The sequence below is a fragment of the Oncorhynchus kisutch genome, linkage group LG22 (assembly GCF_002021735.2).
Source record: "Oncorhynchus kisutch isolate 150728-3 linkage group LG22, Okis_V2, whole genome shotgun sequence".
Classification (NCBI taxonomy): domain Eukaryota; kingdom Metazoa; phylum Chordata; class Actinopteri; order Salmoniformes; family Salmonidae; genus Oncorhynchus; species Oncorhynchus kisutch.
The window spans coordinates 30,648,329-30,779,399 of NC_034195.2; the positions used below are offsets into that span (position 1 = coordinate 30,648,329).

General features: G+C 44.5%; 7 protein-coding genes across 13 annotated transcripts in view; 4 read left to right on the top strand and 3 right to left on the bottom strand.

Annotated features, from left to right (window-relative positions):
- Positions 1-36,140: 36,140 nt before the first annotated feature.
- LOC116356372 (proline-rich transmembrane protein 4-like) lies at positions 36,141-51,719 on the top strand. The gene is made up of 3 exons (XM_031802114.1): positions 36,141-36,362; positions 38,026-39,045; positions 47,067-51,719. The coding sequence occupies exons 2-3, from the start codon at positions 38,154-38,156 to the stop codon at positions 49,223-49,225; spliced, it is 3,051 nt and encodes a 1,016-aa protein (XP_031657974.1). The 5' UTR covers positions 36,141-36,362; positions 38,026-38,153; the 3' UTR covers positions 49,226-51,719.
- A 4,524-nt stretch (positions 51,720-56,243) lies between these two features.
- Positions 56,244-71,129, bottom strand: LOC109867667 (inosine-5'-monophosphate dehydrogenase 1a-like). 2 transcript variants are annotated; one of them, XM_031802115.1, is made up of 16 exons: positions 69,814-71,127; positions 65,416-65,514; positions 64,571-64,619; positions 63,784-63,885; positions 63,471-63,545; positions 63,074-63,280; positions 62,844-62,931; positions 62,548-62,747; positions 62,358-62,448; positions 62,102-62,197; positions 61,818-61,961; positions 61,538-61,682; positions 61,256-61,399; positions 61,064-61,147; positions 60,525-60,541; positions 56,244-60,297 (listed from the first exon to the last, which is right to left on the bottom strand). In XM_031802115.1, the coding sequence occupies exons 1-16, from the start codon at positions 70,059-70,061 to the stop codon at positions 60,197-60,199; spliced, it is 1,890 nt and encodes a 629-aa protein (XP_031657975.1). In that variant the 5' UTR covers positions 70,062-71,127; the 3' UTR covers positions 56,244-60,196. The 2 variants fall into 2 exon arrangements, with proteins under 2 accessions (XP_031657975.1, XP_031657976.1); XM_031802116.1 differs by lacking the exons at positions 56,244-60,297; positions 60,525-60,541 and adding an exon at positions 60,589-60,834 and having other exon boundaries at positions 69,814-71,129.
- Positions 71,130-71,717: 588 nt separating this feature from the next.
- Positions 71,718-76,548, top strand: LOC109867396 (glycine cleavage system H protein, mitochondrial-like). The gene is made up of 5 exons (XM_020456540.2): positions 71,718-71,951; positions 72,165-72,244; positions 72,799-72,862; positions 74,598-74,729; positions 75,574-76,548. Exons 1-5 carry the CDS (start codon positions 71,747-71,749, stop codon positions 75,669-75,671), a joined length of 579 nt encoding a protein of 192 aa, XP_020312129.2. The 5' UTR covers positions 71,718-71,746; the 3' UTR covers positions 75,672-76,548.
- A 127-nt stretch (positions 76,549-76,675) lies between these two features.
- On the bottom strand, positions 76,676-78,607 carry LOC116356360 (cryptochrome-1-like). 3 transcript variants are annotated; one of them, XR_004204878.1, is made up of 4 exons: positions 78,137-78,607; positions 77,853-78,065; positions 77,619-77,701; positions 76,676-77,366 (listed from the first exon to the last, which is right to left on the bottom strand). XR_004204878.1 is itself a non-coding variant. In XM_031801999.1 (4 exons), exons 2-4 carry the CDS (start codon positions 77,968-77,970, stop codon positions 77,163-77,165), a joined length of 363 nt encoding a protein of 120 aa, XP_031657859.1. In that variant the 5' UTR covers positions 77,971-78,065; positions 78,137-78,602; the 3' UTR covers positions 76,676-77,162. The 3 variants fall into 3 exon arrangements, 2 of the variants coding, with proteins under 2 accessions (XP_031657859.1, XP_031657860.1); XM_031801999.1 differs by having other exon boundaries at positions 77,619-77,659; positions 78,137-78,602; XM_031802000.1 differs by lacking the exon at positions 78,137-78,607 and having other exon boundaries at positions 77,619-77,659; positions 77,853-78,130.
- A 10,146-nt stretch (positions 78,608-88,753) lies between these two features.
- LOC109866963 (zinc finger homeobox protein 3) lies at positions 88,754-103,153 on the bottom strand. The gene is given in 8 exon segments (XM_031802035.1): positions 88,754-92,580; positions 92,684-96,383; positions 96,385-96,680; positions 97,611-97,858; positions 98,756-98,987; positions 99,146-99,750; positions 100,144-101,971; positions 102,898-103,153. Coding segments are annotated over 7 exon segments (7,728 nt in total). The 5' UTR covers positions 101,936-101,971; positions 102,898-103,153; the 3' UTR covers positions 88,754-91,725.
- An 11,597-nt stretch (positions 103,154-114,750) lies between these two features.
- gtf3c6 (general transcription factor IIIC, polypeptide 6, alpha) lies at positions 114,751-126,230 on the top strand. Its single transcript, XM_020456259.2, has 6 exons — positions 114,751-114,881; positions 124,716-124,796; positions 124,908-124,971; positions 125,320-125,364; positions 125,452-125,562; positions 125,979-126,230. Exons 1-6 carry the CDS (start codon positions 114,858-114,860, stop codon positions 126,119-126,121), a joined length of 468 nt encoding a protein of 155 aa, XP_020311848.1. The 5' UTR covers positions 114,751-114,857; the 3' UTR covers positions 126,122-126,230.
- Positions 126,231-126,651: 421 nt separating this feature from the next.
- Positions 126,652-131,071, top strand: part of LOC109867230 (calumenin-B) — a 5,694-nt gene continuing 1,274 nt past the window's right edge. The window contains exons 1-8 of one of the 4 annotated variants that reach the window (XM_020456258.2): positions 126,654-126,787; positions 126,906-126,971; positions 127,277-127,503; positions 127,614-127,807; positions 127,921-128,087; positions 128,199-128,259; positions 128,379-128,578; positions 128,690-131,071. The exon at positions 128,690-131,071 is cut by the window's right edge and continues 1,274 nt beyond it. In XM_020456258.2, the coding sequence (XP_020311847.1) occupies positions 127,280-127,503; positions 127,614-127,807; positions 127,921-128,087; positions 128,199-128,259; positions 128,379-128,578; positions 128,690-128,794 (951 nt within the window). In that variant the 5' untranslated portion in view covers positions 126,654-126,787; positions 126,906-126,971; positions 127,277-127,279 and the 3' untranslated portion in view covers positions 128,795-131,071. Of the gene's footprint in view, positions 126,788-126,905; positions 127,504-127,613; positions 127,808-127,920; positions 128,088-128,198; positions 128,260-128,378; positions 128,579-128,689 lie in introns of all 4 variants that reach the window. The other 3 variants (XM_020456257.2, XM_031801159.1, XM_031801160.1) reach the window with 3 other exon arrangements.

Consider the following 131,071-nt stretch of genomic DNA (forward strand, 5'->3'; position numbering starts at 1 on the left):
TCTGCTAAAGGGATTCCTTCATGCTGCATCCCCAGTTGCTCTCTCGTCAAACTGCATCCATTCGTTATTTGAATGAGTTAATTATATTCATTTAAATCTTTTGATTATTCATATCTTTTTTATTTTTTTATTTTTTATAAATAGATTCGGCTCTTCTGATATGCGAGCCGGCTCTTAGAGCCGAGTCGTTCGCGAACGACCCATCACTACAACGAGCTACATAACCCATTATGCATGCCGTGGTTATATGAGCGCTCTAATTTTTTTCCAAACAAAGCCCATTGTATTTGCCTTGAATAGTTCAATTAAGCCTGGCTGGCGCGCGACCCACGTGACTACACCTTCGAGAGCTGGTGTAATATGGAACGCCAAAATTGATACGCGTCAAATAACACAGCTCTATTATAGAATGTTGTGTGTTCTGTATTTGTACGTGTTAACCAAGCGCCAACACTACTATCAGTAGCACAGCCGGTGAAATCGTGCCTACATCAGAATGGGGGCGCTGATGGTTAGCGAATTTAAACAACGAGCTTACATAACCCATTATGCATGCCGTGGTTAAATATGCACTCTAATTTTTATCCAAACAAAGCTCCTTTTATTTGCCTTGAATAGTTCAATTAAACCTGGCTGACACGTGACCACGTAACCTTCGAGAGCTGGTGTAATATGGAACGCCAAAAAAGATACACGTCAAATAACACAGCTCTACTATAGAATGTTGTGTGTTCTGAATTTGTACGTGTAAACCAAGCGCCACACTACTATCAGAAACACTGTCAAAGCTGTACAAAACATGTCTGCAAACAAGCAAACACCCGCCACGAACGATGTGTTTGCAATACCGCGTTGGTATTGATTTGATTTGGTAATAAAGCATTATTTGTTCGACCGCAACTCCTGGGTTAGCTAGCTAGCTTTAGACTGAAAACAATGACCAGTAGAAACTGCAGTCCTTCTCATTATTCTTGCAATGATGTAGGAATCCTTGTGAGTAAGTATTAGCTAGGTAGCAACTTGATGTTTGCCTATTGAAATTGAACTCCTGTTCATGAAAATAAATAGCTAGCCAGCTACTTATTAACCTCGTTGCCTAAATATAACGGTATAAGCAGCCAGCTAGCTTAATCTGGTTTGTGACGCTCGACCAGACCGGGTTGTGTTGTGAGACTAGCCACAATAAGGGTTAGGCACAATAGTGTAATTTGCGGATTCCCTTCAAAATACAAGTAAAAGTGATGCAGAAGGTTACAATTGGTGGAATCATGATATATTTAGACTAGATCATGTTAAACTAGATTGGAATGTGAAGCAATGAAATGGGTCATCAATCTACTCTGTGACACCCACAGAACACAACTGTGAAGAGTTTACACAAATATTAGCATTGTAGCTCTTATCGCGGAACTGTGACTGTGAAAGCACCTCTCCAGTCAGCATATTGTGTGTATTGACATTTATATTGCGCTCTACAGCTTTACCTAAAGATTGGGGATCAATGAAATGGGGTATCAGTCTACTCAACACCCAAGATATGTTTTCCCAACATCCTCCTCAGAGTTATCAGACTCCAAAACATCCACGCAGTATTTTTTTATTATTTTTTACTAGGGAAAAGTGTTCAATACACATAGGTTGACAATAAATGTGGCTCTATTCACAGTTGTTTCAGAGTCCCGCAATAACTACGACACTAATGATCTCTGGATGTCACTGAGTAGACCGATACCCCATGTCATTGATCCACAATCCATAGGTAAGGCTGTACAGTGAAATATGTATGCCCCCAATGCAATTCTAAAGTATAATACATGTAGTGTGATTTTAACAGATTTTTGCCAAATTAACTAATTATTGTCTTTTGTTGATTTTATATAAAAACATTCCAACCTCGTTTAGCATGATCTATTCAATTATGGCCCATTATTTGTATTCATTTGCGTCACTGTCAAAGACATACTTTTATTTTGAAGGCTAACCGCAAAGTCCACTATTGTGGCCAATCCTTATTGTCGCTAGCTTCACATAGATGGGTCTGATCACCATTATCAAATAAGAACTGTTTTTAGAAATTACGGTTATTTTAGATGATGACACCTAGCTAGCTAGCTATTGAAACAGATTATGTCGTTTTGCAATGTTTTTGGGGAAGAACAGTATCTGTAACAGTATTGCTTCCATACCTCTCCTCGCCCCTACCTGGGCTCAAACCAGGGGCCCTCTGCACACATCAACAACTGTCACCCCTGAAGCATTGTTACCTATCGCTCCACAAAGGTAATCTGTCGTTCAGCCCTTGAACAAGGCAGTTATCCCACTGTTCCTAGGCCGTCATTGAAAATAAGAATTTGTTCTTAACTGACTTGCCGAGTTAAATAAAGGTTTGAAAAAAGACTAAATAAATAAAAAGCAGCGGGGAAACAACTACTTCAAGGTCTCAGAGCGAGTGACGTCACCGATTGAAAAGCTATAAGTAGCCAGGCATTTCACACCAGTTACACATCCGTGAACTAGCTAGCTTTTTTTATGAATGGCACTGTAGGTGCGCGAGATAACTTTACCAGCATCATAGCATACTTATCGATGAATCGTTGTGACATACGAAATATGAGTGATAGTTATTACACATTGATTGGACCAAGGTGGCATAGCAGTTCAGACGTCTTTTGTCCTCGTCTTGTCGTGTCCTGTATATATATATATTTACAACTTTTTCACATACATTTTATTTTTATTTTCCATCAACTCATCTTCAAAACACTCTCCTGCAACCCGCCTCACCAATGTATATTTATAAAAAAGTATTATTTACCTCAGATCTGTAATCCTCCAAGAAGCTAGCCAGAAACTCCAGGAGGCTGGCCTGAAACTAGCCAGTAGCTAATCCAGAAGCTAGTTGGCTCCTTTACTGGCAAGTCGTTGGTGTTCAGCTAACCACGGTTTGTGGTCATCGGCTATCCTTTGGCTCGAAAGTCTATCGCCAGTTCTGTACGGCGCAGCGCGGCTCGGAGCGGAGCATACCGGACCAATTTTTCTCTCCATGTCCCTGGATTTCGACTGCTCTCTGGACATTCATGCCCGGATCTCACAGCTAGCTAGCTGCTATCCGTGTGACTATCGGCCTTCGTCGATTCCGGAGCAAACATCAATTGTTCCGGAGCTAGCAAGCTCCGTCAATCACTCCTGAGTTCCATCAATCGCACCTGGGCTGCAGTCGCCTATCCGGACCCGTTTTGCTGCCTTCGCGGAGCCCCACCGGGCCTTCACAACTGGACTGCCGACGTTATCTACCCGAAGGAGTTATTCGGCTGGCTCCTCCGTCGCGACGTTACCTGAACGCCCATCTGCGGCCTGCTAACCGTTAGCTGTCTTACCGGCTGCTATCTGAATAGACAATCGGACAATTTTTTTTATTTTTTTATTATTATTATTATGTTTTCTTCTTGGGCCTCTATAACTATATCTATTGTTTTTATTTTTGTTGTTGTTGTGTGATTTGGATTGATCCCCTCTACCACACGGAACCCCACTAATCTACTGACGGAGCGCAGGAGGTGGCTAACAACAGACCTCCATCCTATGCTAGCTTGCTACCGATGCCCTGGCTAGCTGTCTAAATCACCAACCAACCTCTCCACTCACCGGACCCTTTTGATCACTCGACTAAGCATGCCTCTCCTTAATGTCAATATGTCTTGTCCATTTCTGTTCTGGTTAGTGTTTATTGGCTTATTTCACTGTAGAGCCTCTAGTCCTGCTCACTATACCTTATCCAACCTATTAGTTCCACCACCCACACATGCAATGACATCTCCTGGTTTCAACGATGTTTCTAGAGACAATATCTCTCTCTTCATCACTCAATACCTAGGTTTACCTCCACTGTATTCACATCCTACCATACATTTGTCTGTACATTATACCTTGATGCTATTTTATCGCCCCCAGAAACCTCCTTTTACTCTATGTTCCAGACGTTCTAGACGACCAATTCTCATAGCTTTTAGCCGTACCCTTATTCTACTCCTCCTATGTTCCTCTGGCGATGTAGAGGTGAATCCAGGCCCTGCAGTGCCTAGCTCCACTCCTATTCCCCAGGCGCTCTCTTTTGACGACTTCTGTAACCGTAATAGCCTTGGTTTCATGCATGTTAACATTAGAAGCCTCCTCCCTAAGTTTGTTCTATTCACTGCTTTAGCACACTCTGCCAACCCGGATGTTCTAGCTGTGTCTGAATCCTGGCTTAGGAAGACCACCAAAAACTCAGACATTTTAATTCCAAACTACAACATTTTCAGACAAGATAGAACTGCCAAAGGGGGCGGTGTTGCAATCTACTGCAAAGATAGCCTGCAGAGTTCTGTCCTACTATCCAGGTCTGTACCCAAACAATTTGAACTTCTACTTTTAAAAATCCACCTCTCTAAAAACAAGTCTCTCACCGTTGCCGCCTGCTATAGACCACCCTCTGCCCCCAGCTGTGCTCTGGACACCATATGTGAACTGATTGCCCCCCATCTATCTTCAGAGTTCGTGCTGCTAGGCGACCTAAACTGGAACATGCTTAACACCCCAGCCATCCTACAATCTAAACTTGATGCCCTCAATCTCACACAAATAATCAATGAACCTACCAGGTACCTCCCCAAAACCTTAAACACGGGCACCCTCATAGATATCATCCTAACCAACTTCCCCTCTAAATACACCTCTGCTGTCTTCAACCAAGATCTCAGCGATCACTGCCTCATTGCCTGCATCCGTAATGGGTCAGCGGTCAAACGACCTCCACTCATCACTGTAAAACGCTCCCTGAAACACTTCTGCGAGCAGGCCTTTCTAATCGACCTGGCCGGGGTATCCTGGAAGGATATTGATCTCATCCCGTCAGTAGAGGATGCCTGGATATTTTTTTTAAATGCCTTCCTAACCATCTTAAATAAACATGCCCCATTTAAGAAATTTAGAACCAGGAACAGATATAGCCCTTGGTTCTCCCCAGACCTGACTGCCCTTAACCAACACAAAAACATCCTATGGCGTTCTGCATTAGCATCGAACAGCCCCCGTGATATGCAGCTGTTCAGGGAAGCTAGAAATCATTATACACAGGCAGTTAGAAAAGCCAAGGCTAGCTTTTTCAAGCAGAAATTTGCTTCCTGCAACACTAACTCAAAAAAGTTCTGGGACACTGTAAAGTCCATGGAGAATAAGAACACCTCCTCCCAGCTGCCCACTGCACTGAAGATAGGAAACACTGTCACCACTGATAAATCCACCATAATTGAGAATTTCAATAAGCATTTTTCTACGGCTGGCCATGCTTTCCACCTGGCTACTCCTACCCCGGACAACAGCACTGCACCCCCAACAGCAACTCACCCAAGCCTTCCCCATTTCTCCTTCTCCCAAATCCATTCAGCTGATGTTCTGAAAGAGCTGCAAAATCTGGACCCCTACAAATCAGCCGGGCTAGACAATCTGGACCCTTTCTTTCTAAAATTATCTGCCGAAATTGTTGCCACCCCTATTACTAGCCTGTTCAACCTCTCTTTCGTGTCGTCTGAGATTCCCAAAGATTGGAAAGCAGATGCGGTCATCCCCCTCTTCAAAGGGGGGGACACTCTTGACCCAAACTGCTACAGACCTATATCTATCCTCCCGTGCCTTTCTAAGGTCTTCGAAAGCCAAGTCAACAAACAGATTACCGACCATTTCGAATCTCACCATACCTTCTCTGCTATGCAATCCGGTTTCAGAGCTGGTCATGGGTGCACCTCAGCCACGCTCAAGGTCCTAAACGATATCTTAACCGCCATCGATAAGAAACATTACTGTGCAGCCGTATTCATTGATCTGGCCAAGGCTTTCGACTCTGTCAATCACCATATCCTCATCGGCAGACTCGACAGCCTTGGTTTCTCAAATGATTGCCTCGCCTGGTTCACCAACTACTTCTCTGATAGAGTTCAGTGTGTCAAATCGGAGGGTCTGCTGTCCGGACCTCTGGCAGTCTCTATGGGGGTGCCACAGGGTTCAATTCTTGGACCGACTCTCTTCTCTGTATACATCAATGAGGTCGCTCTTGCTGCTGGTGAGTCCCTGATCCACCTCTACGCAGACGACACCATTCTGTATACTTCCGGCCCTTCTTTGGACACTGTGTTAACAACCCTCCAGGCAAGCTTCAATGCCATACAACTCTCCTTCCGTGGCCTCCAATTGCTCTTAAATACAAGTAAAACTAAATGCATGCTCTTCAACCGATCGCTACCTGCACCTACCCGCCTGTCCAACATCACTACTCTGGACGGCTCTGACTTAGAATACGTGGACAACTACAAATACTTAGGTGTCTGGTTAGACTGTAAACTCTCCTTACAGACCCATATCAAACATCTCCAATCCAAAGTTAAATCTAGAATTGGCTTCCTATTTCGCAACAAAGCATCCTTCACTCATGCTGCCAAACATACCCTTGTAAAACTGACCATCCTACCAATCCTCGACTTTGGCGATGTCATTTACAAAATAGCCTCCAATACCCTACTCAACAAATTGGATGCAGTCTATCACAGTGCAATCCGTTTTATCACCAAAGCCCCATATACTACCCACCATTGCGACCTGTACGCTCTCGTTGGCTGGCCCTCGCTTCATACTCGTCACCAAACCCACTGGCTCCATGTCATCTACAAGACCCTGCTAGGTAAAGTCCCCCCTTATCTCAGCTCGCTGGTCACCATAGCATCTCCCACCTGTAGCACACGCTCCAGCAGGTATATCTCTCTAGTCACCCCCAAAACCAATTCTTTCTTTGGCCGCCTCTCCTTCCAGTTCTCTGCTGCCAATGACTGGAACGAACTACAAAAATCTCTGAAACTGGAAACACTTATCTCCCTCACTAGCTTTAAGCACCAACTGTCAGAGCAGCTCACAGATTACTGCACCTGTACATAGCCCACCTATAATTTAGCCCAAACAACTACCTCTTTCCCAACTGTATTTAATTTTTATTTATTTATTTATTTTGCTCCTTTGCACCCCATTATTTTTTATTTCTACTTTGCACATTCTTCCATTGCAAAACTACCATTCCAGTATTTTACTTGCTATATTGTATTTACTTTGCCTTCATGGCCTTTTTTGCCTTTACCTCCCTTCTCACCTCATTTGCTCACATTGTATATAGACTTGTTTATACTGCATTATTGACTGTATGTTTGTTTTTACTCCATGTGTAACTCTGTGTCGTTTTATCTGTCGAACTGCTTTGCTTTATCTTGGCCAGGTCGCAATTGTAAATGAGAACTTGTTCTCAACTTGCCTACCTGGGTAAATAAAGGTAAAATAAAAAAAATAAAAAAATTAATTGATTACACGATTTAAAACGTTTATGAACGTATTCAATTATTATGTGCCGTGAAGTCATATTCAGATCCTGATTGGTCAAGAAGCTTATTTGACACGTCAGATAGTGTTTTTTGACACGCAAAGACCCAAACGGCGTTCCTTAGGTAGAAGGGATCCAGCATTTGTCAAATTAAAGTCAATAATTGACTTTTTTGTAACAGGTTAGGATCATTTATATAGCAGGTTAGGAAAATGAACATAGCAATTTTATGTATAAATTAGCCTCTAAAATATATATAAACAAACCATAAATGTCAAAAATGTTGTTTTCTTGGAAAGCTGTGAGCGCTATTATATGACACAATATTAGTACTTGTTGCATTTACAACTTGTCTAAATCCTTTTTTATTTTTATTTCACCTTTATTTAACCAGGTAGGCTAGTTGAGAACAAGTTCTCATTTCCAACTGCGACCTGGCCAAGATAAAGCATAGCAGTGTGAACAGACAACACAGAGTTACACATGGAGTAAACAATTAACAAGTCAATAACACAGTAGAAAAAAGAGGGAGTGTATATACATTGTGTGCAAAAGGCATGAGGAGATGGCGAATAATTACAATTTTGCAGATTAACACTGGAGTGCTAAATGATCAGATGGTCATGTACAGGTAGAGATATTGGTGTGCAAAAGAGCAGAAAAGTAAATAAATAAAAACAGTATGGGGATGAGGTAGGTAAAAATGGGTGGGCTATTTACCGATAGACTATGTACAGCTGCAGCGATCAGTTAGCTGCTCAGATAGCAGATGTTTGAAGTTGGTGAGGGAGATAAAAGTCTCCAACTTCAGCGATTTTTGCAATTCGTTCCAGTCACAGGCAGCAGAGAACTGGAACGAAAGGCGGCCAAATGAGGTGTTGGCTTTAGGGATGATCAGTGAGATACACCTGCTGGAGCGCGTGCTACAGGTAGGTGTTGCCATCGTGACCAGTGAACTGAGATAAGGCGGAGCTTTACCTAGCATGGACTTGTAGATGACCTGGAGCCAGTGGGTCTGGCGACAAATATGTAGCGAGAGCCAGCCGACTAGAGCATACAGGTCGCAGTGGTGGGTGGTATAAGGTGCTTTAGTGACTAAATGGATGGCACTGTGATAAACTGCATCCAGTTTGCTGAGTAGAGTGTTGGAAGCAATTTTGTAGATGACATCGCCGTAGTCGAGGATCGGTAGGATAGTCAGTTTTACTAGGATAAGTTTGGCGGCGTGAGTGAAGGAGGCTTTGTTGCGGAATAGAAAACCGACTCTAGATTTGATTTTCGATTGGAAATATGTTGCCATATTGTCAGTGAATTACAAATATTCATGGAATCTCTCAAACTGGCTGGCTAGCAAACATACATTGCAGATAAATTATTCAAATTCATTTTTTATACAACATCATGTTCCCAAGAAAGCTAAGGTAACTGAGCTAAACGACTACCGCCCCGTAGCACTCACATCCGTCATCATGAAGTGCTTTGAGAGTCAAGGACCATATCACCTCCACCCTACCTGACACCCTAGACCCACTCCAATTTGCTTACCGCCCAAATAGGTCCACAGACGATGCAATCTCAACCACACTGCACACTGCCCTAACCCATCTGGACAAGAGGAATACCTATGTGAGAATGCTGTTCATCGACTACAGCTCGGCATTCAACACCATAGTACCCTCCAAGCTCGTCATCAAGCTCGAGACCCTGGGTCTCGACCCCGCCCTGTGCAACTGGGTACTGGACTTCCTGACGGGCCGCCCCCAGGTGGTGAGGGTAGGCAACAACATCTCCTCCCCGCTGATCCTCAACACTGGGGCCCCACAAGGGTGCGTTCTGAGCCCTCTCCTGTACTCCCTGTTCACCCACGACTGCGTGGCCACGCACGCCTCCAACTCAATCATCAAGTTTACGGACGACACAACAGTGGTAAGCTTGATTACCAACAACGACGAGACGGCCTACAGGGAGGAGGTGAGGGCCCTCAGAGTGTGGTGTCAGGAAAATAACCTCACACTCAACGTCAACAAAACTAAGGAGATGATTGTGGACTTCAGGAAACAGCAGAGGGAACACCCCCCTATCCACATCGATGGAACAGTAGTGGAGAGGGTAGCAAGTTTTAAGTTCCTCGGCATACACATCACAGACAAACTGAATTGGTCCACTCACACAGACAGCATCGTTAAGAAGGCGCAGCAGCGCCTCTTCAACCTCAGGAGGCTGAAGAAATTCGGCTTGTCACCAAAAGCACTCACAAACTTCTAACGATGCACAATCGAGAGCATCCTGGCGGGCTGTATCACCGCCTGGTATGGCAACTGCACCGCCCTCAACCGTAAGGCTCTCCAGAGGGTAGTGAGGTCTGCACAACGCATCACCGGGGGCAAACTACCTGCCCTCCAGGACACCTACACCACCCGATGTCACAGGAAGGCCATAAAGATCATCAAGGACATCAACCACCCGAGCCACTGCCTGTTCACCCCGCTATCATCCAGAAGGCGAGGTCAGTACAGGTGCATCAAAGCTGGGACCGAGAGACTGAAAAACAGCTTCTATCTCAAGGCCATCAGACTGTTAAACAGCCACCACTAACATTGAGTGGCTGCTGCCAACACACTGTCAATGACACTGACTCAACTCCAGCCACTTTAATAATGGGAATTGATGGGAAATGATGTAAATGTATCACTAGCCACTTTAAACAATGCTACCTTATATAATGTTACTTACCCTACATTATTCATCTCATATGCATACGTATATACTGTACTCTATATCATCGACTGCATCCTTATGTAATACATGTATCACTAGCCACTTTAACTATGCCACTTTGTTTACATACTCATCTCATATGTATATACTGTACTCGATATCATCTACTGTATCTTGCCTATGCTGCTCTGTACCATCACTCATTCATATATCCTTATGTACATATTCTTTATCCCCTTACACTGTGTATAAGTAGTTTTTTGGAATTGTTAGTTAGATTACTTGTTGGTTATTACTGCATTGTCGGAACTAGAAGCACAAGAATTTTGCTACACTCGCATTAACATCTGCTAACCATGTGTATGTGACAAATACATTTGATTTGATTTGATTTTTGATTTGATCTTATCACATCACTGGCAAACCATGGTTGGCCAACTCCCCGACCAAAATAGCTGACCTTTATGCCATCATAAGAATTCTATGGTCCCTATCTAAACACTAATCCTAACCTTAACTCCTACACTAACCCCAAACTTAACCCTTACCAAACCTTTACCTTAACCCTTTTAAATTTCAACTTCAATGGGGTGATGTCAGAGTTGGAGGTCTCGGGATCCCAAATAGCAAGGACCAATTTGTATTTATTTTTGTATTATTTATTTAACTAGTCAAGTCCGTTAAGAACAATTTCTTATTTACAATGACAGCCTACCAAAAAGCAAAAGGCCTCCTGCAGGGATGGGGGCTGGGATGAAAAAATATATATAGGACAAAACATACATCACGACAAGAGAGACCTCATACAACAACATAACATGGCAGCAACACATGACAACACAGCATGGCAGCAACACAACATGGCAGCAGCACATCATGGTAGCAGCACAACATGGTAGTGTGACACACACAAAATGTATGGTCACATTTGTGTTTATGTATTGTTTCTTTGTATTGGGAAAGGATGCTTTTACTGAAATGTCAGTCCTCCAAGGTTTCGCCAAAGCGAGGCATTTATACCACTGTTGGCCAGTAGATGGCAGTGAAACATGTTTGCTTTGCACTGGGACTATATGTGATTCTGCACCTGTGTGTTCTCATAATTAAGAGAACTGTTGAAAGAGAATCCATGCACTCCTGTTTCATCATTTCTCCTGTAATACAGGACAGTAAAGTGCAAAAATACACTGCAAAAATACACAAAATATACTGAATAACACAATATAGTTTTGTAACTTGCCTGTTGAAGTGAATGTAATGGTTTTGAACTACATGGTAATTGTATAACTTCGTACTGGACAGAAAACGAATGTCAAGCGTAAAATGAAATGATAGCGGTGCATTCCTTTTATCAACAAAAAACGAATTGTTAACTCCTGAACATTTTTATTTCTGAAAAAGACACTCCTGACAATATCCTAAGGGTTTAGAGAATTTCATGTTGTAGATATGCTAGCTTGTTCAGTCATTTTCCAATAATTAGCATTAATGTCAGTTGCAATAGTTTGGCCTTTCTATTGGCCCTTCTTACACTGGGTGACTGTATTTTGAGCATGGGTATAAAGTAACTTCTAATGAGTTATACCAGTCTTTAAAGACTCATGTTTTAGAGTCCTATGGGGCTTTAGCGGGCAACAGTCAACTACATAATTATAACCTAAACAGGTGAATTAAAGTTAAGAGTAAATGTGTTTGGGGTATGAATGTAAAGAATTTTAGGATGTGAATTGGATTGGAATTTAATATTTTTTATATGTGAAGAAGCTCGTCAAAGGTAAGGCATGTTTTAGATTTTATTTCTGCGTTTTGTGTAGCGCCTGCAGGGTTGAAATATGCTACTCTCTTTGTTTATTGTTGTGCTATCATCAGATAATAGCTTCTTATGCTTTTGCCAAAAAGCCTTTTAAAAATCTGACATGTTGGCTGGATTCACAACGAGTGTAGGTTTAATTTAGTATCTTACGTGTGTGATTTAATGAAAGTTAGATTTTTATATCATGTTATTTGAATTTGCCGCGCTCCATTTTCCCTGGCTTTTGGCCAAGTGGGACGCAATCGTCCCCTATGCATTAAGGAGTTAAGGCAGCTCCAAAATGCAGGTGTTTTAGCCTAGCTCAATGCTTTCTGTGGTGGTGAGGCAGCCTGCGGAAAATACGGAGCGTAGGGGTTGGTAATGTTCTCCAGTTGAGCCGTGATCAACAGTGTTCTCTCACTCATGGGGACACTACATCACCACAAAGTCTACAGGTAGAGCTCGAAAAATTCAAGACTGTCATGGATTAGAAGTGCCCATCCAAGAAGGCTTAAGGTCATTGGCCACAGATAAAATTACGCCAAATCACATTATATCTACCGTAGCTTTGATTGGACTATTCATGTCAAAATCATACTTTCATAATCTTAGCTATCAAGTTAGACAAGCAGTAATCATCATGCATTAAGTCAGCAATCTACTAACAAATCCTTTTCAATCCTTGTCATATGAAGAGAAATTATAGATAAAACATATCGGTGCTCATCGGCCATTGGACATAAACATTACACAACAAGTTGGAAACCGCAAATTCAACAAAGAGTGCTAAGGCGCCACTGCAACCCCAGGTTCGAACCCAGGCTGTGTCTGTGACCGGGAGACCCATAAGGCAACGCACAATTGGCCCAGCATTGTCCGGGTTAGGGGAAGGTTTGGCCGGCCGCGATGTCCTTGTCTCATCGTGCTCTTGCGACTCCTTGTGGCGGGCTGGGTGCCTGCAAGCTGACTCGGTTGTCAGGTCGACAGTGTTTCCTCCGACACAGTGGTGCGGCTGGCTTCCAGGTTAAGCGACCAGTGTGTCAAGAAGCATTGTGGCTTGGCTCTCGACCTTCGCCGAGTCCGTAGGGGAGTTGCAGCGATGAGAGAAGATCGTAACTACCAATCGGATTTCATGAAAAAGGTGGTAACATCATGGGCCAAAAAACATTTGAATCCATTGGCCAATTTGTCAATCCAGCATGACTTCTGCCGCGTTCAAAACAACTGGAAACTCATAACTGGGCAATCTCAGACTTCAGTGAGTGCAAGACAACGGTAAAACTCAAACAATTGGGTAAAACTAGCTCCGATGGTGAAAATACTGAGAATTATTTTGAATGGTTATCCAAATCAGAATTCCTAGTTGGGATTTTGGGCTTTATCCTAAATCCCACAAGAAGTACCGCCGCTCAACCTTCCTTCCTGTTCAAGTGAACACAGCACAACAATGTGAGTCCAAATATGCCAGGGAGATACAGTGGGGCTAAAAAGTATTTAGTCAGCCACCAATTGTGCAAGTTCTCCCACTTAAAAAGATGAGAGAGGCCTGTAATTTTCATCATAGGTACACTTCAACTATGACAGACAAAATGAGAAAAAAAATCCAGAAAATCACATTATGGCAAATTATGGTGGAAAATAAGTATTTGGTCAATAACAAAAGTTTATCTCAATACTTTGTTATATACCCTTTGTTGGCAATGACAGAGGTCAAACGTTTTCTGTAAGTCTTCACAAGGTTTTCACACACTGTTGCTGGTATTTTGGCCCATTCCTCCATGCAGATCTCCTCTAGAGCAGTGATGTTTTGTGGCTGTTGCTGGGCAACATGGACTTTCAACTCCCTCCAAAGATTTTCTATGGGGTTGAGATCTGGAGACCGGCTAGGCCACTCCAGGACCTTGAAATGCTTCTTACGAAGCCACTCCTTCGTTGCCCGGGCGGTGTGTATGGGATAATTGTCATGCTGAAAGACCCAGCCACGTTTCATCTTCAATGCCCTTGCTGATGGAAGGAGGTTTACACTCAAAATCTCATGATATATGGCCCCATTCATTCTTTCCTTTATACGGATCAGTCGTCCTGGTCCCTTTGCAGAAAAACAGCCCCAAAGCATGATGTTTCCACCCCCATGCTTCACAGTAGGTATGGTGTTCTTTGGATGCAACTTAGCATTCTTTGTCCTCCAAACACGACGAGTTGAGTTTTTACCAAAAAGTTATATTTTGGTTTCATCTGACCATATGACATTCTCCCAATCTTCTTCTGGATCATCCAAATGCTCTCTAGCAAACTTCAGACGGGCCTGGACATGTACTGGCTTAAGCAGGGGGACACGTCTGGCACTGCAGGATTTGAGTCCCTGGCGGCACAGTGTGTTACTGATGGTAGGCTTTGTTACTTTGGTCCCAGCTCTCTGCAGGTCATTCACTAGGTCCCCCCGTGTGATTCTGGGATTTTTGCTCACCGTTCTTGTGATCATTTTGACCCCACGGGGTGAGATCTTGCGTGGAGCCCTAGATCGAGGGAGATTATCAGTGGTCTTGTATGTCTTCCATTTCCTAATAATTGCTCCCACAGTTGATTTCTTCAAACCAAGCTGCTTACCTATTGCAGATTCAGTCTTCCCAGCCTGGTGCATGTCTACAATTTTGTTTCTGGTGTCCTTTGACAGCTCTTTGATCTTGGCCATAGTGGAGTTTGGATTGTGACTGTTTGAGCTTGTGGACAGGTGTCTTTTAATCAAATCAAATCAAATGTTATTTGTCACATACACATGGTTAGCAGATGTTAATGCGAGTGTAGCGAAATGCTTGTGCTTCTAGTTCCGACAATGCAGTAATAACCAACAAGTAATCTAACTAACAATTCCAAAACTACTGTCTTATACACACAAGTGTAAGGGGATAAAGAATATGTACATAAAGATATATGAATGAGTGATGGTACAGAGCGGCATAGGCAAGATACAGTAGATGGTATCGAGTACAGTATATACATATGAGATGAGTATGTAAACAAAGTGGCATAGTTAAAGTGGCTAGTGATACATGTATTACATAAAGATGCAGTAGATGATATAGAGTACAGTATATACGTATACATATGAGATGAATAATGTAGGGTATGTAAACATTATATTAGGTAGCATTGTTTAAAGTGGCTAGTGATATATTTTATATTTTACATCATTTCCCATCAATTCCCATTATTAAAGTGGCTGGAGTTGAGTCAGTGTGTTGGCAGCAGCCACTCAATACTGATAACAAGTTCAAACAGGTGCCATTAATACAGGTAACGAGTGGAGGACAGAGGAGCCTCTTAAAGAAGAAGTTACAGGTCTGTGAGAGCCAGAAATCTTGCTTGTTTGTAGGTGACCAAATACTTATTTTCCACCATAATTTGCAAATAAATTCATAAAAAATCCTACGATGTGATTTTCTGGATTCTTTTTCTCATTTTGTCTGTCATAGTTGAAGTGTACCTATGATAAAAATGACAGGCCTCTCTGATCTTTTTAAGTGGGAGAACTTGCACAATTGGTGGCTGACAAAAAAAAAAATCCCCACTGTATATATACTGTAGCCAAGAAAGTAATACTAACTGTATGTTGTATAGTAAGCGGTTAGTAGCCCATGTGTCTCACCCTAATAATTTGGTTATTTCCTCCCTCATAACTTAGCCTACTGTTCTGATTTGATGGTGCACATGTAGCCTATAGCCTGTTTTAGAGAAATGAAATCATTGATTATTGTAAGAACTTTCATTGAGAATATGCCCTCTTTCTTTATCCTACGTTTCTAGCTTGGTATACAGGGAGATTACTGTAAGAACGGCCCATGTTCGGAATTCTGTCGCTGTACAATTCAACAGTGCTGAACAAATAGTTTTATTAACTATGTCCATCTTAGCTCACTCATTAATAATGTCTTAATCAAAATTACGAAATGCCTCTTATCTGCTCGTCGTTCTCTTATGACATAATATGTACATCTCAATTGTCAGTAGAAACCACATTTGTTTAAGCAAGTCAACCATATCAGCTATGTTTTTTTTTAAGGAAGTAAATGAGGCTGAATGAACTGTTTTGCTGCCAGACAAGGCTCCGCTGATAGACAGGTGTAAGGATTCACTCTATGGTGCTGAAAAAAAAGCTCTGCTGTTGGGACAGCTTTATGTAGGCCCTAACCGTTTTTGGACACCGTTTGGCACCGTTATAGTGCAATGAATGTATTGCTTAGTGTTGTGTTGTGTTGTGTAGTGTAGTGGCTTTGCTGGCATGCATCCCCCATTTTTTAAATATTTTTTGTCCCACCAAGATTTACATGTTAAAATCGCCACTGAAGGTTCGACTTTTTGTCCTTTTTACCCATCTTCATTCACTTTGACCACTTTGCCAACAACTGAGACAAAAAGTGAATGACATCTTCCTCCACTTCTCTGCTTTTCAACTCTGAACTCAGAACCAAAATATATTATACCAATCAAACAATACAGCTGTTTAACTACCCATGTCAAAGACATTTCCTCTAATGGGACAAGGTAGCACGTCCGTGGAACAGGTCAGGGTTCCATAGCCACAGGCAGAACAATTAAAACTGGAGCTGCATCATGACCACGTGGACAGCAAGGAGTCATCAGGCCAGGTAGTTCTGAGGTATGGTCCCAGGGCTCAGGTACTCTGGGGGAGAGAGCGAGAGCATACTTAAATTCACACAGGACACCGGATAAGACAGGAGAAATATTCCAGATATAACAGACTGATCCTAGCCCCCTGACAAACTATTGCAGCATGAATACTGGAGGCTGAGACAGGAGGGGTCGGGAGACACTGTGCACCGTCCGACGATAACCCCAGACAGGACCAACCAGGAAGGATATAACCCCACCCACTTTGCCAAAGCACAGCCCTCACACCACTAGAGGGATATCTTCGAACCACCAACTTACTACCCTGAGACAAGGCTGAGTATAGCCCACAAAGATCTCTCCCACGGAATGAACCCTTGGGGGACGCCAACATGTTTGTCTACTTCTTTACTATTCAAATCTGGCGGCTGAACAAAAATATATCTTGCCAATAAAAAGTTTACTTGTAGTAACTGCATGAACAACTGCCATTTTGAGCATTCTCACAACAAATCAGACAAAAACGTAGAGCATATGCAATCTTCCTCTTCTTCTCTGTTTATCAAATATGAAAGCGGATTAGGAATAGCTTCTACCAATCAATAGGTAGAGCTGTTTTAATAACCCATCGAATCCTTTCTTTAAATATTTGTTTCAGACTGAACAGCTAGAGCTAAGATTTCAAATGCTTCCCCAGTCTGGACGAACTGGAATGATACAGAAAATATTTCTAAAGCTCACTAGTGTCATCCTCCTTCTCAGGATCGTGCTCTGTGCTCTAAATAATTCAACTGGCTAGTTTGCCTGTCTGGAATAGAAGGTTGATCCTGCTGCTCTGATTGGATAGAGCAACGCTGTCTCCATTCACTTGCTTCATAATTCACCCGAAACTGAAAGTGAGATGAGAAGTTTTTCACACGCAACAATTGTATTTTAGACTCTGACCACAATCACACTCTTAGAAAAAAAGGTTCTGGATAGAACCAAAAAGGGTTATTTTGCCTGCTTTATCAGGGACCAAGGTAAGACCCAGATGCAGACCGTGTCGAAGTAACAATGTTTATTACAGCAACATGGGCAAAGGTACATTACGGCAGGCAGGCTCAGGTCAGGCAGAGGTCAGTAATCCAGAGGTGGGGCAAAGGTACAGTACGGCAGGCAGGCTCACTCAGGGGCAGGCAGAGTGGTCAGGCAGGTGGGTACAGGGTCAGGACAACAAGGGTCAAAAACCAGAGGATGAGAAAAGAGACTGGGGAAAAGCAGGCGCTGACACAACAATGCTGGTTGGCTTGACAAACACGATGAACTGGCAACAGACAAACAGAACACAGGTATAAATGCACAAGGGATAATGGGGAAGATGGGTGACACTTGGAGAGGGGTGGAGACAATCTCTGTTCTGGTTAGTGTTTATTGGCTTATTTCACTGTAGAGCCTCTAGTCCTGCTCACTATACCTTATCCAACCTATTAGTTCCACCACCCACACATGCAATGACATCTCCTGGTTTCAATGATGTTTCTAGAGACAATATCTCTCTCTTCATCACTCAATACCTAGGTTTACCTCCACTGTATTCACATCCTACCATACATTTGTCTGTACATTATACCTTGATGCTATTTTATCGCCCCCAGAAACCTCCTTTTACTCTATGTTCCAGACGTTCTAGACGACCAATTCTCATAGCTTTTAGCCGTACCCTTATTCTACTCCTCCTATGTTCCTCTGGCGATGTAGAGGTGAATCCAGGCCCTGCAGTGCCTAGCTCCACTCCTATTCCCCAGGCGCTCTCTTTTGACGACTTCTGTAACCGTAATAGCCTTGGTTTCATGCATGTTAACATTAGAAGCCTCCTCCCTAAGTTTGTTCTATTCACTGCTTTAGCACACTCTGCCAACCCGGATGTTCTAGCTGTGTCTGAATCCTGGCTTAGGAAGACCACCAAAAATTCAGACATTTTAATTCCAAACTACAACATTTTCAGACAAGATAGAACTGCCAAAGGGGGCGGTGTTGCAATCTACTGCAAAGATAGCCTGCAGAGTTCTGTCCTACTATCCAGGTCTGTACCCAAACAATTTGAACTTCTACTTTTAAAAATCCACCTCTCTAAAAACAAGTCTCTCACCGTTGCCGCCTGCTATAGACCACCCTCTGCCCCCAGCTGTGCTTTGGACACCATATGTGAACTGATTGCCCCCCATCTATCTTCAGAGTTCGTGCTGCTAGGCGACCTAAACTGGAACATGCTTAACACCCCAGCCATCCTACAATCTAAACTTGATGCCCTCAATCTCACACAAATTATCAATGAACCTACCAGGTACCTCCCCAAGCCTTAAACACGGGCACCCTCATAGATATCATCCTAACCAACTTCCCCTCTAAATACACCTCTGCTGTCTTCAACCAAGATCTCAGCGATCACTGCCTCATTGCCTGCATCCGTAATGGGTCAGCGGTCAAACGACCTCCACTCATCACTGTAAAACGCTCCCTGAAACACTTCTGCGAGCAGGCCTTTCTAATCGACCTGGCCGGGGTATCCTGGAAGGATATTGATCTCATCCCGTCAGTAGAGGATGCCTGGTTATTTTTTTTAAATGCCTTCCTAACCATCTTAAATAAACATGCCCCATTCAAGAAATTTAGAACCAGGAACAGATATAGCCCTTGGTTCTCCCCAGACCTGACTGCCCTTAACCAACACAAAAACATCCTATGGCGTTCTGCATTAGCATCGAACAGCCCCCGTGATATGCAGCTGTTCAGGGAAGCTAGAAACCATTATACACAGGCAGTTAGAAAAGCCAAGGCTAGCTTTTTCAAGCAGAAATTTGCTTCCTGCAACACTAACTCAAAAAAGTTCTGGGACACTGTAAAGTCCATGGAGAATAAGAACACCTCCTCCCAGCTGCCCACTGCACTGAAGATAGGAAACACTGTCACCACTGATAAATCCACCATAATTGAGAATTTCAATAAGCATTTTTCTACGGCTGGCCATGCTTTCCACCTGGCTACTCCTACCCCGTACAACTGCACTGCACCCCCAACAGCAACTCGCCCAAGCCTTCCCCATTTCTCCTTCTCCCAAATCCATTCAGCTGATGTTCTGAAAGAGCTGCAAAATCTGGACCCCTACAAATCAGCCGGGCTAGACAATCTGGACCCTTTCTTTCTAAAATTATCTGCCGAAATTGTTGCCACCCCTATTACTAGCCTGTTCAACCTCTCTTTCGTGTCGTCTGAGATTCCCCAAAGATTGGAAAGCAGCTGCGGTCATCCCCCTCTTCAAAGGGGGGGACACTCTTGACCCAAACTGCTACAGACCTATATCTATCCTACCGTGCCTTTCTAAGGTCTTCGAAAGCCAAGTCAACAAACAGATTACCGACCATTTCGAATCTCACCATACCTTCTCTGCTATGCAATCTGGTTTCAGAGCTGGTCATGGGTGCACCTCAGCCACGCTCAAGGTCCTAAACGATATCTTAACCGCCATCGATAAGAAACATTACTGTGCAGCCGTATTCATTGATCTGGCCAAGGCTTTCGACTCTGTCAATCACCACATCCTCATCGGCAGACTCGACAGCCTTGGTTTCTCAAATGATTGCCTCGCCTGGTTCACCAACTACTTCTCTGATAGAGTTCAGTGTGTCAAATCAGAGGGTCTGCTGTCCGGACCTCTGGCAGTCTCTATGGGGGTGCCACAGGGTTCAATTCTTGGACCGACTCTCTTCTCTGTATACATCAATGAGGTCGCTCTTGCTGCTGGTGAGTCCCTGATCCACCTCTACGCAGACGACACCATTCTGTATACTTCCGGCCCTTCTTTGGACACTGTGTTAACAACCCTCCAGGCAAGCTTCAATGCCATACAACTCTCCTTCCGTGGCCTCCAATTGCTCTTAAATACAAGTAAAACTAAATGCATGCTCTTCAACCGATCGCTACCTGCACCTACCCGCCTGTCCAACATCACTACTCTGGACGGCTCTGACTTAGAATACGTGGACAACTACAAATACTTAGGTGTCTGGTTAGACTGTAAACTCTCCTTCCAGACCCATATCAAACATCTCCAATCCAAAGTTAAATCTAGAATTGGCTTCCTATTTCGCAACAAAGCATCCTTCACTCATGCTGCCAAACATACCCTTGTAAAACTGACCATCCTACCAATCCTCGACTTTGGCGATGTCATTTACAAAATAGCCTCCAATACCCTACTCAACAAATTGGATGCAGTCTATCACAGTGCAATCCGTTTTATCACCAAAGCCCCATATACTACCCACCATTGCGACCTGTACGCTCTCGTTGGCTGGCCCTCGCTTCATACTCGTCGCCAAACCCACTGGCTCCATGTCATCTACAAGACCCTGCTAGGTAAAGTCCCCCCTTATCTCAGCTCGCTGATCACCATAGCATCTCCCACCTGTAGCACACGCTCCAGCAGGTATATCTCTCTAGTCACCCCCAAAACCAATTCTTTCTTTGGCCGCCTCTCCTTCCAGTTCTCTGCTGCCAATGACTGGAACGAACTACAAAAATCTCTGAAACTGGAAACACTTATCTCCCTCACTAGCTTTAAGCACCAACTGTCAGAGCAGCTCACAGATTACTGCACCTGTACATAGCCCACCTATAATTTAGCCCAAACAACTACCTCTTTCCCAACTGTATTTAATTTTAATTTATTTATAAATTTTGCTCCTTTGCACCCCATTATTTTTATTTCTACTTTGCACATTCTTCCATTGCAAAACTACCATTCCAGTGTTTTACTTGCTATATTGTATTTACTTTGCCATCATGGCCTTTTTTGCCTTTACCTCCCTTCTCACCTCATTTGCTCACATTGTATATAGACTTGTTTATACTGTATTATTGATTATTGATTATATGTTTGTTTTACTCCATGTATAACTCTGTGTCGTTGTATCTGTCGAACTGCTTTGCTTTATCTTGGCCAGGTCGCAATTGTAAATGAGAACTTGTTCTCAACTTGCCTACCTGGTTAAATAAAGGTAAAATAAATAAATAAATAAATAAAGACAGGTGAAACAGATCAGGGTGTGACATGCTTCATATATAGCACCCTTAAAGATTCTATATATAACCTTTTTGTATGGTTCTTTGATCAGAACCCCAGGGGTTCTTCTTCACTGAACCAAAATAGGTTCCATATTGGACCCTTGGGTTCCATATAGGGTTCTATATGGAACCAATTTCTGAACCCTAAGAGGTGCCTTAAATGAAGCAAGCATATAACCCTTGTTGGTTCTTTCCAGAAACTTGTTTTCTAAGAGTGCACACAACTACTGAACACAATCAGACAATTATTTACAACATAACTACTGAACCACACAACTGCTGACCACAACAACTAATCACAACTATTGAACTCCTGACCACAACCACACAACTACCGAGACACACAACTCATGACCAAAACTCCACAACTACACAACTACAGACCATAACTCCTGACCGCAACCACACAACTCCTGAACACTACTGCCTGCAACTATTGACCACAACTACTGACAAAAACAATACAACCACTGACCATCCATAACTACTGAACCATACACATACTTAAAACTACTGAACACAACTACTGACCACAGCCAGACAATTATTTACAACATAACTACTGAACCACACAACTACTGACCACAAAACTACTGGCCACAACAACACCACAGACCACAACTACTAATCACAGCCACTGACCACAAAACTACTGTCTACTACTGAACACAACCGCACAACAACTAGAGACCAAACATACTGACCACAAATACTGAACACAACTCCTGGCCGCAACCACAGTTACTGAACCACAACTACTGACTGCAACCACACAACTACTGACCACAAAACTACTGAACCGTACACATTCTTACCAAAAAGACTGACTACTGACCACTACTACACAACTACTGACCAAGACTACTGCTCATAATACCACAACTACTGACCTCACAACTCCTGAGCCACACAACTAATGACCACAACTACACAACTACTGACCACACAACTGAACCAAACACGTACATACTTATTAAAACTACTGACCACACCACAACTACAACTAGAGACCATAACTACTTACCACAAATCCTGATCACAACCACAAAACTACTGACCACCACTACTGAACCACAACCACACAACTACTGACCACAACTCCTGACCACAACCCTACTGAAAGACAACTACTAAACCACACAACTACAATTACTGACCACATCCACACAACTACTGAACCACACAACTACTGAACCACAACCAACTAACCACACAGCTACTGAACCACACAACTACAATTACTGACCACATCCACATAACTATTGACCACACCTAACCAACTACTGACCACACAACAACACAATGAGAGAGCATAAGAACTGAGAACAACTCCTGACCAGTTGTCATGGAAAAGATTAATGTTGTTTCCAACTACCAATCAGCTACTGCGCTGGCTGCATACTTAGCTTTGAGACTGCCGAAAGGCCAGTCTCTTTGGCAAATGACAGGAGTGACAAGGAGTGGAATGTTAGCTAAAACAACTGGTACACATATACAGAAATGTCATTCAAACTTTAAAACATGCAGGTTGCTTGGAATAGGTTGCTTGTACAGTATATAGCCTTTTGATACCACATGCTCTTTGAACTATAACCATTTTATATCTTCATAAAAGCTCCATAGGTTTGAATGGAAAATATTTGGATCCGCCACTGCTCTTGAACCGTTAAAGCTACAAACACCAAACCAACATTGACATGTACCGACGAACTCAACTTAGATTGCTTGTAAAAAAGATTGTAGTTACTTTTGTACTTTTTGAACTATAACTGTTTTATATTTGTATTAAAGCTCCATGGACTAAAGGTAAAACATTTATTTGCCACTGCTCTTGATCTGTTTCAACTACAAACACCAACCCAAATGTGCAGAATGTCTCAACGTAGATGGCATCAACACAGCTTTTTTCTACCATTCAAAATTCATTAACTTTAAAGCTTGTTGTATCCCCATTCATTTCAATGGCGGAATGCAGGCTTCAACATTCTAAACTGAAATCACAGCCCAAAACTTTAAGATTTATAAGGGCACAAGGCGAGACCCAAATGCAGACACAGGAGGCAGATGGTCAGGCAGGTGGCCTCAGAATCAGGACAGGCAAGGGTCAAAATCAGGAGGGCGTGAAAAAAGAGACTGGGAAAGCAGGAACTGAGAAATAAAAAAGCTGGTTGACTTGACAAACAAGACGAACTGGCACAGAGAGACAGGAAACAGGGATAAACACACCAGGGAAAATAAGCAACACCTGGAGGGGGTGGAGATAACCCCTGCCCCGTGGTCGAACACCCAGGAGGCGTTTTACCGTGTATGCAGGATGTGGGGTGGGTGCTGGAGACAGATGACAAAGGGTTGTGAGACGCGTGCTTAATCCAAGACACATGGAAAGTAGGGTGAAAACAGAGGGTATGGAGTAACAAGAGACGAACAGCAGTGGAACTAAGGACTCTAGAGATGGGAAAAGGGACCAATGAAATGGGGGGGACAGTTTGCAGGACTCCACCTGAAGGGGCAGGTCTCGTGTGGAAAGCTATACCCTCTGCCCAATACGGTAGCGGGGAGCTGGAGTCCGGCGGCAATCCTTTAGTTAATGATACCTGGAGTTGGTCTTGAGAAGTGTCGCCCAAGTTCTTCTCCAGGTATGTCGACAGTGGAGGACGAACATCTGGGTCGAGGGTACGTTGACTTCCTGCTCTTGTTCTGGGAATATCGGAGGTGGATACCCCATGGAGCACTCCAAAGGGGAGAGTCCTGTGGCTGAACAGTGAAGGGTGTTCCGGGCATACTCCACCCAGACCAGTTACCGGCTCCAGGTAGTGGGGTTGGTTGAGACCAGGCATTGTAGGGTGGTTTCCAGGTCCTGGTTAGCTCGTTCCGACTGGCCGTTGGATTGGGGATGGAATCCGGAGGATAGGCTGGCCGACGACCAAATAAGAGTGCAGAACGCCTTCCAGAACTGAGACAAGAACTGAGGACCCCGGTCAGAGTCCATGTCCACCTAGAGTCCATGGATCCGGAAGACGTGTTGCACAATGAGCTGGGCCGTCTCCTTGGCAGAGGGTCGTTTGGGGAGATGGATGAAAATGGGCAGCTTTGGAGAACCGATCCACTACCGTCAGAATGACGGTGTTGCCATCAGATGGAGGGAGCCCAGTGACAAAGTCCAGAGAGATATGGGACCAGGGAGGATGAGGGAGAGATAGTGGCTGAAGGAGGCCAGAAGGAGCTTGCCGTGGAGTCTTGATCTGAGCACACACAGTGCAAGCAGCGACGAAGGCAGAGACGTCAGGAACCATTGTGGGCCACCAGAAACGTTGTCGTAGGAAAGCTCGGGTTCGACAGGAACCTGGATGACAGGTCAGCCTGGAGGAATGAGCCCATTCCAGGACCTGGGACCGGGCTGAGTTTGGGACAAACAACCAGTCAGCCGGGTCCCCTTCAGGTTCAGGCTGGGAACGTTTTGCCTTGCAAACAAGGGTTTTAATACCCCAACCCAGGTAGGGAGAATGGTCTTGGAGACTCTGGGCGGGAGGAAATGGTGAAGTTGAATCTTGAAAATAACAAAGCCCACCGGGCATGCCTGGAGTTAAGGCGCTTGACTGTACGGAGATATTCCACATTTTTATGGTCGGTCCAAACCAAAAATTGCTGTTCTGCTCCTTCCAGCCAGTGCCTCCACTCTTCTAGCACCATCTTGACCGCCAGAGGTTTTCGGTTGCCTACGTCGTAGTTCCTTTCTGCCGGATTGAGACAATGGGATAGGTAGACACAGGGATGGGGCTTTTGGTCCTGGGCAGATCTCTGGGACAGGATGGCTCCCACTCCAACATCAGAGGCATCAACCTCTACCACAAATTGATGAGACTGATGCTTCCGGTCCATAAAGGCTCTGTCAACAGCTGGAGACCATGTGAACAGTACTTTGGGAGAGGTGAGTGCAGAGTGGGGGGCCACCAGCGTGCTGTAGCCCCAAATGAAATGGCGGCAGAAGTTAGCGAACCCCAGAAAACGTTGTAACTGCACCCTGGACTTAGGTTGAGGCCAAACTACCACTACTTTCACCTTTTCAGGATCCATTTGGACATTTACATCAGTGATGACATATCCCAGAAAGGAGATTGTAGAGTGGAACTCACACTTCTCAGCTTTCACAAACAATTGGTTTTCCAAGATGCGCTGAAGGACCAGGATGTCGTCAAGGTAGACAAACACAAAACGATTTCACGTGCACATTGTTTACCAGGGCCTGGAAGACAGTGGTGGCATTGACCTGGTACTCATAATGTCCGCTGGCTGTGTTAAATGGTGTATTCCACTCATCTCCTTTGCGTATCTGAACCAGGTGGTAGGCATTCCGAATGTCCAGCTTGGAAAAAAATGGTGGCCCCCTGGAGAAGTTCGAAAGCCGAGGAGAGGAGTGGTAGGCAGTAACGATTCTTGATCGTTATATAATTTATACTCCGGTAGTCAAAGCATGGATGCATGGTATTGTCCTTCTCCAAAGAAAAACTCTGTGCTGGTAGGAGATGCAGATGGATGGATGCCTCCAGTAGCCAGAGACTCCTCTATGAACTCCTCCATGGCCTTGGTCTCCTGTCCGGATAGAGAATATAGCCGACCATGAGGTGGTGTGGTGCCAGGGAAGAGATCAATGGCACAATCATAAGGACTGTGCGGTGAAGAGAAGTAGCACGTGCCTTACTGAATACCTCCAGGAGGTCATGGTACTCAGTGGGAACGGCAGAGACATCCGAGGCTTTGCCTACGCACTGAGGAGGACGTCTCGGGGACGGCTGTGCCGCTTTAAGGCAGTGGGAATGAAGGCAGTGGGAATGAGCTCGTGGTCCAGTCAATAACAGGGTTGTGTTTTTGGAGCCAAGAAAGTCCCAGAACAACAGGAGCATGGGGTGAATCGATGAGAAGGAACTGTATGTTCTCACTGTGGTTTCCTGAAACCCATGTCTGAATGGGCACTGTGCTATCGGTGACTGATCCAATTGAGCGGCCGTCCGGTGCCCTTGAATCCATGGGGACTGAGAGAGGTTGAGTGGGAATACCTAATTCAGAAACCATGGTAGCATCCATAAAACTTTCATCAGCCCCAGAGTCAATCAGCACCCAGAGAGACTTAGACTGGTCTCGCCACAGCAGAATCACAAAAAAGGGTGTACGGGTAATGGGAATTAGGGAACTCCCAGTCTGGCTCACTTGAGTACTTGTACCCACTAGAGAAAATGGTTTCTTGACAGGGCAGGTGGCTATATAATGTCCCGCACCCCCATATTACAGACAACAGTTAGAACTCAGCCTGTGTGAGCGTTCCCCAACCGATAATCTAGCTCTTCACAGTTGCATGGGCTCTGGAGTATCCAACTCACCCGTCGCCGATGATTCTCGAGGCTCTCCTCGGAAATACACACTTCGGGGATTTCTGGATTCCTTAGGGCATGCGCCAGCATCAACCGATGAATGAGTGTTCCCGAGGCCCGACCTCCTCTCACACCGGCGTTCTCATAGGCGCCCATCAATCCTAATCGAAAGGGCGATGAGGGAATCGAGGTTCAGTAGTATTTCCCGAGCTGCAAGCTCGTCCTTTATCCCCTCCGACAGTCCGTGGAGGAAGGTGTCGAACAGAGCCTCCCGATTCCAGGAACTCTCGGAGGTCAAAGTGCGAAAATCTACTGCCTAGTCTGCCACACTACTGGAGTTCTGATGTACCTGCAGTAGTTTGAGCCGCCTCCCTCCTGGGCACCGGAGAATCAAAAACCTTCCTCACCTCTGCCATAAATTCCTCCAGGCTATGGCACACTGCGGATTGCTGCTCCCACACAGCTGTTGCCCAGGAGAGCACAGACATTAGTGTGATTAAATACGCTATCTTCGACCGGTTCGACAGGAACAAAGAGGGCTGGAGTATGAAAATGAGGAAGCACTGGGAAAAGATTGCCCAGCAGGTACCAGGATCACCTGCAAACAGAGCAAACAGAGCAAACAGAAATGTGACGTCATTTCCGGTCACAACTTGCAGGCTTGTTTTCGAGTTGCTGTGCGTTTTGTTGCTAACCTGTTTTGCTACCTGACAACTTTACGGTTTTCACCTTTTAATTACCGTTCATATATTTATTTATTTTTTCCTCAACTTTTTCACTCCGGACGCTTTATCTGGACACGATTCGTCAGGACCTCCAACAGCCGAAGCTAAGTAGTAACATTAACATGATGCCTTCTAATTGCAGCCGCTGTACTCGCCTTACGGCGAGGATAGCTGTGCTGCAAGCCCAGCTTCAGACGCAATCGTTAGGCAAGGGTAATTTCAGTGTAGGAAAGGATGAAATAGCGTCTGTGGCACCAGTAAGTACAGATAGTAGTGTAAATCCCCTGGCACAGTCCCCGCAGCCGGACAACTTTCTCACGGTTTCTGGAAGGAAATGCTGTAGGAACGCTCAACCGGTGTCGCTCATTCAGCCGACAGAAACTTTCAACCGGTTTTCCCCATTCCCCATTTCCCCATCGGAGTCAGAGGCCGATTCTTCTCTGGTCTCTACTCCTCCCGTTACGGGGTCTGAGACGCCGAAGCTTCCCACCATTAGCTCTGACAAATTGAAAACTCTAGTCATTGGCGACTCCATTACCCGCAGTATTAGACTTAAAGCGAATCATCCAGCGATCATACACTGTTTACCCGGGGGCAGGGCTACCGACGTTAAGGCTAATCTGAAGATGGTGCTGGCTAAAGCTAAAACTGGCGAGTGTAGAGAGTATAGAGATATTGTTATCCACGTCGGCACCAACGATGTTAGGATGAAACAGTCAGAAATCACTAAGCGCAACATAGCTTCTGCGTGCATATCAGCTAGAAAGATGTGTCGGCATCGAGTAATTGTCTCTGGCCCCCTCCCAGTTAGGGGGAGTGATGAGCTCTACAGCAGAGTCTCACAACTCAATCGCTGGTTGAAAACTGTTTTCTGCCCCTCCCAAAAGTTAGAATTTGTAGATAATTGGCCCTCTTTCTGGGACTCACCCACAAACAGGACCAAGCCTGACCTGCTGAGGAGTGACGGACTCCATCCTAGCTGGAGGGGTGCTCTCATCTTATCTACCAACATAGACAGGGCTCTAACTCCTCTAGCTCCACAATGAAATAGGGTGCAGGCCAGGCAGCAGGCTGTTAGCCAGCCTGCCAGCATAGTGGAGTCTGCCATTAGCACAGTCAGTGTAGTCAGCTCAGCTATCACCATTGAGACCGTGTCTGTGCCTCGACCTAGGTTGGGCAAAACTAAACATGGCGGTGTTCGCCTTAGCAATCTCACTAGGATAAAGACCACCTCCATTCCTGTCATTACTGAAAGAGATCATGATACTTCACATCTCAAAATAGGGCTACTTAATGTTAGATCCCTTACTTCAAAGGCAATTATAGTCAATGAACTAATCACTGATCATAATCTTGATGTGATTGGCCTGACTGAAACATGGCTTAAGCCTGATGAATTTACTGTTTTAAATGAGGCCTCACCTCCTGGCTACACTAGTGACCATATCCCCCGTGCATCCCGCAAAGGCGGAGGTGTTGCTAACATTTACGATAGCAAATTTCAATTTACAAAAAAAAAATGACATTTTCGTCTTTTGAGCTTCTAGTCATGAAATCTATGCAGCCTACTCAATCACTTTTTATAGCTACTGTTTACAGGCCTCCTGGGCCATGTACAGCGTTTCTCACTGAGTTCCCTGAATTCCTATCGGACCTTGTAGTCATAGCAGATAATATTCTAATCTTTGGTGACTTTAATATTCACATGGAAAAGTCCACAGACCCACTCCAAAAGGCTTTCGGAGCCATCATCGACTCAGTGGGTTTTGTCCAACATGTCTCTGGACCCACTCACTGTCACAGTCATACGCTGGACCTAGTTTTGTCCCATGGAATAAATGTGGTGGATCTTAATGTTTTTCCTCATAATCCTGGACTATCGGACCACCATTTTATTACGTTTGCAATTGCAACAAATAATCTGCTTAGACCCCAACCAAGGAACATCAAAAGTCGTGCTATAAATTCACAGACAACACAAAGATTCCTTGATGCCCTTCCAGACTCCCTCTGCCTACCCAAGGACGCCAGAGGACAAAAATCAGTTAACCACCTAACTGAGGATCTCAATCTAATCTTGCGCAATACCCTAGATGCAGTTGCACCCCTAAAAACTAAAAAAATGTCTCATAAGAAACTAGCTCCCTGGTACACAGAAAATACCCGAGCTCTGAAGCAAGCTTCCAGAAAATTGGAACGGAAATGGCGCCACACCAAACTGGAAGTCCGACTAGCTTGGAAGGACGGTACCGTGCAGTACCGTAGAGCCCTTACTGCTGCTCGATCATCCTATTTTTCTAACTTAATTGAGGAAAATAAGAACAATCCGAAATTCCTTTTTAATACTGTCGCAAAGCTAACTAAAAAGCAGCATTCCCCAAGAGAGGATGACTTTCACTTTAGCAGTGATAAATTCATGAACTTCTTTGAGGAAAAGATTATGATTATTAGAAAGCAAATTACGGACTCCTCTTTAAACCTGCGTATTCCTCCAAACCTCAGTTGTCCTGAGTCTGCACAACTCTGCCAGGACCTAGGATCAAGAGAGACGCTCAAGTGTTTTAGTACTATATCTCTTGACACAATGATGAAAATAATCATGGCCTCTAAACCTTCAAGCTGCATACTGGACCCTATTCCAACTAAACTACTGAAAGAGCTGCTTCCTGTGCTTGGCCCTCCTATGTTGAACATAATAAACGGCTCTCTATCCACTGGATGTGTACCAAACTCACTAAAAGTGGCAGTAATAAAGCCTCTCTTGAAAAAGCCAAACCTTGACCCAGAAAATAGAAAAAACTATCGGCCTATATCTAATCTTCCATTCCTCTCAAAAATTTTAGAGAAGGCTGTTGCGCAGCAACTCACTGCCTTCCTGAAGACAAACAATGTATACGAAATGCTTCAGTCTGGTTTTAGACCCCATCATAGCACTGAGACGGCACTTGTGAAGGTGGTAAATGACATTTTAATGGCATCGGACCGAGGCTCTGCATCTGTCCTCGTGCTCCTAGACCTTAGTGCTGCTTTTGATACCATCGATCACCACATTCTTTTGGAGAGATTGCAAACCCAAATTGGTCTACACGGACATGTTCTGGCCTGGTTTAGATCTTATCTGTCGGAAAGATATCAGTTTGTCTCTGTGAATGGTTTGTCCTCTGACAAATCAACTGTAAATTTCGGTGTTCCTCAAGGTTCCGTTTTAGGACCACTATTGTTTTCACTATATATTTTACCTCTTGGGGATGTTATTCGAAAACATAATGTAAACTTTCACTGCTATGCGGATGACACACAGCTGTACATTTCAATGAAACATGGTGAAGCCCCAAAATTGCCCTCGCTAGAAGCATGTGTTTCAGACATAAGGAAGTGGATGGCTGCAAACTTTCTACTATTAAACTCGGACAAAACAGAGATGCTTATTCTAGGTCCCAAGAAACAAAGAGATCTTCTGTTGAATCTGACAATTAATCTTAATGGTTGTACAGTCGTCTCAAATAAAACTGTGAAGGACCTCGGCGTTACTCTGGACCCTGATCTCTCTTTTGAAGAACATATCAAGACCATTTCGAGGACAGCTTTTTTCCATCTACGTAACATTGCAAAAATCAGAAACTTTCTGTCCAAAAATGATGCAGAAAAATTAATCCATGCTTTTGTCACTTCTAGGTTAGACTACTGCAATGCTCTATTTTCCAGCTACCCGGATAAAGCACTAAATAAACTTCAGTTAGTGCTAAATACGGCTGCTAGAATCCTGACTAGAACCAAAAAATTTGATCATATTACTCCAGTGCTAGCCTCTCTACACTGGCTTCCTGTCAAAGCAAGGGCTGATTTCAAGGTTTTACTGCTAACCTACAAAGCATTACATGGGCTTGCTCCTACCTATCTCTCTGATTTGGTCCTGCCGTACATACCTATACGTACGCTACGGTCACAAGACGCAGGCCTCCTAATTGTCCCTAGAATTTCTAAGCAAACAGCTGGAGGCAGGGCTTTCTCCTATAGAGCTCCATTTTTATGGAACGGTCTGCCTACCCATGTCAGAGACGCAAACTCGGTCTCAACCTTTAAGTCTTTACTGAAGACTCATCTCTTCAGTGGGTCATATGATTGAGTGTAGTCTGGCCCAGGAGTGGGAAGGTGAACGGAAAGGCTCTGGAGCAACGAACCGCCCTTGCTGTCTCTGCCTGGCCGGTTCCCCTCTTTCCACTGGGATTCTCTGCCTCTAACCCTATTACAGGGGCTGAGTCACTGGCTTGCTGGGGCTCTCTCATGCCGTCCCTGGAGGGGGTGCGTCACCTGAGTGGGTTGATTCACTGTTGTGGTCATCCTGTCTGGGTTGGCGCCCCCCCCCTTGGGTTGTGCCGTGGCGGAGATCTTTGTGGGCTATACTCAGCCTTGTCTCAGGATGGTAAGTTGGTGGTTGAAGATATCCCTCTAGTGGTGTGGGGGCTGTGCTTTGGCAAAGTGGGTGGGGTTATATCCTTCCTGTTTGGCCCTGTCCGGGGGTGTCCTCGGATGGGGCCACAGTGTCTCCTGACCCCTCCTGTCTCAGCCTCCAGTATTTATGCTGCAGTAGTTTATGTGTCGGGGGGCTGGGGTCAGTTTGTTATATCTGGAGTACTTCTCCTGTCCTATTCGGTGTCCTGTGTGAATCTAAGTGTGCGTTCTCTAATTCTCTCCTTCTCTCTTTCTTTCTCTCTCTCGGAGGACCTGAGCCCTAGGACCATGCCCCAGGACTACCTGACATGATGACTCCTTGCTGTCCCCAGTCCACCTGGCCATGCTGCTGCTCCAGTTTCAACTTCCACCTGACTGTGCTGCTGCTCTAGTTTCAACTGTTCTGCCTTATTATTATTCGACCATGCTGGTCATTTATGAACATTGAACATCTTGGCCATGTTCTGTTATAATCTCCACCCGGCACAGCCAGAAGAGGACTGGCCACCCCACATAGCCTGGTTCCTCTCTAGGTTTCTTCCTAGGTATTGGCCTTTCTAGGGAGTTTTTCCTAGCCACCGTGCTTCTACACCTGCATTGCTTGCTGTTTGGGGTTTTAGGCTGGGTTTCTGTACAGCACTTTGAGATATCAGCTGATGTACGAAGGGCTATATAAATAAATTTGATTTGATTTGATTTGATGATAACACTCCGGAGGAGGTAAGCGGGGTTCTTGTGGAGCCGGGGTAGGTTGAACCAATCCATAACTAGTAAAAAGTTTACTGGGTGGTTGGGAGGTTTCAAATGTGGCGTGCTGCCTGTGAGCTACTTCACGGATTTGCTCCATTATCACCTTAAACCCTTGGTCGTGGTGTTCTGTCAAGGAACGAAACCCTTCCAAAAGGTCCCGAAGTAGCTCCTCATGCCTCCCAATGGTGGCTCCCTGCAGGGAGACAGCGTGACGGAGCTGGTCCAAGCTGGGTCTGTGATGGCCAGTTCGTACTATAAGGGCACAAGACGAGACCCAAATACAGACACAGGAGGCAGATGGTCAGGCAGGCGGGCTCAGAGTCAGGACAGACAAGGGTCAAAACCAGGAGCACGAGAAAAGACAGACTGGGAAAGCAGGAGCTGAGGAACAAAAATGCTGGTTGACTTGACAAACAAGACGAACTGGCACAGAGAGACAGGAAACACAGGGATAAATACACCGGGGGACAAGGACAGGTGTAACAGATCAGGGCGTGACAAGATTGTTCAAACTAAAGCAATTTGAGAGCGTAAACACATTCTATGGCTTATGATGCTATAGTACACACTATAATATTTCCACACCTACAAACCATCCCAGAATAGGTAACTATACTTTAACTAGCCCGTAGCCTATGAAAACCCTATTACTACTACTACTACTACTACTGCCATCATTACCACAACTACTACTATTTCACAACCATAAATACTTCAAAACTAGCAAGCACCCAAATTTACTTCAGAAAATGACTTTTTTCTAGTTCTTTATTACGTTTTTATCCTCGATCCTTCTCAACATGTTGTTTTCGCATAGTTGAAACAGCAATGTGTTTTAAGAGTATTTTATTCATTCATATGGCTGCTACAGTGCGCTTTGCAGCAAAGGACACAATCCACGTTATCAGGTATGATCTGAATCGTAGTATCTCTTGTGCATGCAAATGGGTTTCTGCCTTTATGACACACACACACACACAGTCACACACACACACACACACACACACACACACACACACACACACACACACACACACACACACACACACACACACACACACACACACACACACACACACACACACATTTGGTCACTGCCCCACTGTTTGGACAAGTCATCCCCTGTCAAACCTGACTCAGCAACCATACAGGCAGACAATGTGTGTGTGTCTGCGTGCGTGCGTGTGCGTGTGCGTACATGGTGTGTGTGCGTGTAGCTGTGTATGTGAGTATGTTGTTTTTGTGTTCCCGAGTGTCGGTGATCCTGTGCAAGTCTGTGTGTGTATATCCTCCTGTGTTTAAGTGTGTGTAGGGGGTTTGTATAGCCAATGTGAGGCGTGCCCAATACTGGTTTGCCATGCCCAACTCTGAGATCATGTGTTTGGTCAGTCATTGTTCCACTCCGGACCCCCTTTAGTTCTGGCTGGTTGGTGCCTTCCTGTGCGGTCATCACACCGGGTGTCAGTCGGCTCTGGTGTGGCTTTCCTAACCCACTACAGCACATTTGGCCACCTGTTGTCGGAAACCGGAAGGATTGTGTTGAGTCTCGGAGCTTTAGCTCAGTGGACTAACAGTTTTAAATGTGGTACAGAACACCCCTGGTTGAATACCCGGTTAGTATTTTACCCCAGCTAACTATCCAATACTCTGTGACCCTTCACCTCCAGTCTGACCTATTGTGAGCAGGTCCTAGTGACTGTTATTGATCCATCATTGATCAATTGTTGGTCCTCTCTCTGGTTATGGATCAATGATTTTGCTGATCCACATGGACAGATAATGCTACAACCCTGAGACCAAACTCTATCTCATTTTACACTGGCCTTTCAGAAAAAAACACTTGATTTCACATGTGGAAAATCACATGATTTCCTGAGAAATTTCCCATGTGAAATCAAGTGAAAACATGTGTTTTTGGAACACTTCACATGTGATCGCATCTTCACGTGCAGTTTCATGTTATCACATGTTGCTTTACATGTTGTGACATTAACTTCACATAAGATCACGTGATCACATGAAACCATCTGTGTGTCTGCCCGTCTGTCTGCCTGTCTTCTATTTCCCTGGGGTAAGTAAAGGTGGGACAGAGTGCTCTACTGTGTCTGCTACAGCCAGGGATAAATAAGAGCTTTATTTATCATAAACCTGCCTGATTGTCTGACCAACAGACAGGAGGGACGGAGGAGATGTTGATGCTGAAGATGATCCATTCTTCATTGCTCTAAATCCAATTGATATTTGGTCACTAATGTAAGTTCAAGATACTGGAATACTGTATACCAAAGCATATTTGTTATTGCTCTATCTATGTATGATATTGAATAGACAGAGGCTAGATGTATTGGTTCATGTTCTGTGAATGCACTATTGTAATCAATTATGCTCACCCATAATCCAAACCCCAGTCAGTCGTATACTAGCAGAGCTGATCTATAATATAGATACAGCAAAATGGCCCATATGTGGAGTCCTATTCCACTCTGGACAGTCATCGAGTGCAGATTGAAGATTTACACAGATTAACAAGGTACAGTATGTGGATCAGTGTCTATTTTAAAGTATCCAGAGAGGAATTAAATGAGGACAGGAGCCTGGACTTTACCCCGCAGGGAGATAAAGTACTATATCTATCAGAGTCTGATGACATCAACATGTTGAGTAGGAGAGAGATAATGATAATTAAAGACAGAGCGAGAAGTGGGTATGTATATAAGACATGAGAGAGAGAGAGATGGTGTGATAACAGAAGGAAGATGCCAAACTAACAGCATTACAATGCAAAATCACAAGTTGTGCATTCTTAGCTTACAAAGAAGTTCCAAATTCCTTGTGATGTTTGTTCTATAATTTGTGATGTACTGGCTTCACTCTCACACTGACTATTGCTTTTATGTTAATCATGACAGAAGGGTTGGTTTCAACTCCAGCTGCAAATTACATCCAATACACTATATTGATCTGATAGTTAGTTCTATGCACAATACCACCCTCCTGTTAACGATTCGTTCTTACAGGCATATTTATCTGCAGTGTGTGTGTGTGCGCCAACCCTTTTTGTCCCCCACTGGCTCCCATCCCATAATACGACCAGACCGCACTGATGAATTATTTGCCCAGTGAGGTGTATCCACGGGAACCATGCATTCCTGACACACATCATAGAGAGAGAGACACACACACACCCTTGAACGAGGGAGGGAGGGATAGAAAGAAGGAGCATACTGAGTGTGTGAGTGATACTGAGAAGAGGAGTGAGCAGAGTGAACCTGTAACTCAGTCTAACACACACAGACAGACGGAGGGATCTTTACAGCAGCAACGGAAGCAGCAGGAGCGTGGTGTGGGACAGAGAGGGATGTTGTCTGGCTGAGCTGGGACCTCTCCCTCTCCTGTCTGTCTGATGGAGAGCAGAGGGACGCAGCACAGTGAGTACTACAGGCTGTGTGTGTGTGTGTGTGTGTGTGTGTGTGTGTGTGTGTGTGTGTGTGTGTGTGTGTGTGTGTGTGTGTGTGTGTGTGTGTGTGTGTGTGTGTGTGTGTGTGTGTGTGTGTGTGTGTGTGTGTGTGTGTGTGCGTGCGTGTGCATCCAGAAGATATAGATTGAGGTAGGGTTTGGGGAGTTGTGAAGGGCTAAGGAAGAGAAACAATGATCAAGAGGAAGAGATTGAAATTGTTGCTGTTGCTGTTGCTGTGTGCCCAGCTAACACAGCATATATTTCTTAGCACTTGGTGAAGGCGGGGTTGACCTATGGTTATTTTGCATACAACCTTCCCACAATGTTCTGGGAATGGTGCAGGATAGTTGCTTGGCTTTGGAACAATTCTCAGGACATTTAAGGAACTTGACAAAATCACGTTATTTTCTTGGTATTTCATTACTTTAACAGAACATTTCCTAAAAGTTCAAACATGGTAACATTAAATATATATATATCTTTTGTCATGTTCTAGGATTGTTCTCCTACTGGTTTGACATTGAGCATTTTCTCAATTAGTTCAGAGAATATGAAGAAACAACGTTCTTCTGTTGGAATTTCAATACTTCAACCAAACGTTTCCAACAGATTTCCTCATGGTTCTATTTTAAGTAATGTTCAAAAAAATGTTTTAACAACGTTGAGAAACAACGTTCTTCAGGTTTCCTTGTGGTTCTATTTAAAGGCATGTTCTCAGAACATTATGAAAACGTTCCATAAAAACGACACGAAAACATTAGTAATGTTCAAATAACTTTTTAATTATTATATTGAAAATCCTATACATTCCGTCTTCTGCATCAACAAAACTCTCTCTATCCTATGTCTTGTTAAGTGTGTTCAGGTGTGTTGGTCGAGCCCACTCATTGGCCACACCTGATTTGAATGAGTGCTTGTTTCCTCTGAAATGGGGTCCGTTTGAATAGACCAAAATGAACAGTTTTGTATGAGTTTAAAAAAATTCCAGCTCCATCCTGGTGGAGCAGTGGACTAGTTCCATGCCTAGAGAAAAGAAGATCATAGGTTCAAATCTCACTGGTGCTGGGCAGCTAATGATTAATTCCTAAGCAAATGAATTTCCATATGTCCTATCTGTACCTGGAGTTCAAAACTGTTAACCTAAGCTAGCAGTCTTTTTGAAAAATTCAGTGAATGTTTTATGGAAGTTATACAAAAAAAACTCGAAATAACCTCTCATTTCTGTTCTCAGAACATTAACAAAACCTCCCAGTAAAACTTTCAGGAACCCATAGTAAAATGTTCTCAGAACCTCCCGGCAACCTAAAAATGTACGTTCCCAGAACATGTTTAAAAAACGTTAAGTTTTACCGGTCAGGAAACGTATGACTTCGTTCCCAGAACCAATGGGAAACCAAAGACGTAGGTTCCCACAACTTCCAAAGAACCAAATGTGCTAGCTGGGTGTGTAGGAATATATATGGTGACTGCTGTGCTACTTCCTGAGAGCATTGGCAGAGAGAGGCATGGAAAAATCTAACGGGGTATGCGTGTATACATTGAAGGGTATGTTGTTTTCTAGTGGAGGAGAAGAGGGATATGGCTCCAGTTTTTTGTATTCTGACTTTGAGGTGTGTGTTGTCTGTGTTCTGCAGGTGAGCTGATACTAAGGTGTGTGGGGTCGAGGTGAAAGAGGAGTTCGCTGGGAATCATGTGATTGGACAGCGATGTTTACCTGCATCATGTGACTTCACAGAGAAGATTATACTATAGGGTCTCCATTATGGCTGTTGTGATGTGTATCTCTCTCTTCCTCTTCCTGCTCCTCCTCTTCCTCTCCCTCACTCCTCCCCTCCATCTGCATGCCTTCCCCCTGGCGACAGAGGCACCACCTCACCCACACACAGACACACAGACAGATGTACAGGTTTCACACAGCCCTTTAGGGGCATCCTGGGCTCTGGTAGGCCTCAACACTGGAGCCAGAATGGCCGACTCTCTGGGTTGGTTTCCAGGGCTGAGGGGCCCCATACTGGAACCTGAGGAAACTGAGAAACAGGACTACACAGACGAGTTTCAAGGAACTATTGGTGAATACCATGATTTGCTGGAAAGCCCTGAGCAGTCACCTAAAACTGTCCCCAGACAAACAGGGCTGGAGACATTCAGATTCACAGAGGCAGACAGTGTCACTGCATGGATGGAAATCAAACCCCCAACTGGGACCTTATTTAGGAATGGACTACCAGACAGGATCCAGGATGGAGATCCTGAAAACGAGCTGAAAGAGAGCAACACCAGGGAGAAGGCTGGATCCCCACTAACAACTTCACAGGATGGACAGACTCCTCTGATACATCTGTCACTCCCACAGAATGGAGATAGTATTGGTAGACCAACACCCATCCTTCTCTTTCGCTCTGACTATACAGAGACCCCAGGCTTTAATCCACTCACTAGGCCTACTTTACCAACCTCAGTGACAGCACAGCTAGGCTCCACTACGGACCCGGACCAAGACCAACCCATAGCCTTGGCCACAGACAAAGGGTTGCTATCTCTGGACCAAACAGCCACCCCACACAGAGACATGATGGAAGGTGATATCGCGATGGATACTGGAGACTTTTCAGAAATGGTGGACGACACAGAAAACCTCACAGATTCAGACACAGGTAAGACAAACTTCTCAAATCCAACCCCCATTCCCGTCTTATAGTTATATGTCCGCTTTTACAATACCCTCAGGATGTTAGTAAGAAAGAATAAGATATTGATCAGAAATAATTGTCCTATTTTTCTATTTTGTGTAACACTGGTGGTGAATTAACTGATTTACTGTGGAAGTGTGATGAGTATCCTCTTATATATTTCCCTTCATGACATCCTACCTCTGATGTCAGGAAATATGTATTTTATGTTTCCATACCTCTGTAGCAGTACATAGTAGTTAGTGGTAGTATGTTTTCTGTTGAAGTCAAATCAAATCTTATTGTCACATACACATGGTTAGCAGATGTTAATGCGAGTGTAGCGAAATGGTTGTGCTTCTAGTTCCGACAATGCAGTAATAACCAACGCGTAATCTAACCTAACAATTTCACAACAACTACCTTATACACACAAGTGTAAAGGGATGAAGAATATGTACATAAAGTTATATGAATGAGTGATGGTACAGAACGGCATAGGCAAGATGCAGTAGATGTTATCGCGTACAGTATATACATGAGATGAGTAATGTAGGGTATGTAAACATATAAAAGTGGCATTGTTTAAAGTGGCTAGTGATACATGTATTACATAAAGATGGCCAGATGCAGTAGATGGTATAGAGTCCAGTATATACATATGAGATGGGTAATGTAGGGTATGTAAACATTATATGAAGTGGCATTGTTTAAAGTGGCTAGTGATACATTTATTACATACATTTTTCCATTATTAAAGTGGCTGGAGTTGAGTCAGTATGTTGGCAGCAGCCACTCAATGTTAGTGGTGGCTGTTTAACAGTCTGATGGCCTTGAGATAGAAGCTGTTTTTCAGTCTCTCGGTCCCTGCTTTGATGCACCTGTACTGACCTCGACTTCTGGATGATAGCGGGGTGAACAGGCAGTGGCTCGGGTGGTTGTTGTCCTTGATGATCTTTATGGCCTTCCTGTGACATCGGGTGGTGTAGGTGTCCTGGAGGGCAGGTAGTTTGCCCCCGGTGATGCGTTGTGCAGACCTCACTACCCTCTGGAGAGCCTTATGGTTGTGGGCGGAGCAGTTGCCGTACCAGGCGGTGATACAGCCTGACAGGATGCTCTAGATTGTGCATCTGTAAAAGTGTGTGAGTGCTTTTGGTGACAAGCCAAATTTCTTCAGCCTCCTGAGGTTGAAGAGGCGCTGCTGTGCCTTCTTCACCACGCTGTCTGTGTGGGTTGACCAATTCAGTTTGTCCATGATGTGTACGCCGAGGAACTTAAAACTTGTTACCCTCTCCACTACTGTCCCATCGATGTGGATAGGGGGGTGCTGCTCCCTCTGCTGTTTCCTGAAGTCCACAATCATCTCCTTTGTTTTGTTGACGTTGAGTGTGAAGTTATTTTCCTGACACCACACTCCGACTGCCCTCACCTCCTCCCTGTAGGCCGTCTCGTCGTTGTTGGTAATCAAGCCTACCACTGTAGTGTCATCTGCAAACTTGATGATTGAGTTGGAGACATGCATGGCCACACAGTCGTGGGTGAACAGGGAGTACAGGAGAGGGCTCAGAACGCACCCTTGTGGGGCCCCAGTGTTGAGGATCAGCGGGATGGAGATGTTGTTACCTACCCTCACCACCTGGGGGCGGCCCGTCAGAAAGTCCAGTACCCAGTTGCACAGGGCGGGGTCGAGATCCAGGGTCTTGAGCTTGATGACAAGATTGGAGGGTACTATGGTGTTAATTGCTGAGCTGTAGTCGATGAACAGCATTCTCACATACGTAGGTATTCCTCTTGTCCAGATGGGTTAGGGCCGTGTGCAGTGTAGTTACGATTGCGTCGTCTGTGGACCTATTGGGGCGGTAAGCATATTGGAGTGGGTCTAGGGTGTCAGGTAGGGTGGAGGTGATATGGTCCTTGACTAGTCTCTCAAAGTACTTCATGATGACGGAAGTGAGTGCTACGGGGGCAGTAGTCATTTAGCTCAGTTACCTTAGCTTTCTTGGGAACAGGAACAATGGTGGCCCTCTTGAAGCATGTGGGAACAGCAGACTGGGATAAGGATTGATTGAATATGTCCGTAAACTGTTACTGTAATTTAGTTATTCCAATATGTTTTCATTAATTGTATTCCCTTAATCTATTTTATGAGAATTTGTAAGATTCTTGTTTGCATAAAATAGACGGAGACCCGACTTTTCAATAATAGGTAACATAATTTATTCTCGGAGCACGCTGCCATGTTACCACGAGCAACAGTTTATATACAATAACATGACGCCACTTCATTGCTCCAAAAATGAATCTCCTCCTCCAGACCGGGTCAAAGGGAACTTTAAAAGTTAATTCTGGGTACATTCTGACCCCCTAGCACATACACAGGACACACAACACAGCTGAATTAACTTTGTATTGTATTAACACTGTATTGTCCTCAAAGCGAGCAAAGAAGTTGTTTAGTCTGTCTGGGAGCAAGACATCCTGGTCCGCCATTGGGCTGGTTTTCTTTTTGTAATCCGTGATTGACTGTAGACCCAGCCACATACCTCTTGTGTCTGAGCCGTTGAATTGCGACTCTACTTTGTCTTTATACTAACGCTTAGCTTGTTTGATTGCCCTGCGGAGGGAATAGCTACACTGTTTGTATTCGGTCATGTTTCCGGTCTCCTTGCCCTGGTTAAAAGCAGTGGTTCAGTTTCGCGCGAATGCTGCCATCAATCCATGGTTTCTGGTTTGGGAATGTTTTAATAGTTGCTGTGGGTACGGCATCGCCGATGCACTTGCTAATAAACTCGCTCACCGAATCAGCGTATTCGTCAATGTTGTTGTTTGATGCAGTGCGCAACATATCCCAATCCACGTGATCAAAGCAATCTTGAAGCGTGGAATCAGATTGGTCGGACCAGCTTTGAACAGACCTGAGCGAGGGAGCTTCGTGTTTTAGTATCTGTCTATAGGCTGGAAGCAACAAAATGTCGTGGTCAGCTTTTCCGAAAGGAGGGCGGGGGATGGCCTTATATGCGTCGTGGAAGTTAGAATAACAATGATCCAGGGTTTTACCAGCCCAAGTAGCACAATCGATATGCTGATAGAATTAGGTGAGTCTTGTTTTCAGATTAGCCTTGTTAAAATCCCCAGCTACAATGAATGCAGCCTCAGTATATGTGGTTTCCAGTTTACATAGAGTCAAATAAAGTTCGTTCAGGGCCAGCGATGTGTCTGCTTGGGGGAGAATATATGCGGCTGTGATTATGATCGAAGAGAATTCTCTTGGTAGATAATGCTGGTCGACATTTGATTGTAAGGAATTCTAAATCAGGTGAACAGAAAGACTTGAGTTCCTGTATGTTGTTATGATCACACCACGTCTCATTAATCATAAGGCATACCCCCCCCCCCCGCCCTTCTTCTTACCAGAAAGATGCTTGTTTCTGTTTCTTGTTTCAATGTGTGAAGAAACCAGCTGGCTGTACCAACTCCGATAGCGTTTCTCGAGTGAGCCATGTTTCTGTGAAGCAAAGAACGTTACAGTCTCTGATGTCTCTCTGGAATGCTACCCTTGCTTGGATTTCATCACCCTTGTTGTCAAGAGACTGGACATTGGCGAGTAGTATGCTCGGGAGCGGTGTGCGATGTGCCCGTCTCCGGAGCCTGACCAGAAGACCGCTTCGTCTGCCCCTTTTACAGCATCGTTGTTTTGGTTCGCCTGCTGGGATCCGATCCATTGTCCTGGGTGGTGGGCAAAACATAGGATCCGCTTCGGGAAAGTCGTATTCCTGGTCGTAATGATGGTGAGTTGACATTGCTCTTATATCCAGTAGTTCCTCCCGACTGTATGTAATAAAACCTAAGATTACCTGAGGTAGCAATGTAAGAAATAACACGTAAAAAAAAAAATACTGCATAGTTTCCTAGGAACGCGAAGCGAGGCGGCCTTCTCTGTCGGCGTCGGAAGTAAGTGTGTGTTGGAAAGGAATGGGACTTGTCTGCTCTGTCTTCTCTGTGCCACAGTGTGTGTGTGTGTGATATGTATTCTGCCAGCAAACACGGTTGTTTTATATTCACAGGGCAGTTTACTCCACGCCTTCTCATCTCCCACTCCTTCAATCCCTGTTCTCTTCTCCCCTCTCTCAATCCCCCCTTCATCTCCCATTCATCTCTACCACTCCCTCTCTCTCCTCTGTCACATACACACTATCTCCCTCCCCTGCTGTCCTGTCTTCTTTAACAGCTAAACTGAGGGAGACTGTGAATTAATTCCATGTGAATAACAGTAAATGAGATGAATGGCAAAACATAGCTGGACTGGTGGTTGTCGGACATACCAGAGTCGCCTCTTCACTGTTGATGTTGAGACTGGTGTTTTGCGAGTACTATTTATTGAATCTGCCAGTTGAGGACTTGTGAATTGTCTGTTTCTCAAACTAGACACTCTAATGTACTTGTCCTCTTGCTCAGTTGTGCACCGGGCCTCCCACTCCTCTTTCTATTCTGGTTAGCGCCAGTTTGCGCTGTTTTGTGAAGGGAGTAGTACACAGCATTGTATGAGATCAGATACTTAACTAGTCTAAAGAAGGACAGTTGTATTGCTTCTTTAATCAGAACAACAGTTTTTAGCTGTGCTATCATAATTGCAAAAGGGTTTTCTAATGATCAATTAGCCTTTTAAAATTATAAACTTGGATTAGCTAACACAACGTGCCTTTGGAGTGATGGTTGCTGATAATGGTCTGTACGCCTATGTAGATATTCCATAATAAATCAGCCGTTTCCAGCTACAATAGTAATTTACAACATTAACAATGTCCACCCTGTATTTCTGATCAATTTGATGTTATTTTAATTTCATGAACAAATAATGTGCTTTTCTTTCAAAAACAAGGACATTTCTAAGTGACCACAAACTTTTGAACTGTAGTATGTGTATATATATATAGTATGTGTATATAGTAGTATGTGTATAGTAGTATGTCTATATATATATATATAAGTATATACATATGCACACACACACACACACACACACACACACGTGTGTGTGTGTGTGTGTGTGTGTGTGTGTGTGTGTGTGTGTGTGTGTGTGTGTGTGTGTGTGTGTGTGTGTGTGTGTGTGTGTGTGTGTGTGTGTGTATATACATTTGAAGTCGGAAGTTTACATACACTTAGCCAAATACATTTAAACTCAGTTTTTCACAATTCCTGACATTTAATCATATTACAAATTCCCTGTCTTAGGTCAGTTAGGATCACCACTTTATTTTAAGAATGTGAAATGTCAGAATAATAGTAGAGAGAATGATTTATTTGTACTTTTATTTCTTAAATCACATTCCCAGTGGGTCAGAAGTTTACATACACTCAATTAGTATTTCATAGCATTGCCTTTAAATTGTTTAACTTGGGTCAAACATTTTGGGTAGCCTTCCACAAGCTTCCCACAATAAGTTGGGTGAATTTTGGCCCATTCCTCCTGACAGAGCTGGTGAAACTGAGTCAGGTTTGTTGGTCTCCTTGCTCGCACATGCTTTTTCAGTTCTGCCCACAAATGTTCTATAGGATTGAGGTCAGGGCTTTGTGATGGCCACTCCAATACCTTGACTTTGTTGTCCATTTTGCCACGTCTTTGGAAGTATGCTTGGGGTCATTGTACATTTGGAAGACCCATTTGCGACCAAGCTTTAACTTCCTGACTGATGTCTTGAGATGTTGCTTCAATATATCCACAGAATTTTCCATCCTCATGATAACATCTATTTTGTGAAGTGCACCAGTCCCTCCTGCAGCAAAGCACCCCCACAACGTGATGCACCCCCGTGCTTCACAGTTGGGATGGTGTTCTTTGGCTTGCAAGCATCAGCTTTTTTCCTCCAGAATGTAACGATGGTCATTATGGCCAAACAGTTCTATTTTTGTTTCATCAGACCAGAGGACATTTCTCCAGAAAGTACGATCTTTGTCCTCATGTGCAGTTGCAACCCGTATTCTGTCTTTTTTATGGTGGTTTTGGAGCAGTGGTTTCTTCCTTGCTGAGCGGCCTTTCAGGTTATGTTGATATAGGACTCGTTTTACTGTGGATATAGATACTTTGTACCGGTTTCCTCCAGCATCTTCACAAGGTCCTTTGCTGTTGTTTTGGGATTGAGTCTCACTTTTCGCACCAACATACGTTAATCTCTAGGAGACAGAACGCGTCTCCTTCCTGAGCGGTATAATGGCTGAGTGGTCCCCTGGTGTTTATACTTGCGTACTATTGTTTGTACAGATGAACATGATACCTTCAGGCGTTTGGAAATTGCTCCCAGGGATGAACCAGACTTGTGGAGGTCAATGTGGAGTTTTTTTAGGTCTTGGATTATTTCTTTTGATTTTCCCATGATGTCAAGCAAAGAGGCACTGAGTTTGAAGGTAGGCTTTGAAATACATCCACAGGTACACCTCCAATGGACTCAAATTTAGTTAATTAGCCTATCAGAAGTTTCTAAAGTCATGACAGCTGTTTAAAGGCCCAGTCAACTTCGTGTATGTAAACTTCTATCCAACTGGAATTGTGATACAGTGAATTTTAAGTGAAATAATCTGTAAGCAATTGTTGGAAAAATTACTTGTGTCATGCACAAAGTAGATGTCCTAACCGACCTAACCAAAACTATAGTTTGTTAACAAGAAATTTGTGGAGTGGTTAAAAAACAAGTTTTAATGAGTGTATTTAAGTGTATGTAAACTTACAACTTCAACTGTATGTTGGGTATAGTGTGTATATTTGTGTTGTATTGTACAGTGCGCATTTGGAAATGAGACCTAAATCTCAACTTGTCTTCCCTGTTAAAATAAAGATAAAACACACACGTGCACATGTAACAGTTTACCTTCCGTCCCTCTCCTCGCCCCGAACCAGACAAACTCTGCACACATAGACAACAGCCACCCTCGAAGCATCATTACCCATCATGCCACAAAAGCCACGGCCCTTGCAGAGCAAAGGGATCAACTCCTTCAAGGTCTCAGAGCGAGTGACGTCACCGATTGAAACGCTATTAGCTCCCACCATCGCTAACTAGCTAGCCATTTCACATCAGTTACACTCAACCCCCTTTTGACCTCATCCTTTCCCGCAGCAACCAGTGATCCGGGTGAGAAGCATCAATGTAACAGTTTCACCTTCCGTCCCTCTCTGGGCTCGAACCAGAGACCCTCTGCACACATACAACAGTCACCCTTGAAGCATTGCTACCCATCCCGACACAAAAGCTGCAGCCCTTGCAGAGCAAGGGGAACAACTACTTCAAGGTTTCAGAGCAAGTGACGTCACCGATTGAAACGCTATTAGCTAACTAGCTAGCCATTTCACATCGGTTGCACACACATGCATGTGAAGAGAAGCGGAGCGGCAGGGTAGCCAAGTGGCTAGAGCGTTGGACTAGTAACCGGAAGGTTACAAGTTCAAACCCCCAAGCTGACAAGGTACAAATCTGTCTTTCTGTTAACCCACTGTTCTTAGGCTGTCATTGAAAATAAGAATTTGTTCTTAAGTGACTTGCCTAGTTAATTAAAGGTTTAAAAAAAAAAAAAATTAAAAGAGCTCCTATCCCTGTACTGTATTTCTCTATGAAGAGGCAGTAGGCAGGCACATAGGGAATATGTGCATCTACATTATTCAGATGGTATGTATTCATAGGGGACAGACATATGGAAAGGGTATGTGCATCTACAATAGTATGTTATAAATTATGTAATGTTAGCGAGTGTGCCAGTTTCTGCAATCTATAAATAGTTCACAAATGAGAACAGCAATGGGGTCAATACTACCTAATCTGCCCAGTCTCTCTTTCCCTCCCTTGCTCCCCCTCTCTCCCCTGGCTCTCACTCTGACCCAGTTAGAGATTCCCAGTTACGAGCATGTACTTTTGCACTCGCTGATGTTTCACCCTATGAAAGCCCTCAGATCTGGGGATAGGGGCAAGGAGTTGATTTGGGCATCAGTTTCAACCATCTTTGTTTCTGTTTTACAGGTGTGTCTCCAGAGAAGGTGTGGCCTAAGGCAGCCACCAATGAGACACCTATCCTCGACTGCAGCCTGGAGACCAAGGCCACACCCTGCAACACAAATCAATCCTGGAGCCCTGTTTACCCTGATGACATCATCTCAAATAAATCCCAGCACCCCATTCTGTCTCTAACCCCTCCTCTCTTCGTGCCTCTGTATTCTGATTGGAACTCAGCTCTGGCCACCTGGGGCTTTGCCTGGGAAGTCCACATCTACGGTCTAGGATCTGTGTTCGCTGCATTAGGTCTGATATCTGTACTCTGCCTGTTAGGCCTGCCCCTGCGCTGCCCCCCTGGAAGCCCCTACTTCACCCTGCTGCATCTGTTCCTCCTGGCCACTGGAGGCACTAGAGCATTCACTCTGCTGTATGATGCTTATAGTCACCAGGACCGCCTGTCTGCTCTGGGCTCTCTCCTACTTTCTGAGCTACCCTTACCCTGCCTTACCTCTGCCTTCTCCCTCTCCTTCCTCCTCATCTCCCTCCGCTCTCGCATGCACCTCTCCCTCCCTTTCTCCCTCTCTCTCTCCCTCCCTCTCTCAGCTCTACCCCGGCCCTGTCTCTTGTTCTCCCTTTCCCTGTTGCACTTTGGGGCCTCCCTGGGCTCCATAACTCTCTTCCATGTCTTCCCCAGCCTCCCTGTCCTCCTCCTACTCCCCCAGGGAGTGTTCATTCTCCTCTGCCTGCTCCTCCCCTGCTCCTTCCTCCTCTTCTACTGCTTTGTACGACAAGACACCAAGCATGTCCAACGGCTGAGTGATGGTGAAGGAGAGGTAACAGGTTCCCCGGTGTTGGTGGGGCGGCCGTCCCGCTGCCCATTCGCTGAGGCTGGGGAGTGGAGCAGGGCGGCAGGGGCTGGGGTAGGAGGGTCTCTGTGCCTGTTAAGCTGTGGGGGGCTCCAGCTGTATGGGATGTTACATGCAATGGGGTTTGGAGGAGTGAGTGCTGGGGCGGGGTTTCAGCCCTGGCCTTGGTGGGGCTACCAGCTGGGCTGCAGGCTCTGTGAGGTGGGGGTGTGTCTGTCCTTGTCAATCATCGGCACTCATCCCCTCCTCTTCTGTTGCTCCAACTCCTGCCCCGGGACTAAACCCAACTGCAACCCCCGTCCGGGGTCCTGGGTGCAGCTGCCCTGTGCCTCACCCTCAGGAGGGCCTAGCCACCCCCTTCCCCTCTCCCCAGCCCTCCCCCCTCCCTACCCCTGGTCCCTTGGGAAGGAAGAGAAGGTGGTGGTGTGTGATGTCATCAGTAAGCGCCAGTCCGAAGCGTTCCCCCTTTATACACTAATGGACCCCCCCTCAAACGGACTGAACCTGCATCCCAACCTTAACACCCACCCTGGCCAGACCAGAACCTCAAGACACTCCCACCTCCCTGACCCTCCCAGCCCACCATGGATGCCTCAAGCTGGGGTTGCATCCCAGGGCTCTTCCCAGGCTAGTCTAGTTCTGGACACTGACTCCACAATGTACCTGCGCCCCCCCTCTCCAATCGACCTGTCCCGGAGCATAGACCAGGCCCTGTACAGCGAAACCCTGTTCCCCCACAGTCTCTTCAGTCATCCCAGGCTACTCCACGCATCCTCCAGCCTCTCCTTGAACTCCCCTGGCTCCCACCTCAGCCAGAGTGCCTCACAACCTGGACACAGCTCAGCCGACAGCTCCCTCTACCGGAGCACTTCCTGTAGAGATGTTGATATGTCTCCTACACGTCCTCCCCAGCCAGGGTGCTTCCTCCCAGGCCACGGTGATCCCATCTCTCCCCCTGAGCGCTGGTGGAGAGGTAGTAACTCCAGCTACATGTGCCAGGAATCCCTGAGTGGGTCTTCCCAGGGTCTGTTCTCCAGCCCGGGGACAGGAGGGGCGCATTCGCATCCCCACTCCACGAGAGGGCAGCTCCCCTCCCAGAGCAGTCTGCCCAGGATGCTCCCCAACCTCTCCCACCACAGACGCTACCGCACCCTCAGCTCCGCCTCGCAGGACAGTCAGGGGGAGGGGCGGCTGGCGGGCAGAGAGGACCTGAGTGAAAGCAGGTTGCTGGAACGGGATCTGGCCGTACAAGCCGAGTTCATCAACGTGTGCCGACAGATCGATGCTCTTAGCGTGTGCAGTGACACTATTGACCTGTAGGTCGATACTACTGGGTTTGAACCATGAGTCATCTATGCGCCACAAGACACTGTTAGTCTGCAGAGCTAAACCAATATATTTATCTGTTATGTAAGGACATAAGGATATGATGTAAAATGCACAGAGATTATATATTGACCTCTGGAGAGATCTAAGGACTTAACTGATAAGCTAACGTTTGTGTTTGAGTGGTTAACATTGAGCTCAATTAGCTTTTTCACTGCTACATCAGACGTGTTTGGAGGCATTACTATTAATTACAGTTTTCTGGGATTCTACATGTAGAAAATAGACATACGTTAGACTTAATTAGAACTAAATAAAGAGATACAGCTCTGTTTGATTAGTTATAAGTGTACAGTTATAGAGTTACAATATGTGCTAAATGAAACAACTTTCTGAACCAACCAATGTGGAGTAGATTAGAACACTAATGTCAGTGTAGTGTTGACGATAGCCATAGACATTTGCAAGATCACTTCATGCTTTAGTGGTACTTACTGGGGGAGAGTGAACATAGTGTAACAGATGCTGTCATACCTTACATTATATCAGTTTTTTTATTAAAACATTTGTTCTTATAAAGCATTTATAACTGGTGCCCTACCACAAGGGTATCTGTTTAAGTCGCAACAGCAATATCAACCAGGAGTTGTGTTAGAGTGTCCAAGTGCCAAATGTTGCTATGGAACCAACACCAAATCAATCTGAGAGATCTAACAACGTTTTTCAGACAGGAACTAATCTAACTGAAAACCAGCTCATCCTCTGATATTCACACTGACTTCAAACCTTTTTTCTACAAAGAGTATATGTGTCATACTGTACATACATCATTAAAGGCTGTGTAAAATTTTTTATTTGTAAATACAATGTACATGGAAAACATTTATACTGTATGACATGTATCATAGACAAGGTATGATAAACAAAACATTAAGTTTATGATGTTTGAAAACATAAGTCATTAATTGTAGTGTATGAACATACAACAGATACACTATAGATAATACTGTAGACCTTTAGGGATTCTCCAACTCTATACATTGTCATGAGCTTCAGGCCATATCACATGGAGTTGTTTCAGTTGAACTTACAGTACCTGTCAAAAGATTGGACACACCTACTCATTCAAGGTTTTTTCTTCATTTTTACTGATTTCTACATTTTAGAATAATAGTGACGACATCAAAACTATGAATTAACACATATGGAAACATGTAGTAACCAAAAAAGTATTAAAGAAATTAAAATATATTTTAGATTCCACCCTTTACCTTGATGACAGCTTTGCACACTCTTGGCACTATCCCAAACAGTTTCACCTGGAATATTTTTACAACAGTCTTGAAGGAGTTCCCACATATGCTGAGCACTTGTTAGCTGCTTTTCCTTCACTGTGCCGTCCAACTCATCCCAAACCATCTCAATTGGATTGAGGTTGGGTGATTTTGGAGGCCAGGTCATCTGATGCAGTACTCCATCACTCTCCATTGACCTCTGTGAAGCATTTATTTGGGCTGAATTTCAGAGGATGGTACCTAATAAACCTATCCTCCACAGCAGAGGTAACGCTGGGTCTTCCTTTCCTGTGGCGCTCCTCATGAGAGCCAGTTTCATCATAGCGCTTGATGTTTTTTTGCGACAGCACTTGAAGAAACTTTCAAAGTTCTTGAAATTTACCAGATTGACTGACCTTCATGTCTTAATAATTTGAGCTGTTCTTGCCATAATATGGACTTGGTATTTTACCAAATAGGGCCATCTTCTGTATAACACAACTGATTGGCTCAAACGCATTAAGAAGGAAAGACATTCCACAAATGTACTTTTAACAAGGCACACCTGTTAATTGAAATGCATTCCAGGTTACTACCTCATGAAGCTGGTTGAATGAATGCCAAGAGTGTGCAAAGCTGTCATCGGAGAAAAGGGTGGCTAACACTTTTTTGGTTATTTCATAGTTATTTCATAGTTTTGATGTCTTCACTGTTATTCTACAATGAAAGAAAAACCCTTGAATGAGTAGGTGTGTACAAACTTTTCGCTGGTACTGTAGGTGTTGAAAATTCAACATAGTTTGAAGTTTTTTTCAGTAGTCAGCAACAATAGTTAAAAATAGAAATAGTAATGAATTCAATGTCTGTTCATCTAGCTACCACAGATGTAAATCTGTAGTGTAAGCCTTGAGTGTGGTTTATGTTGCTATTAAACAGCTTACGCTTGGGATAAGAATTAAAAATGGAGTGAGGAGAAAGGGGTGAAATAAGGAGAAAGAGAAAAGGGAGAAAGGGAGAAAAGGAACGAGTGAGGGAGCAAGCATAACAAAGACCAAATTGTCCTCTGTTGGTGTGGAAAAAATATGCTGTCGCAATGTTAGTGATGACGTTATGGGCAGCAACTGATGTAATGATGTCATGTAATGTCAATCAGCTCATTGATCATGATAGGCCTACACAACATACATACACCAAATAAAGAGATCAGTAGATTAGTCAAATTCTTTATTCTGGTTTATGCAACAGCATGGTACAGCTTGAGTGAATTAAAAGCCAGAGATTGAGATCATCAGGATAGAACTAAATAAATAACACTAATAAAACATCTGGTCAGCTTTTGTGCAACTTTCAGCACCCATGGTTCACTTCACAAAGGTTAACACAACAGACAGAGTGGTTCTGTCGTTGCTGGTAGTTGACTAACTGATAGTGGTCTACTGTTATAAACTAGCTGCAGGTCTTCTACAGGAAGAAGATTTATGAAATGGAAGATGGATAAACAACATTTCTTCACTCACTGCCACCAGGTACAGATGTAGAATCTTCATTTGAGCCAGTTTGCTATAGCAGGAAAATAATCCTGCATCAACAGAAATGTTGAATTATTAAGTGGATCACTGGAGGTTGGTGTGGTAATGGCTGGAGCAGAATAGGTGTGGAATGGTATCAAATACATCAAACATGGTTTCCATGTGTTTGATGTCATTCCTCCCCTCAGCAGCCTCCACTGATGTGGATTATAATTTTAATTTTAATTTTTGAAGGGGTTGATACATTTTTTGTTGGGGCAAATCAAGTCTGACATTTTAAACTGGAAAATACAAACTTTAGACGCCTTTTTCAAACTCAAATGCACTACAAGCTTGCATTTCCTGCTGTTTAAGAACATTCTGAGCAACACAATTGTGATCAAATTAAGATCCTACATCTGCAGTAGCAGTACATGCAGCCTGGTTAACAAGATACTTATAGAAAGACATCCAGGGGTGGTTTCCAGGACACACACTCTCCATTGAGCATGATTAAGTCCATGCCTAGGGGCTTAGTCTGTGTTCAGGAAACCAGCCCTAGGTATATTACACGGTATACAGTATTATATTGTGGCCTACATATATATTCCTTTTCTCAAATCCACTCAAGTACTACAGTATATATTTACAAATACATCATATTATTAACAGTCTACTGATAAACTGAAGACGAGGCCAAAGTCACTGTACAATTATGCTCTCATCAGATAACACATCACAAAACTTTACACAAAGACAAAACAGAATTTGGGTATCTACTTTCTATTTGTTTTGTTTGATTCCAAACTGATGAGAATCCAGTGAGAGCCTGATTATAGCAATATCCACAGTGTAGACCGGTGATGTAGTCAACACACTAAACCTCGAGTCAGAGTCGAGTCCAAAGTCCCTAGTGTTAAAGTCCTTTATACTTGAGTCAAAGGTTCCTTGGTAGTGCTAAAAGCTGTGGTCCAACCATTTAAAAATCTCAATTGTTGTACATTGTAAAGATATCTACATAATACAGCACTCTAACATTTGCTGTTGTAGCTACTTTGTTAAATCATGCAACAAAGAGATTTTCTAACAACAAAATCACTACTGATCGAGTCCGAGTCTTCACTGGTCGAGTCCGAGTCAAGTCATAAGTCATGAAAATCGTGACTCGAGTCCAAGTCAAGTCCAAGTCCTGGGACCTTATTTATCAATATTGCGGTAGAAATGATGATAAAATACTACTTACGAAGGGAATTTAGAATGTTTAATAAGCTAAGCGTATGTCGCACGTCACTAATTCACAGGGGAGGCATTTTAACAAAAACATTTTTTATCAAAATGTGTTTTTTTGGCAGAAATGCCTTCTGGAATATGTGAACTAGCCTAGCTACAAAGCAAACGGAAAAGACATGCTACCGTGAAGTGTTTATCCATGTACACGGGTAAGAGTCTAGCTACATTTTCAGATATTATACATTTCTAATTTTGTCAGAAAGTCATTTTCATTGCAAGTTAAAGTGTACTGTTAGTTAGCTGGATCACTAGCTAACATTACGTGTATGATCTGTGTGGTAATATTATTAGGATCTTAGAAATCCATTTGCATTGCTAGTTGTAGCTCAATGTTAGCTAGCTAGCTTTGAACCTAGTTTGTTCGCTTTAGCTACCTGCATATTCATACTCTAGCATTTTATGCATAGTGACAAGCTATGACAATCCATTTGTACTGTAGCTATGGGTTGGGAATATAGTTCATTGTTTAGCCAGGTAGCTACACGTCTAAACAAGACTCCACTTTGCAAGAGAATGATTACTTGACCCATCAAGCTAGCCAGGTGTGTCTGAGGTTGATTATGGCCATTTATTGTATTTCAGGAACATGTGTACATGTTTAGACAATAGTGACCCATACACATAACTAGATGTGGCTGGGGGTGGTTGTAGCATTTCTTTCACATGACCCATCAATGTAGACAAGTGTCTGGGTAAGCATCATCTAATTATAAATGATTTTTATCTGGACACTTTAAAAGTCAGATTAGGATATGGGCCAAAGAGTAGATAAAGTGGAAATTGTAAAGAGATGGGTGGGGCTAAGGCTTAAGAGGGTGTGAATGATGCGGAATAGGTGTAGACAAAGAGCTCTCCAGTAGGTCTACCATGTACCAAAACATCCAAGGGGCCTTTCCTCAAAAGTGGGGTTACAAGTTTATAAACTTTCAAAGCAGAATGACTTTCCCATTGTTCCTCAACTGCAGTGTATGGCTGATATACCCATTAGTAGCTCTGAGTCTCTACTTTATTCCAATTTAAAAGTAAAAATATATTTTTTATGTTGCTACTAGAACCGAATCAAGCCGGTGGGTCACATACGGTCAAAATAATCTCTTTAAAGCCTGTGGGGAATACACAAAGCCATGAAATATAACCTACAACGGGCAAACAAAAAAAGCTATGAAAAAATATAATTTTCTGAGACTGAAATAGAGGTGCCTAGTGTCAGAGATTGAGTACAATCAAAATGTTTTACTTTGCTCACTCAGTTGTGGTTACCTGTACAAAGTAAAACATAGCTAAAAAGAGAGGACCATTAGGACAATTCAAGTCACTTTAGCAATGGCAAATATACTTAAAATGAGTAGCTAGACAACTCACTAATATGCCATCCGTCCTCAACAGCACCCTCCTGTAGGCATATACAGTGCCTTGCAAAAGTATTCATCCCCCTTGGCGTTTTTCCTATTTTGTTGCATTACAACCTGCAATTTAAATTGATATTTATTTGGATTTAATGTAATGGACATACACAAAATAGTTCAAATAGGTGAATAGAAATGGAAACAATTACTTGTTTTAAAAAATTTCAACAACGAAAAAAATACGGAAAAGTGGTGCGTGCCAAAGTTGTGGAGCCAAAGTTGTGGAGAACAAAGTTGTGGAGAAGTACAGATCAGTGTTGGGTTATAAAAAAATATCAGAAACTTTGACCATCCCACGCAGCACCATTAAATCCATTATTTAAAAAATTGAAAGAATATGGCACCACAACAAACCTGCCAAGAGAGTGCCGCCCACCCAAAAATACGGACCAGGCGAGGAGGGCATTAATCAGAGGCAACAAAGAGACAAAGATAACTCTGAAGGAGCTGCAAAGCTCCACGGTGGAGATTGGAGTATCTGTCCATAGGACCACTTTAAGCCGTACACTCCACAGAGCTGGGCTTTACAGAAGAGTAGCCAGAAAAAAAGCCATTGCTTAAAGAAAACTAGCAAACACGTTTGGTGTTCGCCAAAAGGTATGTGGGAAACTCCCCAGACATATGGAAGAAGGTACTCTGGACAGATGAGACTAAAATTGAGCTTTTTGGCCATGAAGGAAAACGCTATTTCTGGCACAAACCCAACACCTCTCATTACCCTAAGAACACCATCCCCACAGTGAAGCATGGTGGTGGCAGCATCATGCTGTGGGGATGTTTTTCATCGGCAGGGACTGGGAAACTGGTCAGAATTGAAGGAATGATGGATGGCACTAAATACTGGGAAATGCTTGAGGCAAACCTGTTTCAGTCTTCCAGAGATTTGAGACTGGGACAGAGGTTCACCTTCCAGCAGGACAATGACCCTAAGCATACTACTAAAGTAACACTCGAATGGTTTAAGGGGAAACATTTACATGTCTTGGAATGGCCTAGTCAAAGCCCAGACCTCAATCCAATTGAGAATCTGTAGTATGACTTAAAAGATTGCTGTACACCAGCAGAACCCATCCAACTTGAAGGAGCTGGAGCAGTTATGCCTTGAAGAATGGGCAAAAATACCAGTGGCCAGATGTGCCAAGCTTATAGAGACATACCCCAAGAGACTTGCAGCTGTAATTGCGGCAAAAGGTGGTTCTACAAAGTATTGACTTTGGGGGGGAGGAATAGTTATGCATGCTCAAGTTCTGTTTGTTTCACAAGAAAAAATATTTTGCATCTTCAAAGTGGTAGGCATGTTGTGTAAATCAAATGATACCAACCCCTAAAAAAATATTTTAATTCTAGGTTGTAAGGCAACACAATAGGAAAAATGCCAAGGGGGATGAATACTTTCACAAGCAACTGTGCCATTGCTGTTCTGCAGAATGAACGAGTTGTGCTTTCCACATGGCCACCTTGCCACCACATTCAACAACTTATTTTGCACATCACTTAACCTATCACCTGCAGATGAGTGGAAGCCTTTTCTGTTCACCTGCTGGCTGAGGCTGCATAGTTTAACTCATTTTGGGATGGTTCTTTTATGGCGATGTGGGGGCCATCCATTACTCCGTTCATATTTGGGAACGCTGATGGCAAAGAAACCCCTATTGACTTCAACCTGTTGTGCGATGGTGTATGGACATTTTATCGTTTTGCTGATGACTGCATCCAAAACATAGGCTCATCAAGGGCTGTGAGATGCCAATCGGCAAGCTCACCTTGAAAAGTTCCCGTTGGCAAAAACCAGAGGGTGGATAGCACTTGCATGTGCACCGGAATAGCATGTGTGAGTGCCTTTCTAAAGCAGGTCTTAAATAAAAATCGAATAAGATTGGTTTTGGGAAACGATATCTGATGAGCCAATCTGTACTTTCTGCAAAAAAGTCCCACCGATCTCTAAAAATGCACTCTCTGCAAAATGCAGCGTGTGCCGAAAGAGCAAGCTCAGCTAACTCTCGTTTGATTTCCCATCTGTCTTTTATAGTATTTCACCTGCACCTCTAATTTAACAAATGACTGTAGCCTACTTTATATGAATTATTATCATAAACAGATGTTCTGACATGGTCCAATTATACAGTACCAGTCAAAAGTTTGGACACACCTACTCATTCAAGGGTTTTTCTTTATTTTGACTATTTTCTACATTGTTCAATAAGAGTGAAGACATCAAAACTATGAAATAACACATATGGAATCACATAAGCAACCCAAAATGTAAAACTAATCAAAAACAATTTATATTCTCCAAAGTCGCCACCCTTTGCACTGATGACAGCTTTGCACACTCTTGGCATTCTCTCAACCAGCATCATGAGGAATGCTTTTCCAATAGTCTTGAAGGAGTTCCCACATATGCTGAGCACTTGTTGGCTGCTTTTCCTTCACTCTGCTGTCCAACTCATCCCAAACCATCTCAATTTGTTTGAGGTTGGTGATTGTGGAGGCCAGGTCATCTGATGCATCACTCCATCACTCTCCTTGATCTAATAGCCTTTACACAGCCTGGAGGTGTGTTTGGGTCATTGTCCTGTTGAAAAACAAATGATAGTCCCACTAAGTCCAAACCAGATGGGATGGCGTATCATTGCAGAATGTGGTATCCATATTGGTCAAAAAAAAAAAAATCGGTGTAACCAGCAAAGCAACCCACACCACCTCCTCCATGCTTCACGGTGGGAACCACACACTTGGAGATCATCCGTTCACCTACTCTGTGTCTCACAAAGACACAGCGGTTGGAAGCAAACATCTCACATTTGGACTCATCAGACCAAAGGACAGATTTCCACCGGGCTAATGTGCATTGCTCGTGTTTCTTGGCCCAAGCAAGTCTCTTCTTCATATTGGGGTCCTTTAGTAGTGATTTCTTTGCAGCAATTTGACCATGATGACCTGATTCACGCAGTTTCCTCTGAACAGTTGATGTTGAGATGTGTCTGTTACTTGAGCTCTGTGAAGCATTGATTTGGGCTGCAATCTGAGTTGCAGTTAACTCTAATGAACTTGTCCTTATCTCTTCTGCAGAGGTAACTGCAGCAGAGGTCTTCCTTTCCTGTGGCGGTCCTCATGAAATCCAGTTTCATCATAGTGCTTGATGGTTTTTGCGATTGCCCAATTTTCCGTATTGACAGACCATCATGTCTTAAAGTAATGAAAGGCTGTTTCCCTTTGTTATTTTAGCTGTTCTTGCCCTACTATGTACTTGGTCTTTTACCAAATAGGGATATCTTCTGTATACCACCCCTACCTTGTCACAACACAACAGACTGTCTCAAACGCATTAAGGAAAGAAATTACACAAATTAACAAGGCCCACCCGTTAATTGAAATTCATTCCAGGTGACTACCTCATGAAGCTGGTTGAGAGAATGCCAAGAGTGTGCAAAGCTGTCATCAGTGCAAAGGGTGGCTACTTTGAAGAATATAAAATATATTTTGATTTGTTTAACGCTTTTTTGCTTACTACATGATTCCATATGTGTTATTTCATAGTTTTGATGTCTTTACTGTTATTCTACAATGTAGAAAATTGTACAAATAAAGATTCACAATGGAATACAATTAAATCGAAGAATGATTACATTTTTACTCAACACACAATTTCACACATTTTCAACATACAGAATATTTTCCCCATTCTATACTTGACAAGCAGTTCCCTTATTCCGCCACTTTGCACTGTGCCTATGCATTGTTATGGCTGTGCATAAATGTATGCACACTCTCAAGCAAAGTTCATAGTGATAAATCTCACACTGTGCATGGAAATGATCCCACACATGGTTTACCCACATATTTGATAAAATGAGGCCCCCGGACTCTAGTACTACAACACTGGTATAGCCTCCATGTGCAGTCTTAAGGCGCTGTGGTTATCCCTGATTTAAGGCTAGCGCTTACCTTATAGCTTATCCTAGTTTTGGTCCTCTCTACAGTAGAGCCACACAGACAGACCTCTAGGCTATTCCATACAGTAAAAAACACTACTGTACCTCCAAACCAGTGGAGGCTGCTGAGGGTAGGACTGCTCATAATAATGACTGGAACATAGCGAATGGAATCAAACACATGGAAACCATGCTTGGTGTATTTGATACCATTCCGCTCCAGCCATTACCAAGAGGCCGTCCTCCCCAATCAAGGTGCCAACTGTGCTCCATACACATCTGAGACCTAGGACCATGATCAACCAGAACTAGTTTAAAGAGTTAAAGGGTACATCAAACAAGGATTATTATGTTCAAACAGTCTCTCCCAGGACACAGTAGTCACAGTTCTACATTAGCTACGTACATATAAAAAAATCATCAAAGACTCCAGCCACCCCAGTCATAGACTGTCCTCTCTGCTACCACACGGCAAGCAGTACCGGAGCGCCAAGTCTAGGTCCAAGAGGCTTCTAAACAGCTTCTACCCCCAAGCCAGAAGACTCCTGAACATCTAGTCAAATGGCAACCCAGACTATTTGCATTCCACCCCCCCCCCCCCCCCTTCCACACTCTGTTGTCATCTATGCATAGTCACTTTAATTAACTCTACCTACATGTACATACTACCTCAACTAACCGGTGCTCCCGCACATTGACTCTGTACCGACACCCCCCTGTATATAATGTTATTTTTAATGCTGCTCTTTAATCACTTGTTACTTTTATCTCTTATCCGTACTTTTTGAAACTGTACTGTTGGTTAGGGGCTCGCATGTAAGCATTTCACTGTAAGGTCTACTGTTGTATTTGGCGCATGTGACTAATACAATTTGATTTGATTTATACAGCCCGATGGCTCTGTGCCTTAAGCCAATACATCTGACCATTGAAGCTTAGTCCCTAGTCCCTGTGGTTTATGTCATAACATCAATTAAGTCATAGGTCAGAGGTGACTCTTTGATCTCTCAAAAGCATCTTACACAACACAGAGAAAGAGTAGGTAGAGGTAGACAAGAGGGGTTGAGTCCAGGGGTCTTCCCTTGTATAGCCAAAGTAATGGTTGAACTGAGTAGTAGCTATGGTTAGGTCAGATGTGGTAACTTGGGTGGAGGTTGAGTAGTGGTTGTAGGTAGGTCAGATGTGGTAACATGGGTGGAGGTTGAGTAATGGTTGTAGGTAGGTCAGATGTGGTAACTTGGGTGGAGGTTGAGTAGTGGTTGTAGGTAGGTCAGATGTGGTAACATGGGTGGAGGTTGAGTAATGGTTGTAGGTAGGTCAGGTGTGGTAACTTGGGTGGAGGTTGAGTAGTGGTTGTAGGTAGGTCAGATGTGGTAACATGGGTGGAGGTTGAGTAGTGGTTGTAGGTAGGTCAGATGTGGTAACTTGGGTGGAGGTTGAGTAGTGGTTGTAGGTAGGTCAGATGTGGTAACATGGGTGGAGGTTGAGTAGTGGTTGTAGGTAGGTCAGATGTGGTAACATGGGTGGAGGTTGAGTAGTGGTTGTAGGTAGGTCACATGTATCCATTGTGCCTGGTGGCTGCTGGTGAGGGTACACTGGGTGCTGTTCGTGAGCTCACTCTCCCTCCTCCCTCAGTATAGCCGCTTCTCATAACTACAGGTAGACAACACACAGAGACAACTGTCAGGAATACAAGTCAAGCTTAATTGAAACTCATATTACACTACATAAACTAGATTGAGAGTTTTAAGAAATTGGTAGGGCTTTTAAAAAAGTAATGACCTTGATTTTTGGGTCTTCCTGAAAACAAAAAGGGACCAACAGAGAAAATTGCAGTAGGAAAAGAGTTAGAGTTGTGAGCACAGGGAGAATGTACTTACATGGCACAAAAGAATATCTATGATGAGAGCATGAGTCAGAGAAAGAGAGAAGACAGACATTGTGATGTTTTGCTTGCTTCAGTGCTACTGTTTAGCTCAGGGGTAGGAAATTCTATCCACAAATGGTCAGAGTAGGTGCAGGATTCTGCTCCAGCTAAAGCCGTGACACATCGAAAACAATAAATCAACCAATCATAGTCAAAAGTGAATTACTTGCATCTGCTGTTACTGCTTTGGCTGGAGAGAAAGCCTGCCCCCACAATGGACCTCGTATGGTACAACTGCCAATCCCCGGTTTAAGTAGCAACTCCTAAACAACATATAGCAAAGGAGATATGGACGCCTCTGGTGAGAACAAACACACCCACTCACACACTACCACCCAGGCCAGAGATAAAGATAAAGGACATCGGACACAGAATATGGGACACAAAAGTACAGGTTAGTCGATCACAGAGGAGAGTAAGCACAGGATCTACAACGAATACCACAGGACAGGATGTGTAAACGATGCCAGAGCCAGGCAGGGGCAGACTTACGAGTGGAGCCCGTGTACTCCCCCCTCAACCTGAGCTGACATGGTCCTCTTCTCAAACTTCAGCTCCCCAGAGTACATCATGGACCTGGAATAACATACAACAATACAATTATATCACAACAATGGAACAGAGAGACACAGATCATATCAAAGTGGAATACAATAACACTATCTAACATCTGTTCAGACTTACCGCAGTATGCAGAGGCTCTTGGCTCCGATGTCTTGGCAGCCATGTTGTATGCCAGCGATGAGGTAGGGGGCAAACTTATGGATAGAACCTTTATCCTGAACCGACCCTGACACACCCTGAGCCACCTTCACCTTGTCCCCCTCACTGTCGAGATAAACGCACAATCACAATATCCCTATTACTGCAAATAGACAACACACACACACACCTTCTCCTCCTCACACCTCTGGCCTTTGCCCTATTACTGGAAATACACAAGACGCACTGTGTCTCTCTCTCTACCTGAAGTAGCGTTTCTGGCTGCTGCTGTTCTTCTCCATGGCGTCCAGGGAGCCCATCCCGCGGTACTTCTTCAGCCGCACGCCATCTGAGAAGAAATACTCCCCCGGGGCCTCTGTGGTTGCTGCGAGCAATGACCCCATCATAACTGAAGGCACAGAAGTCAGAGGTGGAAGGAGGTGAAAGTTAGACCATCGATAGTATGGTGTACATTTTCCTGTTTGTGGGAAAAGGCTAATTATAATGCTCGGTGGGTTCAACACACACACACACAAATACACACCTGTGGATGCCCCAAGAGCAAGAGCTTTTACCACATGTCCAACGGTCTGGATGCCTCCGTCTGCAATGACGGGCACACCGAAGCGCCTGGCGTACTCTGCCACCTTGTACACTGATGTGCCCTGGGGACGCCCACACGCCATCACTGGCACACAATACAAACATAACACAAAGCAACATGTCAGCAATTTGACAACAAATAGTTTGTCTTTTTAACTAAACATTTGTACAAACTGTACACTCTCCTCCCTCCTCATTTGCGGTTCCTCCCCGGTCTCTCGTTACCTTCCTGGGTGATGCAGATGGAGCCGCAGCCCATCCCCACTCTCAGAGCGTCCACACCCGCATCGATCAGATTCTTAGCCTGGGCTGCAGTCACCACTACACACACACACACACACACACACACACACAGAGAGAGAGACAGAGATACAGAGATACACATAGAGAATGTAAATTGAGAATGGGGAAGGAAGAAAGAAAGAAAATGTGTGAGATTAAAATGAAAGAGACATTGCTAGAGAAGGTAGAGGAGACTCACCGTTTCCTCCCACCACCTGTAGTTCAGGGTATTTCTGTTTGATGTAGTTGATCATGTTGATCTGATAGACAGAGTTCCCCTGGGAGGAGTCCTACATGGTAAACAGACAGGGGTTAGAGAGGAGCGGAACCCAACGATAAGACAAGTAACCAAAAATACAATATAAACAACTCAACTTCCTCAGACCCACCAGCACTACCACGTCAACCCCAGCCTGCATCAGCAGGTCCAGTCTGCATTTGTCCTCCTCTCTGGTTCCGATGGCCGCTCCACACAGCAGCTGTTTCCTGGAGTCTTTAGAGGCAAGTGGGTAGTCTCGGTTCTTCTTCAAGTCTGTCCTGGCGATTATGGCAACTAGCTCATCACTGTCATTCACTATGGGCAGTTTACCTGAGAGAGACAGAAGTTCCAAACAAAGATTGATCTTTTGCCATGTCCTCTCTAAAGTGTCACTACAGGAAATGTTGTGTCACTACCATACAGTACCTTTCTTGCTGCGCTGCAGGATGTCGTTGGCCTCTTTCAGTGTGACGCCAGCTGGTGCAACCACTAAATCTTCCCTCTTTGTCATAGCCTGCAAGAATCAGCCATTCATGTAAACCTCACAGGAATAGTATTCAATTATACAAGAAATAGACTCATCCAGTTTACCATGTGTTTTGATAGTATATTGTCAATATTGGACGTGTACAAACAAACATGTCATCCCCACACACCTCTTCCAGGGGTCTGTCATGGTCTTTCTCTGAGAGGAAGTCAATGTCTCGGGAGGTGACGATGCCCACCAGCTTGCTGCCCATCTTGCCCGTCTCGGTGACAGGGATGCCAGAGAAGCCGTGGCGGACCTTGGCTTCGAATACGTCTCCCACTGTGTGGCGAGGACTCATCACCACGGGGTCTGTGATGAAACCCTGCTCAAATTTCTGACCACAAATAAATAAACATCATTCAGCGAATGTACATTTGTATTTATTAAAACTGTAAGTTTAAGTGTATTCATGTACTGTTACATTGTCAAATGACGTTGTGACATGAGACTTTATACTGTTGATGTAACGATCTATCAATATACTGTATATCATCATGTTGTCCCACCGCTAGCCACCATCTTACCTTAACCAAGCGGACCTCGTTGGCCTGGAACTCTGGAGTACAATTATGGTGCATGATCCCGATCCCGCCCATGAGCTATTACAAACAGAGCACTGACCAATCAGGGTTTGCCGAACAATCCAATCAGACTTCAATATGTGTCAACCAGAGTCCATGTATTACAAGACATATTTTATTTGTATTTATGGAAATAGATAAAAACTCATTACCACAATCGATAATACCACTAGTAAATTAAGTTTTATAACATATTTGTGGTCTTGTCTTATTGCTGTTGGCTGGCTGAGGAGATGAGGAGTGGCTCTATACTCACAGCCATAGCAATGGCCATGGAGGACTCAGTGACTGTATCCATGGGAGATGAGATGATAGGAGTCTTCAGGGTGATCTTCCTGGTCAGAGCTGAGGTCAGGTCCTAGAAACAGGAAGTAGAGGAGGAAATAGATAATTATCACATTACAGTGATCTGAGAAGAAAAACTTAACTACATAAATAATGACACCCTGTCACCAAATACCTGTGACTGGAAGGAAAGACCAATCTGAACATGCAACACCTCCTCATTGCCATTAGGTGGCAGCATGGACGTCAGCTGTCCCTGCTCAGTCCTGTATGTACAGTCATGTACAACAGGAGACATACCCTTCTGCCAGTAGAGAACAAATAAGCTAAAAACACCAGCACCTGTAGCCTACTAAAGCAATTGCCCCGGGCATGACTCTGACTCTCAGCCATGAGGGACTGGTGTTGCTATTCTCAGTGTTGTTGTGGAGTGAAGTGCTCTGGCTGGCTATGTAACAGCCGAGAGTGCGTGTGTGTGTGTGTGTGTGTGTGTGTGTGTGTGTGTGTGTGTACACACGTTATTCAACAGAGAAGAACATAAAGCAGCCTCCTGTTCTCCTCAGGGAGGCAGAGAGGACTACATGAGAGGAGTGGCTGCACACACACACAGGGCTATACTGGGCTGTGTATGTATGGGTACGACATCATATGCCAGAAAACAGCAATGGAGTTGACTAAAGCAGTAGCATGGCTATGATACTGTAGCTTCTGTTGTTAATTAGCAAATAAAAGGTTAAGCAGACACACTGGATACTCACCACTTCATCAGAAATAAAGTCTATGAAACCAGGCAGAATCAGGAAATCACTGTAGAGGGGGGAGAGGGACAACAAAAATAAATAACAGAGAGAATATTGTGCCGTCTACGAATACTGACATATCACGTTGTCCTGAAAGGTGGATACACATCATTCTGCCAAACAGTGAGGGAACTGTTGTGTGAACACTTCGCACGCCTTGCGTCCCAGCACCAGTCCCTTGACCCCTGCCCAGCACAGAGTCACATCCCTACACCCTCAACCACTTTGCATATCACACACACTCACACAGACTGGAAATAGAGCCTTTTCCTAATCCTCCCACTGTACTATGTGAGGATATGATGTTCTCTCTGTATAAATCTCCATTAGGACTGATAACACAAGCCTAATATACTCATTCTAATTTGAAAATAAAATATTCCTCTTATGTAAGGCTGCATAATGATGATTATTCTACTGGTCTGGTCTCACCATATCATTACAGCAGTCAATGAATGTTTTTACTCTGTCAGTATCACACTAACACATATAAGGTCTTACTGAACGAAAGGTCGAAGTGGGTCTCTGCTGAGAGAGGATTTGTTATATCTATGATACATTAGTGTGGTCATTAAGATAATACACCAGCCATATCTATACATATTCAGCCATCTATGAAATGTTTCAAATTTAGGTGGAGGAGCACATGTCTACTAGTATCAGAACTAGGCCTACTACATATCATACTAATTTGAGTGTCCCGGATGTACTGTATGTTTACTATGCTGATCTATGAGACCAGGCTGAGTCACTCTCTGTCATACACTTTCAATTGGTATGGAATGTATTAAAAAAAATCTTACTTGTATGTGAGTCCATCCCCGATAGAGAAGAGCTGCTGAGCCGTCAGTCCATCTTCAGGCACGTACCCTGTCCCTCCACTGATCAGGTAGTCGGCCATGCTGGAACACACACACACACGCAGTATATATACAGTACATGTGTGTATATATAAACTCAGCAAAAAAAGAAACGTCCTCTCACTGTCAACTGCGTTTATTTTCAGCTTAACATGTGTAAATATTTGTATGAACATAAGATTCAACAACTGACATATAAACTGAACAAGTTCCACAGACATGTGACTAACAGAAATGGAATAATGTGTCCCTGAACAAAGGAGGGGGGGTCAAAATCAAAAGTAATAGTCAGTATCTGGTGTGGCCACCAGCTGCATTAAGTACTGCAGTGCATCTCCTCCTCATGGACTGCATCAGATTTGCCAGTTCTTGCTGTGAGATGTTACCCCACTCTTCCACCAAGGAACCTGCAAGTTCGCGGACATTTCTGGGGGTAATGGCCCTAGCCCTCACCCTCTGATCCAACAGGTCCCAGACATGCTCAATGGGATTGAGATCCGGGCTCTTCTCTGGCCATGGCAGAACACTGACATTCCTGTCTTGCAGGAAATCACGTACAGAACGAGCAGTATGGCTGGTGGCATTGTCATGCTGGAGGGTCATGTCAGGATGAGCCTGTAGGAAGGATACCACATGAGGGAGAAGGATGTCTTCCATATAAACGCACAGCGTTGAGATTGCCTGCAATGACAACAAGCTCAGACCGAAGATGCTGTGACACACCGCCCCAGACCATGACGGACCCTCCACCTCCAAATCGATTTTTCTCCAGAGTACAGGCCTCGGTGCCACTGTGAGGATGATCAGCTGTCCGTCCTGTCTCCCTGTAGCGCTGTCTTATGCGTCTCACAGTACGGACATTGCCATTTATTGCCCTGGTCACATCTGCAGTCCTCATGCCTCCTTGCAGCATGCCTAAGGCACATTCACGCAGATGAGCAGGGACCCTGGGCATCTTTCTTTTGGTGTTTTTCAGTAGAGTCAGTAGAAAGGCCTCTTTAGTGTCCTAAGTTTTCTTAACTGTGACCTTAATTGCCTACCGTCTGTAAGCTGTTAGTGTCTTAACGATCGTTTCACAGGTGCATGTTCATTCATTATTTATTCATTATTTATGGTTCATTGAACAAGCATGGGAAACAGTGTTTAAACCCTTTACAATGAAGATCTGTTAAGTTATTTGTATTTTTACGAATTATCTTTGAAAGACAGGGTCCTGAAAAAGGGACGTTTCTTCTTTTGCTGAGCTTATATATCACACACAGTGAATTCGGGAAGTATTCAGACACCTTGACTTTTTCCATATTTTGGCTCGGGGATTCGAACTTGTAACCTTTCGGTTACTAGTCCAACGCTCTAACCACTAGGCTACCCTGCCGAAATGATTGCCCTTTTTTTTAATGAAATCACATTTAAATAAGTATTTACTCAGCACTTTGTTGAAGCACCTTTGGCAGCAATTACAATTGGGTCTTCTTCTCTACAAGTTTGGCACACCTGTATTTGGGGAGTTTCTCCTATTCTTCTCTGCAGATCCACTCAAGCTCTGTAAGTTTGGATGAGGATTGCCGCTGCACAACTATTTTCAAGTCTCTCCAGATGTTTGATCGGGATCAAGTCCGGGCTCTGGCTGGGCTACTCAAGGACATTCAGAGACTTGTCCAGAAGCCACTCCTGCGTTGTCTTAGCTGTGTGCTTTGTGTCGTTGTCCTGTTGGAAGGTAAACCTTCGCCCCAGTCAGAGGTCCTGAGCAGGTTTTTCACCACTTTGCTCCTTTCATCTTTCCCTCGATACTGACTAGTCTGCCAGTCTGCAACTGACACCTCCCTCTGCAACTGGATCCTGGACTTCCTGACGGGCCACCCCCAGGTGGTGAGGGTAGGTAGCAACACATCTGCCATGCTGATCCTCAACACTGGAGCTCCCCATGGGTGCATGCTCCCCATGGGTGCATGCTCAGTCTCCTCCTGTACTCCCTGTTCACCCACGACTGCATGGCCAGGCACGACTCCAACACCTTCATTAAGTTTGGTTACCTGGACTATATGCATTGTGGGCCCCGCCCCGCAAACCCTATTTTACACTGCTGCTCCTCTCTGATTATCATATATGCATAGTCACTTTAACTATGCATTCATGTACATACTACCTCAATTGGCCCGAACAACCAGTGCTCCCGCACATTGGCTAACCGGGCTATCTGCATTGTGTCCCACCACCCGTCAACCCCTCCTTTTACGCTACTGCTACTCTCTGTTCATCATATATGCATAGTCACTTTAACCATACCCACATGTACATACTACCTCAATAAGCCTGACTAACCGGTGTCTGTATATAGCCTTGCTACTGTTATTTTCTAATGTCTTTGTACTGTTGTTCTTTTTCTTCACTTACCTACACACACACACCTTTTTTTCGCACTATTGGTTAAAGTCTGTAAGTAAGAATTTCACTGTAAGGTCTACACCTATTGTATTCAGCGCAAGTGACAAATAAACTTTGATTTGAAAAACATCACCACAGCATGATGCTGCCACCACCATGTTTCACTGTAGGGATGGTGCCAGGCTTCCTTCAGATGTGACATTTGGCATTCAGACCAAAGAGTTCAATCTTGGTTTCATCAGACCAGAGAACCTTGTTTCTCATGGTCTGAGAGTCCTTTAGGTGCCTTTTGGCAAACTACAAGCGGGCTGTCATGTGCCTTTTACTGAGGAGTGGCTTCCATCTGGCCACTCTACTATAAAGTCCTCATTGGTGGAGTGCTGCAGAGAGGGTTGAGCTTCTGGAAGGTTCTCCCATCTCCACAGAGGACCTCTGGAGCCATGTCAGAGTGACCATCGGGTTCTTGGTCACCTCCCTGATTAAGGCCCCTCTCTACCTGATTGCTCAGTTTTTCTGAGCGACCAGCTATAAAGAGTCTTGGTGGTTCCAAACTTCTTCCATTTAAGAATGATGGAGGTCACTGTGTTCTTGGGCACCATAATTTTTATGGTACTCCTCCTCTACAATCAGAAAGGGGATTAATCAGAGAAATTACTTTACCCAAGTCCTCAGCAGTCCAATCCCTGTTCCTTTTGCATAATATCAGTCTGTCCCTGGTGTTTTTCCTGGAGAGAAGTGGCTTCTTTGCTGCCCTTCTTGACACCAGGCGATCCTCCAAAAGTCTTCACCTCACTGTGCGTGCAGATGCACTCACACCTGCCTGCTGCCATTCCTGAGCAAGCTCTCTACTGGTCGTGCCCCGATCCCGCAGCGGAATCAACTTTAGGAGACGGTCCTGGCGCTTGCTGGACTTTCTTGGGCGCCCTGAAGCCTTCTTCACAGCAATTGATCCGCTCTCCTTGAAGTTCTTGATGATCAGATAAATGGTTGATTTAGGTGCAATCTTACTGGCAGCAATATCCTTGCCTGTGAAGCCCCTTTTGTGTAAAGTAATGACGACGGCACGTGTTTCCTTGCAGGTAACCATGGTTGACAGAGGAAGAACAATAATTCCAAGCACCACCCTCCTTTTGAAGCTTCCAGTCTGTTATTCGAACTCAATCAGCATGACAGAGTGATCTCCAGCCTTGTCCTCGTCAACACTCACTCTAACAAGAGAATCACTGACATGATGTCAGCTGGTCCTTTTGTGGCAGGGCTGAAATGCAGTGGAAATGTTTTGGGGGGATTCAGTTCATTTGCATGGCAATTAATTTGCATGCAATTAATTGCAATTCATCTGATCACTCTTCATAACATTCTGGGTATATGCAAATTGCCATCACACAAACTGAGGCAGCAGACTTTGTGAAAATGTATATTTGTGTCATTCTCAAAACTTTTGGCCACGACTGTACTGTACGTAGTTGTCTTTCTACAGCCCCTAATGATATGAATGGATAGGGGATAACATCAAAACAACACTAATTTACCTTCAGTGTGGTTGTTTACCTTTCAATTAGATAAATAGCTTGGCTCTGTAATCTGGAAATGTTGATGAACCTACAGACTCTATAACCCTGTCAACGGAAAGTCTTTCACTCTGTGTGACGGTCAAGCAGCAGGTAAGAGGCTTTAGTTACGTCACTGTCTCCTGATAGCAGATAACTGGGATTTATAAAGCTCACTGACAACGTCAATGACAACACCTTGACTGGCAGATGGATGTTTGGTAGTTCATTAATGTAGATGAAAGCCAGTAATTCACTAGGCCAGTGGGGTCTGGCACCTGGGACCGAGCTAGGGCCTAGTTGTTGACTGATGGTTAGAGCAATTGGAGTTTAGATGATGATGAATGGTATAGGCGGACTAGTTTTGTTTGTTACCTGTGTGTGTGCGAGTGTGTGTCTGGCTCACCTTTCAGGTTCGTATCCGGCTTGGATGCGTGTGGCATTGTATCTCTGCGCGGCCGTCTCGTGCCCGTGGCCGTGAGGGTTGGTGTGCGTGTAGGCTCCACGAGGGTTGGAGTTGGGGTGTGTGTGTTCCCCTTCACGGGGCGAGAGGCGCGGCATGGCAGGCTCAGTGTCACCAACTATACGACGGTAGTCGATCTGGTAGGTGTCTTGCTCAAGCTCACCAAACTGGTCGTAGCCTTGACCCTCCATCTCTGAGAAATCCAGGGCTAAGGCCTCCACGGTCGTCGTCTCTCACACACAGACCTGACTGACCCCTTTCACACACACACACACAGACCTGACTGACTCCTTTCACACACACACACACAGACCTGACTGACTCCTTTCACACACATACACAGACCTGACTGACTCCTTTCACACACACACACAGACCTGACTGACTCCTTACACACACAGACCTGACTGACTCCTTTCACACACACACACACACACACACACACACACACACACACACAGACCTGACTGACTCCTTTCACACACACACACCTGACTGACCCCTTTCACACACACACACACACACACACTCATACACACAACCTGACTTACCTCTCACACACATACACAACCAATGCCTCTGACACACTTGAGGCCTCTATCAAGTCTCACATGCACATCAAATGCCTTACAATTACAATGCCTCATTCACACACACCTGGCATATTACGGACACCTGCACACCCAACGCCACTAGAACAGACTTCCCCAGAGTGTGTTCTTTCTCTAACACACTGCTTACATGAGTGGCCTGTGTCTATTCACTGCCACAGTCGTTATCAGAAAAACACAGACACACTGTCTCACAACTGTGTCAATTAAATAGCACTCCTCTAAATCCTCCTGTCTCTGTCTTTGGGGTGTTCTCCTGTCTCTCTGCAGAGACAGTCTATGGGAGATAAGGCCTAAAAGTGGGAGCTCTGGTGGTCCTGAGACTGATGTACAGAAAGATGGAGAACTACCTCTCTCTTCGTTAGACAGAAGTAGGGAGGGTGGGTCACGCTGCAGGCTCAGGAGTCCTCTGAGGAGGATACAGTTGCAGTGAGCTGAAATCCTAGGTCCTGGGTGAGGCTGAGTGAGTGTCCCCTGGATGTCCTCCGGTCAGGCAGGGTGGTGAGTCCCAAAGGGGAGAGGGAGCTAGGAGGGTAGATCAGCCCCCCTAAGGCCTGGAGAGCTTTGGAAGCTGAGCTAGTGGAAATGTGAGAGCAGTTTGTTCCTGAGACTACCAGCCTATTTTTCCTCCTCTCCTGGCTTAGCTCTGTTTGTGACAGTTGTAGACGTCAGTCCTACAAAGAGGATTGGAGGAATTAAAGCAGGAGGGGCAACTGGCTGGAGGGAGAGATGAGATAGGGAGTGAGAGTTCAGTGAGAGAGAAGGGGTGGAGGGAAGGGTTGGGAGTGGAGAGCTGTAAAACACACTTTCCCAGTATCTCCATGGTGAGGGGTGTGTGTTATCAGTCTCAGACTGTATTTTGTAGGCAGGTTACCTAAATGTAACTCTGTGCTCTGCTGAAACCATTGACTGAGGGGAGAGTGACTGGGTTGCTAGGGGCATTTTCAGGAACATCATCTGCAGATGATTAGTGCTTGTGACAGTTGCTGAGGGATTGGACCAGCAAAGCCTATTTAATACTCACTTACAGTCTCTTTCTCTCCCATTCTCTTTCTTTCTCCAGTAGCCTCTCCCCTCTAATCCCATTGACCATATTGAAAAAAAAAGTAGTCTTATTTTACTCTATGGATGTAGGCCGATCTGTATTCTACATGTAATACAAACATGCATTTCCTTACATAACACAATGGAACGCCACAAGTATATTTGTATCCGAACTTCCACCACTTTGTGCCCTGCTGGACTCGCCCCAAGTGGCATCCGTGATGATGACGTCTAATAAACGTGACAGCCACTGCAGTTGTAAAGACGCGACGAAAATGGCTACGTGTGTAATGCTACGTTGCTTGTCTTCCAACTTTACCTCTGCCATGCCCTTTCTCTACAGTTCGGCACAGCTAACTCCCTCTCGGCTGGTATCCAGGGCATATGTACTACGGACTCTGTTCACTACCACCCGACTCTCATCAGGTACTTGGTTGTGGACCTCGCAACACAGGTGGCTAGCTAACACGCTAACGTTAGCTAGTTCATAACAAGGACGTTCTTGTTTTGCATAGCACGGACATAACGTAGCTAGTTAGCTAAGCGTGTAGATTAGAAGTAGACGAATAACTGTTTTTAGGTTTGTCGACTTATGTGTAGCTACTCGAACTAATTGCAATTTTCGCCTGAATTCCACAGCTCTTAAATTCACAGACAAACACGAATGGATACGAGTAGAGGGGGAGGTAGGGACGGTTGGCATCAGCAAATTTGCTCAGGTGGGTTGTTCTCGAGGCATGCTATCACTATTTCTTAAAGACATGTTTCGGTACCTGAGTGACAAATAAATTATTTAAACCTGCTTTGGGCTGGATGTGTCAATGTATAGTTCATACATGCAAAATTAGCCATGAAAGTGACTTTTCTTGAATCTGTGCCATGCCATTTTCACTACATACCCTAGCAATTAGAGTGTAGCCAATGAGCTTCTTCAGCTTTTGAGTGACAACTAACAAAAGGCCTTCTCAGCGATATCCAAGGAGTTTGCAGGGTGGACACAGCAGAGAGAGGAAGCAATGATGTGTTGCACATACGTGACCTAGTATGCAAATTTCGTGGACCTCTTTTGGCTTGTGAGTGCTAATTTCAGAACTACTGGCTAAAAAGTATACACAAGTACCGGACAATCTCTTTAAGAGCCCCATTGGGACCTGTGGTCTTCTTACCAACCCACTGTTAGTATATGTTGGTGCTTCCAACACATCATGAATCATCAGTGTTGTTGGGACTGACACGTCTCATTTAATTGGTCAAATCTAAATGTGTCCTGCAGGAGGCTCTAGGAGATGTGGTGTACTGTGGACTACCAGAGGTTGGCACACAGCTGGCACAGACTGGTAAGCATCAAATCAAATGAGCAGATGTTAATGCGAGTGTAGCGAAATGCTTGTGCTTCTAGTTCCGACAATACAGTAATAACCAACGAGTAATCTAGCCTAACAATTTCACAACAGCTACCTTATACACACACAAGTGTAAAGGGGTGAATAATATGTACATAAAGATATATGAATGAGTGATGGTACAGAACAGCATAGGCAAGATGCAGTTGGTGGTATAGAGTACAATTCAGTTAGTCCGTGATGTGTACGCCGAGGAACTTAAAACTGTCTACCCTCTCCACTACTGTCCCGTCGATGTGGATAGGGGGGTGCTCCGTCTGCTGTTTCCTGAAGTCCACAATCATCTCCTTTGTTTTGTTAACGTTGAGTGTGAGGTTATTTTCATGACACCACACTCCGAGGGCCCTCACCTCCTCCCTGTAGGCCGTCTCGTCGTTGTTGGTAATCAAGCCTACCACTGTAGTGTCGTCTGCAAACTTGATGATTGGGTTGGAGGCGTGCATGGCCACGCAGTCGTGGGTGAACAGGGAGTACAGGAGAGGGCTCAGAACGCACCCTTGTGGGGCCCCAGTGTTGAGGATCAGTGGGGTGGAGATGTTGTTACCTACCCTCACCACCTGGGGGCGGCCCGTCAGGAAATTCAGTTGCACAGGGCGGGGTCGAGACCCAGGGTCTCGAGCTTGATGACGAGTTGAGGGTACTATGGTGTTAAATGCTGAGCTATAGCATTCTCACATAGGTATTCCTCTTGTCCAGATGGGTTAGGGCCATGTGCAGTGTGGTTGCGATTGCGTCGTCTGTGGACCTATTGGGGCGATGAGCATATTGGAGTGGGTCTAGGGTGTCAGGTAGGGTGGAGGTGATATGGTCCTTGACTAGTCTCTCAAAGCACTTCATGATGACGGAAGTGAGTGCTACGGGGCGGGGCACTAGTCGTTTAGCTCAGTTTACCTTAGCTTTCTTGGGAACCGGAACAATGGTGGCCCTCTTGAAGCATGTGGGAACAGCAGACTGGGATAAGGATTGATTGAATATGCCTGTAAACACACCAGCCAGCTGGTCTGCGCATGCTCTGAGGCTGGGGATGCCGTCTGGGCCTGCAGCCCTGCGAGGGTTAACACGTTTAAATGTTTTACTCATGTCGGCTGTAGTGAAGGAGAGTCCGCAGGATTTGGTAGCGGGCCGTGTCAGTGGTACTGTATTGTCCTCAAAGCGAGCAAAGAAGTTTAGTCTGTCTGGGAGCAAGACATCCTGGTCTGCGACGGGGCTGGTTTTCTTTTTGTAACCTGTGATTGACTGTAGACCCTGCCACATACCTCTTGTGTCTGAGCCGTTGAATTGCGACTCTACTTTGTCTTTATACTGACGCTTAGCTTGTTTGATTGCTTTGCGGAGGGAATAGCTACACTGTTTGTATTCGGTCATTTTTCCGGTCACCTTGCTCTGGTTAAAAGTGGTGGTTCGCGCGAATGATGCCTTCAATCCACGGTTTCTGGTGTGGGAATGTTTTAACAGTTGCTGTGGGTACGACATCGCCAATGCACTTGCTAATGAACTTGCTCACCGAATCAGCGTATTCGTCAATGTTGTTGTTTGACGCAATGCGGAACATATCCCAGTCCACGTGATCGAGGCAATCTTGAAGCGTGGAATCAGATTGGTGGGACCAGCGTTGAACAGACCAGAGAGCGGGAGCTCATGACCTGGCCTATCGCTGTCCTCTTTTTAGATGAATTTGGAGCATTGGAGAGTGTTAAGGCAGCCAGTGAACTGTACTCTCCTCTAACCGGGGAAGTAACAGAGGTCAACACACTCCTGGCAGACAACCCCGGCCTCGTCAACAAGTCCTGCTACAAAGACGGTGAGCACACACACACCCGCCCGCAGACATACATCGAGCTCCAAAAGTATCCGGACAGTGACACTTTTTTTGCTGTTTTGGCTCTGTACTCCATAACTTTGGATTTGAAGTGATACAATGACTGAGGTTAGAGTGCAGACTGTCCGTTTTAATTTGAGGGTATTTTCATCCATATCGGGAAAACCATTTAGAAATGACAGCATTTGTTAGACGCACAAATATACAAGAGATGTGTGCTTCTGTAGCTTTCACAATTCATTCAGGATTATCCGTAATCATGGTAGCATCCACATTAATGTAGAAGTCTTTAGAAACATATATTCTTATTAACAATAAAAGTCACTCCAAAATGACTTATTTACCATTCATTTCTATTGGGCACAAAATAATCTGAAACGCAACCAAAACAAACAACAAATGCATCCAACAAATTTGTAGAGTCACAAGCTTGATGTAATCATTGCGTGTTGTGAATATGGGACCAAATACTTTGGACTACTTTAATACACATAGGTGAATTTGTCCCAATACTTGGGGGGGGGGGGGGGACTGTACAAAAGGTTAACGATCTACCAATATGGATGAAAATACCTTCAAATTAAAGCTGACAGTCTGTAGTTTAACCTCATAGTAGTTGTATAATTTCAAATCCAAATTGCTGGAGTACAGAGCCAAAACAAAATTGTCACCGTCCCTATACTTTGAGCTCACTGTATATGCCTGCACTAGTCTAAACACATTCTTGACATGCACACAAACACATATCAGTGATTATTTTAGAAATAATATTCAAACAAGGCCTGTGACTAGGCTCACCTCTGACTTCTAATCCTTGCTGGGACAGGATGGCTGATGAAGATGACCATTGCTAACCCTAAGGAGCTGGATGCTCTGATGGATGAGAAGGCTTATGAGAGATACATCAGATCCATAGAAGACTAGCATCCAAGACACAACCCTCATCACCCCCTCACCTGCCTAGCAATCCCTACTAGAGAGGAAGTGCACCAGTTGTGCCGGGAGTCAGATGTGACACTACACCGGGAAACCACCAGAAATGCCAGAGAAGCAGCAGAGCTCATCCATGTTGACTTGCCAGTGTTATTGTGGTCTGAATGTTAAGTCTTTAGTGTACTGGTAATGACTATGACCTAATGGGGATGTTGGGAGCAAATGTCTTACACATGTGGCATGACGTACTGTACATGGCTGATGTAGTGATACTGTACGAGTCCTGATGCATTCTCTGGCTGAATCTCAAGTCTTATCCTTGATTCCTTGTGTCCTTTCTCCACCTCCTTAAAACATTAGAGGGTTTCATTATGTTTTGAGGAGCTAAGGACACAAAATAATTGAGGAAAATACTTGAAGATTAATCCTCAGTCTTCCACTCAAAGCCTTCCCCAAGCACAGGGGATGAGGAACTTTTGCTGCATTCATAATTAAGTGAGAAGTTGTTAATTATACCAGTTGGATGTATTCACATGCTTTTAACTAATTGAGAAATTGGATGATAGATGAGTTTCCCACTAGTAATTATGACTTGTAGGGGTGTTTAAGTGGATTTTCCCAGTTGTGTGTGGTAAATACCACCTTCCCACTTGGTTATGAATGCAGCATCAAGACTGAACACTACTGGGAAAAACAGTGCAATTCTGAGGACTATCAGCTGTCTGGATCAGTCCATCTGGTAGGGGAGGGGGAAGGGCTAATAATAAAGCACTTTGGATCTGGAGCAGGCTGGTTTCTACTGTATGTTGTTGTACGTCTGTATGCCCAGGCACTGAAGATTACATAAAAATAAAACTCTTGACTTGCACTTCCTTGTGTGTTTACTGAGTGCAAGTCCTGTCCACTTCATCCCCCCTGAGTACTTTTACTGAGATGTCTGTGTAGCTTCTGATACTAGTTTGGAAAGACGGCACTTAAAGATTGTATTTTTCATTCATGTTTATATTTGCTTGAATTCCTTAGTACAAATATTGCACTTTAACACAATGACACCTAGTAGCAGTGCTTGCAGTTGATTCAGCCTGCGTTACTGAATTATGACTGGTAAAGGACTAAAATGTAAACCAATTAATTTAAACAGCAGTTTTTCCTTGTTACACAGACTAACCACACTGTTCCCGCACCGATGACATGGATGTTGATTAAGGCAGCCCCCCCACACCTCTGATTCAGAGGAGTTTGTTTTACATTGCAGTTGAATGCATTCAGTTGTACAACTGGCTAGGTGTACCCTTAAACTCTAACCCATGATGTGGTACCTAGTTTTGCAACAGTTCTATCAGTGTAGGCTGATCTTTAACCCCTGCCCTCTTGGTCATCTGTGAAACGTAGCCACTGCCCCAGGCACAGAGGATAACCTGGCCTTAGCAGCAGGGGTCCTCCTAACCCTTCCCTGGGCCATATGGGGGTGTGCCAGTCCCTCTATCTTTCTCTGGTCTCTCCTGTCTCTCCCTCCCCTCTTTCATCACGCTGGTCATGAAGTCTGTCTGGTTCATGAAGGCTATGGTCTCGACTCACATGGGGGTTAGAGGCAGCATCCGGGTCTGGATCGTCTGATTGGTGTTTGAACTCCATGCGGGTGATGACAGGCAGGAGGAACTGCCTATCTGTGTTGACCACGAATCCCTGAGAGAGAAGTTGTCACTAACTCAATTTAGCTAAATTCCCAGTGTGACATTTGTACATAAAATACACAATTATAAAATGGCTAAAGGCATTAAAAAAACATTTAGGAAAGGAAAGAAATCATACAGGAAAAATAGTACTGAGGACCAGTCATGTGACACAATACAATAGAAGCAGTGAGTTGATGCACACCCAGGGCCTTCGAGACCGGGGGGGGACCAGGTTCACGTACTCCCCAAAATGCCTCCTCACCAACTTCATGTCCTGGAGAGAGAGGCTCCTTTCCTCCAGATCTGTCAGTGTAGAGCAATAAGGGAAGTGTAACACTCACAATTCTATACAGAGAAACACATGAGAGTTGAGTTAACTTAGGAGCAAGGCTATGGTAGGGTTATGGTAACTACAGTAAGGTTAGGTTCAGGTTATTACAATGAGGTTAGGATAAATTTGGTAAGATAAGGGTAACTATGGTAACTACTAACTTACCGGTGCGGCACAGCATGGAGGCTGGACACTTACAGGGTTTGTGTATGAAGTCATCAGGCACAGCAGCCAGCTCAGGGCACCACGTCCTGGCGTAACTTCCGTTAGGGTCACAGGTCATGGATGCATGACAAAGTTCCAGTGGTCCAGACCACACATGCCTCCATTCTGCCACATCACGGCATTTTTGGCCATGTCAGCATCTACCAGGGTGTCCTACACACACAGTAAAATGTGAATTAAACAGACAAAGCTCTACAGCTCTATATTCTGGTGTGTGTGTTCACCTGGAACCAGCAGTATCCATCCTGCCATGGTAGATGGAGGTAAACTATGAGGAAAGATAGTTGTTCATCCATTCAGTCAGCCACAGCTGTCTACTATACGCAGGGGTGGGCAGTTCCAGTCATCAAGGGCCTGATTGGTGTCACAGTTTTTCCCCAGCCCCAAATAACACGCCTGACTCCAATAATCACCTAATCATGAGCTTCAGTTTAGACTGCAATTTGATTAATCAGCTGTGTTTGCTAGGGATGCAGAAAAAGTGTGACCAATCAGGCCCACTAGGACTGGAGTTGCCCACCCCAACCTGTCCTGCCTCTCTGCCGTGCCTTCAGATGGTCCTGCTCACTACTCCACCGAAGGGCCTGTTTGGACAGAAACCAGGAAGCTAGTAAGTGTTCTGCTTTCATTGGATACAAACCAGGAAGAGGATCAGTGTTAACCCTGCCCTTACCTTGTCTCAGTGGTTCCCAAGGAAGGTCAGGGAACAGTGTTGGCTGCCAGTAGGCCAGGTCCCTCCAGGACAGTTTTCATATGAACTTGGGGGGTCGGCAGCGTGCCCCTTTCACGTACCACAGCGGAAAAAATACTGTAACTGTCACTGCCATAATATTTTAAATATCCAAAGTGTATATCTAGAATGAGTCATAATCATCCATGAAAAGACATATTTAAATGTAAATTTCTTTAAATTTTTCATACGTTTTTCAGTTATCAATTCTGGTAATAGTAGGAGAGAAGCGAGTAGGCTGGCTCGTCACTAGTTACCACAGCCACAAAGACGTAAACCCCGCCTATTTCTGCATTTATTTTCTTAAAATTGGATTTTAAACATAAACTTAACCACACTACTAACCTTATGTCTAGCCTTAAATTATGATCTAAAAGCTATTTTTGTTTTAATAAATTTTTATGATATAGACCATTTCGACTTTGTGACTGTGCTATCTAGTGAAACATAAATTATTGACTCAACAGCTGATCTCTAGTTAACCCTCCTGCTGTGTTCCGGTCTAATTGGACAGATTTACAAGTTTTCTCTCTGGAAAAAAATGTAGTTTATTTAATCTGATTGTCATAAGGTTCCATGACTTTGTCCACACAGGGCATCTGAACACACAAAATACATTTGGATGATTTTCATAAAATGTAGGTTGCTTTATTTAACTTTTGGTCATTAGAAATGAATGGGTGAGACTACAATTAGTGTATAAATGTGTGTTTGAGCACACACACACACACACACACACACACACCTCATTCCCCTTCTTGGTTTCCATCGCAACCCCCACGGGAACCTTTTCCCAATAGAATCTTTCCCCCACAGGAACCACACCTTTTGGCATTCTCACAAACAATCGTAACATTGTTTCAATAATATATAGAACTTTTCTCTCAGCTCTGGTATATAAAGCTTTTTTGAGGCCTTGCTCACAATTCATTCTGTGGCAGCACAATGACCAAACAGTATACTGTATGTGAGGCTCTTGATCATATCTTTGATCATGACACTGGTGAGGAGGAGAGAGTCCTTGTTAAACTTTGACAAAACGTAGTCTGTGATAAATAGCACAATATGTTTCCTCTGAGTATTTGTTATAGTCAAAATAATCCATACATTATGCTTTTGTTACTCACAAACTAGTTGTATGAGCTCAGGTCAATGAGGCCTGTAATGTTCACAAAAACTTAAGTTGATATAAAAATATAACACAACATTAGGTGATAATATATGTATTATTGTGGATTTATAATCAGCTATAATGGGGTGGTCATTTTGAACCAGGAACACAGAATTAATTAACATGAAATGAACACAACAGGAGGGTAAACAAACACAGTCCAAAACTATTTTGTAATCTGATGTGATGCAATGCAACATTTTGACCAGTAGAGAGCACACAAGTCCAAAATATGACAGCCATGAGTCATTTTCTCCGCTCATGGTGCTCCGGAGCACCCCTCAGCTCCCCTCTTCACACGAAAGACAAATCAAATCATCATAACTATCATCATCGTCCAGTCTAGCCATCCTACAACCTCTCCCACAAACTTTCATAACCTTCATTTATTCTCTTGATCCTCATACTATACTGAAAGGATGCAGGAGAGGGAGTGGGAGAGAGAGATCAATAGTGTTTAGACAGGGTATGTAGTCTCTAAGTGTGTGATCAATAGAGAACAGGGGGAGATTAGCTGGCTTCTCTCTCAGTTTCCCACTAACAGACAGATCAGTGAATGGACCAATCTGCCCTCAGGCTAAACACATTGACCTGCTGTTTCAGTCTTCTGTCTCGTGCTATCAATAAAGATCTGTTTTGAATGCATACCTAAGAGATCAAAGAGAGAGACAGAGAGAAAGGTGAAAGGAGAAGAGAGGAGGTGAGGACGGCAGATGAGAGGAGCGCAAGAGAGAGGGAAGGGAGAGAGAACGAGTAAATGAGCAGACAATAGTGTTGCGCTGTACCTCCAAGTCTTTGTCCTGCCAACAAGGCACATGTCCACAGCTCTGACTCCTTAACACACAGGTACACACGTGCACGCCCCTATAAAATCACCATAACATCTCCAGGACAATTCATGTAAAGACAGATTAAAAACTAAGTGAGGAGAAACGGGCCATTGGAATAGCTATTTACAACTCATAAATCATTCTGACACACACACACACACACACACACACACACACACACACACACACACACACACACACACACACACACACAGTAATTAAACACTGGCTATGTACTCTCTCTTGGTGTAAATCAGACATGCAGACACAGTTATCACATTAGGGAGGTCTGCCATGTAGAAACACGAGGGGGAGGGGACCAAACACACATACAGATACACACGATTGCATCCTCCTCCCACAGCAGGAGGAATATTTGTATTTCTTCACCATAACCATAACCATGGTTACAGTACATAAACACATAACCTGAACCATGACATCCAAATTCGGCACTTGGTCCATGATAGCAAAGACTTTCACCTATCCTCTCTCTTGTTCTCTCTCACCCTTTCTCCTCTCTCTATCGCTCCGTCTCTCCTCTGTTTTCCCACAGTGGTCGATAGCTCTTTAGAAGCATTGAGTGAATCAGCTGGTGGAGAACAGGAGGACAGAGAGAGGCTGAGGGGTTAATGTAGGTAAGCAGGAGAACAGAGAGAGGCTGAGGGGTTAATGTAGGTAAGCAGGAGAACAGAGAGAGGCTGAGGGGTTAATGTAGGTAAGAAGGAGGACAGAGAAAGGCTGAGGGGTTAATGTAGGTAAGCAGGAGGACAGAGAGATGCTGAGGGGTTAATGTAGGTAAGCAGGAGGACAGAGAGAGGCTGAGGGGTTAATGTAGGTAAGCAGGAGGACAGAGAGAGGCTGAGGGGTTAATGTAGGTAAGCAGGAGGACAGAGAGAGGCTGAGGGGTTAATGTAGGTAAGCAGGAGGACAGAGAGAGGCTGAGGGGTTAATGTAGGTAAGCAGGAGGACAGAGAGAGGCTGAGGGGTTAATGTAGGTAAGCAGGAGGACAGAGAGAGGCTGAGGGGTTAATGTAGGTGAAGAGAAACATGAAGAACACATCACTTCATTGCCAGGTATCAGAGCTGAAGTGTAGCTATAAAACAGGGGGAACACATATCGTCATTGCCAGGTATCAGAGCTGAAGTCTAGCTATAAAACGGGGAGAACACATCACTTCATTGCCAGGTATCAGAGCTGAAGTCTAGCTATAAAACGAGGAGAACACATATCGTCATTGCCAGGTATCAGAGCTGAAGTCTAGCTATAAAACAGGGAGAACACATATCGTCATTGCCAGGTATCAGAGCTGAAGTCTAGCTATAAAACAGGGAGAACACATCACTTCATTGCCAGGTATCAGAGCTGAAGTCTAGCTATAAAGCGGGGAGAACACATATCGTCATTGCCAGGTATCAGAGCTGAAGTCTAGCTATAAAACGGGGAGAACACATCACTTCATTGCCAGGTATCAGAGCTGAAGTCTAGCTATAAAACGGGGAGAAAACATCACTTCATTGCCAGGTATCAGAGCTGAAGTCTAGCTATAAAACGGGGAGAACACATCACTTCATTGCCAGGTATCAGAGCTGAAGTCTAGCTATAAAACGAGGAGAACACATATCGTCATTGCCAGGTATCAGAGAAGAAGTCTAGCTGTGATGTATGCTCGACGGGACCACCTAGCCCTATAGCAACCGCCATAGCAACACACTCTGCCATCTACGTGAACAGCATAATAAGATTACAGGAATACACACACACCGTCAGAAGCAGAAACATTAACATACACACACACCGTCAGAAGCAGAAACATTAACATACTGTACACACACCGTCAGAAGCAGAAACATTAACATACTGTACACACACCGTCAGTAGCAGAAACATTAACATACTGTACACACACTGTCAGAAGCAGAAACATTAACATACACACACACCGTCAGAAGCAGAAACATTAACATACTATACACACACAGAAACACACAGTGGAGGTTTGGTTCATATTCCAGAGCCTGATCAAACACTCAGCTGTTGGTTTTGTGGATCACTGTAGGGATGTTTAGAGAGCAGAAATAGAGAGAGGAAGAGAGGAGGGAGAGGAAATGAAAATAGAGGAGAGGTGAGGAGAACAGAGGTTGGATATGAGAGACCATCCCCTTCTGGATGCTTTGAGAGAAGGAAGGGGTGGAGGGGACAGGAAGAGAAAGAGGACATTAGAGAAAGAGAGAAAGGAAGATAGTCATAGCTGCAGGAAGATTTTAGGGGAGGTGGGGGGGGGGGGGGGGGTTGTCCACTCAAACAGGATTAATAAAGCCCTAGTTCACACAAGACTCATCTATTGTTTTCATTATTATTATTATTATTTTCAATTTGTCAGGGGGTGCTGCAGCACCCTCAGCACCACTACTTCCTGCGGCTATGAAGATAATATAGAGGCTTGAGAAAAGTAGAATGGAAAGGAGGTGTGTGTGATAAAATGGAGGGGAGAGAAAAGAAGATAAATTGGGAAGAGAGAGAGGATGAAGGAAAGGAGGGAGAGGATGGAGGATGAAGTAAAGGAGAGAGAGGATGGAGGATGAAGGAAAGGAGAGAGAGGATGGAGGTTGGAAAAGAGAGAGAGGCTGAAGGAAAGGAGAGAGAGGATGGAGGTTGGAAAAGAGAGAGAGGCTAAAGGAAAGGAGAGAAAGAAAGTAGGTGTGGAATACTGGAGGATAGAACAGAAGATAGAATTCCTCCCCCTCCAGCCTTGCATAAATTACACATATCATTTGCATATTCACTACTTTCACTACATGACTACATACATGATATTCATTAGCATAATAACCATCTATTATAGTAAGCTTTGTTTGACGATAAAGGATAGTTTAAAGGGAAAACAATATGAGGAAGGGAAAAACACGAGGAAGTGTGTGTGTGTGTACATGCGTATGTGTGTGGGGGTATCTTTGTGCGCGGGTGCGTGTGTGTGTGTGTGTGGGTATGTGTGTGTGTGCGTGTCTGCGTGTGCGCGTGTGTGTCTGTGTGTGTGATCTGGGATTCCATTCCTGGATTCCTGGTGCATGTGTTTATTGTCTGCTGTGCGTTATATATACCCCAGAGGGAGGGGGTAATCAAACTACCTTCAGGGCTTCAGCTTAACTCAACACACAGGGAGCTGGGAAGAGAGAGACATAGAGACAGACAGAGACAGATGGAGACAGAAAAACAGAGAGGCAGACAGAGAGACAGACACAGAGAGACAGATATATATATATATAGAGGGAGAGACAGAGAAAGAGGCAGGGAGATATTGAGGGAGGGAGGGAAAGAGGGCGGTGGATAGAGGAGCTGCGAATGAGGTTGGCACGGTGCCATCCACTCAGGGCTGGTTCCCACACATTGGCATGGGGAGGGTGGTGTAGAGGGGCCAGGATAAGGAATAGAGAGACTCTTTCACATTGCTACACCAATGCCCAAAGACAGACAAGATACTCAGATGTAGAGGTCGTCATTGCAAAAAAAAAAAATGCAATTGACATACCTGTGTAAATTAAGGTTAAAAAAAGATAAAGAGGAGATGCAGAGGATGAAGGAGGACATAAGGAAGAGCCCTTGAGACCCCTGGAGGATAGCCGAAACAAGACGACTAGATCCAGGAGGATGAGGAGAGGAAGTATAGAAATTAGGGTGAGGACGGAGGGAGGAAAAGGAGGACGATGGAGAACATGGACTCTGCCGGGCGATTTGAGAGGCACATCAATGGCAGCTGGCATTCAGAGGACAGGCACCATACCATCAACAGTCTCCACTCCCTCCATCCTCCTCTCTTTCTCTGCATCCATCGCTCTCTCCTCCCTGTGCCAGCTAGTGGATGACATGCCAGCCAGCTGCTGTGACACGCTCGAAAACAACGGAGCTAGCAGCAGAGAAATGTCTCGTTCGGAGAGAGGAGATTCACTAGAGAGGATTCATCGCTATTCAGTGTTTGTTTGTTTGTTGGATTGTTTGGACAAATCTGGCCAGGAGTGCCAGGGCAATGGTTGACAGCTTCCCAGCGATGGCATCTTTCAGCGGGGGAGGCAGACCAAGAGTTGGCACTACACCAGGGGAGAAAGACAGAGCGTTGGCACTGCACCAAACACAACACAACACAACAGATGCTTACGGCCGCTAACAGGCTGGTTAAATACTAAAGAAAGAACTTTCACATACTTATGTGACCGACGGGTTCCAACCTGGGGATCAAACGTTTTAGTCCGCTAAGTCAATGCAACTCTTCAGACGGGATCAAACGTTTTAGTCCGCTAAGTCAATGCAACTCTTCAGACGGGATTCAAACGTTTTAGTCCGCTAAGTCAATGCAACTCTTCAGACGGGATCAAACGTTTTAGTCCGCTAAGTCAATGCAACTCTTCAGACGGGATCAAACGTTTTAGTCCGCTAAGTCAATGCAACTCTTCAGACGAGATCGAAATGTCAACAACAACCAACAACCAGTGAGTGGCAAAGGCATGGGGGGGGCACAATATCCTCATGAACCCAGGAGTACAGCAATAAGGAGAGGGATGAGACTGCAACTTTCTCTGTACTAGTACCTCCCTCTCTTCTCTCAGTATCTGCACCGCTAAGCAGCAAACACTGAACCCATGTGTTGGAAATGGCATCTCCTACACTCTTAGAAAAAAGGGTTCCATAAGGGTTCTTCGGCTGTCTCCATCGGATAATCCTTTTTAGTTCCTTTCTACAGTGGGTTCTACATGAAACCCAAAAGGGTTACACCTGCAACCAAAAGGGTTCTACCTGGAACCAATAAGATTCTTCAAAGGGTTCTCCTATGGGGACAGCCAAAAACACCTTTTAGGTTCTAGGCTTCCTTTTAGGTTCTAAGAGTGTATGGTGCATCAGACTGAGGGAACATTTACAACAGAAGAATAATGAGATCGTCTTAAATATGGTGGCCTGTTATGGATTTCAAGTTCACAGAGAAAACAAGGATGGAGGAATCAATGAGAAGATGGATTTTGGGATTCACCATGTGTGTTATTTCCGTACCAGCCAGATTGCTGCAGTCCAAAGGCCAGATCACAGACACAAGCAGAACCAGGCAGTAGGCGCTGCTGTATGTGTGTCTGGTTATCTCCTCTGTTGATAATGAACAGTGACGGACTAATTTCAACAGCCAATCATAATTAGTGATTTAATCGCTCTGCAACATTTTCCTCACCCTGCTTCCCACCACCTCACCCCAACTCACACCCCTAAACCGTGCCACATGGTTGGACGTGACTGGATATGCTAATGTCTGGAGATTGTGCGTGTAGACAGAGAGAATCTGCCAGGACTAAAAGGGATGTGTGACAGTGTGAGATCACGCAGCAGTAGTTCCGTTTTTTGTTTTTTCTTCACTGGTTATTTGGATTAATCATGATTGGTTGAAGACGGGCTTAAACTGCTTCACCTTAGCTAGTTTGCGTGTGTGTGTGGGGGGGGGGGGGCTTTGGCTGAGAGTTTCGTTTTGAGAGGGTGGAGACTTCATTTTTGCCAGAACTCAATTTCTAACATGTATGTGCACAGAAGTGAGTCGCATTGCAGCTGACCCAATTACCTGAGATTTTATTTATGGGTGCACAGAGATTATCTGGAGACTAACGAGCAGTGGATCAACCTCTTCCCTCTCTTCATCCCCTCCCTCCTTCTATCCCCTCCCTACCACTCATTTTACTCCCGCCATCTCTCCCTCCCTCCAGACTCCTGTGGGATCTTAATTAATCGCAGCCTTCATTATGCAAATACAGTGTAATAAACGACAGGAGAGGAGGAGCTAGACACAGTCTAATGGAGGGAGAGGTGGGGGAGGGAGAGATGGAGAGGGGATGCAAATCTGGTTTTACCTACAGTGTGATCTCACCAATAGCATTGAACATGTACTGATAAAGGATTGGTACATGTTTATAGCAGAACACAAGACTATAGTGTCATCTCTCCATCAAGCACCTGCTCTCCCCAGACTCTTGGCCTATTCTGCTTCAAGCACACAAAGAATATATGTAATACTTTCAGAAGCTCAGCAGCCAACGCCATCTTAGTTTAATCATCACACAGGATCATAGGGTTCATGCGAATTTCATTTGCATATCATTAAACGGTGAGACTCATTTGGAGCGGCCAGCAGGAATGGGGTTGGATGAAGAGCATCTCGTTATTAAACAGCAATGTTTTATAGTCCGCCAGCCAATCCATTTAATTTGGCTGTAATCAAAATGTGTCAGAGACAATCAATCATTCTAACAGGGATATTACCAGCATCTCAATCTGGAAGAACACTTGATACTGGAAAGGAACCTGTGTATGGAGCGTACAAGTATATTCCCCCATAACACATCCAGTATACTGTATGTGGCACAGGAAGTTGGTGGCACCTTAATTGGGGAGAACAGGCTCGTATTAATGAGAGGAGCGGAATAGGTGGAATGGTATCAAATACATCAAACACATATTTTCATGTGTTTGATGCCATTCCATTAAGGCCGTTCCAGCCATTAATATAAGCCGTCCTCCCCTCAGCAGCCTCCTGTGGTATGTGGTTTACATTACCATTGCCTTTCCAGTTTCCCTTCTCTGAACTGTGGAAAGAGGTGAAACACACATAAAGAGTCAGATGGAGTCAGATGTCATATCTCAATGATGCCACAATGACGTTAGCACTGTGTGTGAGTGTGTCTGTGTGTGTGTGTTTGTGTGCATGCGTGCGTGAGTGTGTGCGTGCGTGTATGTTTATGCGTAAAACACTCTTTACCATAAGCGATGTAATTAGACTGCTGATCTTTTTGCATGCAGATCAGTTTGACAGCATGACAATTGATCAAACCTGACACACACACACACACCCATGACCCACCCCCTATCATGGGCAGCATGTGGTGTTGTCTGTGGGCAGAGTGTATAAGGATTAGCATAATGCGGGGTGAGTCTGTGTAACAGCCACGGTGACGCGTGCTGAACTCACTGTCCTGCTGTTGAGCATTCAAATCTCATAATGGATGTAAAGTAGCTAGCTACCTAGGAGAGGGGTATGTGTGTTGGGGGTGGGGCATAACAATGAAAAAAGGCATAGATAGATCAAATGTATAAAATAACAAAATTACACATTTGTGTGAACTATTTGAGTGAACTAACCCATTTAAGATGCTCCTAAAAGCAGACAATTCTGGTAATATAGAGCTTTCAGATACTGCGGGGAGAATGTGTTCCAGAACATTCACATTGTGAATAGACTTTTACCAGGCGCTCTCTCCATATGATTGATTAGAACAGCCTGGCGACCATTATAAAATCATTAAGAAGATGGATAGAGAGCACATCTTCTAATAAAAACCGCTCTATACCTGATGAACCACTGAACAAACTCTTCCTCAATGACATTCACTGATTACTGCCCTACAGTGTGTGTGTGTGTGTACTATTAATACTGTACTCCATTAGTGATATGACTATTGCAGTATAGTATTCCAGCAATCAGTTTCGCATCAGGACTGTGTCTGTACTGGGATTACTAGTAGTGAATAAAAACATACACTGATAATATGAAACACACACACACTGAGAGAAATGATGGAAAAGCATCTACCAGAGGAGGGGTTGAGGCTGGGGTGGGGGTGTTATCAGTGAAAACAGAGTCCTGTCTCTTTAACGGGTGGCTGCACTGAAGGACTCATGAATAAACATTAACTTGTTCCTCTGCTCACACAGAACCAATCTAAATCTAAATGAGCCTACATACACACCAATACCAATGACATTATAACCCTTCTGCCGCCCCCCCCCCTCACTGATGCTCTAGTGTATGACATTACAACCCACTATCCCTCCTTAAAGTAACCTCCCCTGTACCCCTGTCCCCCCAACAGCATAACAAATACGTACACGAGTAGGCAATAGCATTATATCCCCTACTCACACATACACCCTCCCCTTCCTTCAACCCCCCTCCCCCAGCCCCACTTCCAGCATCATCAACAGCAGCAGCAGTATAATTCATGCGAGGTTATTAATATTCATCATATCATTTTGTCACAAAGGAAAGTAATCTGGCTGGATGTCACTGACGTAATTAATGAACTGACCTCTGGGTCCAGGGATCGACCCACAACACACACACACACAAGACATTGGGCAAATATGTCCACCAAACCAGACTTTATTTACCTCAGTGGCTATGGAAAGGGGAGGGGGAGAAAACACACATCCATTCGAAAGCTGGGGAGAAGGAACAAAGTTAACCACTGGAGCAAGAGACTGGGACAGGTGCACAACACAGGTATCTTTTGGTTATCACTACGGCAACAGCTTCCAGGAACGACACAATATTTACATCTTACAGTTATTCAGAAAATAAGCAAAAGGAATAAAACAACAATATGTACATAACAACTGCCAAGTGGTACAGTATTTGGAATTTTAGTACAGAAGAAAGATCATTGGTATTGTGGTAAACATTGGTCAGATATAGAGCTATGGGTAAACAGAGTTAGAATCCTTTGGAAGGTTAGCCTGGATAACAGACTGTTTCTGTGTTCAGTATCACTGCATGGCTACAATCTGTGTGGCTACATGACTACGTGGCTACCCAGGTACATGGGATACGTGTCTATGTCACTACATGGCTACATTGTTGCCTGGCCTATAGCAGAGACAAGCATGGCTACATAGCTACAAGGCTACATTGTTGGCCTAAAGCAGAAACAAACATGGCTAAACAAGCCAGCGACACACGATCAGAAACATACTGGTACACAGACCTGTGGAAGGTTTGGGCTAGATACAATCCAACCTGCCATAGAATAGCTATGCAGGATCTTAAGTATAGAAGTATCTTATCTTTATAGTGTCATTGTAACTTCTTTGTATCTTTGTTCAGAAACCACTGTCCACATAGTATTACATTACTGAGTAAATACTGCCGCCCCAAGTATCTCTTTGTTAACATCAGAATAAAAGGTCAGGTTATGAACAGCGTCATGTGTGTTATAACAGTTCGTTGTTATTAAAGTATTTAAAAAATACGTTAGCAGCCAACTGGACATCCTCAAAGACTGAGATGGATTCTTCCATCTGGTTAAAAAGACATTGACATTGAGGAGGAAAACATTTCAACCACTCTACACACTGCAATGGCTCTGAAGTAGTTCCCTACTGAGTATGGTACACTAGGGGCTGGGGTTTGGTTCCCTACTGAGTACACTCCTACTGAGTGCACTCCTACTGAGTATGGTACACTAGGGGCTGGGGTTTGGTTCCCTACTGAGTACACTCCTACTGAGTGCACTAGTAGCTGGGGAGGGGGGGGGGGCTTTGAGAAGTGCTCCTCCATCCTAGTATAATAACAGGTTTTGGTTTATCTGGTGGTTACAGTGTACACTCACCAGTGGCCTGGTGAAGACAGATACAGCAGTTCTGATACAGTCACTCTTTCTTCCCAACAATCAATGTTACATTATCAAGTCAACTTTTGAAGTTGTTTTTTTGTGGGATTTATGCATCGATGGTTACAGTGTTATTGTCTTTGGGTTGTGTTTTAAAGCATTCGATATTATCATAGTTATTACTGTTACTACAGTAATATTATAACATTTAGAGATCAAAAAGAGGAGAGATGAGAAAGAGAGCGAGAGAAAAATGGTTTGAGTGTGTGAGAGAGTTAAGTGCACACAACATCTAAAGTTTTCATCGGTATAACACAACATCCGAAGTTGTCATCAGTATAACGTCAGTAACTCTCAGTGAGTATGGTTCGTCAGAACAGAGGCAGTCTCGGGGGAGACTGAGTCGACCATATAAAAGCTACATACTGTACATTAATTTACCCCTCACACCATTTAACATTGTAATAATGGAACTATCAATTAGCGGTCAGAAAGCTCAGATCTCTCAAATCCAGAGAGGTTTCTTTTGAACTACCATTATAGGAACTTCATATCAACAGTCAATATTTACATCATAAGGTTTCAAAACAGACTTTGTGTCTGGCATTAGGAACAGAAGAGAAACTAGTACATTACTACGACCAAATAAAAAACAGTTCAGTTGGCCTGAGTATAGTAGACATGGAATTATATTACACAACATATTGGTATTTACTTAAATAAGAAGAAAAGGCAACCCCACATCATAACGCCTACATTACGTTCTCATACACCACAAAAAGCATAATAACGACCGGTAATCCATAATATTCATATTCATTAACATTTTCTAAACACAGACAATGTTGTGTAGTGTTTGGTTAAAGTTGTGACATGTATTGGTCGAACGTTATCAAAATAGCTTCTTATATGACCTCTCACAAAGGACAAAGTGGACTTAGCTCAGTGCTATTTGGCCTATTATCCACATAAGGAGCAGTTCAGTACATGTGCAGTAGAGTCATCATTGGCTTGAGAAGGTTGAGGTCTGCTTCAGCACCACGTAGACCAGTCAGTCTATTGAGACGCACCAGTCTCAGTTCTACTCTTCACTGTATGGTTTGTACTGTGGTTTGGAAATTAAAACCACCATGTTGACAACACAATCCACGGACATGTAAGGTTTTGGTTACAAGCTTTGGAATCCAAGCCAGTCTTTGCAGATGCTCTTTGTAAAGAATATTTTACATTTTTGTTTTCCGTAGCTGCTTGTGTTTCTTTCAGTTTTCTTATACTTTGAAAGAACGTTCTATACACTAAAACGTCTAACAGTTTGATACTTGCACTTGTAAAGTCTTTAAACAGAAGTGGGAGGGGCACATACTGTGTCCTGGTTCTCCAGATTCTATTGTCAGAACAGGGACATCTGTTGGCATGGAGGGGTTAACTCCTGAGGTATCGGTTGGAGGACAGGAGAGAAGGGGAAAGGCAAGACAGAGGAACAGAGGAGTGGTGTCTTAAAGCTCTAGAGGAGGTCTGCCCTGTGATGTTTTGGGGCTGAGTAAGGGGTGAGGTACACTGGTAGAATGCTCTTTGGCTTCTGTGGCATCTGGTTGGTTTATTGTTGTGAGTGACGTGCACTTAGTTCATGGCTGTGTGCACTCTCTCCCCTGTCCTCTGCTGCCTTTCCCTCTATCCTGTGGTGGGGTCAACTCTGAGGCTCCTTGCCCTCTTCTCCTTGGCCCGGCCATTCTGAAACCACACCTGCACCACCCTGCGTGGGAGCCCCAGCTGCCGTCCCAGGCCCTCACACTGCATGGGGCTGGGGGTGGGGTGCTCCCTGTAACAGGCTCTGAGCTTGGCCACCTGCTGGGGGGTCATCTGTGTACGCTGCCTCTGCTGCTGCTGCTGTCTCGGTCCATGCCTATCCACACTCTCAGACAGACTTGGACTGGAATTCTGGTCACAGTCTTGAACGTTGAAGCTTGCCATCCCATATTTGTATCCCAGAGACAACAGATTGCTATGGTTACCCTCATGAGCCTGGTCAGACGAAGGGAATATTTTTACTGACAGACCTTCTTCCTCTTCCTCCTCTTCCAAGTCGGGTTCGTTCAGTTCAAAGGTCAAATCTGTTTTCCCAGAAATGTATTTTCTCTCAGTGGGGATGACCCCGGGGCTTAGAGAGGGATGAAAGGGGTTCGGAGAGGGATGGAGGGAGGTAGGGAGAGAAGGATGGTGGGAGAGAGAGGGAGAATGCTGGAGTGAGAGTGGGGGACCCTCCCTGTCTCTGTAGGATCCATGGTTGTGAGAAAAGCTGAAGTCATCAGCGGAACCTATCTGATGAGACAGGCCATAGGCAGGTCTGTCAGTCTGGGACCAGTGGCGGGCCCTAACATGGGCGTCCAGGGCACTTTGAGCCTTGAACAAAGCCCTACAGAATGGACAGCGCCTGTGGTTGTCACCCAGACCCACACCTAAACCTCCTCTCCCCAGGGTCTGGAGCTGGCCCTTCCTCTGACGAGCCCTAGTGTTCTGGAACCATACCTGAGGAAGGACAGACAACCACAGCATTATTACATGTTATTACACAAAAGATGATTCAGCATTACAGAATTAAAGAAATGTTACTATGAGAATGATAAAGTACCTGCACCACACGTTTCTTCAGCCCTGTGTCCCTGGTGATGCCCTCCAGTGCAGAGCGGGTTGGGTTGGAGTTCAGACTGTAGCGCTGGTATAGAACCTCTAGCTGCTCTGCACTGATGGTGGTCCTCTGGCGCCTATCCCTCCTCTGCTCATCCCCCTCTCCCTCCCTCTCTCCCCCTTCCTCTCCATCACCGGCCATCACATCACTCATAGGCCTAACCTCTGTCCCTTCCTCCAGCCTACGCTTCAGAGAGGGCAGGGCTGGGCTAGGAGCAGAGTGGGTGGTAGTGTATGGGGGCAGGGCTGGGCTAGGAGCAGAGTGGGTGGTAGTGTATGGGGACAGGGCTGGGCTAGGAGCAGAGTGGGTGGTAGTGTATGGGGGCAGGGCTAGGCTAGGAGCAGAGTGGGTGGTAGTGTATGGGGGCAGGGCTAGGCTAGGAGCAGAGTGGGTGGTAGTGTATGGGGGCAGGGCTGGGCTAGGAGCAGAGTGGGTGGTAGCGTATGGGGGCAGGGCTGGGCTAGGAGCAGAGTGGGTGGTAGTGTATGGGGGCAGGGCTGGGCTAGGAGCAGAGTGGGTGGTAGTGTATGGGGGCAGGGCTGGGCTAGGAGTAGAGTGGGTGGTAGTGTATGGGGGCTGGGCTGGGCTAGGAACAGAGTGGGTGGTAGTGTATGGGGGTAGAGCTGGGCTAGGAGCAGAGTGGGTGGTAGTGTATGGGGGCAGGGCTAGGCTAGGAGCAGAGTGGGTGGTAGTGTATGGGGGCAGGGCTGGGCTAGGAGCAGAGTGGGTGGTAGTGTATGGGGGTAGAGCTGGGCTAGGAGCAGAGTGGGTGGTAGTGTATGGGGGTAGAGCTGGGCAAGGAGCAGAGTGGGTGTTGGTGTATAGGGATAAGGGTGGTTGGTGGCAGGACGATAACAGGGACTGGTACTGGAGCATTGACTGGAGGGCTATGGGCTGCATTAGACCAAGGGGGAGGAGAGAGGGGTCTATGGGGAAGGGAAGAGAGGAGAGGTTGGATAAAGGAAGACGGGGCAGGGGGAGTTGGGGTAAGGGGAGAGGGGGTATGGAGAGTTTGGGCTTGTGTATGATAGTTTGAGAGGGGTCAGGGCAAGGGGTGTTTGTCGTTGTGGTACTGTCCTGCTCTGAAAGTGGTTGTGGTTGGCGGGGGGGTGGAGGAGGAGAGGGTGTTGGTGAGGCTCTGGCATGAACTGGGAAGAGGGAATTAACTGGGGCTTGGTCTGGGGACAGGGTTACAGATACGGATGCTGGTGGTGGGGGCACAGCTGGGTCTGTGTCTATGGTTGTTAGGGTTGCAGCTGGGGTAAGGCCTGGGACTGAGGTTTGGGAGACGGCGAGGGATTGGGCTTGGTCGAGGGTTGAATCTGAGGCTGGTGCTGGGGGTAAAGGTGCAAGTGCAGGTGCTGAAGCTGGGGTTAGGGGTGCAACAACAGTAGTCTCAGTGTCCCCCGGTGTGAAGGGTCTGAGGGGGTAGAGGCGGTCGTACTGCAGCCTGTACTGTCTGGAGAACATCTCCAACACTACAGGAGGGATCATCTGGCGGTGAACAAACTCCTGGTGGCTCTTCAGGATCAGAGAGTCAGAGAACAGCTTCCCACATTCTCCACATTGCTTCTCCTCCTCCAGGCATCCCTCCATCTCTCTGTTCTGCTGTCTCTGTCTGCTCTGAGTGCTTTGTAGGGCCAGCTCCCAGCCGTATCTTTCCAACAGAACTCTGAGGGCCTTCTCTGCTCTCTCCTTCTTCTCACTCTCCTGCATCTCTCCATTCTTCTCTCCATCTCCCTCAGGAGGGGAGGATGGGTTGAACTCTTTCTCTGTCTGGTGGAGGGGGGAGTCACTGCCAGCGGTCTCAGCCTGAGTTTCACAATTCGGGGCATAGGCTGGAAACTGGATTCCATTCGTCTCTGGCTGTGGAGAGGGAGGTTCAAGCCTCTCTATCTGGGGGTGTTGGTCCGAGGTGGTCTGAGGGGAGACAGCTGAGGTGGTCTGAGGGGAGAGAGCTGAGGTGGTCTGAGGGGAGACAGCTGAGGTGGTCTGAGGGGAGACAGCTGAGGTGGTCTGAGGGGAGACAGCTGAGGTGGTCTGAGGGGAGACAGCTGAAGTGGTCTGAGGGGAGACAGCTGAAGTGGTCTGAGGGGAGACAGCTGAAGTGGTCTGAGGGGAGACAGCTGAAGTGGTCTGAGGGGAGGCAGCTGAGGTGGTCTGAGGGGAGACAGCTGAGGTGGTCTGGTTCATAAGGGTTGTGTTGGGGTTGAGATGCAACCCTCCAGAAAGGTAGAAGGACAGGAGCAGCTGCTGCTGTAGAGAGAATAGGCTGTCTGGGGATAAGGGGAGGGGAGGGAAGAGGTTCCCGTGTTGGAGAATCTCTGCTGCTGAAGGGAGGTGCTGCTTTAGGAGGTTCTGTTGCAGTAAGGGGAGGTGTGGGAGCAGTGTTGGACTAAAGAGCTGGGGCTGGAGGAGGGCTGTGTGTTGCTGTATCTGGGCTTGGGCTAACTCCTGTTGCTGCTGTAGTATCTGGGCCTGGGCTAATTGCTGTTGGAGTAACATCAGGTCCTGCTGTCCTGCGGAAGCGGTCAGGTCCTCTACTCTCCTCCTCTTAGCCTGTTGACCCTTAACCAGCCCAGAGACACCCACACTCAGCTGGGCTTCACTCAGGGAGGAACAGGGACTTGGGGGGGCAGGGGCTGGTCTGGTGGCTGCTGGGGGGTTTCCCCTGGTAGATGCCTCTCCTCCTCGAGGCGAAGGGCTGGAGGCAGGGGTCTGAATTTGGACCAAGGATGGGACTGGGGTGTGGGGAGCCTGGGTTGAGGCTGGAGTTTGGTGGGTGTGGGGGTTCAGTGGTAGCTGGGTCCGAGCTGCACGGGCTCGTGTCTGGTGCAGTACAGAACGGAGGTGGATGTCCAGGGTGGAGCTCTGGCTGTAGGCCACCCCACACATTCTGCAGTGGTAGGGCCTTGGGTCAGGGGCCAGGCTGCAGCGGTAGGGGCTTGGTTCCAGGCCCTGGGGGGTGTCAGCATGACTGGGGCTGGAGTCATGCAGGGCCCGTCTGGCTTTGGCTCGGTGGAGGTGGGACACAGAGTTATAGTGGACCAGCAGGATGGTTCTCTGAGTGAAGGACTCACAGCAGACTGAACACTTGTAGGGCCGAGCCGGGTCCAGGAACCGCTCCAGAGTCGGGTTCGAGCCCTTGATGAGGGGGCTGGGTTCTGACCCTGCCTCCTGCTGCCTTGAACCCTTGTCACTATTACTAACCCCTGGACTGGGCCTCTCCTCCTCATCTGGGTCATCCTTTTCATCCTCCTCTCCTTCATTTCCCTCCTCCTCATCTTCTTCACTCATACTCTCCCCCTCCTCCCCCTCCAGGCTGGTTGGTCGTTGGATGTGTGCTCCAATCTGGTCAGGGTGTGTACCCTGTAGGTGTAGGTCCTGTAGGTGTGTGTTGAGCAGGTGTCTCTGCAGGGCCTCTTGGCTGCGGCAGCGTCTGGGGCAGAGGTGGCACTCTGTCGCCGCCCTCATGGCATGGTACTGCCAGTGCAGTTTCAGCTTCTCCTGTGTCCGGAATGCTAGACTGCACCTGCCACAGCGGAACCTGTAACAATGACGATCAGAGGAGGGAGGGGCATCGCTGGGAGGAGAGGGAGGTAAGGCGGATGAAGGGAGGTGGCTGAGGGAGGGAGAGGGAGGAGTGGGGAGGGGGGGGCGGAGAGCTGGGGGACTCTGGGAGGTGAGAGGTGTTGTCCTCTGCTAGATGCTGGTCCTCACAAGGACAGGTGGGCAGAGCAGGGACATCTTTGGCTGATATCACTTCTTCTTCATTTATATGGGAGTCGTTTGATTGAGACTCATTTCTGAGGGACTCTTTTGCGTAAAAGTCGATTGTGTTGGAATCGTTTGTTTGATATTCGTTTGTGTTGGAGTCGCTTGAATGGGAATCCCTCTGCAGTGTCTCTTTCTGTAGAATCTCTGGCAGATCCACTGCCACCTGGAAAAGAATCCAACAACAAAGGTTTTTAACGTCAGTCTGAACCTATCCAGATGACTGATTGCCTTTATAGTCAGTCAAAACAGTGTCTTTCCTGTTTGATAGTGCAGACGGAATAATAATAGTGATGCTCCTGTATTGTCTACATCACCTCATTCTCCCATTACACACTTTACTTCTAAATCAATGAATAATAATACGAGATGGAGGGAAATAGAATGAAGAGTGTTTTTATATCAACCACACACACAGAAAGAAGACACACACACTTGGCATGGCAGAGACAGAAGAGACACATACACATATGCGGGTGCAGCAGTGAGAGAGTGAAGGTCAGGCTTAATCTTGAGAGAGTAATTGGAAAGCGAGGAACATAATGGCCATCATCACCCCAGACTGAATTAATGAACCTACACTACTATCAGAGAGAGAGAGGGAGAGGGGTGGAAAATGGGGGCTGCGGTGGCAGAGAGATGGAGAGAGAGAGAGAGGAGTGGTTGAGAGGGGGTGAGAGAAAGAGGAGGCGCAGAGAGAAAGATGGAGAGGGGGGGGGTGGAGAGGGGGGATGAGAGAGAACAAGGGGTGCAGAGAAAAAGATGGAGAGAGAGAAGACGGGTGGAGAGAAGAATGAGAGATGAAAAGGGAGTGAGAGAAAAAAGGGAGAGAGGAGAGGGTAAGAGAGATGAGAGGAGAGGGAGGGGTGAGAGAGGGATGAGGGGAAAAACAGGAAGACTAAAAGGAAGAAGGCAGTCAAGTGAAGTCAGAGAGGGAGACAAAGAGCACTTAGCATGCTGGGTAAAGTAATGGAGGTTGGTGATGTGGAGAGATGAGCACTCTTTGTTTGCTAGAGACACTAAAAGCAAACTCCTTCAGCTTGATTGCACTTCTGCTTATGAAAGGTAGCTAGAGCACACCCACACACACACTTACAGTGCTCATGAGCTTCTCCACACAGTCCTGGGCCACACTATGAGTGAGTGTGAGGTGACGTCTCAGGTGTATGTGTACCAGTGTGTCCTGGCACAGTGGGCACTTGGCAGTAGTATGTTGGTCAGTGGTGTGCTTGTCGGTTCTGGGGCATTTGGGAGAGAGGGGGCTCTGTGTCTCCTCCAGCCAAGAGAATGATCGCTTGGCTGGGGATAAGGAATCTCTCCTCTCCCCCTCCTCACTGCTTTCATCTAGATAGATAACACATATGTTAATACACAGCAACACACACACACACACACACACACTGATTGATCCATTATTGATTTTCTATTAAAGAGCCTCCTGGGATTCAGACCAGTTCATTCAGACCAAATACCTGCTATTGACTGTTTAATACAGAGTAGCAGACAGAGTTAGACCAGATTTAGACTAGACAGAGATAGAACAGAGTACAGTAGGAGTCATTAGAACGGTACTCAGAAGTCTTGTTTCTGACCCTCACTAAGCCTAGTCATGGACTAAAAAGCATGCTCGAATGGAGAATCTCTATTGACAGTGTCTGGGTAACTGGCCTGAAAGTTCTATTCTGGAATATTACAGTCATTTAACAGATGCTTATCCAGAGTGACTTACAGGGTTAAATGCCTTGCTCAGTGGCACAACGTCAGATTTTTGTTCACCTCGTCAGTTCTGGAATTCGAACCAGCAACTTTTTGGTTACTGGTCCAAAGAGCTTAACCGCTAGGCTACCTGCCACCCTACAGTTCAATAGCAGTGAGTCGGTAGGTGCTCGTTAGCGTTGTCGGGGTGATAGGGGATGTAACGAGCATGTGTATCGACAAATCAATTAACCCAATTGACCCCTGACCATAATCAATCTTTCCTTTTCTCTCAATCACTCTCTTCACCTTGCTCCATCTCTCCAAGTTTCTTCTAATTTCTTCTCTCCGTTGACTTATCCTAGGCCTGCAGTTAATTTTCTCTATCCTATTTATACATTTGTTCTGGACTGATGTACAAAATATGGTCGAAATTCCCTCTTGCCAATGTCTACAATAATCCCATACTTTTAAATTCCTCAGGAGAAATGAACAAGTGCACACTTCAGAGAGAAGGGAATGGGAAAGACGACCTGAATTTCTTACCTATCTCAGGACTGGTACACTTCCTGATGCTGAAGATGGCAGCTAGATCCTCTCCTTTATTCAGGCTCCTCCTTTTCACAAGCTGCAAGTGGTGAAGCTCCTCCCTCTGATGATGACCCGTGGAGTGGGTGTGTCTCAGTAGGTGGAGTTTAGAGCGGGAGGAGTAATTACACAAGACACAGTGGAACGACCAGGAGCCTCCAGCTACTGCACTGTCATACTGCTCTAAGAACTAGAGAGAGAGGGGGAAGTTGGAGTTATACAAGGTGTGATAGAAAGAAATATGTACAAAATAAATCTGGTCTCTTGTGTTTTATTTGCTGTCTATATGCCAAATATTTCGAAACAATTGTATAGCCCAAAAACAGCAATTATTGTGTTTGTACTGACCATGTAGACTCTGAGGCTGGCCTGGTGTTGGGAGTTGATGCTGTGTATTCTCAGTTTCTCCAAACTGGTGGTCTGGAAGTCACACACGTTACACTTCAGCTGGACCAGGTTGCCTGTAGCAACCAACTTTCCAACTTCCTCCCAGTCCACAGCCTCCCCCTTCTCCCCTCTCTCCCAGAGGTGGGCAGCCAGCTGGTAGCGGGCCCTGTGTCTGTCTGTCTGGCAGTGCAAGGTGAAGTTAGCTGTGAGGGGGGTGCTGTAGCCACACAGCCTGCAATAGCAGCCTCCGGCCACCAGACAACGCCACTCAGACTGGGGCAGGGAGCGGGGGGCACTCAGGTGAGACCCAAGAGACTCCAGACTGTCAGAGGAGAAACTGAAACACACCAGGCACCGGAACACACCACAGTAGAGGGGAGATGGGGAGGAGAGAGACAGGGGAGGAGGGGGAGAGGGGGAGAGAGACAGGGGAGAAGGGGGAGAGGGGGATGGAGAAGGGGATGGTGAGGAGGAGGGAGGAGGAGAGGGGGAGGGGGTCAGGGTTGAATCTGGGGCAACTGGCTCCTCTGCTGTTAGTTGATGCATATCCAAAGACTGCTCCCCACCTAGAACACACAGAGAACACAGACAGAACACAGACAGAACACAGACAGAACACAGAACACAGACAGAACACAGACAGAACACAGACAGGCCGATACATATAAGCATGGATATAATCAAGTATCAACCTAACTAGTGAACAGAGCCCAACAGAAGAGTAGTATCAACCTAACTAGTGAACAGAGCCCAACAGAAGAGTAGTATCAACCTAACTAGTGAACAGAGCCCAACAGAAGAGTAGTATCAACCTAACTAGTGAACAGAGCCCAACAGAAGAGTAGTATCAAACTAACTAGTGAACAGAGCCCAACAGAAGAGTAGTATCAACCTAACTAGTGAACAGAGCCCAACAGAAGAGTAGTTAAGTATGTGTCAGTGTGTGTGTAGTCTCTCACCTGTGCTGTGTAGCAGTGTGAGTTGAGGAGGCAGACTCCTGCAGTGGGCCAGGTAGTAGCTTCTCTGCAGCTGCAGTACGTTGTGTGTGTGTTTCAGGCGCAGCACATTTTGTGTGTGTTTCTCGCTGGTGGTGTGTATGCGCAGGTTCCGCGCAATGCTGGTCTCATAATCACACACCTCACACCGCCACCTCTTACCCTGGGAGGAGGGATGGCTGGGGTAGGGCGGTGTGTTTTCAGGGGGCTGCGTGACTTCGGGGTGTGTGTGTCCGTACACCTGACCGCCTGCCGTGTCTCTGACAGTGGAGCTCGCGCTGTGTGTGGAGTGTGTCTGTGTCCTGTGCGCATGTTGTGTTTGTCCCGCTGTCTGTACGTTGCTGAGGTGTTTGTCTGACTGCATGTGTATGCTGAGGTTTCCTTTAGAGGACGTGGCGTAATCACACACACCACAGCGATAGGGCTTGTACCCACAGACATAACTCTCCCCTCGGGATAGACGAGGATGGGCCTTCCCTGTGCTACAGTACAGACACACACCCCTTGACCCTCCACAAACACAATTCTCCCCCAAGCCCCCACACACACATGAGCCCCCAGACTCTGGGTGTTTTTCTCTGAGGTGGACTTGCAGTGTCTGCTGGGATTTGTAATGCCAGTTACATTTGGGGCATTTAAGTGTCTTGCAGGAGTTCCGGGACTGCATCAATGCCATGTGACTGTTCAGTGAGACGGGGGAGGAGGGTGAGGAGGAAGAGGAGGGAGAGGAGTGGAGGTACTTAGATACAGTCTCTATGTTCTCATCTCCCTCTCGTTCCTTCTCTCCATTTCCCTCATCATCATCTCTTTCTATTTCCATCTCTCTATCTCCATCTCTCACTTCTGGGTTGTTGTTTGGTTTTGGAACTTTGGCGGTGTCTCCATTGGCAATAAGGGAAGTGTGAGTGGCGTCTGCCCTACCATCATCCTTAGCGGGTGGGCTGGTGGACTTAGACAGAGCAGACTGCTGGGGTTTAAAGCTCAGAGGAAAACAAGGACTATTGCCCTGCACTTCTCCTGTGTCTCTCACCTCTGTCTCATTCTGAGGATAAGGAGAGGAGGGGAAAAAGCTGGAGCGCTTTGGAGAGGTGGAAGGAGAGGTAGAGTGCTTTGGAGAATTGGAAGGTGATAATGAGAGCTTTGGACAGGTAGAAGGAGAGGTAGAGTGCTTTGGAGAATTGGAAGCAGTGATGTGGATGTTGCTGTTCAATGTGCCACTGGCCATAACAGTGCTGGAAGCAGAGCTGTGCTGGCTCTGTCGAGGTAATAGACTACATTTGGATTTGGTTTGGCTTTGGTTTGAGATGGCCTCTTCTCTCTCCTCTTCCTCTTCCTTCTCTTTTTCCTCTTCTCCTCTGTCTTTGCTGCTGAGGGCTGGTGCAAGGGTTGTTCTTCCCGTTTCCTCTCTGTCGTCCACCAGTAACAATCTTTCTTTCTCCTTCTTCTCATTTAGCTTCTCTTCCTTCTCTTGCTCTTGCTCTTCTTTCAGTGTCACACCATTATTCTGTGAGTATATACCCCGCTCCCCTTCTGGGGTCTCCTCTCTGCCTGCGGTCCCCTCTGCACCCCCCTGCTCTGTTTGGGTCAGGTTGGAGGGCTCTTTGGCAGGGGCCGGGGCTGAGGTACGAGAGGGCGACCCCTTAGAAGGAACCACTTCCGGGGTCAGGAGAGGATAAGATAACGGCTTGGTGCTGATGTCAGGTTCTCCTCCCTCTCTCCCTCCATCCCTTCCTCTCCCTCCCTCACCGATGTCCATAATGGCTCCTACAACAGTCATGCATCACTACCCCACCTGAGAGAGAGATGGAGAGCGAGCGAGGGAGAGCGAGAGAGAGGGAGAGCGAGAGAGAGGGAGAGAGAGAGAGAGGGAGAGAGAGAGAGGGAGAGAGAGAGAGACAGAGAAAGAGAGGGGAAGAGAGAGAAGAGTTTAAAGGAAGAAATGCATGCACATAGCACTGAGTGTTAATTACTGCAACACAATAAACAATAGTCTTTGTCAGGTGAACTTCTACCACTGGCCTTGGCTTTAAAGGTTTTCATTTACACAGATCAATAGCCTAGTCTATCGATAACAAATCTAAAATTATTTACACAATTATTCCCCACTATATGTCTATCTAGTATGGGAAACTATTACTTAGGGAAAGTGTGTGTGTGTGTGTGTGTGTGTGTGTGTGTGTGTGTGTGTGTCTGTGTCTGTGTCTGTGTGTGTGTGTGTGTGTGAGAGAGAGAGAGGCCGACAGAGAGAGAGGTGGGGCATACTGGCTATCGGGAATTCGACTGAATGAGTCGCGCTTTAGAGAGAGAATTATATCCTACCCTGATAGAAAAAAATAGGGCCTACCTCCCTTCACCAACTGAGCTGAAAATATTGAACCGACAGGAAACGTAGATGATTACGTTTGTGTGCATTGTCAGCGCGGGAAAAACTCACAAACCGAGGAACTATCGCTGACAGTCGCCTGCAACTGCTGATGTTAACCAATATAGGCTACACCAGCTGACACAGACATTATTTAACTGGAATGGTGACTATGACGATGTTTATATTACTGTAGCGTACTTCTGTCTTTGTTTAGCCTACTCAAGAGATAAAAACCGCAACAGCCTATAACCGCACAAAGCTCTTCTTTCCATTCAACAGCACAGCCAATATCCGCGATATCCCCCAGTAGTTTGAGGGATATCGCCGACAGCTAGAAACAAACGCAGACTCACATCTGTGCGGCTGTGGCGGCGGCGTCTCTGGACTCCTTAGACTGTATCTGTATCTGTAGTAATCCAGTCAAATAGCGGGTCTACTGAACATCCACATATTCCCTTTGGACCAGAGAGCGTACAGGAGGGGACAGCCGCAGAGAGAGCAGCATAACACAGTCCTCCTCTCTGTGTTCCTAAAATCGTCTTCTTAAAGCTATATCTACAGTAAACAGAGAGACGGAGGGGTGTGAGCGGGGGAGAGGTAGAGTGAGGTCTGAACATAGAGGAGAGAAAAACACTTAGCTCTTTATTCCTGCTAATTGGTTTCCTGCAGATGGCTGAGACTATCCCACTGCGCATGTGCAAAATTGCGCTGGCAGCATCAATGGGATGCGGCGAAGGAGAAAGGGAGGGGAGAGAGGGGGAGAGGGACCGAAGAGGGACTATGTAAAAGACTAAAGAGGATACAGATAGTCGGAGAAAATAGTGAAGTAATGGAATTATCATTGTAATGTTGATATTGTAAGAAAGGGTTGGAATAATTGGAATAATAATTTTGTCACAAATTGTTAAAGTGAAATGTAGATGTATAAGGCAAATATAGTTGAGTGGTAGGTATATCGCCTATATCCCATACACCTTCATAGTCGCATGCTATGACACATTATTTGACAAGTATTTATTATTTCAATCCACACAAAACTAGACATCTGCTACATTATTAAATAATATTATATAATACATTTTATCAGCGTTAGGCTATATCTGCCGTGCATCAGAGAAGTAGGCCAACACCAGCCATATTATGACTAAAAGGAGAAACAACGAATTGTAAAATGTCTTCTATTTTTGGTCATAAATGGCTAAGGTCTACATATGTATTTATGAATCTTTCCTCTTTTTCTTACATAAGCTCTCTCTCTTTCCTCCCGTCTATTGTCATGATAATTTAATTGTGGTTTTCACAATCTGTCGGTCTCTCGAGGCTCAACAGACTTTACGTACAATAACCCTGCGTCTTCACGACAATATTCCAGAAACCAACCGTGATTGTATAATTAAAATCTTAATTTTTTTCACCCTTAAAAACATAAACAAATAATTGTTTAACAGAATCTGAATAATTGTTATGATAGGCTTATTATAATTGTTCATAATAATCCAGGCTAATATAATATAGGCTAATATATTATAATACAGCCGAATACAATTAATATAATATATAATAATTTCTGAATTATTATTTTCATAAATCACATGCTGTAATAACATATCTGATAGAATATGCAATTACAATACAGAATTCATCAACATTTTAATTTGTTCTGATTTGTAATGATTATATTTGAGAGAAATGCGTATTATCGGTGTAAATAATAGGCCTATGCTGGGACTTTTTCACTTCCAGTGCATCTTCCTAAAACCCTGTATATCGTGCAATAAACATAGAGATGGTTATTGTGAAATAATGCATTACAATATTAAAGTAAGCTTACTTACTATGTGATACGATGATACGAGAAACATCTGCATAGAAAATTCTCTAGAAAATTACACCGCCTTTGCTTCTATATTCGATATGCACTCAAGTTTAATAGAAAATTATTATTTTTGTATTTTATTTTTTAAATATAACACAAAGAAAATACATTTTTTGCTTGCTTCTTATTAACCAGGTCTCAGGTTGTTATATTATATTCATTCCACACATAATGTATTATTCAACATCATGACCTCTTGTGTGTGTGTGTGTGTGTCTGTGTGTGTGTGTGTGCGTGTGTGCGTGTGTGTGTGTGTGGGGGGGGGGGGGGGTGGTATTTCAAGACGCTCTGCTATGAATGTTCTATTTTTCATTTTTAATTAAACGAAAAGTAGGCTATAACTTACTCATTGCAAACCAATTTAAAATCTTCAATAAAAACTGCTGTAGCCTAACCTTTTCTGACACAGAATTTAAAGGCATGTTGTACTGGGATTAAAATATTGAAATTGTCCTCTGCACCACTGTTGTTGCTTATATCCGGTGAAAGGCTATAAGGCAATATGACCTATAGCATTTCCAGAATTAACCTAAAATATATTCATAATTAAATACTTTTTATTGACCTATTATCACATGTATTAGTTGATGTTGTTGCTGTTGTTGATATAAATTCAATATGCTGAATAAATCTGATTATTTTGCATAGCAGAAAGTGGATCCCAAATATGCTGGAACGGTTTATGAGTTCGCCATTTAAAATACTCGTAACAATAGGTTACTTATTTTCTTTCTCTCCATCTGAAAATGTGTTGTTTATTTACGTTTATATTGGTCAACTTTTGAATGTAAATGATGGTGTGTTTCTGTAGGCCTACACTATATTATGATCAACATTTGATGCACAGAGATCATATATGTGAACGCATTCCTATCTTATTCAAGTCTGCTGTTACATTATTAAAACATACATTCATCAAATTTAGATCATATTTATAATAATATATTATACAGAGGAATTCAAAATCAAAATAAAACAGAATGTACCATTGTGTTTGCGCAGCGCGTGGAGAGATATCTCAGGGGAATATGCGTGTGTCTTTAATCCTTTGACTGAGTCAAAATCAGCCATTATATATTCACACAGAGACAATCTAGTGGACGGTCAGAAGCTAAACACACGTGTGCAGTCTCGATCAATAAAACAACCATCAGTGCAACCAACCCAACATTATACACACACTCCTGGCCTGGTGCCAGTCCCCCCACCCTTTGCCCCCAGGCAAGATTTACCCTGTTCCTGCTAATGGGCCAGTAACCACTGGTACACTCCCTGCCCGTCCTGCCCCCTGGGCATAACAAGACCCCCAGCACCCCCAGCCTCTTCCCATGAACCCAAACCTCCAACCCCCACCTTCCCCAGACCCTATATAACATGTATATGTCTTTGGGTACAGCAGGGGGAGGAGGGGGGGAATAAATTGGGAAGGGAGACTCATCCAACACTCTTCTCTCCAACCCATGGTATCCAATGGTATCCTACCTAAATGAGCCATTGCTATGGTAACATCCTGTCTGGTCGACCTGGCAACCCCACTCAGGTCCAGCAAAAATGGTGCACAGTGAGAGAGAGACAGACAGACAGGCAGAGAGAGAGAGAGAAAGTGAGAAGGAAAGAAAGAGAGAAATTGAAAAAGAGCAATGTAGTGAGAGGGCAAGTAAAAAGGGTAGTTGGTAGTAAGATTTGCAGATTGAGGAGTGTGGGTAACATACCTCACCATTCACTAAACAACAGCGCTCTCTGCTGGAGAGAAACTGTTACAGGGAGCTGCACAGACAAAACATTATCTGATGGTCATGTGGATAATATAGACCCTCCCTGTAGGCTAAAGTATCTAAATGTATCAGCAAAGATATTTCCTTCCTCATCTGATGTTCAACTGTTGGATCACAGTAGAGGCTCTGTTTGTTTTTACTCCACACTGGGTCACTTGGGTCACTTGTTAATCCACCTTTAGGTTTTAAAACAGGCTGTTCCACAAGGTTGCACATGCATCTATCATAAATGTCTTCCTGTTTGAGAGGGGAAAGGCAGAGCATCAACCTACCAGGCAACTGTAGTTAATCTAGCTATCAAGTTCCCATATAATGTTCCTGCCCTGGCTTACCCACCTTTCCTTCCTCCCTTCTCTCCTTTGAGAAACCAACACAAAGAAGCTACAGCCCACAGAAACATTCTCATACTGAAGAACACATCTCAGTGAGAAAAAAAACATAGTAAGCATTATAGCCTGTTTCTGTTTCTTGCTACAAGAAAACAGAAAGTTGTTGAAGGAGAAGAATAGAGCAGTTGGGGGTAAGGCGAGACTAAAGGAATAGCCTACTTGAACTGTTTGTCCTGCTTGACAACTGTAACCAGATACATTTATTAAACAAGGCAATATTTACAGAAAGGACCACCTCATTCATTTAAATTCCACTAATCTTGGTCACTGCATCAACGTGGAAAACTCATTGGATTTGAAAAAAATTAATCAACATAAGGGCATTTCATATTTTTTCACCTAACTCTCTCTCTCGGTGTGGGTGTGCCTGTTCACAGGGCTGATCTAGGTCAGAGGACAGTATTTGTCTGCTCCTGAGAAGGGAGTACAACTTCTAAAATGAGTCTTTCTGCTGCATGAGATGAAAGGGAAACACTTTCTCAATAAAGATTGTCTCTCTTGAGAAAGAGGAGAGACCAGTGTCTCGTGTACCCGGCTGTGTGTCAATGAAGAGTGACATGTCAATGGATCCTTATAACTTCAGTAAAGAAGAACCCTTGTCCAGTGAACAGGGATAATAATACTTCTTTTTTAACCACACTCTGATACAGATATCTGAGTACTCCTCAACAACAATTGACTATTTCTTCCTCGGTCAGGCTAAAGATCTCCTTGGTTTTTGGCATGGTCCATCAGGAGCAATCAGTGTCTCATGTAGCCAGTTGTTTGTCTATGAAGAGTGAACGGTCTATGGGACCACCAATCAACTTTCCCAGTGAACAGGGGTAATAACACTTGTTGTTTTAACACCACACATAAATATGAACTACTCCTCACTATTTCTTCCTGGGCCAGACTAAAGATCATTTCAGGAGAAACTAGTGTCTCCTGTAACCAGCAAATTTTTTTTGGTCTTCCGTCTGGACCGGCCTTTATTTCAACGTCCACGGACATGGACCAATTCTGAACCAATCATAGACGTCCGGTCCGGACAGGCCAAATATAGACGTTCAAACATAGCCCAAACATAGACATCTGTAATTGGTCCGGACCGGACCAAATCTGAACCAATTACATTTGACATTTTAGTCATTTAGCAGACGGTCTTATCCAGAGCGACTTACCTTTTGGTTACTGGCCCAACCTCCTAACTGCTAGGCTACCACCCAGCCAACAATCATAGACATCTATGTTTCACAAATTTGGACAGCACAGTGCATAGAGTACAGTAGAGCATAGCAAAGTACAGTACATTACAGTACACAGTTCACTAAAGAAAAGTAGAGTATAATACAGTAGAGTACAGTACAATACAGTAGAGCACACTAGAGTACAGTAAAGTAAAGACAAGTAAAGTAGAGGGTACTGTATTCTACCTTAGTTTACTCTAATGTACTCAACTAAACTGTACTGTACTCTACTGGATTAAACTGTACTGTACTCTACTGTGCTCTACTGAATAAAACTCTACTGTACTCTACTAAATTCAACTATATTTTACTGTAGTGTATTTAAATTAAAAACACCTTTTTATTGAACCTTTATTTAACTAGGCAAGTTAGTTAAGAACAAATTCTTATTTACAATGACGGCCTACCCCGGCTAAACACAGACGACGCTGGGCCAATTGTGTGCCGCCCTATGGGATTCCCAGTCACCGACGGGTTGTGATACAGCCTGGAATAGAACCAGGGTATGTAGTGACGCCTCTTGCAGTGAGATGCAGTGCCTTAGACCGCTGCTCCACTCGGGCGCCGAAGTGCAGTGTACTCTACTAAATTAAACTCTACTGTACTCTACTGAATTAAACTATACTGTACTGTATTCTACTGTACTTTACTGTACTCTACTGAATAAAACTCTGTTCTGTCCCATACTGTACTGTACTCTTTGTTCTACTGTGCTCTACTGTACAGAACTCTGCCGTACTGTACTGTGATGTTCAAACTTGTGAAATTTTGCTTAGACGTCAGTGTTGGGGATTAGTGAACTACATGTAATTCAAATAGTAATGTAATTACAATTTGCCATAGCTTGGTGGTGGTGGAACTACAATGAACAAAAATATAAATGCAACATGTAAAGTGCTGGTCCCATGTTTCATGAGCTGAAATGAAATATACAAATTAAAAACCAAACGCACATTGTCTCAAAATTGTCAAATGTATTTATAAAGCCCTTCTTACAGCTGATGTCATAAAGTGCTGTACAGAAACCCAGCCTAAAACCCCAAACAGCAAGTAATGTAGGTGTAGAAGCACAGTGGCTAGGAGAAACTCCTTAGAAAGGCCAGAACCTAGGAAGAAACCTAGAGAGGAACCAGGCTATGAGGGGTGGCCAGTCCTCTTCTGGCTGTGCCGGGTGGGGATTATAACAGAACGTGGTCAAGATGTTCAAATGTTCATAGATGACCAGCAGGGTCAAATAATAATAATCACAGTTGTTGTAGAGGGTGCAACAGGTCAGCACCTCAGGAGTAAATGTCAGTTGACTTTTCATAGCCGATCATTCAGAGTATCTCTACTGCTCCTGTTGTCTCTAGAGAGTTGAAAACAGCAGGTCTGGGACAGGTAGCACGTCCGGTGAACAGGTCAGGGTTCTATAGCCGCAGGCAGAACAGCTGAAACTGGAGCAGCAGCACGGCCAGGTGGACTGGTGGTGGTGGAACTACAATGAACAGCAAGGTGTCATCAGGTGTCATCAGACCAGGTAGTCCAGAGGAATGGTCCTAGGGCTCAGGTCCTCAGAGAGAGAGAGAGAGAGAGAGAGAGAGAGAGAGAGAGAGAGAGAGAGAGAGAGAAAGGAGAATTAGAGAGAGAACATACTTAAATGCACACAGGACACCGGATAAGACAGGAGAAAAACTCCAGATATAACAGACTGACCCTAGGCTGAGACAAGAGGGGTCGAGAGACACTGTGGCCCCGTCCGACGATACCCCCGGACAGGGCCAAACAGGCAGAATATAACCCCATCCACTTTGCCAAAGCACAGCCCCCACACCACTAGAGGGATATCTTCAACCACCAACTTACCATCATGAGACAAGGCCTAGTATAACCCACAAAGATCTCCGCCACGGCACAACCCAAGGGGGGGCACCAACCCAGGCAGGAAGATCATGTCAGTGACTCAACCCCTGTAATAGGGTTAGAGGCAGAGAATCCCAGTGGAGAGAGGGGAACTGGCCAGGTAGAGACAGCAAGGGCGGTTTGTTGATCCATTGCCTTTCCGTTCACCTTCACACTCCTGGGCCAGACTACACTCAATCATTGGACCTACTGAAGAGATGAGTCTTCAATAAAGACTTAAAGGTCGAGACCGAGTCTGCATCTTTCACATGGATAGGCAGACCATTCCATAAAAATTGAGCTCTATAGGAGAAAGTCCTGCCTCCAGCTGTTTGCTTAGAAATTCTAGGGACAGTAAGGAGGCCATCTTGTGACCGTAGCGTACGTGTAGGTATGTACGGCAGGACCAAATCAGAAAGATTGGTAGGAGCAAGCCCATGTAATGCTTTGTAGATTAGCAGTAAAACCTTGAAATCAGCCCTTGCCTTAACAGGAAGCCAGTGTAGAGAGGCTAGCACTGGAGTAATATGATCACATTTTTGGGATCTAGCCAAGATTCTAGCAGCCGTGTTTAGCACTAACTGAAGTTTATTTAGTGCTTTATTCGGGTAGCCGGAAAGTAGAGCATTGTAGTAGTCGAACCTAGACGTGACAAAAGCATGGATTCATTTTTCTGCATCATTTTTGGACAGAAAGTTTCTGATTTTTGCAATGTTACGTAGATGGAAAAAATCTGTCCTTGAAACAGTCTTGATATGTTTGTCAAAAGAGAGATCAGGGTCCAGAGTAATGCCAAAGTCCTTCACAGTTTTATTGAGAAGACTGTACAACCATCAAGATTAATTGTCAGATTCAGCAGAAGATATCTTTGTTTCTTGGGACCTAGAACAAGCACCTCTGGTTTGTCCGAGTTTAAAAGTAGAACATTTGCCACCATCCACTTCCTCATGTCTGAAACACAGGCTTCCAGGGAGGGAATTTTGGGGCTTCACCACATTTCATTGAAATGTACAGCTGTGTGCCATCCGCATAGCAGTGAAAGTTAACATTATGTTTCCGAATGACATCACCAAGAGGTCAAATATATAGTGAAAACAAAAGTGGTCCTAAAACTGAGCCTTGATGAACACCGAAATATACAGTTTATTTGTCAATAGGACAAACCATCCACAGAGACAAACTGATATCTTTCTGACAGATAAAATCTAAACCAGGCCAGAACATGTAGACCAATTTCTCCAAAAGAATGTGGTGATCGATGGTATCAAAAGCAGGTCTAGGAGCATGAGGACAGATGCAGAGCCTCGGTCTGATGCCATTAGAAGGTAATTTACCACCTTCACACGTGCAGTCTCAGTGCTATGATGGGGTCTAAAACCAGACTGAAGCGTTGTTTGACTGAAGCATTGTTTGTCTTTAGGAAGTCAATGAGTTGCTGCGCAACAGCTTTTTCTAAAAATAATTGAGAGGAATGGGAGATTCGATTAAGGCCGATCATTTTCTGGGTCAAGGTTTGGCTGTTTCAAGAGAGGCTTTATTACTGCCACTTTTAGTGAGTTTGGTACTTCTCCGGTGGATTGAGAGCAGTTTATTATGTTCAACATAGGAGGGCCAAGCACAGGAAGCAGCTCTTTCAGTAGTTTAGTTGGAATAGGGTCCAGTATGCAGCTTGACGTTTTAGAGGCAATGATTATTTTCATCAATGTGTCAAGAGATAAAGTACTAAAAAACTTGAGTGTCTCTCTTGATCCTAGGTGTCACGAACTTCAAAATGAGCGGACGCAGGAGCAGCGTGATTGAAGTTCCACATCTTTATTTTGGTGAAACTTTACAGAAAAAACAATAAACCAATAACGAAACGTGAAGAAGTGGTGCACAAACACAAAACAATATCCCACAAAGCAGGTGGGAGATAGGGCTTCCTAAATATGAACCCCAATTTGAGGCAACGATTACCAGCTGCCTCTAATTGGGAACCATACAAAACCACCAACATAGAAATACACATTCTAGAACACCCACCTAGTCACACCCTGACCTAAACCACTATAGAGAATCCAAGGGCTCTCTATGCCCCTGCCCCGACCACGGATCTGGACATGGAGCTTGGTTGGACGCCGTGCCCGGACTGGGCACTGGCACTGAGGAAGGCTCCGGCCATGGAGCTGGGCTGGACGCCGTGCCTGGACTGGACACCGGCGCAGCGGAAGGCTCTGGCCATGGAGCTGGGTTGAACGCCGTGTCTGGACTGGGCATCGGCGCAGAGGAAGACTCCTGCAATGGAGCGGGACTGGACACTGTGCCTGGATGGGGCACTGGCGCAGAGGTAGGCTCTTGCCTTGGAGCGGGACTGGATACCGTGCCTGGATTGGGGCACCGGCGCAGAAGAAGGCTCCTGCCATGGAGCGGGACTGGACGCCTTGCCTGGATTGGGCACCGGCGCAGAGGAAGGCTCCTGCCAGGGAGCGGGACTGGACACCGTGCCTGGACTGGCCACCGGCACAGAGGAAGGCTCCTGCCCTGGAGCAGGACTGGACGCCTTGCCTGGAAGCTCCGGACCGTTGAACGTCGCTGGAGGTTCCGAACCGTGGACCGTCGCTGGAGGTTCCGGATCGTGGACTGTCGCTGCAGGATCTGGACCGTGGACCTTCGCAGGAGGTTCCGGACTGGGAACCGTCGCCGGAAGCTTGGACCGGGAACCGTCACCGGAAGCTCTGGACTGTGAATGCGCACTGGAGACCTAGTGTGTGGAGCCGGTACAGGTAGCACCGGACTGGTGACACGCACTTCAGGGTGAGTGCGGGGAGGAGGCACAGGACGTACCGGACTGGGGAGGCGCACTGGAGTCCAGATGTGTGAAGCCGGCGCAGGTTTCACCAGATAGCTAACCGGATCCTCTGGTCGAATGTTGAGCAGAACACACTTGCACAACATCTCTCTCCTCTCACTCTCTCCTAACTTCTCCATTGCCTCCCGAACGGTTTCTTGCTCTTTAGGGCGAATGCAGGGAACCGGCACATGACATACCGGGCTGGGGAGGTGTACTGGAGATCTTATGTGTGCCAAATATGTCTCAAGTTTTGAGGGAGCGTGCAATTGGCGTGCTGACTGCAGGAATGTCCACCAGAGCTGTTGCCAGATAATTTTATGTTAATTCCTCTACCATCAGCCGCCTCCAATGGTGTTTTCGAGAATTCGGCAGTACGTCCAACCGGCCTCACAACCGCAGACCACGTGTAACCACGCCAGCCCAGGACCTCCATATCCAGCTTCTTCACCTGCGGTATCGTCTGAAACCAGCCACCCGGAGAGCTGAAGAAACTGTGGGTCTACACAACTGAAGAATTTCTAAACAAACTGTCAGAGACCGTCTCAGGGAAGCTCATATGTGTGCTCTTCGTCCTCACCAGGGTCTTACCTGACTACAGTTCGGCATCATAACGACTTCAGTGGGCAAATGCTCACTTTCGATGGCCACTGGCAAGATGGAGAAGTGTGCTCTAAACGGATTAATCCCAGTTTCAACTTTATAGCAGACAGATGGCGGGGGGGTTATGGTATGGGCAGGCGCAAGCTACAGACAACGAACACAATTGCATTCTATCGATGGCATTTTGAATGCACAGAGATATTGTGAGGAGATCCTGAGGCCCATCATTGTGCCATTCATCCACCGCCGTCACCTCATGTTTCAGTATGATAATGCACAGCCCCATATCGCAAGGATCTGTACACAATTCCTAGAAGTTGAAAATGTCCCAGTTCTTCCATTGCCTGCATACTCACCAGACATGTCACCCATTGTTTGGGATGCTCTGGATCAACGTGTATGATAGTGTGTTCCAGTTCCTGCCAATATCCAGCAACTTCCCACAGCCATTGAAGAGGAATGGGACAACATTCCACGGGCCTCAATCAACAGCCTAATCAACTCTATATGAAAGAGATGTGTCTTGTTGGGTGAGGCAAATAGTGGTCATACCAGATACTGACACCCCTACTTTTTCTTTTTTTTAAGTATCTGTTTTCCCAGTCATGTGAAATCCATAGATTAGGGCCTGATTTATTTATTTACATTGACTCATTTTCTTATATGAAACTGTAACTCAGTCAAATCTGAGGTCCAACCACATGGTGTGCATGCCTTTGTTCAAGAGCAGTTCTACCACAGGAGGCTGCTGAAGGGAGTACAGCTCATAATAATAGTTGGAATAGATTCAATGGAATGGAATGAAACACATGTTTGATACCATTCCCATTATTCTGTTCCAGTCATTACTAAGAGCCTGTCCTCCCCAATTAAGGTACCACCGGCCACCTGTGAGTTCTGCCATAGTGTTTCTACTAATAAGTTGATTAGTAGAATCAGGTGTGGTAGAATCGTACTTGAACATGAAGCCAACCCTGATACAAAATACTAACAAATCACAAACTGCTGGGAAACATCCATAAAAAGGTGAGTCATTAGTACAAAAGCACAAACAATTTGAAATAAACACAATTCAATTTATAGAATTACATTGAAAACTGGCATAAATCTATGGAATTTAAACTGCTCATTTAAACGTAATGTACAGAATATTGTGTATGAAATGTGGCTGCAAAATTAGCAGTGCCACTGCTGGGGGTGTAAACTCTGGAAAGTTGAAGTGCTCGCTTTTACAGCGACACAACGTACAGAAAATAGTGTACGGTGCAATATGGAAAAACTATTGGATTTAAGCTGATTGGCCACTATAATGGACGCCAAATGAGCAGCGAAGCTCCACTTGATGTACACTGTGCATTTGGAAATATAAAAGTACTCCTGCGGAAAATGGATCCACCTTTTACTGCGACACAAGTACAGATAATGTTGAACCTTTGCAATAAATGATAGGAGTACAGACACAAAAAAAACCATGAGCTTTTTTAAGATTAAAAAAGGCAACCTTTAAAAAATATTTCGATTTGTTCTTTGTATGGTAACTAGTATAACATATCGATATTTTTGCTAATTTTCCATCATTTTCGCCGTAACTATTTATTAAACTGGAAAGGACCTATATTCTGAAGGAGTCCCAAACTCCGTGACCAGGAAGTACTTAGTTATTATTGCCTGTTTCACAGCAGTGTGGGTCTTTGTTTATTATTCCCGGCAGTTTCTTATCGAGCATCGTGAATATGGAAGACGAATGGGAGGAGGAGGTAAGACCAAAGAGTAGTTGTCGTAACAGATAGTGACTTTGCTTATTCGTCTCTGATTACCTATGAAACGCCACTGGCACAGAATGAGAGCAGTTTGTGAAGCGACTACATAGAATTGGCATTCCAGACGGAGATCTTTGGTTGGGTGATGTAACCATTTATTGCCGGATATAAAATACAAATTAGCAATCCATTTTGATTTACCGAACAAATGTGCAGAGAGGTGTATTACAAAGCTGATCTAGTGAGAAGGCAAGAACCATATGCTCTCTCCTTCAACCTGTGAGCTAACACTTCCTGTTCACGTGGGTACATGTGAGTGCCCCATCCCCAATGGTGCTGCTCAATAATCTATCCTACCTCATGAAGTGTTCACCACTTTTTCCTTGCACGCCGCCTCTCCCTCTGCCAGTGTGTTCCACATGACGTTGTCAGGCTGAACAGGGATTCAGGAAGGGGAATGCAGCTTTTTGATAGATGGCGTCTAGGAGTCAAGAAAGAGATTTCTATTCAGAAATGTTGAGTTTTCACTCGGAGTCGTTTTAATAGGATTTCAGGAAGAGGAATGGAGGGAAAAAGAGGATGAGAGGCTGAGGTTGAATCTGAAAATGGCAGAAAAGAAGGAGATGGTGTGTCGAAGAAAATTGTTGTCAAGTACAAACAGAGTGAGCCGTACGCCATACTGAGTTCTGGCGATAAGGGCCAATTAAGTGACGTGGAAGGTGTGGTGAAGAGCTCGGAGTCCGACCCTTGCGTTGATGGACACGATAAAGAAGAATCTGGTCCAGTAGGAGGACATTTCTGGGAGAGAGTGGATCCTTGCTCTTTGCCAGATCTAGTTGTGGTTTCAGAGTGGGTGGGAAACAAGTTAGGTGTAGTTGAATCAGTGAAGGTAACCCGTAGTGGACTGATAGTTTGTGTTACTTCTGCCCAGATGGAGTCGGCACTCATTGTCACGCAACTTAGGTTAAGATCTGTTTCTTGCTTTCCTCTTAGTAGCAGGGCATCATTGAAATGTGTGATTTTTGGGGTAGTGTTAAGTGTGGAGGTGAAGCAGTTGAACATTTCTGGTGTTTGTGATGGCGGCTGTTTGGTGCGCTGCAGACCCAGTGGGGAGCGTGGTGAAACAGAGGTGTCACAGTCTGTCTTTTTGATTCTGTACTTGAAAAAGTCATGTTAGGATATATCAGTTATCCTGTTAGAGCTGTTGTGTAGAATCCACTGTAATGTTTCAGGTGCCATGTTTATTGTCGCAGCAGTTTGTAGGAGGGAGATTCCAAGATTTGGGAAGTGTGCTGGAGGGTATAGGACAGAGGATTATGTAGTTTAAGTGGATGAAGTTATGTGTCAACTGTAGGGGTTCCCATGTTGCAGGGGATTGGATGTGTCCCGTGCGAGTAAGGCAGGTTGAGGTGGTCAGAGTCAGAGCAGTGCAGAAAGTGTTGTATGCTGAGGAAGTGGAGAGAGTAGAGGAGGATGGTTTAAGGGTGAGGGATCCCTGTGAGTAATAGATGTGTGCCAGCACATAGGGATAGGCCAATGAGTGATCTATGCTTTAGTAAGGTTGGCTTCTTAGCATTCATAGCAATAGTTATTAACTGTACTGCAGAATGAAATGTAAATCACAGAAAATGGAGATGGGGTAGTTGGTTTTTAATGACTGTAGGGTTAGTTGGAAGGGTTTTAAATTATTTTTATTTCATTTTTCAGAATGTATAATGGATTTATACTATAGTCCAGTTGGGGGTGTTAATGCAGCATATTTTGGTATTTTATTAGGATCCCCATTAGCTGTTACGAAAGCCACAGCTACTCTTCCTCCCAGAACATGAAACATTACATAATACAGAAAATTAATAGACAAGAACAGTTCAAAGATGGAACTACATACATTTAAAAGTGGCATGCATAACCTACATGTCAATACATACAAACAAAATATCTAGGTTAAATAGGGGAGAAGCGTGAAGCTCTATTTAATACTGGCTCTATATAATACTGTACGCTTTCTTGCATTTGTTCTGGATTTGGGGACTATGAAAAGGCCCCTGATGGCATGTCTGCTCTGGTAAGTGTGTGTGTCAGAGCTAGGGTTGCAAAGGGTTGCAAACTTTCCGGGCAATTTTCCATGGGAAGTTAAGCCTGGTAATTTTGCTTGAATTCATCAAAAAGTTTAGCTTATAACAGGGAACCTTTTTTTGGTGGGATACACATAAGGCAATTCTAGGTCTTGTGGCATATTTTGGTGAAACTATCCCCAATTCAATGGAATTGTAACCCTCTGCATGCACAGTGCATTCTTCCATCACATGTACAGCTGATTCTCAAGATCTTGCACACTAATAAGATGCTATTGAGTCCACACTACTACACTGTCTGAGCCAAGGACTACATGCTTTCTGGTAAGTTTTGTTTACAATACTGGGTGGGGTGAATAAATTAGACTTTTTTTTTTGTTAACTAGTAAATAGTAGCCTACAACAAAGTGTTTAAATCATTTATAACTTGTTAACAATTTCTGCTAGTTAGTTTTTGCTACCATGTGGGTTTTAGCTTGCTTGAGCCTGCTAACTGAGGAGTGTTCATTCACCTGTTTCCATACATGTTTCTTTTAAAAACTTATTACAAAGGAGTTGTTTAATCAAACTGCTTAACTATTTACCTGTACATGGAATTGTATTTGTTTTTCTTTACTCATTTTTTTCTAATCTTTACAGGAAAATGCAACGCGCACTATCTAATGTGTGGAGACATTTCACTGCAGCTAATGTAGGAAAAGCTGTGTATGTACATTTGCAAATACTGTGGCAAATCATATGTGACGAATGCAACAAAGATGCAAAATCATCTGTCCAAGTGCATAAAGTTCCCTCAGTGCTCACAACAAGCAACCTCTGACAAAAGTCTCTCTACTTCTATTCAAGGTGAAAATGATGAATCAGACACCTTATTGATAGCAACAGCTCATGGTCCTCCTGGAATCAGAAGCTTTTTTCACTCAATGGAGCAACTTGGTCAGAGAAATGCTGATGAATGTCTTGCTCGAGCTGTGTATGCAACTGGTTCACCTCTGATGCTCACAGGCAATGTGTATTGGAAGAGATTTCTGAATGTTCTTCTCCCTGCATACACCCCTCCAACCAGACATGCTTTATCTACTCATTTGCTGATGCAGAGTTCAAGGGAAGATCAAGCAAATCATAGAGAAAGCAGACTGGATTGCAATCATCTCTGATGGGTGGTAGAATGTTTGTGGGCAAGGAATAATTAACTACATCTCCACCCCTCAACCAGTATTCTACAAGACAACAGACACACCTGTCTCTACATTGCAGATGAGCTGAAGACAGTCATCAATGACTTAGGCCACAGAATGTATTTGCACTGGTGACAGACAATGCTGCGAACATGAAGGCTGCTTGGTCTAAAGTGGAGGAGTCCTACCCTCACATCACACCCATTGGCTGTGCTGCTCATGCATTGAATCTGCTTATCAAGGACATCATACAAGAGAGCCAAGGAAATGGTTAGGTATGTGAACGGTCATCAAGTTATAGCAGCAATCTACCTCACCAAGCAAAGTGCGAAGAATAAGAGCACCACATTGAAGCTGTCCGGCAACACCCGTTGGGGTGGTGTTGTCATCATGTTTGACAATCTCCTGGAGGGGAAGGAGTCTCTCCAAAATATGGCCATATCACAGTCTGCTGATATGGACAGCCTCATCAAGAGGATCCTCCTGGTTGATGTATTTTGGGAGAGAGTGGTAAGCAGTCTGAAACTCCTGAAACCTTAGCCATTGCATGGATTGAGGGAGACAATGCCATCCTGTCTGATGTTCAGACTCTGCTTGCAGATGTATGTGAATAAGTTGCTCCAAGCAGTGGAAACTGCAGTTCTGAAATGCATCAAAAAGCGTGAAGACTTCTGCATGAAGCCCATACACGCTGCAGCGTACATGTTGGAGATGCAATATGGCAGTCGTGCCAACATATCTCATCAGCCACCTGATGGAAGGGACTGAGGCTCTTTCCCCTGTTGCCTCCATCATCCTCCAAATCCTACCAACATCCTTGTTTGGGAACACACACACCAAAGCACGCAACAGGCTGACCAATACAAGGGTTGAAAAATCTGTGGCCATCCGGGCAAATTTGAGGCTTTTTGAGCCTGACAACAAGCCATCCTCACAGTCTGATGTTCTAGAGGTGGACATTGAGGAGGTCCAGGGAGAAGACATGGAAGCCTGAGAGGAAGGCAACCAAAGCTTTAGTTTCTAGACTATCATTTTACCAATGAATGGTAAATGTTTTTGTGAGATGCGATGGATCATTCAATGTTCCCTTTCTTTTGTTATTCAGTGAAATCCCATGTGAAGAGTCAACTCATTTAAAGTTCAATTCGTAACAAAACATTTAATTTTTTTTCTTCTATTGGATGGATTTAATCATTTGCAATTATGTCTACTTGTGATTAGAGGTCGACCGATTATGATTTTTCAACACCGATACCAATTATTGGAGGGCCAAAAAAAGCCGATACCTATTAATCGGGCGATTTAATTTTTTATTTTCATTTTAAATTTAATATAAATGTATTTGTAGTAATGACAATTACAACAATACTGAATGAACACTTATTTTAACTTAATATAATACATCAATAAAATCAATTTAGCCTCAAGTAAATAATGAAACATGTTCAATTTGGTTTAAATAATGCAAAAACAGTGTTTTTTTATTTTTGCAAATAAATTCATAAAAAATCCTACAATGTGATTTTCTGGATTTTTTTTCCCCCTCATTTTGTCTGTCATAGTTGAAGTGTACCTATGATGAAAATTACAGGCCTCTCATATTTTTAAGTGGGAGAACTTGCACAATTGGTGGCTGACTAAATACTTTTTTGAGCCATTGTATATGTTTGGGGAGTTTCCCACATGCCTTTTGGCGAACACCAAATGTGTTTGCTTATTTTTTTCTTTAAGCAATAGCTTTTTTTCTGGCCACTCTTCTGTAAATCCCAGCTCAAAGGAGTGTACAGTTTAAAGTGGTCCTATGGACAGATGGACTCCGATCTCTGATCTATGGACTCCGATCTCCGCCGTGGAGCTTTGCAGCTCCTTCAGGGTTATCTTTGGTCTCTTTGTTGCCCCTCTGACTAATGAGAGGCAACAAAGAGACCTGGTCTGTGAGTTTTGGTGGGTGGCCCTCTCTTGGCAGGTTTGTTTTTGTGCCATATTCATTCCATTTATAAATAATTGATTTAATGGTGCTGCGTGGGATGTTCAAAGTTTCTGATATTTTATAACTCAACCCTGATCTGTACTTCTCCACAACTTGGTCCCTGACCTGTTTGGAGAGCTCCTTGGTCTTCATAGTGCTGCTTGCTTGGTGGTGCTCCTTTTTTTAGTGGTGTTGCAGGCTTGGTGGTGCTCCTTTCTTAGTGGTGTTGCAGACTCTGGGGCCTATCAGAACAGGTGTGTGTGTATATACTGAGATCATGTGACCGATCATGTGACACTTAGATCCACACAGGTGGATTTTTTAAATATTTTTTTAACTATGTGACTTCTGAAGGTCATTGGTTGCACCAGATCGTATTTAGGGTCTTGATAGCAAAGAGGATGAATACATATGCACACACCACTTTTTAACGTTTTTTTATATATATTTTTATATATACCTTCACCAATTTGGACTTTTGTATATGTACATTACATGAAATCCAAATAATCTATTTAAATTGGAGGTTGTAATGCAACAAAATAGGAAAAACACAATGGGGGGGTGAATACTTTTGCAAGGCACTGTATATGTTTTGACTATGACAGTTTACAATCTTAGGTAACAATTAGTCTCCTCAACTCGTTCAACAGCCACACCATTCATTACCAGATTCAGCTAAGGTCTAGCACTTAAGGAATGATTTGTACCAAATACAATGCTCTTAGTTTTAGATGTTCAGGACCAATTTATTACTGGCCACCCATTCCAAAACTGACTGCAACTCCTTGTTAAGGGTTTCAATGACTTCATTAGCTGTGGTTGCTGATGTGTATATGGTTGAATCAGCAGCATACATGGACACACAGGCTTTGTTTAATGCCAGTGGCAGGTCATTGGTAAAAATAGAAAAGAGTAGAGGGTCTAGAGAAATGCACCACGCGGATTGACTTTGGCTTCCTTTCAGGCCTGAGGACAAACACCTTCCTCTAGATTCCGATTAAATATATGACGGATAGGAGTGGTTATAGACTCAGTTACCATCCTCAGTAGCCTTCAATCTAAATCGTCAATGCCAGGTTTGTCATTATTGATCAATAACAATGTTTTCCACCTCTCCCAAACTATTCTAACTTAAAATGCTTTTCTTTCATTTTTTAAATTCATGAATACGATGGCTCACTGTTTGTTGTTGCCATTTCCTGCTTAAGTTTACACACTTTGCCAATTAAGTCATTATTAGAATAATTGCCAACATCAAATGGTTTTGTGATAAGTCATTTGATGAAAGATGCAGTTTAATGTCTTTCTGTCCATAATTTAAAGTACTCAAGTTTTATATTGATCATGGTTTCATAATATAGTTTATTTTTGTTCAAGTTTAGTCATATTTCTCAATTTGCAGTAAGTGAGCCAGTCAGATGTGCAGCCAGACTTATTAGCCACTCCTTTTACCCCATCTCTTTCAACCATACAGTTTTTCAATTCCTCATTAATCCATTGAGCCTTAACAGTTATAATAGTCCATTTCTGACTAGGTGCATGTTTATCAATCATTTGAAGAAGCAATTTCATAAATTCATCAAGTGCAGTGTCTAGATGCTCCTTAATAATCACATCAGACCAACACATTCTTTACATCATCCACATAAGGGTCACAGCAAAATCTTGTGTGTTCTTTTATACACTATTTTAGGCCCAGATTTTGAAACAATGTTTCTTCTAGATATAGCCATTATATTGTGATCACTGCATCCAATGGGTAAGGATACAGCTAGAACAAAAGTGTGACCTTGTTCCTGTAGTGTCTGTAAACACCCTGGTAAGTTGATTTAATAACCTGAACCAGATTACAGGCATTGGTTACAGTGAGAAGGTTCCTCTTGAGCAAACAGCTTGATGAAAACCAGTCAATATTCCGGTCCCCAAGAAAGTAGGCCTCTCTGTTTACATCACATACACTATCAAGCATTGCACACATACTATTTAGATACTGACTCTTAGCACTTGGTGGCCTATAGCAATAGGCTTTACAGGAGGCAGGTGAACCTGCAGGCGCAACACTTCAATAACACTTGACATAAGATCTTCTCTAAGCATTACTGGGATATGGCTCTGTGTGTGTATATCTCAGTGCCTTCGGGAAGTATTCAGAGCCCTTGACTTTTGTTACATTACAGCCTTATTCTAAGATTGCTGAGGATTTTTATTTAATCAATCAACACAATACCCAATAATGACAGTGAAAAATAGGTTTTTAGAAAACAAAAAAACAGATTCCTTATTTACTTAAGTATTCAGACCCTTTGCTATGGAACTCGAAATTGGGCGCAGGTGAGTCCTGTTTCCGTTGATCATTCTTGAGATGTTTATACAACTTGTTTGGAGTCCACCTGTGGTAAATTTAATTGTTGGACTTGATTTGGAAAGGAACACATCTGTCTATATAAGGTCCCACAGTTGACAGTGCATATCAGAGCAAACACCAAGCCACGAGGTCGAAGGAATTGTCCATAGGGCTCCGAGAAGACAGGATTGTGTCAATGCACAGATCTGGGGAGGGGTACCAAAGAATTTCTGCAGCATTGAATGTCCCTAAGAACACAGTGGCCTCCATCATTCTTAAATGGAGGAAGTTTGGAACCACCAAACTGAGAAATTGGGGAGAAGGGCCTTGACCCAAAGGTCACTCTGACAGAGCTCTAGAGTTCCTCTGTGGAGATGGGAGAACCTTCCAGAAGGACAACCATCTCTGCAGCACTCCACCAATCAGGCCTTTATGGTAGAGTGACCAGACGGAAGCCACTCCTCAGTAAAAGGCACATCACAGCCCGCTTGGAGATGCCTGAATGACACCTAAAGACTCTCAGACCATGAGAAACAAGATTCTCTGATCTGATGAAACCAAGATTACTATTTTGGCCTGAATGCCGTGCATGAAGTCTGGCGGAAACCTGGCTACACCCCCCCCCCCCACAAAGTACAAAGATCCTTCATGAAAACCTGCTCCAGAGCGCTTAGGACCTCAGACTGGTGCAAAGGTCCACTTTCCAACAGGACAGCGCAGGAGTGGCTTTGGGACAAGTCTCTGAATGTCTTTGAGTGGCCCAGCCAGAGCCCGGACTTGATCCCGATTGAACATCTCTGGAGAGACCTGAAAATAGCTGTGCAGCGATGCTCCCTATCCAACCTGACAGAGCTTGAGAGGATCTGCAGAGAAGAATGGGAGAAACTCCTCAAATAAAAGTGTGCCAAGCTTGTTGCGTCATACCCAAGAAGACTCGAGGCTGTAATTGCTGCCAAAAGTGTACTGAGTAAGGGTCTAAATACTTGTGTAAATTTGATATTTCTGTTCTAAAAAACAGTTTTTCCTTTTGTAATTATCGGGTATTGTGTGTAGATTGAGGTATTTTTATTTATTTTATCCATTTTATAATAAGGCTGTAACCTATCAAAATGTGGAGAAAGTCCAGGGGTCTGAATACTTTCCGAAGGCACTGTGTGTGAGCTATATTACAGAGTTGAAGTCAAATTTACTGTATGTTGGAGTCATTAAAACTCGTTTCTTGTTATCAAACTATAGTTTTGGCAAGTTGGTTAGGGCATCTACTTTGTGCATGACACAAGACATTTTCCAACAATTGTTTACAGACAAGGGAAATAATCTAACTCACTGTATCACAATTCCAGTGGGTCAGAAGTTTACATACACTAAGTTGACTGTGCCTATAAGCAGCTTGGAAAATTCCAGAAAATAATTACATGACTTTAGAAGCTTCTGATAGGCTAATTGACATAATTTGAGTCAATTGGAGGTGTACCTGTGGATGTATTTCAAGGCCTACCTTCAAACTCTGTGCCTCTTTGCTTCACATCCATGGGAAAATCAAAAGAAATCAGCCAAGAAAAGATATTGTAGACCACAAGTCTGGTTCATCCTTGGGAGCAATTTCCAAACGCCTGAAGGTACCAGGCCACTCGGCCTGAAAGGCCGCTCAAAACCGTCATTAAAAAAAATAGACTACGATTTGCAACTGCACATGGGGATAAAGATCGTACTTTTTGGAGAAATGTCCTCTGGTCTGATGAAACAAAAATAGAACTGTTCGGCCATAATGACCATCGTTATGTTTGGAGGAAAAAGGGGTGGCTTGCAAGCCAAAGAACACCATCCCAACCATGAAGCACGGGGGTGGCAGCATCATGTTGTGGAGGTGCTTTGCTGCAGGAGGGACTGGTGCACTTCACCGCCTTTAAACTCCCCCGAAGGTTGAAGACTTCCCACAAATCTAAAAGCATTGGATTGGTCGGGCTGGAGGGAGTTTTCACCATATTTCCTATACCAGCCAGTCATTTCCTTTTCATATCAGTGAAGGGAAATTAACAAGTGCACACTTTGGGAGAAATAAGAGCGTATTGGGATGCACCTGTAGTGTAGAAATGGCTCCTACAGTATTATAGAGACCTCTGGTAAGTCTTAGCCAACACATTTTATGGTGGACAATGACATCTAGTGTTTGTTGTGATCAGATACACCCTCTATCATGGAAAAATGACTGAAGACAATTTCGTAAATGTTCTGCCCCTCTCTTTCTCCCTCTCTTTTTAGGAGCAGTTGGTTGTGGTTGAGCTCTCTGGTATAATTAACTCAGATTTTTTGACCAAGTGTCAGGGAACCTGCAAGATACTGGTGAGTGATCTGGCTTCCCCTTCTCCCGCGCTACAGTAGGTAGCAAAGCAAATGTTCAATGAAACCTCTACGTTCCTCCTCCTGTTGATTTTCTTATTTGTTGTATTGAAGGACATTGACAGTGAGCAGCCAATGATGCAGGTGGGAAGATACGTGTTTGCGGGAGAGTATGACGGTAAGTGTATTCATTATTGGTGGATTCTATTTGCTTATGCCTGACATGTTTGCTGAATGTATAATGAACCCTTTGCCCCTCCTCCCTATGTAAACTTTAGATCTGAAGGGACAGGCAACTCAACATGTCACTTGTTGCATCTTGCCTACTGATAGACTAGGTGTCTAGAGAAGATGGGCTAGGGGTCTGTTTTTAATACAACATTTGTGTTATCCATTTTCCAGTAAAGTACATGTAGTTCTACATGTTTAGGAGTAGTGTTGTTATTAGTGCCCTGTTGTGATACTGAGTGTCTGTTTAACTCTCCCCTCTCTGGCTCTCTCTTCTCTCCCCCATATCTCCTGACAGATGCCTTGGGCACCTGTGTGCTCTTCGAGGAGGGACAGTCGAGTGGTGAGTATTGACGAGTGGTGAGTTTCGTAGAGATGAACTGATCTTCACTCTAAGTTCTCTCTCCTCTCTCGTGTGTGTTTGTTTTAGGGGCAGACCCTGAAGCCAGTCCAGAACTGAGCTATAAGTGCCACACCGTTAAGAGACTGATGATGCAGAGAACCTTCCTTGCTGAGAAAAAGGAAGGAGACAACAGCTCAGGTTACACACACACACACACACAGTGAGCCCTCACGCTCACATACCAACACACACACATACTGTTGTGCTATGTTCTCTATTTTGGATCAGTACTGGGGTCCTCTGGAGCTCTGTTGTTAGAGCATGGAGCTTGCAACAACTGTAAAGTTGGTTTTGATACCTGGGACCACCCATACGTAAAAATGTATGCGTGTATGACAATGTCGCTTTGGATAAAAGCTTCTGCCAAATGGCATAATTAATGTAATGAAATTTGCTGCGGTTGGACTTTTGCTTCTAGTGACTCCATTCAATGCAAATTTTACTGCAACAATACCTTTTGTAGCCAAAGTCAAACTTTGAGATGCTTGAATTTAGCTCAGTTTTTTTTTTGTGACATGAAGATGCTTGAATGTGGCTGTTTGTTGCTATTGCAGGAGACTTTCAGTTTCAGCCACTGAGTGACGGAATGTCCCCAGCCAGACTCGACTCACTCTCTCACTTCATCCAGAACCCAAAGAGGACCTCCAAGCCAGCAGGGGAAGGGGGAGCACACACGATGGGGCATAAGACTGGGTAGAGGGGTCAGGCAGGACACTGTCAGCAACTCCATTAATTAGGTTTTACCTGATTTGTAATTATATTTTTGTACTGTGTATGTTGTTGAAATAAATATGACCCTTTCTAGACGTGTTGTGTTTGATTACCGTATTCTAGTACTTAATAGATGGGATATTACCTTAGTCTAGTACTTAATAGATGGGATATTTCCTGATGTAGCCTGGAATTGAGAACTGCTTGAATCTGTATTTTATCGCCATCACCTCATTCTTTAATTTCAGAATATCCCCACTCAGTTGGAATGTCAATGATTGATGATGAAATGTGCATGCAGCTTGAGGGGATGCACTCATGCATATCCTACTAATGAACTTGGTTGTGTGATGCAGTTAAAAAACACGAATGTCACAACAAGAAATAAAAGTCCATGTTAGAAAGTTGGTTTGAGAAGTGCTGCTCTTTTTTTGGGAATGGGAAAAATATTTAAAAACATTACACGCTCATAGCGTGAGGACGTGGCGGTTATTAACCAATCAAAAGGCCGAAGCTGTCCAGAAGTGGAGTAATGGCGGAGCGGTATGAAACAAGCTAATCTTAGTACAGGAAACGACTTTACTACGGCGATGGGTGTGTATCCGGAGTAGATGACGTTGACGGTCAAAATCGAACGACTTCAGAAAGACCGGTGAGTAAAATATCACTTTTACGCATACCTAAATTCACAGTGCATCTGTTTTATCCTGCTAAATTGTTGTAACATTAAACGCTATACGCTGACATGAACAGTGCATTTATTTCAACAGATGTCGAGCTAGCAAGCATGCTTATTTGCTAACGTTAGCTTGCTTGCTAATTGGCTGCACAGCAGGGTAAGACTAACATAAAGCCAACTAGCTATCCATGTCATGTAAAAAAAAACGTAGCTAGTTCAGACAGAAACGGTGGAGCCACAGATTAATAGGGGAAACTGCGTTTGTTATATCTTTGGTGGAACTAGCTACCTCATCACACACTGTCACTGATCACGTTGATATCCGGCTAGATTTCTAGCTTGCTAAGGCCGTTACTATTAATATGGTTAAACTAAAGATGGTCATGACGAATTCCTGTCGTAAACTCAATACACTGACATAATCATATTGTTGTAAGCATCTGTCTGTCGTGTGTGTGTCAGAGTATGGCGCTGCGGCCGTTGGTCATGTGTTTTGCGCTGTGCGTGGTGCACGCCTCCAGTAAACCCACCATCGACAAGAAGGACCGTGTCATTCATGACGACCTGCTTAGCAACCGCAACCATGACGACGCAGATAACTTTGATTATGACCATGAAGCATTTCTTGGACAGGATGAGGCCAAGACCTTCGATCAGCTCACACCTGAAGAGAGCAAGGAGAGATTGGGGTAACACATCCACACACAGAAACACAGATGCTGCATCTCGTTTAGAAGCGAGAGAAATAGATTTGTATTGAAAAGATGGATTTACACCCTTCATCTCTCTCACCCTACAGTATGTTGGTAGAGCGTATAGATGAGGACAAGAATGGGTATGTGTCAGTAGAGGAGATGAAGAAGTGGATCAAACACAGTCAGAAGAGGTGGATCTATGATGATGTGGACCGCCAGTGGAAAGGTCATGACCTTAACGGAGATGGACTGGTGTCCTGGGAGGAGTACAAGAATGCCACATACGGATACATACTGGGTATGGGCACACACTCTGAACGAGTATAAGAATGGAGCTTACGACCCCTGACAAGTGCCTTTTTACCGGAAGGTCTGACTTAAACTTTTTTAATTGGTATATGTGCCCCTAAGATGATCCAGACCCAGAAGATGGCTTCAGCTACAGACAGATGATGTCACGTGACGAGAGGAGATTCAAAATGGCCGACCTGGACGCTGACCTGAAGGCCAATAAAGAGGAGTTTACAGCCTTCCTCCATCCTGAGGAGTACGACCATATGAAGGATATAGTTGTACTGGTGGGTCACACACCCACACGCACAGTATTTATTTTGTAATACAAACACGATTTCTTTATTGTCTAAGGTAGCCAGCCAGTAACATATTTGTGCCAATACCTTCTCCTGTAGGAGACCATGGAGGACATTGATAAAAACGGAGACGGCTTCATAGATCTGGAGGAGTACATAGGTGAGTTATAACCTGTAATAACACCTGAATCAGTACATAGTAGTAGTAGTACAGACACATAGTTATAACATATCAGCATCTCTCTTTTCCTCTTCTCTTCCCTCCTACCCCTCCTCTAGGTGACATGTATAACCAGGAGGGTGATCCTTCAGAGCCAGAGTGGGTGAAGACAGAACGAGAACAGTTTACTGAGTTCAGAGATAAAAACAAAGATGGCCGCATGGACAAGGAGGAGACCAGAGACTGGATCCTCCCTTCAGACTACGACCATGCAGAGGCAGAAGCCAAACACCTGGTCTACGAGTCAGATAATGACAAGGTGTGTGTGTGTGTGTGTGTGTGTGTGTGTGTGTGTGTGTGTGTGCATGCGTGCACCGGAACAGAGCGCATCTAACCAAAGATTGTGTTTTCTCTCCCCCTCTCTCTGTAGGACGGCCATCTGACCAAGGCAGAGATCGTAGAGAAGTATGACCTCTTCGTTGGCAGCCAGGCTACTGACTTTGGAGAAGCCTTGGCAAGACATGATGAATTCTAACCTTCCACTTCCCACACAGGGTTGGGCTCAATTCAGTCATGGAGTTGAAATCCCAATTAAAAACACTATATGGAGAATAGGGTGACGTTTCACACTAGTGTACTAAGTAGTGTACGAGTTTGGACATCAAGACACACCTCCTGGTTTGGCTCCACCTCCACCATCCTCTCGTCCAATCCGGACAATGGAAAGGATATACAGCATTTACTTTGTCTTCGTTTGCAGATCAACTTTGTTTTTGTAAAAAGTGACAGAATACAGATGTTAGTGTTTGTTTTGGTAGCCTTGTTTGAACAATGTGTCAGGCGTGCAATGAAGGGCAGAACTGTGCATGTTGTGGTCATTTCAGGTTTCAATTCAGGAAGTGAGTAAAAATTCAATAGAAAAAGTGAATTGATCCCAACCCTGGTGTGTGTTCTGTTATGCACTGGACTATGAAGGGGAGATGTACAGTGCCCTCTACTAATATTGGCACCCTTGGTGAATATGAGCAAACGGGCTGTGAAAAAAAATGTATTTGTTTATCCTCTTGATCTTTCTTTCAAAATATTCACATAAATCTAACCTTTTAATTAAAGTAAAATTATTTGAAAAGAATATATCATAAAACAAATATTTTTCTCTGTATGCCACAATTATTGGCTCCCCTTCATTCAATACTTTGTGCAACCTCCCTTTGTCACGATAACAACTCTGAGACTCCTATAATACGTAATGAGGTTGGAGAACACATGGCAAGGGATCTGAGACCATTCCTCCAAACAGAATCTCTCCAGATCCTTCAGATTCTGAGGTCTACTCTCCTCTTCAGCTCATCCCACAGGTTTTCTATGGGGTTTAGGCCAGGGGACTGGGATGGCCATGGCAAAATCTTGATTCTGTGGTCAGTGAACCATTTTTGTGTTGATTTTGAGGAGTGCTTTGGATCATGTACTGCTGGAAGGTCCAACCATGTCCCAGTTTATATCTGCTTGTACTTGTCCATGATACCATTTTTCCTAACAAGTTGTCCAGGGCCTTTGGAAGAAAAACAGCCCAATAACATCAAAGATCCACCACCATACTTCACAGTGGGGATGAGGTACTTTTTTACATGGCTATCTTTGTCTATTCCAGACCTACCTCTGGTGTTTGTTTCCAAAAAGCTCTATTTTGGTCTCATCTGACCATAGAACCCAGTTCCATTGAAAGCTCGGGTAAAGTTTTGCAAAATGTAGGCACTTGAGTTTGACAGCAAAGGCTTTTTTTTTGGGCAACTCTCCCAAACAACTTGTGGTTATGTAGGTGCGTCTGATTGTAGTTTTGGAGACTTTCGGACCCCAAGACCCAACTAACGTCTGCAATTCACCAGCTGTGATCCTTGAAGATTTTTTTGGCCACTCGAACCATCCTCACTGCGTGGGGTCAATATAGACACACGTCCTCTTCCAGGCTGATTGTTAACATCTCTCCAGTTGCTTTCAACTTCTTAATTATTGACATGATAGTGGAAATGGGCATTTTCAACCATCGGGTCTTTCCCATAGTGATTGATGATGGGAATTTGACCTGTGTTTCACCTCATATTTATACCCCAGTGAAACAGGAATTTATGGCTTACCACTTATGTGTTCCTAATCATTCAGGTGAACTTAATGTAAAATATTAATGTGAATATACTTCAGTTAGATTTTACCAATAAGAATATCTAGGAGTGCCAATAATTGTGGCACATGCTTCGTCAAAAAATATTTCAAAATTTTCTTTCTCAATTTTACTTCAATTAAAAGTGACATTTTTGTGAATATTTGGAATGAAAGACCAAGAGGATAAACAGTAAAGATTTTTTTTTTTCACAGCCTGTTTTGCTTATATTTACTAAGGGTGCCAATATTGGTGGAGGGCACTATAACACGGTCCACTCTATAAGCTACTACCACAAACTGCTCTTTTGATTTCATTGGCTAGCAGTGTCTTCATCCCACCACTCCCCAAATGTGGCCAATCCTCCCAGGGTTAGGGTTAGTGGTTGTAGCCCTGGGATAATCAACTAGATTCACCCGTGGGACGATTTTTACACCCGATGGGGTGTAGTATATGGCCAATATACCACGGCTGTACCAAGGGCTGTTATTATGCACGATGCAGTGCAGAGTGCCTGGATACAGTCCTTAGCTGTGGTATATTAGCCATATACCACAAACCTGCGGTGCCTTATTACCATTATAAACTGGTTACTAAAAATAAATGTTTTGTCATCAGCATTCAGGGCTTGAACCACTCAGTTTATAATTACAA

Excerpts from the sequence above, each read along its gene's own strand:
- LOC116356360 (XM_031801999.1), bottom strand. The coding sequence starts at position 77,970 with ATGACCTGTGACCCTAACGGAAGTTACGCCAGGACGTGGTGCCCTGAG. Across the intron at positions 77,660-77,852 it reads CTCCATGCTGTGCCGCACCG|ATCTGGAGGAAAGGAGCCTC; the intron begins GTAAGTTAGTAG and ends CTACACTGACAG. Across the intron at positions 77,367-77,618 it reads CTCTCCAGGACATGAAGTTG|GGATTCGTGGTCAACACAGA; the intron begins GTGAGGAGGCAT and ends CTTCTCTCTCAG.
- LOC109867667 (XM_031802115.1), bottom strand. The coding sequence starts at position 70,061 with ATGGAGGGTCAAGGCTACGACCAGTTTGGTGAGCTTGAGCAAGACACC. Across the intron at positions 63,546-63,783 it reads CCATGGCCATTGCTATGGCT|CTCATGGGCGGGATCGGGAT; the intron begins GTGAGTATAGAG and ends TGTTTGTAATAG. Across the intron at positions 61,962-62,101 it reads CATCTGCATCACCCAGGAAG|TGATGGCGTGTGGGCGTCCC; the intron begins GTAACGAGAGAC and ends ATTGTGTGCCAG.
- LOC109867396 (XM_020456540.2), top strand. The coding sequence starts at position 71,747 with ATGATGACGTCTAATAAACGTGACAGCCACTGCAGTTGTAAAGACGCG. Across the intron at positions 72,245-72,798 it reads GCATCAGCAAATTTGCTCAG|GAGGCTCTAGGAGATGTGGT; the intron begins GTGGGTTGTTCT and ends TGTGTCCTGCAG. Across the intron at positions 74,730-75,573 it reads CAAGTCCTGCTACAAAGACG|GATGGCTGATGAAGATGACC; the intron begins GTGAGCACACAC and ends TTGCTGGGACAG.
- LOC116356372 (XM_031802114.1), top strand. The coding sequence starts at position 38,154 with ATGGCTGTTGTGATGTGTATCTCTCTCTTCCTCTTCCTGCTCCTCCTC. Across the intron at positions 39,046-47,066 it reads CCTCACAGATTCAGACACAG|GTGTGTCTCCAGAGAAGGTG; the intron begins GTAAGACAAACT and ends TCTGTTTTACAG.
- gtf3c6 (XM_020456259.2), top strand. The coding sequence starts at position 114,858 with ATGGAAGACGAATGGGAGGAGGAG. Across the intron at positions 125,365-125,451 it reads CGAGGAGGGACAGTCGAGTG|GGGCAGACCCTGAAGCCAGT; the intron begins GTGAGTATTGAC and ends TGTTTGTTTTAG. Across the intron at positions 125,563-125,978 it reads GGAAGGAGACAACAGCTCAG|GAGACTTTCAGTTTCAGCCA; the intron begins GTTACACACACA and ends TTGCTATTGCAG.